Here is a 144,179-nt window from a genome sequence, read left to right on the forward strand (position 1 = left end):
AAAGACCAGGGGGGAGAAGGAGCACTGAGAGAAAGCTTTTTTTCATACAAATATAATCACACACACGGACATGGGTGGGCACTTAGAGAAGGCAGTTATTTAAATATAAGGTGCAAATAACTATTAACTGAATACATTGGTAAATGTTAAATTCTCTTACGGTTTTCACAAAGCACGTTAGAAGCAGGTTCTCTGCCAAAAGGAATGTGGCCTGCACAAAAAATGGACTACATGCATTGCTGTGGTGTTCACTAGCTCTGGCAGAGCAGCACGTACCTCAGCAGCTGTTTGCTGTCTGTCAAAGGGCCCAGGCTGGCTAAGGCTCATGCACACAATGCAGAATTATGGAAAACAAGGTTTTGAGGAGATTATAAGACCAGATAAAAATATCAGTTGAATGAATGAAATGTGGAAAGAATTACGGGAAAATGTTTTTATATATAAATGTTCATAATGTAGCAAAATGATGAAAAACATGAGCTACAGTGTATTCATGCAATATGTTAAGTAACATGTCCTAAACAGAAATCCCACCATGTGTGGAAGCAGGACGAGGTGAGGTAAAGCCATGCCCATGTCCAGAGATGCCACCACAGCAAGTTAAGCGTATATAAACTCATGTCTGGCTCCAGTCTGCTGGAAAATGGGACAGTTGAGGGAGACGGTTCAGGCAGCAGAGTTGTTTGCTCCTATCCTCATTTCTGTAAATAACACATTGGTTATCCTTGCAAGACAGACCTTTGGCTTAATTCCCTAGAGGGGTGATCTTTAATCTGGTTTGAGCGTGATAAGGGGTACCCATATAATTTAAGGGGTGCCCCTGTAATTAGGGCCTACCTCGCAATAGGAATGTATCTCCTTGTAGATGCTATTGAAATAATAAGAATATCAACATTGAGGGTTCAAGATTGCACTGCAAGGATTATACGCAGATCGTTAGGAATGTATTCCCCTGAAGAATGTCCAACAAGCACATAGGAGCGGTAGGCACAGAAACATATGCATGCCGGGAAATACTGGTAGCAGTAAAGACTGCCAGATAGATGTACAAAGGTATGTGTATTTATGTTCTTTGGGTGATATTGGTAGTAGGAAAGACTGCCAGATAGATGTACAAAGGTATGTGTATTTATGTTCTTTGGGTGATATTGGTAGTAGGAAAGACTGCCAGATAGATGTACAAAAGTATGTATATTTATGTTTGTTGCCAAGAACCACAAACGAAGATGAACTTGGCTGTCTAGGATAATACTGACAGCAGAGATGGTAATAATTTGTTTGTTGTGTTAATTAAATGGTTTTGTTTAGACAATAACTTCCAAAATGTTTCAACATTTCTACAATCCATTTTTATATAATTCTAGATTTAATAAACACATATTTGTGCTAATAATTGTATTATTGAATATGCGGGTGTGAGTTGATTTATGCAAAGTCACAACCATGGATGAATACAATGCCTCATCCGTGTAGCATTTCCACTGGTTAACATTCCTAAAATAGTTTTCACTCAATACACCACAAGTCAAAGACGGATATAGAGGGTGAACTTGAAGATATTCATAACATAACATGGTTATTTTTTACTAAAATGGCATACATGTGTTAGAAATTGCTTAGTACTTAATCAGTGCCTCAGAAGATGTTCCAGCATGACCTCTCATCATTGTCCTAGAATCATTATTACTCTGATATAACCAAAAAATACGTGTGGCAAGTATTGACCTCGTTTTTCAGCAGCTCCAAATAATGGATCAAAATAAATTACGTGTGTTGAATACAAATAATTAAAATGTCTGAGACGTCACTATGCAAAACAAAGATCAACAACGGAACCCACTGCATGCGACTTTACCACAATAGTTTTAGGTCCGTTCAAATTCATTAAACACAGTTATCCCACATAATTATACTCCATTTAGGTTAGAGAAATGTCACCATCAACATAAATTAATGTGGACTCCTGGGTATTGCAATGCGTGTGCTGTATCTGATAACTGACTATGCTATGGTTGGCAAAGTCTGTCTCCCTCGATTTCAGATTGTGTTTGAAAATGGAACCTGTGACTAAAACGCAGCCTTTCTCAGCCACTGAAAAACAGAACAGACTGAACACATGCTTCTTCAGCGATAACATGGGAGCTTTTTTAGCAGTAGAAAGCCAGCATCCTAGTTTCAAACGTAATGCAAAGAAGCCAATGCACGGATTTCTAGCACAATACAAAAATGGTACTCCTTTTGGTGTAAAGCAATTCGGAATAAAGATGATATGTATTCCAACATAAAACAGCATGATTTTGAGAAAACACTGTATTCCAGTCCAAGAGTTCTTAAAAAGCAAAAAAAAAACAGCTGGGCCATCATTACAGAAACGTCATCAGTGCAAGTGCAATTGTGTACGGATTAGCACTAGACCAAGCAGTGCTCTGGTGCATATGCGTTCAATGCATGTTTGCACCAGGGCAATGTTTGTCCTTCTTCCAATACCTGCCCCATTAGCACTAGAACAAACTCCACAAAAAATAATGTAGCACCAGTTTTGCTGATTAGATAATACAGTATGTAGAAAACACATTTATCGCCAATCGGCATTATCTAGACATGTTTTCACCTAGGCAAAATTGGAGCAGGCCATTTTACATGTTTGCTTCATAACATGAAAGCAAATTTAGTAAACACCTTTTAAATTATGTTATGCAGCACACCTAATACCTAAATCACAAAGGGGCCGATTTATGTAATTATTTGTGTGGAAAATAGGGTTCTTGAGTGCGCAACTGCGTGCAAATCCACCTTTCTCAATTCATGGAACCGTTTGTGCAGTACTTTCTTTGGACTTGCATGGATTTTGTGCTGGCTCAGCACGTCTGTGGGAGCTGTTGAGGGCCTTGTGCGAGACTCTGAGCAGAGCATGGACATGGTCTGCGCAGAGGGCTGGGAAGGGAACGGAACATCAATAATGTGGAAGAAATTTAGAAAAAACATTTACGTTGCAATTCCACACAACAAGGTAAGAGCAAAACTAGTCTAGAGACGATATACTGCGACGTAGCAGCAATGTAAATACACAAGCTCGCAGTTATACTAAAACTAGAGAATTGCACTAAGGAGGATTGCTGACTTAGACTTTTAAGTATCTAACAGCATTTCCTCTTAATACTAGATATTCCCGGCATGGATTTACACTACTACATTTACCAGTAGACCGACCGGAACATAAGAGATATCTATCCCTCTATCCAACCTAGACTTTAAACAGTAGGAAACCTCTCTACGGATGACCGGCCCCTCAATAGGTAAGCCATGCAATTGAACATGCAAGACGAGCCTTAAGAGGCCAAGGTTTCAATATTCGCGAAGTGAATAGGAAGATCTACACTCACTGTATCGAGTAATTTAAAGTTAGCTTTTGATGTAACTATTACATTCTCGCTAACCAGCGTCTATTTACATACTCCCCACCATAAGGTTATTGTAAGACCTTTTGAAGACAAACCATACAATAAAGATACCAAGCTAGGATTAAGCTACCCTTGGCCCTTCTTCTTCATCGTCTACACCACTAAAGACCAGATAGCCTCAAGGTAAGAATAAACTAATTCACTAATAATAAGAGCAAGAGCACAAGGATAGGGGTTTATGTATGGAACACGCGATCCTAACAGAATTTATTATGTATTTTTTACAGATCTTAGTTGGATGGAAACCAAGATTAATTCATTGGACGGTGCCCCTAATTATTAGGACCCCCTTTTCCAAGGACCGCATCCACATACTGGAGCAGTAATTCTTTCACCTGCGTCTACTCAAACAGTATTTAACTGCAATTAGGTAATATAGCATTCTTAGCTTACCCTATTTTTATGTTTTTGTCAACAGTACCTCCAACTACAAATTGAAAAAGCCTTCACAAAATGAAGATCGAGTTTTTAATTCATATAGTCAATGTGACACATCCCCTGAAGAATGTTTCTTACCCAATTTGAGAACAGAAACATGTTGATTCCAAACTTCTAGTATTTGTATAACTAGAATACTATTAGAACAAAATTGAGATTGTTACTAGTGGAATGAAGATATGCACTCTGATGTCATTTCATAATTGACTGAGTTTATTGACCTACTGCCAAGGATAAACTGTCACAAGACTATTATTTTATTATAGTTTTTAATATTGTATGCACTTTACTTTACATTTCAGCATGGCGTTTTATCTATTAAGCTTTAATAAAATTTGATATTTTCTCTTATACTCAATGTATTTTTTGGTCGAATTGTTGCTAAATCCAACTACCTTTCTTATACTTTGCCATAAACCCCTCCTAAATAAATGTAGGGATATCACTACAAGGTGAAATTTGGGATTCCCCGATAGATAAGAGGGTCCAAACATTTTTTGCATGAACCACACCCTGTGTAGTGAACATACTTCAAACCCCCCATGCCTGATGGGTTTCAATGTAAAAAAAGGGCAACACCTGTCTGCCCAACATAGTGCCCTGAGAATGTCTGTTTAGGAGCAGCAATGAGGGTGTGGACAGTGGTAAGAAACAACACACTGCAAGCTCACCTGACTCTACATGACACAAACATACACAGGTCACCCATACCTCATGACATAATTACCCATTGAGAGCATATTTACTGCCATCATCCCATCATCGAACTCCCCACCAACAACAATAACCTGCATGCACACACCTCAGAAACACACATACATCAGGAGATGCAGCCAAACCTTGAATAACACACCCACTAAAACATCAGGACACACAGCCCGTTAACATGGAAAAGAGTACACATCACTCTAACAGAACACTTTGGTCATGATCATCAGGATCCCATAATCCAGGCAGCTGTTGCATAAGGAAAACATGTACACACCTATGAGGGCCCTCGCAGTCCTCTCTCTGACAAGATGCAAGCTTCTATGGCTGCATGGGACTGATGGCAGTGAAGCCTGTGCCATGGGACATTACATTTACTAAGAGGACCGTAACTTAATTACCAAAAATAATGCCTACAACAAACGGAGACCATATTACAAACACATCTCCTGACGAAGAAACATACTGGCAAAAAACACAGAGACATGGCATCCCAAACAACACATCACACCGGCAGCCATTCTCAACACCACCTTCAAGGTCAACACAGGGCAGGGACCAACTGCTAGCATGCATGCCACATGTAAGACAATCAAGGAGATGCAAAATGTCCCCAACCAATGGGCCCCATCCACCTGTTGGGCTTTCTGGACTGGGAGACCTGTCAAATTACGCAGTGCCAAATTCTGGTCCTCCATTGCCACAGCCAATGTCTGGTACATGCTTTCCCTCAATGCAACCCTGGCATGGTGCATATTTCCCCCATGCCACCCTGGCCTGGTGCACGGTGTACCTCAATGACACCATGTCCTGGTTCATGCCCTCCCCAAATGCATAAATCCCTTTGTGAACCCCCCCCCCAATTGCTGCTACCACCACATGGCCCATCTTGGAGATATTCAAAGAGAACATCTCCAGGATCCTACCCTGTCTGATGCTCATATGCAGTAGCTTTTGCTCTCAGTATGATTGACTGCTTGTCAAGTGGCCCCCACGTGTGCATGACCACATAAGCAAGAAAGAGGACAATGGCCTCCCGCTCGGCAGGAATGGGGGGGCGGAGCGTCCGCCAAACACGGAGAGCAGTCTTTCGGATGATAGATTGACTTTGCTCTGAATGGCGGAAATCTACAGAATCGAAGGAATATGAATTGGCCAGGGGGAACTAAAAGTCTGTGGATGACACCCTGTACCTGATCTACCGAGGCCTCCCAGCACTGAGAACTCCAGTGAGGTTGTTGACAATGATGCTGACATACATCCAGTGCCCTGCAGCTGACATACATCCCTTATGCACATAAGCTACAATGGGCCACAATATAAACTACGAGTTTGGGGTTAAGGTGGAGGAAAAACCTCCAGCAAGAAGCTGGAGGTAACTCCGCCACCTTACTGCTGGAAATCAGCCAATTCGACAGAATTACTGCTGGTGTAATTACCGCTGGCAGTCATGCCGCCAAAGTCCCCCATGTAGTCCTATGGACTCCAATTAATGGGGACTAACACTGCCTTTCATCACTTGTAATCCGTCTGTAATACCACCGGACCAAGTTGCGGTAATGATAATACAGTTTGGTGATATCTCGGAAGAGTTACCACAGAGCTACCACCAAACCTATAATGAGGCTCAAGGAATCTACAATGTACTACAATACCCCAGCATCACATGTGTTTTAACAAGCAAAGAGACGTCTATACCCATCGCATATGTGTCATGATTGGGGCCCTCAACCCACAATCCCCACACAGCTGCGCCCCTCATATTGGCCAAAGGTTCCAATATTGCACCCATCTGGGAAGAACCACTCTGCAACAACACAAGGGTTCCCCCTCAGGAGACATACACCAACCACCTTCTTGGGCAGCCTTGGTGCGAGAAAGGAGGTGGAACCTAAAGCAAGGCCAAGCTACATCACGGTAAGTCCTGCTAATTCTCCAAATCACTTTCACCATGTTGAATGGGCAGGGTTCTGTATAAGCCCTGCCCATCCAAAAGTATGTGCTCAGCGTTTTGCAAACTAATGCTGCACCTGCACCTCAATCCCCCTAGGCTCCATTCAAGAAAAGCAGACCTAGAGACCACTTACCTGTCTAGGAGTGTCCGCAGCCTCCATGAGTCCTGCACCTCCTGCCAACATCACCGAAAAGACACATAAAAAAGGGCATCAGTACAAGAAATAGAGTGGAACAGTGGGAGCAAAGAATAAGCATCCGCAACCAGAGTTCCATTTGTTTTCCAGGGACAACACATCCACAACCAGAGGCAGCGACAGCGAGTGTGCAGCCTTCACACAAATAAATCATCCCTTCCACCCTGATCGCGTCAGTGCACCTTAGAGTGCCATTCATTGTCGGAGTGGGAGTGGTCGGGACCTTCATCAGAGGACTTCCATGGTGCCACTGCAAGGCCCAGACAGGTAAGCGTTGCAATATGACCTCAACACATAGCACATGATATACTGGAAAAGCAACCAAACATGCTACATGCAATGCTTCCGCCATGCCTATGTCGGGCACAACATCACATCTGTGTTGCCATGGAAATAGCTGCTATGAACATCGCATTGTCATCACACCAAAACCATGCAATAACTATAAACACTATGAACGTCCTGTCACTGTGTGCACCATTCAAGGCCTGTGTCATAGAGCCATGTCTGCTACATTATGTTGACACGTCTAATGTACACATGCCCAAGGACACTACCCATAATACCACAGTCACTGCATGCATGATCCTTCATTTCCACCTTCTCATAGAGTCAGAATGTACATTCACTGGTGCCTCTGTCCATGATCCTATGCAGCTACTACATGACTATTGTGAGTCAAACCTATAAATGGCCACAATGGGTGCAGTGTATGGTTGACACAGTCAGGCCAGGGCATAGTTTAGTTTAGTTTATTCATTTGTATTGCGCGCCGGACCAGAAGGTATAAGGGCGCAGGAGCATCAAGGTTGTTCTCAGCTTGGTTACATTGCTGTACAGTAATTACAGTGAGTACATAAATGGTAACAGTTACAGTATATGCACTATATGTGATGAGGACAAATTTACAGATATACATATTTACAAACTTCAGATGCAGGGTGCATTCTCTATGCATTAACTGTCATTGTTCTTTATCCATTGAATGTAATTGCGTCTGAAGTGGGGGTAGGATTGAGGTGACCTTAAGGCGGGTGGTAGGGAGTTCCAGTGTTGGGCTGTAGTGTTGGGCTGCTTTCACTTGGAAGCTGTTGCCGCCCATTTTGATTCGTTTGAACCTAGTGGTGTCACATGGCCATCCCCTGACCTGAAAATTGTATTGGCTGCTTCAATCTGCTATCCAGTGATGTTACCGAAATGGAAATAACGAATGAAATCTTACAGAAAAAATTACTGTAAGGTGGTAAAGGGTTTAAAGGTGTGGGGGTGGTTATGTGTTGGGTTACATGCATGGGGAAACAGGGGCTTTGGGGGGAACTCCCTCCATTAAAAAGGAATCAATACTTTTTTTGGTAAGATTTAATTCGTTAAAATTAATTTTGGTAACATCACATAGAACCCTTCAATCTGTGTGTTGCCTTCAAAGGACAGCTCCGCAGGATGTCATTCTCTCTTATTTCAAAGACAGAATTATGATTCAAAGGACAGCTATGTCACACTATCCCTAGGATGATGCTTTTATCAAGTGTGCAAGTCCCCATTGCATGGTACAAGGCGTGTTCACATGACATGTTAAATGGTAGAGGAAGAGAAGGAATCCGAATAAGGGTCCATGTACACATGTATATATAGAATCTATGGGCAACAACAAAGCCATCATGCAGACATGTCACTCACCAGATTTGGCCATATATGTGACCATGCCTACAATGCCCCGGACCAGTTCACCCAATATGATGTCAGTGACCACTTCTTTGATTGGGGTTAGCTCCTCTATGTTGAGGGATCCTCAAATGTGTTGTCTGAGGTGATTGGACATTCCTCCCCAACTTTGCCTTGGTTCTCCTAGTACAGGGGTCTGCAACATGTGGCTCGCGAGATGCTTTGGACTATATCGCCCATTATCCCTCTCGATTGATTATGCCGACAATGGCTGATTGGGAATTTGAGTCCAAAACAACTAGAGAGCTAGAGGTTGCATATCCCTGTCTGAGTAATATCTCCCATGCACTTAGATACCTCCTCGGAAGTACGATGTTTCACTTCACAGGCATTTATCTTATCAGTCACCTGCTGCCGTAGGTTAGGCGCTCATGTGCCGTAGCTGAGAGGGTACTGCCAGCCCAAGTATAGAGGTCCACATGACGCTCATCAACAAAGTATGTTAGGGTGGCGAGCTCTTCATTCATGGACCTTTTTTCCTTGATTTCCCCTTCTCATTTCCTGACTGTCCCCTCTCACTCATAGTGCTTCACCCAGTTTGATGACAGCACACGTCTGCTGCGATAGAGTAATGCAAACCTAATCTGCGTATGCGCTCCCGGCAATTTTACAACGAAATGCCTCCTTTTCATATATGTACAATGAATAAAGAAGGCGCAGGTGTACAATGTATAGCGTGCCTTACATGCTGAGGGCCTTTCTTCCATCTGCTGCCTCATAGTACTCCAGGATGCAACTGTACCTTACGTGTCCTTTCCTGATCTGCTGCCTCTGTGTGCCTTCTCTGTATGGCAACTCCTGCTGCCTGGTAGTCTGTCATTGGTGGCTGACCACTGGGCACTGTCCTAATGTTACTGACTACCACTGCCTGTCGCTTCTTCTTGGAGCACTGTTCAGGGACCATCAGGATCCTCTCCCACACCTTCAAGCCACACCTCTCTAATATCTGGTACATAATCAGGCCCTCACAAAGCGATGAGGCTGAGGGCTGTCCATTTTTTCGCCAATGAAAGTGGCATACTGGGGGACCACGTCCTCAGTCGTTACGAGCCCCTCTTCAGTGCTCAGAAGAAGCTTGTGGCCTCTGCTTGTTGAAGGTTCTTGAACGACATTACAGTTGCCATCAATGCATTGGTTGTTTGCAGTCCATACTGTGGACAATGTCAAGAATTTCTGGGGTGATGTGAGGATCCAGAGCCTGAAGGTGGCAAGTGTGCCCATTGAGGCAGGACACCGCTTGGAGATACATTCTCATGGCCACTATTATGTCAAACTGCTACAGGTCTGTGTCAAGGAGAAGCTGAACCCAGCGCTCCAAGTCCAATGCCTTGACCTGCACAGCTGGATCCAAGCTGCTGGTAGGTACACAATGGAATCCATTTAGTTAAAGAAGAACACCTAGTAATTCGCTGCGCCCTTTAGTTTTGATGAAAGAAAGAAATCAAGTAGAAACTTTAGTGTTTGAAGTTTGTATTTGTGCAAGTTCAAAACAAAACACTTGTCCATAACATGCTCCACTTGTTTTGAGAGAAAATAGAAATTTGCAATTTGTACAGATCCTTAACACAATTGATGACGTTTTAAAACATACATGTTACTTCATATGTATTTGAAAATAGAAATTTGCGACTTGTACAGATCCTTAACACAATTGATGACGTTTTCAAAAATGTTGCAATTTGCCTTTTTTGCCTTCAAAGTTTTAAATACATGTTACTTCACATGTATTTAGTTCTAAAGAAAAGGTTTTCAAAATTTGACTGATAGAAATGTTTACTAGTGCCCTCGACACGTGTTTCTTCAGATGCGATGATCTGGTTCATCAGGAGGTTTTTTTTTGATGAAAGAAGCTGTAAATAAATACACCATATAAGTTGTGCGTACTTGATGGTCAGTATAACAATCAAGGAAAGAAGGATAGAGTAGAGAAGGAGGTGTGATGAAAGGGGCACATTTATCATTTCAAATGGGCGAGTGTATCAAGGATAGACAGAGTGTGTACTCACCTATAGTGGTCAGGAAATGGTGAATTCAAAAATGGTTGTTTTCACATGTTAACAATATCCATTGTTTTTAACTTCTTGCCATTTAGGAAATATATTGGAAGGTATAATCAATCCTTGTTGTGTTATGATCCTTTAGTGTTGCTCTAGTAAGGCAAAAAGGAATAACCTTTTGGTTAGGTATAAAGGGTGCTGGTAATATCTATTTAGTATTTTTAGATAGTTACACAATGGAATCCAAGTTGTGCATTGTTACTATGGCATGAATGTGGGGGGTATGTCTACCATTAACCGGGATGTGTTCAAAAGTAAGGGACACAAAGACCTAGTGGGGTCACACTGGGCCGACATACACCTGGTCAAGTAGTAGATTCATGCTCTGCCAGCTGTCAGTCAGGTGTGCATGTCATGCTTCACATCTTCCAGGTCCTGTTCATCAGTGATTTAACATGAGGCTGGGTGATGTTTTTACAAGTGAAGTATGGAAGGACATGACGTCTCATTATCTGCACAGACTACATCGATCAGGTGCTGCACGATGGCTGCATGTGAGGGATGCTGGCAATGGGGGGCTATGGGAGGTCAATGTGACAGGAGTGTTGACTGACCTACAAGTAAAAATGTTGCATGGATGCCCATCTGTTATTTGAGAGGCTCATGTCAGCGAGACATTTCATTCTTCCTTGTTGTGCCCATGCTTTTGCCATAAAGCAAAAGCACCAAATGTTTGCAGGGTGTCAGGGAACATGGTGAAATTGAGTGTATGTGTGATGGAGGGTCCATAAGTGTGGCATCCAGCAGGGACGTTTACCAAGTACCCGTGTACTACACCCGGTCATGCCAGACTGCCTGGGATGCTCATAGCAAGATGGACAGACATGAGTCTGTGAATTTGAACTCAGGTGGCCATGTGGCCATTTGCATTTCCCATTACACTGTTGCTGCAGACATTTGAGACATGCTTCTGCGTCTAGAAATATTTGCATATGTCTTTTGCGGTAATGCCTGCATGGCCACATGCCACGAGTTTTCTTTATACATGTGTATACACGTTCTTATGGTGATGATTTTCTCTTGCCCTTCTTTTGAAGTGTCTCAAGCAGCTGAAGAAGGACCCACCCCTGAGCAGGAGCTCCATTCCAGGGACAAGGCCTCCACACACCACTGTGGACTCCACAGAGGGGCGTGTGCCCGTGGTTGTGGACTGCTACGATAGCACAGCTGCTGAGGGTGCAGACATTGGTAGGATCATTGTTGTGGACACATCAGCAGCAAAGGGACAGGGACATGGTTCCCAGGAGACAGCGGAGACCTCAACTGGGGTGTCAGGGTTGGGTTTGGAAGAAGAGAATGACATTGAGGGCCTGACCTGTGTCTGGTGGAGGAACAGAGGGGTGTGCACATGCTGCAGACATGGCCATGAGACAGGAGGCTGTTCAGGACACCATAGAGATATCAGCCCATCCTCCTATCCTGGGTCATCAGCTGCAAGTCTACGAACCTTCTCTGATACATCCACCCAGACAATGCTTGGATCTTCAGCACAAGAGACCATTGAGGCCACAGCTGGTGGGTGGATTGCCTAGGACCAAAGTTCTCCATGATGTTGTACTTGCAAGTCAACATCAGGCAGCATAGCATCACAATGAATTGGTCACTTTTCACCAACCTGACAGCGGCACTGAGCATGGATGTTGTCTTTGTACAGACCACTTTGATGCCCCCCTACTCCACCTCCACATCGGTTTCCTCAATTGGGGGCTTCATGCCAGACATCCGCTATGGCTCATTTGTTGCTGTCTTGCCATTGGCCTGTTTGGATGTGTCTTTGTCTCTGGTGGAGGTAGAGGTCCAAACAGGGGAGATGAGGTGGCGACAATAGATGGATTGAAGGGGTAGATGCAGGCCTCCAACCCTGCCACAGTTTCCACTGGAGGACATGCTGTGGTGACCCAACAGACATTTCTTTGCTCAGGGAGAACCAATGGCTGAGAAGCATTGCCAGGCAACAAGAGATGCTGCTTAAGAGAGGGCATGACTTTTAGATAAAGGCTGATAGCAGGGCACAACAGATCGGCAACATCATCCATGCAAGGAAGAAGGCCAGGGAAAAGGTGCGCACACAGTTTGCTGCTTTGTGTGCACAAGTAAGGTTGCAGAAGGAGGACATGCATGCAACCCAAGCTGCAGCATGTGCAGCGGCAATAGTCCACGACAGGGCTGAGGCCAGGACACCATGGCCCGTGGTCAGGCTTCGATCATGGAGGAGTCTCTCAGAGCTGCCCAAGACATGGAGGCAAGGATGAGGCAGGCCTTAGAGATGCTCTGCATGGGGAGGGAAGCTGACTCCAGGAGACCAATGGGGAGGCAAAGTTGGCCTTGGCCTGGACATGGTGTAGAGGTAGGTGTGGAGTACCTGTTCTGGTTCCACATGTATATTATTCTACAACAGCACAACTAACTGCACTTCCCACATCCCGTTTTTCGGAAGGTCTACTGACTTGGAAATGTTCGAGTTTCTCCCCACGGAACATCTGTGATCATGCCTATGTTCACTGAAGGGCACATTGTATATGGTAAACATACTCAATGCATCCATCCTCCAGACCCTTCCAGCGGCAGCAGTCGTCTCTTAGGTGGCAGTCATCCACAGCTCCCTCACTCACAGCACCTTCACCTGGACACGCAAGAACGGGAGACTCTTATAAATGTCAAGTAATCAAGACTTGATCCTCGCTACCGCATGGATTACTGGCCCGTGATCAATCTGCTCTTCCAAGGTTTGATCCTTGAGGATCCAATAGCCACACATGGGCTCCAACAGATGCAGGCCTAGGACATCCTTCAGTCCAAGCATTGTTGCCTCAAAGCCAGATGCTGCCCAGACACTGCTACCATCAGTACTGTTGTTTGGGCAGTTTGTGATGTCATTGGCTTTCCTTTCATTAATGGCGCAGTATGTTGTAGTGGCTCACACTTGGCTGCCCCGTTTCATGTACTTCATGTTTATATGGCGAGTCTTTGAATGATAGGGTCACTCAGACTGCCGGGGGATAGGGGATGGGAGGGGGCAGCTATTTGTTGAGGCGTTCTGTTTGATTGCACCAATAATGCAATCATGCAATCGGCTGTTCAGCACCTCCCATAGCAGCACAGTGTGGGTCCAAGGTGCAGTGTTGCACTGGCCTTGGGGAGTGTTGTGGGCATATACGGTACTACAATGTTTCCTTTTCTTTGTGAATCAACTCACCATGCAACAGTTTTGAACAGCGCATTCTTAGGGGTGGCACTAACACCCTGCACTATTTTTGTGCTTTTTTCATGAATTAGGCCCATAATGCAAAGGCAGTCTGATTCATTTGTGCCCTAGTGCAAAGGCGTTTAGATAATTTGGACGGTGACAAAACCTGTTTGCTTCATCTTGTATTATCAAAGCATTTGCTCAATAGTTGGCACCAGTGCGAATTGTAAATAATCTGGCCAATAGCGTGCGTTGCGTTTATGTGACAAATATATGCATATGGTCTACCCCATGGGACAGATTACGCAATGTTTGCACCGGTGCAAGTGCAACTTTGCACAGTAATAGCACCAGGGCAAACTTTGCCATATGGCAAAAATCTTGTCTTTCAATGCAATTCGATCATCCATGAAATGGTAACTAAGTCATTTGCTTGCAACAGCGCCTCGATGCCTCTAGGCTGCAGCGCGCTTTACAAATATAAAAATTAAAAAAATTTTTTTTAAAAAAATGCATATTTGCACCCGAGCTAGTGCTACACCATTCTGTATTAGCACTAGCGATAACTTTGCCTTGGTGCAAAATTGGGCAAGGGACACGAGTTTTTTGCAACTGATGAAAAACATATAAATTCAAGTTTGCAGAAAAAAAGTCGATAAACGAGCTGAAATAAGTACGTTTTTATTTATACTGGTGCAACATATTTTGAAATATATGCAGTCTAATGACCTACATATATCATGCGCTGGTGCAAAATAAAGAGATTAAGCAGCAGCGAGGAACAATATTTAACTCTGGCTAGTGGTAAAAAATGATCTTCTAAGCTTACAATAATATAGGCGCTATTGCGGCCGAAGATTAATGGTCATATTACCCCATTAGTGTTAGAATTGATTTTAGATGTGCAAAACCGAGCAAACAGCAACGTGGCAAATCTCCAACGTGCAGACATTTCCTTGGGCCCTTATTGCCTCAATCCGATTTCTTTGTCATGGGATGACATTTCCGTGGAGATAATGGGAATGGATCTCCGGTAACTGCATGCTGGGACACCAGGCCGCCACAACCTGCCATTCCTTATAGTTCAGGGCCATTGACATATTCCAATATCTCGGGGGAAAGCCATCTAGAAAGCAATGCATGCAGTGGTAATTGGAAATAGTATTCATGCTGCACTGCTGGTGGGATCTAAATCTACAGTAAAGCTGGTTCACTCTAAATGTTCGCGGACTGGGGAATGGGGCTTCCATTGTGTGCCAGCACTGTCACTTGATTGCAAAACCTGCACAGAAGTGTCTCTGCGAGGCGAAATCTCTTAAAACAAAAACCCTGTTAGTCATTAAAAAAACACTGTGCCTCTGGCAAACACAAAATGAAGCAGTGCAACTCTCCTAATAGTATCAAAACGTCATACTTCAAGCGCAGTCTCAAATGCACCAATAATCCGGTCACCATATGGTATATAGTATGACTCACATCTGTATCTGTTGTCTTCATGGTTCATGTGCACCCCCAATACCTCAATAATGCCATATGTAAAACTTCTAAACAGATGCATAAATGCATGTGTAGGTTGCAGGGAATCCTTGTGTAAGTCACATGAGAGTCTTTAATGGGAATGTCTTCTGTTGCGCTCTTGCCCGCAGTATTTGCAGTAAAACCAACAGCTATAAAATGTTGTCACCAAAGGTTATGTTAATGTGCCCCTTAATTACACACATATTCTGTGCATAGAGACCAGTTCAAGTGATGAACTGGAATTGTAGCGATTAGTCTTAAACACCCGGGTTAGTATCAAAACATGGGTTATAATCCCGTGGCAAGATTGCCGCCTTTTTTCGCAGTGATAGATCATAGAGATCGACCTAAAGGGCGATGAACAAAAGCTTGTGACACGCACAGAACAGGTAACTAGAGTGCTGTGGTACAGAAGAGACGAACACGGTATGGGAATCCGGGAGTAAGTGCAGTCAAAGAATGTGGGCGCTACGAAATTTAGCACAATGTTACCCTTGTGCATATGTGTAACGAGATGCTGTTTTTAAAACAAATAGGACATCTATTACAGGTCTCTGAGAAAATAACAATATGAGCGACCAAGGGAGTCAAGGAAAACGCGATGCGAGGGCACCAGCGACAGGTAAGCAATAGGAATTTAGGAAATTGAAAAGCGAAAAAAGGGCCAACATAGTCAAAAGTTTTGTTCTCCTTTGTCTAGAATGTCCTTAAAGAAATAAAGGATACCGTGGACAAGAAAAGTCGTTAACGTCCTATCGGAGAAGAGATGTTGAGAATCCACTCGAGAAGAAACTTTGTTGAGGTGAGATTGATTAGGTGGCAATTTAGCCCACATGACTCGGGGAAGAAGTGGGGAGTCCAACTTGTGGATAAAACATAACAACCTATATAAAACAAAATATACAATCTAAACAAGTGACTCACGCTCATTGTGCCTGTGTTTCGTATAGGTGACACTCTGTGAATTTTTACCCCTCCCCTCCTCTTCTCTCCTTGCCTCTACCTCTCAACGTCTCTCCCTCTGAGACCTCAACATCCACCTGGATGCTTCTAATCCCTCCTCTAGGCTTTTTCCGCAACCTCTGCAACATGCTCTCTCTCCATTCTGCCCTCTAGTCTGACACACTCAGCTGGGCATACTTTGGAAGTTCTCATCTCTTCAGACATCTCCCTCTCTAACCCTCTCACCACACCTCTCTCCTGGAGTGACCACGTTCTACTTTCCTCTCACCTGAAACTCTCTATCCCTCAGGCAAAGCCCACCCCAACACTGTCACCTACCTTCACGGTCATTCGGCCCATGAAGTGTGTGTCAGTGGATGCCTTTGCCTCTACTTTCTTGCTCCTCCTACTACTGTGGCTGACTCACACTCGGACACAGCCCTCTCTAATCTGCTTCTTTCTATCTCCAACACCCTGGACATCCTTGCCCCTGTCATGAGAATCTGACTGAAGCCTACCCCCAAGTGCAACTCTTGATATGACTCTGACCTTGCTGTCCTGAAACACAAGTGTGGGGTGGCTGAGAGGAAGTGGAGGGCTTCGGGAGCAACTTCTGACAAACTGGACTGCCACCTGCTCCAAATACAATACAGACTCTCTGTCCTGGTCAAGAAGAGAGCCCACATTCAAGCCAGAGTCTCTGCGGCCTCTAACAATACGGCCAAGCACTTTAAAATCTGCAAAGAACTGGCCAATCCTGCTGCAGTCTCTACGTCTCCAGTTCCCTCCCAGGCCCTCTGTACGACTCTGGCCTCTCACTTCACAACAAAAACTCAGGACATCCTCTATCTCCTCTTCATCTTCATCTCCCACTTCCACTCTCGGCCCCTCTTTGGCCAACTCTCCCGCTCCTCCTCCTTTCTCCTCTTTCTCTCTGATAACACCTGACGAGGTTTCTAGTCAAGTCCGATCTATGAAAGTGTCATTCAAACAGGTGCTCCCCTACTCCTCCCGAGCCAGCAAGGAACATATTCACTCCCTCGCTCCAGCCTTTGCTGAATTCTGTAATCACTCTTTCACCACTGGAACTTTCCCCTCTCTCCTCAAGCACTCCCTTGTGCACCCCCTCTTCAAGAAGCTGTCTACCGATCCTACCTATGCAGCAAACTATTGCCTGATCTCTATCACCCAAATCCTGGGCAAACTCCTGGAAAAGCTTGACATCTCCCAGCTTATTCTCCACACTGAATCTGTTGATTGCCTCCATGACCATCAGTCTGGCTTCAGAACTGCCAGAGGCACGGAAACTGCTCTCCTAAACACCCATGAAGATCTTCTCTCTAACCTTGATTCTAGCACTCCTTCTGTTCTCATCCTCCTTGATCTTTCCTCTGTCTTTGACATGGTCAACTACGCCATCCTGGTTCCAGCTGCTGAGCTCTGTCGCTGAGGCAGATGGCAGGATGGTGGTTATGAAGGGGATGGTAGAAAATAGAGAGATCTGCATTGTAAACACTTATGCTCCGAACCAGGACACGGCTGCGTATTTTAGGACCCTATATGGTAAACTCAGTGGTAGCGTGGGGGGGGCGGTATTGTGGGGGGGGAGACTTCAATTGTGTACTAAACCTCAACCTGGATAGATCAGACGCTAAAGTAGATAGACCCACCCCGGCTGCAAAGATATTTCATGCGTTGTTGGCGGATTTTGGGATGATAGATGCATGGAGGTCATGTCACCCACAAGACAGACAATATTCACACTATGCAGCCCCACAGAGCCTATATACTAGACTAGACTATGTGTTTGTCACGCAGGAACTAATGACCGAAATACCGCAGGCGGAATATAAAGCTAGAGTCCTCTCAGACCATTCGCCATTGATACTAGTGTGGCAATACCGACCCCAGAGGGGGAGGATACCCACATGGCGATTGCGTGCAGAGGCTCTTAAAGATAGTGTATTTAGGGAGGATATGCGGGAGGAAATAATAAGTTACTTTGAGATAAACACTGGTAGTTTTAAGACAGCGGGCATGCTCTGGGAAGCCTTTAAAGTAGTAGTGAGGGGAATTGCCATAGCCAAGTCGAAAGGGCTGCAGAATGGGATCCTGGTTGAATTACAGGACTCCGAAAAGGAGCTAGAAAAAGTACTGGAAAGTACTGGAACGGGGTAGTAACACGAAGGAAGATACAGAAGTGGCATTGGGTCTGCAGCAGAAATGTGCAGGACATTGGGAGAGGTTACGCAATCTCAACTATAAAAAGTACATAGAGAGACAACATGCTGAAGGAGACAAACCAGAGAGAGTCCTAGCGTGGCTCTACAAAAACGAGACCCCTAGGCCCCCAATCAGAATAATAGTGAGAGATAATGGCGACATAGTGGATACGCAAGAGGGGGTTAATCAGGAATTTGCAGAATACTACAGGAGCCTGTATGGGGATGTGACAGGGAGTAACAGAGGGGAGATAGGGGACATACTGGAAGATATTGGATTACCCCAGATTAGTGCAGACGAATGGGAGGAGCTAGATGCCCCGATCACCATAGAGGAACTAGAGGAAGCAGTGAGGCAGTTGCCCACATGCAAAATCCCGGGAGTTGATGGACTCCCAAGTGAATTTTACAAGGCATATAAATCAGAGGCACTCCCCCCACTGCTGGAGATGCTTAATGAAGTATATGAAGCTGGGAAATTACCGGAATCTCTACGCGAAGCGGTGATAATACCACTTCCCAAGCCCAATAAACCTGGTAGTGACTGCGGATCCTATAGGCCCCTGTCGATGTTGAACCAAGATAGTAAGATCCTAACAGCGGTCCTGGCAAATAGATTAAAGAAGGTTATCAATAAGTTAATACATCCTGACCAGACAGGATATGTCCCGAATAGTAATATCTCGAATAATTTGAGTCGACACCATCGAGTGGTCGAACACACGGACGGGGACACAGGCGAGATGGTGATAGTATCACTGGACGCGATCAAGGCATTCGACTCGGTCAAGTGGCCTTGGTTAAAAGCGGCCTTAGCCAATTACGGTATAGGACCGGGATATCTTCATTGGGTAGAACTATTATATAGTGCGCCACTAGCGAGAGTGAAGACATGAGCGGTGATCTCTGAGAGATGGCAACTTGGTAGAGGTACCAGACAGGGATGCCCTTGGTCCGCCATGCTGTATATCTTAGCGTTGGAACCTTTGGCGATTTATTTGAGGCAGCAATATGATGAGATAGGCATTGACGTTGGGGAGACATCGCATTTAATTTCATTAAATGCAGATGACATGTTGTTGTATTTGCGGTACCCAGAAGAGAACCTTCAATATATACTGGAAGTTATGAATAGGTTTGCAGACCGATCAGGTATAGCTGTGTACCCTAGTAAGTCCTGTGTGTTTCCGCTGGGGAGATATAGAGGGCTCTCGGTGGAGAAGCTACCAATTTTACAGATACCGTGGGAGGTCACAACCTTCAGATATCTTGGGGTAGACATATACCATACGGTAGAAGCTGAACACAAGCATAACACGGAAAGAACGGTTAAGAAACTGGAGAATAGCATGAAGTTCTGGGCGAAACTCCCCTTGGCAATGATGGGGCGAGGAGCGATGCTCAAGATGGTGGCATTGCCCAGACTGTTTCACTGCTTCGCGAAAATCCCATACTCCATACCTCGGAAATTCTTTATCAGGCTGGACAGCATATGCAGGAAATTCCTAATTCATGTGATGAGGAACAGGGTAGCCCTGTGGAAACTACAAAATCCATATGAGAAAGGAGGCATTTAATTGCCAAACTGGGAAGTCTATTATATAGCGAGCCAATTACAACATGTAGCCAAATGGCTCTTTCAGGAGCCTACCTTAGAACATAGGCTGCACCAGGGGGCTGTGCCCCATATTTCCTGAAAGAGATGATATGGTTGCCCAAACGGGAGTTGGGAGGTTGTCCAAGGATGTTGGGTCTTGGGTGGGGGATGTGGGAAAGGGCACGCCGGTTGATGGACAAGCCATCCCCATGCACCTCGCAGATCCCACTGGTAACAGTGGTGGGAACGGAAAAGCAACTAATGTCAATCAGGAAAAGTGAATACCCTTCATTTGGATGATAGACGTATCTTGATGGTCGAAGGCCAACCGTCTTATGCACAGAATTATAGAAATACAGACTGCTATGCTTGACCAACACGTGGCCATTTTAAACGTAGCAAGAATCGCCATTTTGCTTGTTAACCATTGCTCATTGCTTTCTATCTAAACTGCTTTGCAGCTTGCAATTCTTGCGAATTCTGCTTACTCTGCTCAACTGTTAACATTGTTGTCTGAATATGAAAGGGCAAGGCCGCGGGACTGAGGAGTTTGTTGCAACTCCTCATGAGCAGCCCAGAAAGGAATGCCCACGCTCCCTCTCTGTAGCCTTGAGGGAGAGCTGCAGGGCATTTAATCATTTCATAGCTGCCAGCCAATCTCGCACTGTGGTAGAATATGTTAGAATAAAGCAGCTAAAGGCTTGAATTATGCTCTTCTTACGGCCCCCCTTCACAAAACCCCTTAGAGCGTGTCGGCTCCCAGGACACGAATAGCACCTCATAGATAGCAAAGCTTGGAATGTGACTCTTCCCCCGTGTGCAGCTTGCTTCCAAGAACAGAAGCACCGTGTTCTGTTCAACAACTAGAAGATGCCTCTGCACTTTCTAAATTGCACATTGTTACTAGAATAGACATCAAAAGTGTCATAATTGTCATACTCATCGGAAATGTCCATCATCATCGCGAGTTCAAAGAAACTGAATAAAAGGGGGTGTTAAATATGTCATAGCTGATTGTATGATATGCATTTTGTATATATGTAACTGATGTACGTAATTCGCTCTCTTGCGTCCCTCGAGGTCTAGAGAATACACGTCGCGGGGCGTGAGACCATAGTTGGCCAATTGGGACTATTTTGCTTGCAATAAACCCTAGCATTGGGAATTTTAACCTCGTGTCTGGCGCATCCTTTCGTGTATGGTTATTGCCTTGTTTCCATATCGCGAGGGACCCCTAAGGGACCCTTTCAAGATGGTGCCTGAATAGGGACCCTCCCCCACTTGCCCCTTCGTAGACGTTGTAACGGAGTAGAGGCAGAAGAACGGCAAGGACGGGACGATCGAGCCGGGATCAAGAGGTGTACGGGGCGCCCTGTAGAAGTGAGGAGAGATTCCTTCGCAGATCTGCACACATCTGATCCCTGATCGACGTACCGGGCCAGAGGGCAAAGGAGGCGAGGGTCCCGAAACGAGGCAGAAGCCAGAGAAGCGCAGACACGATGTTGGGAGGTGTTGCGTCAGGACACAGGCGACTTTTTTTATCAGGTGAATCATTCCCCGATTCAAACGAAACCCTGATTATTGGTAGAGTTTTGATTTTGCAAATTCAAACATCCAGAGTAAGGTTGGTTAACCAAGGGGAAGGTTAAAAACATGCCTAGAGTACTGTCCACTTTAGCTGGGCTTTTCCGCTGCGGTAGACAATCCTTGGAAAATGGCCAAAGTGCTCCGCATGGGGGAACGCTGGCTTATGACATGTATGCAAAAGATGGTGTGGGTGCGATAATATTTTGTGAAATTTGGCATAGGCAAACTAGAAAGCAACAGGACCATCAGTGGCCGATTAATGGTAGCTTTGAGATTGCGAGGATAGATAACCTAGAAAGAGTGTTGATAAGGAAAAAAGCGCGATCCACAGCTTTTGAGACTATCAAAGATTGGAGGAGGGAAGCAATGCTCTGACTTAGGAGTAGAGAGAAGCATGCGCGTAGGCACAAATCGAAGCTTGAGGTAGCAGAAGAAACGGAGGAGGAGGTGTGGACGGCAAGTCTAAGACGGGAAGGGAGACGTGAGCAAATGAACATAGAAGGAATATACCCGCAGCGGGAACTACACATAGCAGACAAATTAATGGAAAATTTGTTAACCCATACAGGTCGAAGCCCAAAACCAGGATCGAAACCAAACACGCCAGTAGTGACTGCGCAGGCCCAACCAGTAGCTCTCATACCCCCTCCCGCAGCCCAAGCACTTCCCCTCACGCAAGCATTAACCCACGCCCCACCCACAGCTCGAGCCCTCCGACAAGCGCAGACTGCACACGCGCAATTTCCCAGCACCCAGCAAGGCCCTTCACAGATGCCACCTGTGTCACTTGTCCCATCCGCCACCTGTGTCACTTGTCCCATCCACACCTCCCGCTCCAGAGACAGATTCAGCACCATCCGCCCCTCCCAAAGTCGAAATTGAGACCGGGGAGGCGAGAGGCGGGCCTGAAGGAACAGGATTTGGATGGGTAACTCGCAGCGCGATCAACAAAGAAAGAAAGGTTGAATTACAGCAAGAGGCAGAAATGTACATAGAAGGAAATGATGGGACGGCAGCATTGGCCTCATTATATGGGTACCGAAGAAGCAACGAGAGACAGGTAGTGTTGGAATACATGGGGGAATTTTTGGTGGGAGAATGGAAAATGTTACTTGGGAATTTACCACCACAACGATTGTTAGATTTGAATAAGTTAGCACGCAGTGAGCAAAGAGATGAAGATGTAAGAGAACATGTGTACAAAGTCATTGAACTGAAAAATGAAATGGTAAATAGATATGCTGAAATGTTTGCTACACCTGAATATAGTCATGAGTGTATTAAGAAAGGTAGGAAGGAGGCGTTGAGGTTGTATATGAAAAAATCATGGCCGACAGTTTTTCCAGGTGGTGCAAAGCATTTGCCGGCACCGGGACAAATAGGTGATAAACAAAGATTGCAGGCATGGGTGGGGAAACAATGCAATGGATGTCGAACAAAAGAACGTCGGTGGAGGAAGTAAGTGAGATGTGTAATGGGTACCCATTGGAGATGAGAAAAGAAGCGATGCGAACGATGGTAGGGGTGTTACTGCAGCAGGTAATTGTATACAATAGAGGTAGAGGAAATGCACAAGGCAGGGGAAATTTGAATAATATGCACGGGGTGTCATTGGGATGAAATCAATGTGCGTACTGTAAAGAGGAAGGACACTGGCGAGCGCAATGCCCGCACCTACAGAATAGAGGTGGGTTTGGCCAGAGAAGGCCTCATAGAGGACATCAGGGGTCAAATGGCCCAAGCAGAAATAGCATGCAGCAGCAGCAGGGATATACCAATGGAGGTAATCAAAACCAATCCCATGGTCAAACCCAAGCTCAACAGAACCAGGCATTGAACCAAAGTGTTCCGAACCAAAATCATTGCGTCAGGGCCAACAGAGAAATGATCAGAGTGGAGGACACCGAGGGGGAAATGGGAATATTTTTGATACACAGCCAAACACGTATTATAGCAGCAGCAGTGACTACACATCGGACGATGTGTTATTCTTGCAATAGGACAGCCCACGGCAGGGGTCGGAATCAGTGTCTATTCCCGTGAATCAGAGGACCCTACGTAGAAATGAGAGTCGGGAATGAGGAGCACCGTTTCCTTGTAGATACAGGGGCACAAAAGTGTTCGAAAGACCACCTCTTGGTTCCGGAGATCCCACTGTCGGGGCAAAAGAATGTTTCTGTAGGGTTCACAGGTACACCAGTAATTAACCCTGTGTCCGAAGCTGTCCCAATTACAATAGGACCATTTACAGAACAGTGTCCATTTCTTCAGACAGAAAATTGTGGGGAGAACTTGCTAGGATTAAATTTGTTGAGAAAATTGGGGGCAGTTATACATTGTACGGCAGATGGGGTGTTCCTCACGATTTGGCCTCACGATGCACCGGTGACGGAATTTATGTCAGAAGCGTTACCAGAAGAGCTAAGTAGAGTACCAACCTGTCTGTGGGCAATGCATGATAACGATGTAGGATGCTTGAAAATAGAGCCAGCAAAAATAACTTTGAAAGAAGGTGTTACATTACCACGAATTCCCCAGTATAAAATATCTGTTGAAGGTGAGAAGGGATTAAAGAGTATTGTTACTGACCTGGTGAGATTGGGGGTGGTTGAAGAAATTGCAGGTAGCACGTGCAACAGCCCGATTCTTCCAGTTTACAAGAAAGGAGGCGATGAAGTACCATATCGTTTCATAATTGATCTGCGCGCATTGATCAAAGTGTAGACCCACAATTCCCTTTGGTCCCAGATGTCACAACAATACTGACAATGATACCGGCCACTGCAGAATACTTTAGTGTAGTTGATTTGAAGAACATGTTCTTTAGCATTCCAGTGGATAAAAGCAGTAGATATCTGTTCGCGTTCACTCTAGGAGGTCGATCATTCACTTTCACACGCATTCCACAAGGATACACAGAAAGCCCGAGCATTTACAGCAGGGCACTAAAGGAACAGCTAGATATGCTAAAACTACCAACAGGTTGCGCACTCTTGCAGTACATAGATGACTTGTTACTAGCTGCTGACACAAAAGAGATCTGCAAAGAAAGTACTATATTACTGTTGACACACCTAGCGACCCATGGTCACAAGGCAAGTTTGAAGAAATTCCAGTATAATCAAAAGGAGGTGTCTTATTTGGGTTACCTACTTTCGAAAGAAGGGAGAAGATTAACACCAGAACGCATAGAAAGTATTTCTAGTATGCCTATTCCAAAAACTCAAAAAGGAGTGAGAGCTGTAATAGGCATGGCCTCTTATTGTCGGCAGTGGATCAGTAATTTTGCGTTGATTGTGAAGCCGATGATAAAATTAACTAAAAAGGATGCAGTGATGCCTTTGCAGTGAGATGAAGAATGTCAGAAAGCGGTTGATAAGTTGAAAGTGGCTTTATGTTCTGCGCCAGTTTTAGGCACGCCAGATTATGCTAAAGTATTTAGACTGTTTATAAGCAAGAGGGAAGGATGTGCGTTGGCAGTTTTGACACAGGAAAAGTTGGGAGAAATAGGCCGTGCAGCTATTTTTCTTCTGCGCTGGACCCTGTAGCGCGCGCACTACCACGATGTTTGTGATCTGTTGCAGCGGCTGCTGCATCAGTGAAACAAACGGAAGGAATGGTATTGGGGCACACTTTAATTCTGATGGTGCCCCATGCTATAGACGTTCTATTGAATAGGACCCAGACGCAACACCTCACCTCCGCGAGATTAACAAGATATGAACTCATCCTGTTTGCACCCCACATCCAAATTATGAGGTGTAGCGCATTGAATCCTGCAGAATTAATGCCATTGCCCATAGCAGAAATTGGTGACAACGAATCACCACCCCATGATTGTTTAATGGTCACCGAGGAAGAAACGAAGGGAAGAGTTGATCTGAGTGACACCCCACAAAAAGAGCCGGATGGGGAGTTGTTTTGTGACGGCTCTTGTTTCAAATTACCAGATGGCACGTCAACTGCCGCGTATGCTATCACTACTCTAGAAAGGGTTGTGGAAAGTAAAATAATCCCATATAATTCAGCACAAGCCGCAGAAATTATAGCCTTGACTAGAGCTTGTGAACTCTCTGAGAATTTGAACGTGAATATTTATACTGACAGCCAGTACGCCTTTGGCGTGGTTCATAACTTTGGCCGACTCCTGGCTGAGAGGGGCTTTTGACATCACATGGGGCCAGGATTCAGCATGGCCCTTTGATTCTGCGGTTGTTGTCTGCACTCAAGTTTCCAAAGTGCCTGGCAATAGTAAAATGCGAAGCGCATAAAAAGGTGACATGCAAAATAGGAGAAGGAAACGCATTTGCAGACAGGATTGCGAAACAAACTGCCACTGACCTCCATAATAAGATGATGACAGTACAAACAGAGGAAGTACCTTGTATGATAGAGAATGGAGTTGCCACAGTCAAAGAAATGCAGGCTGAGGCCACAACCGAAGAGATTCAGGGGTGGGCTGAGGGCTCTGCTGAGTTAGATTTGGAAGGATGTTGGGTGGACAAAGAGACCAAGAACTGGATGTTGCCAAATTGTTACGTAACCGCAATGGTTACAATGGCGCATAGCCCTACCCACATTTGCGCGAAGAAGATGGTACAGCATTTATCCACAGTATGGAAAAATGAGCACATAAAAAAGAATGCAGAAAGGCTAGTGCAGAATTGTATTACGTGCCTGCAACACAATGTAGGGAAGGGAACCGTGACTCCAGTAGGTAGTTTTGGCCCACCCTCTATGCCATTCGAGGTGATCCATTTTGATTTCATAGAAATGGAAAGGTGCCAGAACTACAAACATGTGTTAGTGGTGATTTGTGCATTTAGCAAGTGGGTGGAGGCATATCCTTTAAAAGACTGTACTACCATGTCAACGGCAAAAGTAATGTTGAAGGAGTATTTCTCCCGGTTCGGGTCACCCCGTGTCCTGTGGTCAGATAACGGCCCACACTTTGTGGGCGCAGTAGTACTACAGATCTGTGCAGGTCTGCAGATTGACAAGCGATTCCACAGCTCCAGGCATCCGAGTTCCGCCGGACTTGTTGAGAGACATAACGGCATCCTAAAAGCCAAGATGGCAAAAATATGTGCCGGAAGCAAGTTGAGTTGGGTAGATACATTACCTCTAGCACTTTTATGCATGCGCACTTCTGTACAGGCTAAAACTGGGCTCTCTCCCTATGAAATTATCATGGGGAGGCCGGCAAATGTATGGTGCGCAGCGCAGCCCAAAAGATTATGTGAGGTCGAGCATCCTGTGTTAAGCACGTACTGTGGCCTTTTAATGCAGAAGTTGCGTTTGATTCATCAGCAGGTGCAGGAGGCGTTACCAGTGCGATACACCAGACCGGGGCGCGCGCGCTGGAGCCTGGAAGCTGGGTCCTGTTTAAAAACTTTCAACTGAAGACGTCATTAGCACCCAGGTGGCGCGGCCTCTACCAAGTACTTTTGGCGACACAGACGGCCATTCGAGTGGACGGTCGCAAGGCACGGATCCATGCGACACATGCCAAAAGATTCCCAGGACTGCTGACAACTTCCTACGACCAGAGAGAGGAAACGGTCTCGGAAACAAAAGAAACTGTTGCCAATCGAATGACACAGCACCAGCCTGAGCGAGAAGTGAAACTCAAAACAAAGCCTGAGCAAGAAGTGAAACAGAAACCAGAGCCTGGAGAAACTGCCAAAAAGGGGGAAGGGCGAACAGGGCCCCAACGCTGCCCAGCAGAAACAACATCATTGTTGAACGACACAGAATCAGCATTGCAAACAGCTGCAAAAACGGAGTGTGTGCCCCTTTGGCACCCATCAGATCTTGTAACCGCACCAGAGCCAAAAACAGAATCTGCATCATTGCCACGGTGCTCCGCAACATCGATCATTGCGCCGCAGGCTGACACTGAGCCTTATACTGGAAGTGCATCGGCACTGTTCACCGATCACACAATACCAGGAGTAAAACGTTACGATCTCAGGCCTCGAAAGGCAAAGTGATCCACTGATTCTTGGTACTTCTTGCCTTTGGTTCCACTCACGGACGAGGGAGGAACCAGGGGTGTAGAGGAGAGAGGTGTGAGAATTGTGCAATCGGACAATTCAAGACTCACGGCTCCTCGGTGCGTTTATAACAGAGTACGTGTGTCAGAAGCCAGAGTGGGACAAGCTGGATGCACATAGTACTCCGTCACTAAAAAACTGTTCAGAAATCGTCTGAGCAGTGAGAAAAAAGGAATACTACTAATCTTGCCCAAACCAATGGTAAAGGCTGTGAAGGGCTGGCAGACTGAACTATGACATTTTTCCGTTGAACTTTTGGCATCAGAGCAAGTGTAACAACGAGAGATATCCACGACAAACTTTTCCAGTAAGAAGGACGATGAAGAGCAAATCGAAACTGGTTCCAGCTTCCTCCTGCACCGCTGCTGAGAAAATGATAGTTATAGAGACTGTAAATTCAGGGAAAAGGCATGGTAAAAAAAATGGTGTACTAACTTGGACACTGGTTCTGCGTTTCATAAGTATGGTAGTACCAATGACAATAGCCATTGTATTATGGTGCATGGAGTCAAAGCACCCATTAGAAACACTCTTATCAGAAACAAATGTGTCCACTACTGAAAGCCAGGTTCATGTAATCACTGGTACATTGTCCCCAATTGAAGAGAGACATAGAGAAGGATATGGCAACAACACGTTGTTGCTAATAATGAACATGACCCACGCATTTCTAAAGAAAAGAAACTGCTGGGTGTGTGTACATTTACCACAGCATGGTGGGAAAGGGATAGGATGGTATGTACAACCGTTGCCATTAAGTTCTGCATGCAGAGCATCTTTGGGTGCAATGTTTTTCAGGAAATGGAACAGAAGCAGTACGGGTCAATTAGATAAAACAAATATGAATGATTTCGTGGAAATTATCATGAGACCTGTGGGCTGCTCCATATTCCTTAAACACGTGTAATAATCCCAAAACCCACACCAAAGAGTACATGAAAAATAACACAATATAGGCAGGATAAATTGTCCCCGCCAGAAAAAACATCAGTAATGACGTTCCGCATGAGAGAAGAATGGAACAAAGACGCTGTGCCACCTTCCTATGTGGTTAATTACAGCCCTAGAACTGTCCCGTTATGCCTGAAGAAAAAAGGTACCTACTTAGTAGGCACGTCCTCTGGGTGCATGAATACAGTGGTCCTAAAATATGAAGTTGAACCAGTATACGTAGGAGACCCTGTTTATTTCATATGTGGGGAAAGCGCATATCCATGGTTACCTAGAAACTGGGGAGGTACGTGTTACCTGGGTCTACTATTCCCAGGAGTGTTCCTCTTAGAAACTGCAGAAGTAGTGAGGCAATTAAAAGGTAGAACCCAAAGGAGTAGTGAAGATGGAATGATAGCAATGGATGTAGCCAAATTGTTTATACCATTCTTGGCCCAAATAGAAATTTCCTATAATATAAGAAAACTGTCTAGAATATTAAAAAATACAATAGATTCAACAACGGATATTTTATTCAATATGACGTTAGAAGAGAAAGGAATAAGACTAATGGCACTACAAAACAGAATGGCTCTTGACATAATATTAGTTGATCGTGGGGGAGTTTGCAAACTGGTAAAAACTGCATGCTGTGTGTTCATAGATGACTACTCCCCTACCATATTCAGAGCCATCAGGAGACTACATGTCCTTAGTTCCACACTCTCTACTGAAGAAGGGGGTTGGGCGATAGGAACCTGGTTTTGGGGACTATTGCGGTCCTGGGGATGGAAGCTAATTTCGATACTAGTGGTGGTACTTGGTATATTCATAACATGTTGCTGCTGCATACAATGCCTACCAATAGTTTGCACTGAGATAACTGAGGGATGTACTAAGGAATGTATGCACATGGTGTTGAGAGGAAAACAAACGCATAACCGAAATAACAAAGACACTGATGAAACAAAAACAGTAAAACAATTCATAGCTATAGAGATTAATGATGAAGATGATGCTTATGATAGCATGAAAGGTTCAGACATAGATACCCCAGACTTATCCTCATCAGAGGAGGATACAATGAATGAATAAGACGCTTGGCATACGGCCAAAAGGAGGGTTTGTCAATCTGGAAAAGTGAATACCCTTCATTTGGATGATAGACGTATCTTGATGGTCGAAGGCCAACCGTCTTATGCACAGAATTATAGAAATACAGACTGCTATGCTTGACCAACAAGCGGCCATTTTAAACGTAGCAAGAATCGCCATTTTGCTTGTTAACCATTGCTCATTGGTTTCTGTCTAAACTGCTTTGCAGCTTGCAATTCTTGCGAATTCTGCTTACTCTGCTCAACTGTTAACATTGTTGTCTGAATATGAAAGGGCAAGGCCGCGGGACTGAAGAGTTTGTTGAAACTCCTCATGAGCAGCCCAGAAAGGAATGCCCACGCTCCCTCTCTGTAGCCTTGAGGGAGAGCTGCAGGGAATTTAATCATTTCACAGCTGCCAGCCAGTCTCGTACTGTGGTAGAATATGTTAGAATAAAGCAGCTAAAGGCTTGAATTATGCTCTTCTTACGGCCCCCTTCACAAAACCCTTTAGAGCGTGTCGGCTCCCAGGGCACAAATAGCACCTCATAGATAGCAAAGCTTGGAATGTGACTCTTCCCCCGTGTGCAGCTTGCTTCCAAGAACAGAAGCACTGTGTTCTGTTCAACAACTAGAAGATGCCTCCGCACTTTCTAAATTGCACATTGTTACTAGAATAGACATCGAAAGTGTCAAAATTGTCATACTCGTCGGAAATGTCCATCATCATCCCGAGTTCAAAGAAACTCAATAAAAGGGGGGTGTTAAATATGTCATAGCTGATTGTATGATATGCATTTTGTATATATGTAACTGATGTACGTAATTTGCTCTCTTGCGTCCCTCGAGGTCTAGAGAATACACGTCGCGGGGCGTGAGACCATAGTTGGCTAATTGGGACTATTTTGCTTGCAATAAACCCTAGCATTGTGAATTTTAACCTCATGTCTGGCGCATCCTTTCGTGTATGGTTATTGCCTTGTTTCCATATCGCGAGGGACCCCTAAGGGCCCCTTTCACTAAGGTTAATAATTAGAAAGCACTGGGAACCGGTGGGAATAGCAACTATGGGGGATGTGTGGCAGGAGGGGAAGATACTAGAATTTGAAGAGCTAGTGGAACAAACGGGGTTGAGTGCCGGGCAATACATTACGTATCATGGGATGGTGCAGCGTATTTAAGACACCTGGTCTGAGGTGGAACTGGCAGAGGACCCGGACACCACACTGGATATGATATATGACATGGCGGAAGGGGGGCATGAAACTTCTAGAGTGTATGAAATGATAATGACCCAAGTGGGCAAGGAGGTAGTGCAACTTCGACTCGACTGGGTTGAAGAAGTGGGGGGCCCGATGAGCGATGGGATGTGGGAAAGGGCACAAGGATATCATAAAAAAGTATCGAGAAATGCCAGGCTACAGCAGATACAGTTGTACATAACTCACAGGGCATACCCGACGCCACTAAAGATAGCTAAATTTAAAAACGCCGGAAGCCAAGTGTGCCTAAAATGTAATGAGGAAAATGCAGGGATGGTGCATATGTTCTGGGCATGCCCACTGATAGCGAGATATTGGGGGGACATAGCACAGAAGATGGAAGATAAGGGGATCTGTATGAAGGTGGATACTGTGTGGGCTTGTTTGTTGGGAGGGTTCCCCAGACCGCGTAAACTTAAACATGTGAGTAAATTAAAAGATCTAGCGTATGTCCTGGCAAAGAGAAGGATTGCAATGGGATGGAAAGCATGCCACAGACCCATAGTGGAAACATGGTGGAGGGACTTGCAGAAGTGGGCAGAGGCAGAAACAGTGGCATGGCAGGAAACGTGTAAAGGGGATATAGAGGGAGAAATGGGAGCCCTGTTGGGTTGGAGGCAATTAATAGCAGAACTATTCGGGCCCTCGTATGATGGACCAAGTGATGGTGACTCAATGAGCGTGGCGAAAGAGGACTCTCTACAGCAAGAGATGGAAACTGGCAATGTGGGAAAGTAGGCTCGGGAGGAGGGTGGGACGGGAATACAGTGGGCGAGAACATAATAATGTAAGTGTATATGTGAGCAAATTATGCATCCACTGTAAGTTTGTCTGGGGTTGTTTTTTTTTGTTGTTTGAATAAAATCAATAAAATCTTTTTAAAAAAATAATAAATAAAAAACAAAACGACGCCATCCTGATCAATCGACTCAGTGAGTACCTGGGCATCATGGATCAGGCCCTGGACTGGATAACCTCCTTCCCCTTGGACCACCCCTCCCAGGTCCAACTTGATTCATTTTGTCTCTGCTACCTCTCTCTCCACCTGTGGTGTTCCTCAGGGTTCTATCCTCTCACCCTGGTTTTTCAGCCTCTACTTGGCCCCTTTGGCCTACCAGATCTCTACCTTCTCCTATAACTGAGTGCTATGCAGGCGATGATCATCTCTCCTCCAGGCTCCCCACGGCCTCCTTCCCTCTCTCGCTCCTTCCTGACTCTATATCCATTATTCAGAAATTGTGCGCCTCCAACTATCTATGTCATAATGCCAGTAAGATGGAATCCTTCTCATTGGGACTCCTACTTTAGCTTTCCCTCTCTCACTTTGGCTGCCCTCCTTGGGCCCTCTTCCTTCACCTACTTGTGAGACAAAAAACCTTTGTGTCATCTTCAGCTCCATACTCTCTTTCTCTCTGCACTTCTTGGATGTCGCCAAAATGTCCCACTACCAGCTGCACCTCCTCAAAGGTACTCTTCCCTTTCTCACCTTCCCCCAGAAGCTCACTGTCTCCAGAGTCTTGGTTCTCTCTAGGCTGGACTACTGTAACAGCCTATTTCTCAATCTGCCTTCCGCTGATCTCCGCCCTCTGCAACTAATCCCGAACAGGACTTCAAGACTTATCCCTGGCCTCAAGCCCAGGCACCGTTTCTCTCCTGCCCTGAAATCCCTCCACAAAATATTGATAACAACGACTCAATATATTTAAAAAAATATATAGTGGTGGCTGTTGAGGGAGGCTTGGAAAGCACTACTAAGGGCAGCGTCACTGTTGAGATGCTGCAATGGTGGCCATTAGTGTACTTCCCCGGTGCAGGCAAGGGAGAGCCGCCTGTGGAGGATTCAGCACAGCACCTCCTTCCAACATGTTGTTCAAGCTGTGAGAGTGACACCTGCACTGTGGAGCATGAGCTATGGCACCTCCTGTCATCCAGGATGTAGGAGCTGAGGAGATGCATGGATAAGGGTGTCTGTGAGTATGTATGAGCATATGTATGTGTGTCTGTGCGTACACATGTGTTTATGAGTGTGTATGTGCTGAGGACAGCATGTGCATGTGTGAGTGCTTGCATGTTTATTAATGTGTATGTGCTGGGAGGCTCAGGCCCAGGACAAGGACAAGGAGACGGCAGAATTGCACTGCTTATCCACCAGAGTCAGGAAAATATTTTAAATGCCAATTGTAACAGATATTTTGGCCCACCAAAATGATGAAGGCTATTGCTAGTGGCTATTGCTAGTGGCAATGCTGGCATACATTGTGTGCAGAAGCATCATGCACATGTTTTTGACAGTGACATGCAGACATATATTGGGGCATAGCCAGTATGGGTATGTGTTTTACAGTGCAAGGCTGCCATATATTGAGAACAGGGGCATAATGAACCTGTGCATTATAATGGCATTCTAGCACATATTTGTGCATGTCCCGTTCAGCGAGTATTTTACAGGGGCATGCAGACACATATTTTGGCAGAGGCAGTATGAGCAAATAATTTACAGTGTCATGGTGGCATATTGTGGGCAGAGGCATTGTGAGCAGGAATTTACATTGGAAATCTGGCATATATTTTGGCATAGCCTGTATGTACAAGTGTTTAACAGGGCCATTAACCAAAGGTTATGGATGTGAAAATGCTACATAGTCTGGTAATCTCCCATTATATCTTAACAGTGGTTTATACATGTTGATTCGACATTGCATTGTCTAGGTTTTACACTGACATTTAACTTCAATGCTGTCCTAATTATTCTTCTTGTCCTTAAAGTGAGTGAACTATTCAGAACCTATTATTTAGAATAGAACAAGTGATGTCATTTCTGTTTCTCCTGGTTTTTTTAAATATTGATTAGCAAGAGAAAAATAGGCAGTCTGCATAGTAAATTCTGTGTTCCATGGCTGCCTTGATTTACCTGTAGTGCTTTGGTGAATTCCAATTTGTATGAGGTGTGAATTACCTGCATTTAAATTCATTTCATTGTGCGATGGGAGTGTTAGAATTTGGGGTTATGAAACCACTGTTTTTATTTATGCACAAACGAACCAACATACATTTTTTATACAAATATTGTAACTCAATTCATCTGAAACAAATGGACAGTCTTTGGTTTCCCAGTTCACTGATAATTGATACCACACCCTTCTCAATTTTAAAACATAGCATACCCTTCTTAGTAAGTGAGGGATATTTTGCCCTTCTCATTCGTAAGGGATAACATGCAACTCCTTCTCTGTAAAGGGTTATGGAGCCCTCCTCACCATAGCGTGGGATATGGTGTCCTTCCTACTGGCAGGCTATCTCGGTCTCAATTTCCTCCAGCCTTCTCAAGGGTGTAGCTCACAGGGCAATGTTTACCTGAATCAGTATCCACATCTGAGGATATCTGAGACAGTATCTGTCTGCCCAATTGGCATAGGAATTTCAAATCTCTCTCCTACGGAGTCCATGGTCCTGATGAAGGCACTCCTGATGTGTGCCTGGTATCTCAGTCTCTCTCCTTCTAAGTTCTGTGGGTTCCTGGAGATTATCCCCTCTCCCTTCACTTGCGGTCTCATCTGGTTCACACTATGAACCTTTTAAAGATTCTCCTACTAGATAACTCTCTATGTTGTTTTATAGTGATAAACCTTTAGTTAAGAGACAGGTATGGTAAAGTAATGTATAGCAAAACCTATGTAATTCGGCAGTTGTTGGAAGTGTGGGATCCTTACTTCAGAGTCCTCCCCCGATGCCATCAAAGATGTAGTTTATGATGGCATTGTTGATCCCATCTCTGATATCAAGTATGTGCTCAGGGCCTGAACAATGAGGTGACTGGTTGTTACACAAAAGCTGATGGAACTGCACCAGTTTTGGTAACACCTTTGTAGTATCCACTACTGCAATTCAATACATTAATGATAAAGTAGATCCTGGATGCATCACTTTATAAAAGAAATATCTTTATGGGTGTTGTTATTTTACCATTGTTCGAGTGGCAGAACTTGTGGCCAATGCATTTCAGACAAAATGTCCATCATCAGGGCTGATTCCACAATCAATGCAAAAAAATATATGCAAGTGTAACTGAACTGTCTATGCATCTCATCAACAATGAAACTGACTTTAATTAACTTAAAAATACTTAATGCATATCTGTCAACAGTCAGAACTATAGCATTGGTGAATACACCTGGTAAGAAAATGAAATGGAAAACATGCATGTTTATGAATTGTTACCATTAACAAACTGTTGTGTGTCATTATATCCGATCCCAATAGATAAAATGTACCTCTTCATATGATATCCCAAGTGCCTCCTAAATGGAGGTTCCCATAAGGTCCTGAAAAAATAAAGGAAGGAGGAAACTTTCAATGAACAGTCCTTCTTAAAAAATGCTCTCATGGATCCCCTCGGTAGTTCCATATGCTTACCTATTCCTATGAAAACGTGGTCCCTTTGGTAGACACTGGAGCAGGAAAACTGTTTGATAGAGCATGTAGCATCTTATATATATACGTTTTAAGTGAAATCCCGGGTGATCCGCGAATGTGACGTCATCAGGTTGTGATAACGTACTGGCGTTGTATATTTACTGCACGTGTTTCGATTACTTACTTTTTTAGTCTTACCTTTGGACCCTACAAAGGTGTTATCAACACTTGCTGGGTTCCATCAGTTTGTGTGTACATATCCATTCCTTGAAACAGTGCAATTCAGGTTTTTAGTATACACCAAATACCATTCAGAGTATAAGGTAAAATAATTTTGAATCTTATATAGTGGAGCCCACACTAACAATTTGAAGTGACTAAGGTTGTTGTCACTTTCAAAACATTACCAGTCTCTTAACTATAGTTTTTAATTGAATTTCAAGGGAGAGTTTTCAATATCTTCCTCCACCTGCAGTAGTAAATAACCATGGGCCATGTCCTTCAGCCGTGGCCCCTGGCCACTTTGCAACAATTATGATGAAAGTCAGTGGCTCACTTGCATGGTCTTTGGCTGTGGTCAATATACCTTTTAGTAGTAAATAACCATGTCCCACTAACCATGGCCTTCAGCAGTGGCACTGCCACTTTACACCAATTAGGGTGGACGCATATCACATAGTGGCCACATTCCACCAATTATGTTAAAATATTGTTGCCCACCAGCCATGGCCAGTGCTCATGGTCTACTGCTGTGACACCTATCCCCTTTAGTAGTAATTTATCATGTCACACTGGCCACGTCCTTTGTCCGTGGCACCTTCCACTTTGCATCTATTAGAGTCATAGCCAGTTGCTAACAGGCTATGGCCAGTATCCCCTTTTGTAGCAAAATGCTATGTCCCACTAGCCACAGTCGCTAGCCATGTCCCCTGCAAATTCCCACCAATTCAGGTAAAATACCATGGCCCACTGGCCATGGCTTTCCTCCATGGCTGTTTGCCGCTTTCCATTGCTTAGAGTAAAGCAGAGTGGCCCAGTGGACCGTTTATCCACCTTTGTTTCTTTCCCCCGCTTTCATTCCCGGGAGATTTTCCATAGATAATGTCTCTTTGTTAAATAATCTTGAAAACCATTGTGTTGACTTCTATTACTGCAAGAATGTTTCCCGCAGCTATGCAACGCCTTTTGATTACCTCTGTAAAATGAAAACTCCTTAAAGCACCCCACCCTCTTCAGCTATGCATGTGCCACCCTCCTCATTTTTGCTCTCCTCACGTTCCCTTTAGAGTCAAGCTGCCCCTGACCCTCTGCAAATATTATGTTTCCCTTGTTTCTTACCATGAGGTACTTCAATACCTGCTTGACTCTCGCGATTTGTGGACATCTGCTGAGTTTCATTATTCGTACCACCTTGTGTCAGGGTCGGTTTATCTCCCCTGAACCCCACTATCTATCTTAAATTCAAAAATAGTTAGCCTAATTAAAATAAGTGCTCCTAGACGCTTGGTAAATTTACTCTCGTGATTTACCTGCAGCAATCCCAGAAGATAGCTGCAGGAAAAGGTTCTGACCAGAAAAGGTCCCTCCAACTTTTCCCACAGTGACAAAGTCACCATTCAGTCCTCTTTCACTCTGCCACATCCTCCTTGATGTCAAACCCATCCTTTCTCTCCTTGAAATATACATTTTGAGCATGTTTTCTTTTTACCATTACTGCAGGATCATGACAGGAACGCCTTGCATCTTGCAACATAACATTGAAGTTGTTCATTTCTGAAAAGACTCAGTGCTGCAATGCATCTTGGCTAATACTTTCACTTTTGTTGGTCCATAGGTTCCCCCTTCTCCATCAAATTTTAGAGGAACTACTGGACCGATTTTACTCCATACCACCAAAAAGCATATAGGCACCGCTTTGTGCACAAAGTGTTTCCTATTTGGTGCAAATCTGTCCAGTGGTTTTCATTGTGCATGTGTCTAAAGAAAGATAATTTTCTCCTAAGGATGGGAGTGAGCTTGGTACTCAAAAAGGTTTTTCTATCATTTCAAACTGCTCAATGAACTTGCCTCAAATTTTACAAACCTCAGAGCCAAATGTTATTAGCAATAGAATGTTCACAAAAATCAACGGTTGAAATGTTTCCCCTTTTAGGGAGGAGACTACAAGAATAAATATATATATATATATATATAGATAGATGTATATATTACACAGCCACGGTAGTGGCCGTGTAGTTATGGTTAAGTTGCTCATCCCATAGGAAGAGCACTTTTTGGGCAGCTTATAACTTTGCTTCCCCTGGACGAATCCACACCAAACTTTGAAAAAAAAGTATATGGTGCACTCTTGCAAAGTTTGGTGAGGTTTGACCCAGGGGGGGGAAAGCTATAGGAGGGGTCCCAAAATGTATTTTTTTCCCATAGACTGAATGGGGGAAAAACTTTGTGCACGCCTACAGCCCAAACCGCTGGACAGATTTTCACCAGATTTGCGGCAGGAGCAGCGGCTTGGACCAGAAAGCGTGCTTTTGTAAATTTGGTGAAAATCCATCCAGTAGTTTTTTTGCAAACGATCAAAAAGTAGGTCTCAAAAAATGTGTGATATCTATGTCCGCTCCGCTTGGCTAATCGGTCGCGTCATGTCTGCGGACATGTGTCACGTTCGCTGATTGGATGGTGAAGAGCGTGAAGTGCGTCAGATTGTTCCGATGCACCTGCCATCTTGGATCCGTGTTTTGGTTTCTGCGGACATCGACACAAAAACATATTAAAAAACACAACATTGGACTTGTTAAACTTATCAAATACTGTCTGGGGAGGTGAGGGTTGATGAGGATGGGATGGGATATGGCAGCAAGAAGCAAAATAACGGGTGTATTTTTGTCTCGAAAGTCATACGATACATTTGGAGGTGTTCCTCAATATAATGTGCATAAAGTACAGGTGAAGGACTAATGTGCCTGTGTTAAAATGTATTTAAAATAATAATTGAGTCATACTGCCGCCCCCTACAGTCTGGCATTTGAGGCAGCCAGCTGCACTGTCTGATGCAAAGAGCGGCCCTGCACGTGTATCAGAATAACAGTTCTCCTGGCGTCGGTGAGGAAAGTTTTTGCAAAGTGAGCATGTATTTGGATTCTGAGTGAAGGTCACCAGCTTTGAATTTTTGGTTGCGAGCTAAGGAAGCCCACGCATGGGACACACTATAAGGTTCAATTGTTTTTTGACCTTGAGAGAAAGGGACCATTCCGTAAGGAATACAATGAGAGGAGGTTTGTAATAATGAACATTTGATAAGGTTATGGATTCCAAAAGTGTGTAAGGAACATGTTAATTCAGTTCATGAAGAATCTTTGGTGCGAACGCAGTGAGCGTTACGGTCTAACTTACGCCAAGAGAATGGAAATGGTGAATATAATGTAAGTTTGATTTTGACGATTGTATACCGGAACGAGAATTAACTTATTATTATCTGAAGATTAATTTTGGGTTATATTGTATTCGTTTGTTCTGTGTAGCTTATTGCAATGTAACGCTGGTACTATCTTTGTGTGTAGTTGTCTTTTTAACGTGGTTATGGGGAGTGCAGCATCAAGGTGCATGTAGACCATCACTTGGTTCACCCAGGTTCAACGCTAATATTTCATTAAAATGTCATGTATGACCATATCGAATTGTGTATCAGTTTCCACGTTGTTTTCTCTTTGTTGAGATTGTTTGATGTGTGTGCTAATCGTTAGTTTAAACTCTGTGCCGAATTAAAAAGTCAATAGATACATTGTAAGAAAGTTCGGGTATTGAGACACATTTTCTGTTATGTTTTCAAAACAGATACATTCTGCCTTTCTGCAATTGTCATAGATTCCAGATGCCAACTTGAAAGGGGCCACTAGGGGTCCCTTACGTCTATGGAAACGAGACGAGTCACCACACACGATAGCTACGCCAAACACGAGGTTGTATTCCCAAAGCTAGGGTTTATTGCAAAGCAAAAGTCTCAGTTGGCCAATTCGGTCTCACGCCCCGCGACGTGTATCTCTAGACCTCGAGGGACGCAAGAGAGTGAATTACGTACATCAGTTACATATATACAAAATGCATATCAAACAATCAGCAACGACATGTTTAACAACCCCCTTTATTGGGTTTCTTTGAACTTGGTGTGATGATGGACACTTTCGACGACTATGACACCTTCAAATATCTATTCTAGTAACAATTTGCAATTTGTGAGTGCGGAGGCATCTTTCAGTTGTTGAACGGAACACAGCGCTTCTGTTCTTGGAAGCAAGCTACATACGGGGGACGAGTTGCATTCCATACCTTGCTATCTATGAGGTGCTATTCGTGTCCTGGGAGCCGACACGCTCTAACAGGGCTCAGCAAAGGGGGGCCATAAGAAGAGCATAATTCAAGCCTTTAGCTGCTTTATTCTAACATATTCTACCATATAACGAGACTGGCCGGCAGCTGCGAAATGATTAAATGCCCTGCAGCTCTGCTTCAAGGCTACATTCGGGAGGGAGCCGGGCATTGTTCCTGGCGCTGCCTACGTTGTGTTTCAGCGAACTCTTGTTATCCTCGCGGCCCTGCGGCCTTGTCCTTTCACGTGCAGACAACAATGTTTTACAGTCGAGCAGTGTAAGCAGAAAATGTACTGTGAAGCACTAAGAACAGAAAGCAATGAGCAATGGTTAGAAAAGTAAATGGCGATTCTTGTTACTTCAAAATGTCCGTTCATTGGCTAACTCAGAAACATATATTCTGTCATATCATGCATGAGACGGTTGGCCCACGGCCATCAAAATACGTTTGCGGTCACACATGAGAGGTATCCATTTTTCTAGACTGAAAAACTGACGGCTTCTTTAATCGGCAGCTGCACATAGCTGTCAACGCCTGGATCACAGTGACTGTTTTTTGGGATGATCGCCCAGGGCCCATGTGCCCCTACGCTGTACTAGCGATTGGGAGTAATATAACATCCTTTATGGTGGTCTAGGCCCAAGTTGATGCAGAAGCCCTAGAATTCACTGTGCGACGCAAGAGGTTCTTTTATCGAAAACGAACACCTTGTGTACGCAAAAAGAACAATGTGTGCCTCATGATAAACATTTTGGATCGCGAGCAAAGAAACAAATTTGCAATTTGATTGAATATGGCAATAGTCGGATGTTCTCAGAGCGTTTATTGTGAAATAAAAGTACTTTACAAATTGTACAGTGCTATTGTTTTCTTTTAAAGTACGGCTTAATATTCCGAATCATGACGTGCTGTGTTGTTAGTCGATGTGTGTTGATTTTCGGGTTCTGCGTCACGTGACGTAGGGGATTATGGGCGCGTTTGGCTATGCTGAAGAGGAACGTCACTGAGAAAGGTCTAGAATATCACTAGGGTTGGTGATGTGAGGGTCAGGGGCGGGGAATATGATTTAGTGACGTCAGGGCAGTTTACCTTAGGCAGATGCAGTTATGGATAAGAATAGCAGCAGATGGACACACCCTGCTGCCAGATTTCGTATGTTTTTAAAAGAGGAAAAGTGAGGTAATGTGAATTGGAAATGTTTGCGATGTATCAAAGTATGTATAAAAATACATGGCCGAACCCTCGGGACAATAATATTTTCTGAGCATTGCACTTGTGAAATAATGTCTGGGGAGGCAAGGGGTGATGACGATGGGTGGGATATTTCTGACGTGATTTCAAATGAGTTTACAAAGTTTGGTGGGATTTTGTGCAGAGTTTATATGACGCTTGTATGTGCATTCATTTGACAGTTTTGAAAAAATAAAACGTGGGTGGATTTCCAGCAAACTTGCGTAAGGCGCATTGGCAAGGATCTAAAAGCATGGTTTTGCAAATGTGGCAGTGTTTTCTTATTTAACAAGTGTCACAATGTAGTTAAAAAAATAGCGGTATAGCTTTAGTGACTGAGGGGTAGCCTGTGGCCATGGGCAGTGGCCAGATTGTCCGGGTCATGTCATAAGGTCATGATCCGAACAATCTGGCTACTGGCCATGACCAGAAGTGACAAAACATAGGATTAAAGTGGCCATGTCCACCTGGGACTGGCTTTGTGGTAAAGTTATTTGAAATTAGGATAGATTTGAAAGGGAAGAAAAATGTGCTTCTGGTAATATGGTCATAGGGTTCTCTTTTTGCCTTCTGCAGGCTGCAATGGAAAGCAAAGAGGGGCCCTGTATGGAACCCCCGCCTTCCCTTTCCATGGTGGCCGTCTTGGAAAAGGATTTTTCTTCCTAAACCGGGACTCCATACCCGGTGTAGGACGAAAAATCCTCTTTTTTAGTACCCCGGGTTCCCACTTTGGGAACCTAGACTGCTAATGGCCTTCATCCCCCATTTCAGGGGCTGGAATGGGGAGATAATGGTCCAGAGACCTCGTTATCCACCCTTGCTTCGCTTGGGCTGATAACGTGGGCTGCTGGGCCGGTATCCAACGTTCCAGTCCCTGGAACGGAGGATGAATGCCCCAATATTTCCATTAGTATAACACAAAATGCAAATGGAAATGTTGGAAAATCTTATTAAGTCTATGTACTTTGCTGAGAAATATAAAGTAGATGGAGTCTATGCGCTTTTTTTTTAGTTCTATTTTTTAACTGTGAAAGGTGGTTCCTAAAGGAACATTTATTTTGTTTTTGGATGGATTTTTTTTGGCAGGAGAGCTTAGAGCGAAGGGTGGGCAGGGAAATGAGGGAAGAGGCACCAAACACTAATATGGAGGGTCAGGTGGACAGGGGAAAATGTTGCATGTGTGTTATTTCTAAGGTAGGGGGCAGTGTTTCTCATGCTCCTTGATTACAGCAGTGGTGGTGTCTCTTGGGGAGGAGGGATGGCCTTAGCTGATGCCATTTTAAGATAAATAGCAGTTTTGCTAAAAGTATGTACTGTGTACTATATTGTTAATGGATGAGTAGGAATAGGTGTTGGAGCTGTGCAAGGGAAATTTTGAAGTTGAAAGTTCCTAGATCAGTAGAAAATGCAGTTCCAAACTGTCTGCGAAGCACAGATCTTATTGTGAAGTGCGTACGGGTTCTCAGACACGTCATCATGCTGCGCGCCAGCATATGGTCATGTGGCACTCTCTGGAAGGTCTGAAATGAAGTCAGATGTTCGTAGACATTATGGTTAAGTTACACTAATAAAAACCTATGAAATTCAATGAAAAAACTTTGTTAAGGGGACGTTATGGATAAGTTGGAATAATAAAAACCTATGAAATTCAGTAAAAAAACGTTGTTAAAGGGACGTTATGGTTCCAAGTAAAACCAAAAAACCCCTGAAATTCGCCAGTTATGGTAAGCTAAGCAACCATAACTCGCGCCACCACCGTGCATTGCTAAGACTAACACCCAGGACATGAAAGATGAGATCGCAAATGTCATTGATGACATGACTGATGACACACATGTGCATTTACTTTTCATGAAAACTCTGTACAAGGGATTCTTATTATATTGTTCACAGAAAAGGTGTCAAGGATCATTGGAATAGATATCTTGAGCTATGTAGTACATTAGGCAATGCATTGATATGAATAGCATTCTATTATGAAGTTCTTTACAGTATACTAAGCTACTCATGTATAAATATTGAGTGCAGCATACATGATGGAGGTGCAACATTCATAATCTTACCATGTTGAATAGTGAAATGGTAAATGCTTTCTTCTTAGAGTTTTGTGTGTATTTTTCCTATGTATATGTTTCATATGCTGTGAGTGGACCCTAAGTGAATTATTGGAAGAACACATTTGAAATATAAGTCTACAAATATAGTACTTTTTGATTTCTTTGTTCCTAAGTATTACTGGCTAAGATATATCACTAAAGGAAAATAAATATATGTATATCGAAAGAAAGAGCAAGAGAGGAACCTGTCTGTCTCAGATTGATAACGCTACATATAAAATAGTATTGCCCTATAAGATAACAAGCATTTTCTGCAGTAAAAAGAAAGCATTTTGATAATTGTAATACCTGCGATTGATTTCTCAGTGGCTCTGCACAGGAGGTGAACTTCCAGGGATTGCTATTGGGTGGTGCTATGGCAGGTGAGGCATGTTAGCTGAATTTGCCTAATACATGCAGTGGTTTTAAAAATAACTACCTGAAATGCCAGAGTAGGCTTGTTCATTTCAGCCAACATGCCACCGTACTAGGCCTCAGTGTGTAATTATACTGCCTGAGTCACACTGTGAGTCATGCTCTACATCCTTGCTCCATAATGTTGCTATGGCCTATGGATACGTGTTATATCTCTGCCATATTTGCAGTAGAACCTCCGTAGACATTGTCTCTCACAATAAGTTATTAGAGGTCTACATGTCAGCCTGCAAATGTTTTATCCGACAACTGCAATTATACCTCACTCATGACTACAAAATGTTTCTTCAACTAATGTTTTTTACTGAATTTCAATGGTTTAACATAGGAGTTTCATAATGTCTCTGAACTAAATGGTACTTATTCAAAACAATGAAAAAGTAACTTAAACATAAAGTCCCTTCAGCAATTCACTGAATTTTTAAAGTTTTGAAATGCTATTCCTTTATCATTTATACACATCAAAGTGAATCCTAAATAAGTTTTCTCTCTGATTTTCCACACTCGGTTCACACACACTGCTATATTAACTTTTTTCTTTAATATGAAGTGCAATGCTAACCCCATATATAAGACTGCAAAGGTATTATTTATAAAATGATGTCCATGGTGTGAGTGTGTTGGCACATTCATTTACTCCAAATATATCATATGTGCAATCATACATTTTAATCAAAAAACACTTCCTACCTGACATAACCACAAACAACAGGTTATACTTTATTTAAACAAAGTGTGAATTAGCTTTTTACTTGCACGACAGTGGACCTATTACAGGTAAACTGGACAACTCGTGGGACAAACTTGCTCTAGCCTTTCACACCATCAGATGTAAAAAACTGTCTACAAAAAAAGTAAACAAGGAAAAAAATAAAGAGGTGAACATATTGCATTATGGAGTTCCAGGGCAGACAAAATTGTTAAAACACTTTTCATCATTAGAAACATCCTGACAACAATACCCACAGTAAGTGACTTTATTATAAAGGGCACTTGCCCTTTTCTTATACACGTCACGCACATCTGGAGGTGCTTGCTCCTCAACATTAGATAAAGGCAATACATCCATCTCCCTCCTCTTCATGGTGTACTTTTCCCACACTGGAAATTATCTACATCAAATATTAAACTATTAACCATGCCAGGTAAGTACATTTTTCCCTTGGAGTTGTGTACTGCTGTATTACTAATAAAAAAGTACATCTAACCATATCCACTAAGTAGACATACTTCACCAACCTGAACAGACAAGTAGAAGCTAACTGTGTAGAAAATCAACACAAGCAGAAACACATTGTCATCACATTTTTTCATCTTCCTTGGTGCCTCCTTGTTTACTTTGCACCAATATTTTTTATCTTTCTTTTGAGGATGACAAACTAGTGATGGCAAATTGCACATTGTCCACTAATTCATTTTAAAAATGGCTTCTACTCCATTTCTGTGTATGTATCTAACTAAGTACATGTGTAATGCTTTGTTTACCCTAACACTGTGTACTTTGTGTTCATTAATAGTGAACATGTGGATATGATATAGTAAAGTATAATCCTTGGATAAAGTTTGGATTTTTTTTAAACGCATACACTACAATAAATAACGTGTATGTATGTACATATGGTTAGCAATGACATAATATGTAAGATGTACAAATACAGCCTTCTTTTTACTTATTCTTTATATTTTTTAAACCAATATTCATTGGCTTATTCCCAATTGTTGTTTTTGCAAAATGTGAACTTGTTATGAAATCTTTTTCCAACAGAAATGTAAGTATAAAATAAGAGTGCCATAAAACAAAATTAACACTATGTTTTACAATTTGAATTTAAATATTTAATATTTGTTCAGCATGCTATACACTTCATTCACAAGTCATAAATAGAATAGCATACAACATATACTTTGGAGAATATGTCCTAATGAATCACATTTCTGGAAAATTAAAGGGTTGCCGCATATCAGAAAGCTAATTCACCAAAGTCAAAGTACACACTTCAATCTGGATATGTCTTCATTGTACGCATCATATTCTGCTGAAAATACTAATGTATTAAATTAAACCATTAAATAAGCTGCATTGCAGAGCACACTTGATAGTTATCTTTATTTTTCAGCTTTAGGGTTTAGGTAAATTCCCATCTCAGTTACAACCACACCTTCAATATTATTTAATAGTTTTTGTTTGCGATTTACTTTTTAAAATTCATTTTTCAAGACAATGAGCTGTACATCATTTAAATTTCAGGGTATTCACTGTATACAGGCACTTTCATACCCTGCAAACTCATGCCTAATCATTGCTTTACAGTGGCCACATTTACCGCTTTTGGCATGAGGTATTATGCCAACTTAGCTAAATATTGATCCACCTATCGATACTTGCCCATTTTATGATTGGTAATATCACCTTGGTTTTTTGTACCACCATACACATATCTAAGAAGCATCAACACATCTGAGGTTTTGATAAACTTTGTAGAACAGCTAGTTGAACAGACCAATTTTACAGTTGGGTATTGAATCACACACATACAGTACATTAGACATACTAACTTCAGAAATGTCATTCCAACAAGTGTATTTATGTATCTAAAACTAACCTAGCTGAATGAGTTCAAATATAGGAGTTATTTTCCTCTCAAGAACTTCCATTATAATTGTAAAATATTCTTGAGGGTCAAATCCCTAATACCAGAAACACTATGGTTGGTCTCTGGATGTATTTAAGAAGTTTTATGCCAGACAGTTAATGCTCCTCACAGATGTTCAGTATAATTTGCATACAAACTGTCAAGCAATGGCAAACATTGAAACAGTATATTGGTGGTACCATCTGTGTATCAATTGACTCCAGTGGTGATTTCAACCATGAAAACAGTGTATTACCAGGTTGATCTTAAAATTACAGGCTTTATCAGAAAGAAGCAGTGAACGTTCTCAAGCTTTCCTTAGTTTCTATTTTCTAGAAGAACTACACCCATGTGGCACTGTGACAGCTCTGCCTCAGACGTGTACAAAGAATGTAATATATTACACTCTAAAATGAAGCGGCTATCATCATTGATTTTTAATGCATCAAAGTGTAGTAAATACAATGCATCGACACTGAATACACGTGACGATGTAACGTTAAGTCATTCCTTCTTTAAAAACATTTGAGCCCACATCCACAAGTGCAAAATCTAGACTCAGTCCTTATGACATAGGGATTCTTATGGTGTACTTAAGATAAAAACAGAATTGCTTACTTTTCAAATGCATGTCTTTAAAAGGAGGAATAGTGAATAAGTACATGTGCATTGTTTTATTTATTTATTTTTATTACTATACTTACAACTGAAATGGCTTTGCATATAGAGACACATACACAGAGAGTATAATAAATACATAAAATATTGAATGCATCATATTCCATAGTCGAGCAGTTCCAATATCATTATAAAAGCCCCTCTGACAACTCACCTAAAATCTCAATACATACCAAATAAAATGTAACCATATGTTACATACAATTTACATAATTTCCTTCAAGTAGCGTTCTCTACAGGAGAGACCTATCAACACGGTTCATTGTCTTACTATAGGCTTTCATGTATTTATTTCTAATAGCATTCTGACTAGCACAGTGGAACATAATATGCTCTATGAATTGTTAACGGCTTCAATTCAACACTACAGCTAAGTCAATGCCTAGTCTGGGATGCTGATGGAAACCCTTATTTATATATTTTTATTACAAGTTATAATCTGGATGATGAACCCTTGTATAACGCCCCTCTCTGAGAATCCCCCTGACCCCACTGAGCCAAGAAGTAGGTTTGTTTTGCAAATTAAAAAGGTTTATTTGAAAAATTAAACAATAGATATATATCACACTTTTATAATAAATATTTGATATCACACTTAGACATACGACAGTGATCAACAATGGATGATGTTATGCTAGCACACTGGTTTAATTACTTAGGAGTAGTATAGAGGATAAGGTAGCTGAGAATGCTTTATGGTTTCAAGGAGATGCAAAGATGAATAAAAGGCAGTGCAGAAATAAGCTTGATATGATTTCAGCAAAAGATAAGTACAATTCGAATTCAGTTCCCCCCTAGCAAGCTTATAGCGCCAGGGATGATTTTGAAACAGAGGCGAAAGACTTCAGGTAATTTGCAAGGGAGTGAAATATGCTAAAATTGATTTTAATTCCCTCTAGAGGTTCAGGGTGAGTGAGAGATACTTTAAATCAGTCAGGCCAGCCCTATCAATGATTCAGGGATGGTTATCAGGTTGAAAACGGATTTCAGGAATGGAAGCAAAAGACAAATATTTTTACACGTGGCTGAAATGAAGCTAAATGTCAAATCGCAGCAATTTAGTTGCAAGCGTCGAGTGCAATTACGGAGGAACTACGGTTTAGAGCTTGTTGGAAAGCTTAGAATCTCAGCTTTAAAACAAAAGTTAAATCTCGCTTGTATCACCAATGGTTCAAGAGATACGGACGATTTTGTGAAGGTAGATTCTCAAAATAAAAGTCAAGCTCAGAATGACAGATGACAGTTTTGCAGCTTTGAAATGACAGAATGAACACACGATTCCTATGATGCAGTTCTCAATAGGTTAAAATAGTTTGAATTAGATTATTTTAAACTAAGAGATTGGTTCTGCACAGTTCTGGCGAGATACTCACACTATAAATTTAAACGGAATGGCCTCATCACGGATCTGGTCAATAGGTTTAGCTGCGGTTCTCTCTGCTTGGCGGGTCAATCAGGCACCGGTTCTGCTCACAGCGGTCTGGGTCTGGTTTGCGGTTCTGGATACAGCGGTCTGGTCTGGCACTCGTCACTGCACGGATCTCTGGTTCTGCTGGTCTGGATCAAATGGATTCTGGATATAGGACTGCTCTCTGGGTCTGGCACAGGGTTCTAGGCCAGAATCAAACAGCTCTGCCCGGCTGTTTGAATAATTTGCAATTGATTTTGAGGCCTGCTAAGAATACTTTTGCTTGCAGTAGGCCTTCTTGGTTCAAAGTTCTGTAGTCTATCTGGAGTCAGTCTGGATCTCTGGAGTTCTGGAGTCTGGATGTGAAGTCGTCTGACTTCCAGTGGCTCTTTTTATGTCTTTAGAAAATGGGTGTGTGTTGGCATAGCTAAGCCTGCACCTCGCAACTTATCATTGGCCAAGTTTTCCTCTCTCCCTTGATTAGGGGAAGGAAATGGAGTGTCATTGTGATGAGGTAGTTTATGGGTCAGAGGATCCACCCCTGTTCAATTTGCACACAAATCTATTCTTGAGCCAAATACATATTTATCTACGTACAATTTTTCTAATATTATATGTCCAGTTAACATATTTTCTGTAGCACCAAACCATCCGATCCCTGTCTTTGTAAGATGTCGTGTCCACTTATGACAGAATTCTGCCCTTTTCATCAAGAACACAACCTCTAAACTTTTCCAGAATTTACACAAACATGCACAAGGAATATGGGTATCAGATGATAAAGTGTCAGATTTTTAACATACAGACATTTGGAGTAATATTTTATTTTCCACTACTACCCCCAAGAACATACCACAGATTCCTAACACCTCTTAAAATGTGCACAGAAGAATCACAAGAATAGTGATATTAATTATATAATTTTGACAAGTCCGTACTATGAATTATCCATCTTTTTAAAATTATGCTCTGGCCCAGAGGGGTGTGGTTTCCCAAAGCACATGGTGGAATTTCTGGTTTGTCCACTTCCTCCAACTCAAGTTGCTCACAGAGGCACTGCCCCTCCCAGTTTCTCTCAAGAGGAAGCCATTTACGACCCCCCCTAATTTAACATTTGCCCGAGCCAAGGAAGGCTCATTGTTCAGTTTCCTGCAGTCTCCAGCTGCTCCTCCCCTGATTCAATCAGGGAGGTGTCATCTCCTTTTGGTGGGGGCAGCAGAATGCAGCCAGGCCTGGGAAGAGTGGCTGAGCAAGTTTCAACTCCTGTCGGGGGTAGTTGCCGGGCAGAATTCACTCTCTTCAAGCCAGGCTTCAGCCAAATGTCACTTTTGTTCCCAGTTTTTCTTCATCCAAAATAAACTTACAATTTTTACACATGCAGCTAGAACGCTGATTCTAAGTTCAAAACTATGACCTTTATCCAGTTGGATCAATCGGTTCTCCTCACCGGTCCTGATGGGAGTATTGGGCGGTACCCCGGGCCCCTCAGATCTTTGCTCCCGGTCTCCAGGTCGTCTTCCGTGGTCAGTCTCCGGGTTTTCTTTCTCCTAGGATGAAAAAGCAAAGCGGCAATACACATTCCTAGACATTTTTCCACCACTATTAATGGTGTGGCGAACAGATGCATTTTATACATCAGGATACATTTTGCAGTCTTATTTTAAAAACAAGATATAATCAGGAGACATTTTCCTTCAAGAATCATAATATTTTAGAGACCATATGTGGGATATTTTAGGGTTGGAACTGAATTACTCTGGAGCAGCCCCCTCTGGGATTGCAGAGAACTCCTCCAGTTGCTGCAGAGTGTGCCTGGGATGGCAACACTTTAGCTGATTGATGTGGACCCACTTGTCTTCCCCCTCTGCCAAACTGCCTTTGGGGAGGCGGATCTTGTATGCAACTGGGGAGATCTTGTCTATAATTTCAAAGGGTCCCTTCCATGTAGGTAAAAATGTTCGCTGTTTGGCCTGGTTCCTTTGGAAATTGTATAAATAGACCCGGTCCCCCACCTTATATTCCTTCCTGGTGGTTTTCAAATCATAGTGAGTTTTCATGCTATCAGCTGATCTTTCTAGATTCCGCTGAGCATAGGAAAAAGCATGTTGGAGGTGTTTCCTCAAATTCCCCACATACTCATGAGTTGTGGAGGTATTGATCAGCGTCTGCTCTTGGGTCCTGTAGAGCAAATGCTGGCGAAGCACCATCTTGCATCCAGTCATCAACTCAAATGGTGACATTTTGGTTGCAGATGAAGGGGTAGATCTGATGGCCATTAGGACCAGAGGTAATCGGAATATCCCAACTTGGCCCAGAATCTGACACAAACTTTTTTAATATGCTCTCAATGGTCCGGTTGTAGCGTTCTACTGTCCCAGAAGAAGCTGGCCGGTAAGCAATATGTAGCTTCCTTTTGACCCCCAGTATCTCCCACATCTTAGTCATTACTTCGCTGGTAAAATGGCTACCTCTGTCTGACTCAATCCTTTGAGGTAGACCAAAACGGGAAAAGATGTGGTTAATCATCAGGGCAGCTGCTGTTTCTGCCTTGCAGTTTGGGGTCGGGAGACATTCCACCCACTTGGTAAACAAGCATGTGACCGTCAACATGTACTTGTTTCCCCTAGACGAGCGAATCACAGGGCCTACAAAGTCGATTTGCAAATCTGACCATGGCAGTGTCATCCCCCTCTTTTGGAGAGGCGCACGGTGTGTGAGGGATGATGGCTGAAATTGTGCACACACCAGACACCCCTTCAAGTATTGGTCGAGGTCCTGCCCCATGTGTGGCCAGTAAGCAACCTCTCTTAAGATCTCAAGTGTTGTATGAAACCCCCTATGACCGGCGGTGGCTGCATCATGGGCGTGACTTAACATCAGGCTTCGGAATGAGGTAGGGACCACCCACTGATCATGGCTAGCTTGGGATTTCCTTACCAACAAACCGTCTTGGATTGGGAATATTTTTGGACATTTCATCAACACTCTAAGGTCCTTCTTCCAAATGTAATTGGTTTCCGTCAGGGGAAAGTTCTCAGGGTCCTCAATGTGTTGGTAAAACTTACCAATTATTGGATCCCCCTTCTGGGCCGTAATTAAATCAGCATCAGGGGTCTCCTTACTCCATTGTGCAGTTGAAAGATTGTTGTGAGCATTTGTCTGGGACCTAGTGATAGCAGTGACCTGGATTTCCCCCAACAGGGACTCTATTTCTATTAGATCCCCATGGCCCTGGTTTTGGCCAGCTGATCAGCTAAGTCATTCCCAGTTTTGTCCGGTCCCTCTACTTTGGAATCACCCTTGATCTTTTTCCAATAGATGGTCATCCCATTCAAGGGGACCAGATCATCAATGTTTTGGATCAACTTCCCATGTTTCAAGGGTTTGTTGTTAGCACATAGCATGCCTCTGGTTTTCCAATTGACCATGTGCTCCATGCACCCGTTCGGTACATAATCTGAATCCGTGATTATGACCAATTCGTGGAGTGGATGTTGGACAGCAGTGAGGATGGCTTGATGCACAGCCATCAACTCTGCTACTTGACTACTTCGGGGACTGATTTTGTACCCAGCGGGGGGTTCTGGAGACTCATTCACCCACACATTCCCTACGCCGGCCTCCAGTTCTTTTTCCCCGTTGTTGTCAACATGGTAAGAGCATCCATCCACATAGACAGCGGGCATTCCCTCACATTTGTCTTCTTCAAAGTCTTTGTGTGGGGAATTAAGGTATGCCTCCATGTTGTCCTTGATTTTTAGACTTTCGTCCTCGAGACAGTTTTCTCTGGCACAATCATGCAAGTCAGCCAGACCTTGCGCGAGGGGACTCTTCTTGTTTTGGCCATATCTGACCTCCACAGGAAAGCCTTGCATTGACAGAATCCAGGAAGTAATTCGGGAATTACTCACATTTCCGGCTCAGATTCTGTCACTTTAGAGATATTGCAGAGGCTGGTGTGGAGTCTCCACTATGATGTGTTCCCCCTGGATGAACGGGCGGTAATTCTTCAATGCCCACACCGTTGCCAGGAGTGCCTTCTCACAATCGTTGAATTTTTCCTCCACAGAGGATAAAGTTTTGCTCGCATAAGAGATTACTTTATTGACCTTGTCATGCTTTTGGTATAATACTGCCGTCAAGCACATATTAGAGAACCCTGTCTCCAGAAAAAACTCCTTGTTTCTGACAGGGTAAGCTAGGCAGGGCGCTTGTGAGAGGCTTCTTTTGAGCTGTCTTACTGCCTCGGATTGTTCTGGACCCCATTCCCACTTTACCCCCCCTTCAAGAGATGAATCAGGGTTCTGGTGATCTCTGCATAGCCCTCAATGAACTTTCTGCTGTAATTAGTCAGTCCAAGGAGGCTCCTTCGTTCCCGCAGAGTTGTGGGGTCTTTCAGTTTCTGAAGTGCTTCCACTTTTATTTCTTGGGGACAGAGACCCTGAGGAGTAATCTCATGCCCCAAGAAATTAACACGGGTTCTACACCACTGTGCTTTCTGAAAGGAAAGTTTTGCTCCGGCGGCCCTCAACTGTGTCAGAACATAACGGATCTCCGCTATATGTTCCTCCACAGATGAACTTTTGATGAGGACATCGTCTACATAAGCCAGGTTACCCCTCGTACCCAGGTCGGGCATGGCCTTATGTAGGAAAATGTTGAATTAATTGCCGGAGTTGTGGTATCCGACGGGAGTTCAGGTCCATGTGTACTGCTGGCCCCCAAAGGTAAAAGCCAGTGTGTATTGGTCCTCCCTACTGACAGGCACGGTCCAGTATCCATTGGTCAGGTCTATTGCATTGAATACCTGTGACCCCTGAATCTGGGCCAGCCCTTGGTCAACGTAGGGAAGAGGCCATCGGGAAGTATGGACCCATTTGTTTAGCTCCCAAAGGTCTGCCAGAGTCTCCACTGGCCGTTTGGCTTCAATATTCCCAGCACCGGATTATGGAAGGTGCTGTTAACTGGACAGATTATTCCCCGGGACTCAAGGTTCTTAATTATTTCAGTAAAGGACTCCATGGATGCGAGAGGCAAGCGATATTGCTTCACAAACACTGGAGTCATGCCAGGGTCCGTGGGAATTGTTGCTGTGTGGATGTCGGTGCGACCACAGTCATATGAGTCTATCGCAAAGAGATCTTGGAAATCCAAGAAAACTTGTTTCAACTTTTGCTTCTGTTCCAGAGTCACGCAGGCATCAGCTAGGTAAACTCTCTCTTCCACCATCTGCCTGAAGCCTGGAAAGACTTCTGGTTTTGTTATCTCAGCTGCCTCCTCCAGCTGGGTGGAGAAGTCCCTGGTCAGAGTGCTGATTTGGACTGGAGGCTTCAGGTGGGAAAGGCAGCCCTCATGGACCTGGAAAATCACCTCATCCCTTCTGAAGTCACAAGTCACGTCTTCCTTGCCATAAGGGCAGGACGTGTACACCAGGAAGTTCCCCCCATGCCAGGATAAAGATCCTGTCTGGTGTTGTATTGTCATCGCTGTCACTGTCAAAACAGTCCTTGGGGATTGGTCCTAACAGTTCACTTCCTAAATCAATGGAGAAATGTCGGTCATCAACCGCCATTCCAATAATGGTGCCTGCGGCTAGAGTAATACTCTTTTAGTCACTTTTATCCACCTCTATTGGAATTGTGTCATGTTCTATGTTGACTAATGGTGTTGGGTTTACCCCCAACCCTTGCTTTTGGAGAGAAGCATTTAGATGAATATAAGCATCAGGGTTTTTCAATTTTTGTCCTCTTAACTTTCACTTCCAGGGAGAATTGTCGGGTCCTTTCTGGGATGGTGACTTCCTCTTTCATCTGAATTTCAACTGCATAAGGTAGCAATTGAGCTGACCTAAATGCTTTTTCTGGCTCATCAAAGCCCATGGGATTATCCGCTAATCGGGACCAAGCTTTGAAGTTTATTAGGTCCAAACTAATGGCAAAGCGATTGAGAACGTCACTGCCTAAGTAAAAGGCGGCAGTGACGTCTCGCACGACCCAACAATTATGGACTATGCTCTTGTTGCCAATGGAGATTTTGAGCATACACCTGCTTGGCAGGAGATGTCTCGAATTGGGTGTTTCCAGATCCATTTCCCATTTGTCTATCAGTTTGAATGTGGAGATGGCTGGATCTTTTGGGAGTTGGCAGAACATGGCTTCGCTGATGAAGCTCTTACCGTTGTTCACACACACTCAGGCGAGAACAGAGTCCTTCCCATCATTTATCTGAACAGGGATGAACAACTGCTCTCCAATTTGCTGAATATCAGCCAGGCCCTGAGCTGATTTCCCATCTTTCTGGACTATCGGAGTGGGAATGTCTGATTGTGGTTAGGTAAAACATTTCAGAGTGTTGATTTTCAGAAATAGAGAGGACCCCCCCATCACCAGTCTGTTGTCCTACTGCTATTACTGTCACGTCTGGAATTTGGTTGTTCTGGAAGTGAAATTCTACTTGGTCAGATTTTTGTTCGACCATGTGGCACGTGCCGTTTAAACTAACATGGTTGACACTCTGCTTTAATTTTATTGGTCGGCTAGTCTGAGTCCAGAGGACCTTGTTTACGCAATCTATTAGGGGTGACAACCTTCTCAGGAGGTCATTCCCCAGTAAACAAGGGGTGGCCTCTGGAGTCACTACTATGACCGGGTGTTTCACCTTGTGTCGCCCAATTTTGATGTCCAAATCTGCAGTCCCCTCGACGGGAATTTCCTTCACGTCAAAGTTCTGGAGTTGTCCAGGAAGAGAGGTGAGAGGAATTCGGTAATTCTCCCCCCTTCCTGCATTTAGTTCATCAAAGGCCCTTTTGGACAGAAGAGTAGCTTGGGATCCAGTGTCCACCAGTGCCAAAATTGTACCCTGCCCCTGTACTTGTACCGGGGCATAGTATCTTCCCTCCTTCTCCTCAAGGGGGCACAGATAATGCCCATTTTTGGACAACTGGTGGGCTAATTTTCTGGTTTTGGACATTGGGAGAGAAGAGATTTGGGTAGAATTCTGTGGAGAGTCTTGGGAATCTGAAAGAAAAAGTTTGCAACTGGAAATGGTTTCGGGTTCTGGGCCACCCCCCCCCCTTTTTGGAGGCAGTCATCAGGATGGGTTTGACCCATGGGATTTTGGTTTTGTTGGTTCTGGGATAGAATGATGGGCGGCGACAGCTCAATCCCCACATCTACCCAGTCTATTGATTAGGTTTTAGGTTCCCCTGGTTCCGGTTCTGGGCCGCCCCCGCCTTTTTGGAGGCAGTCACCAGGATGGGTTTGAACCAGGGGTTTTTGGTATTGTTGGTTCTGGGATAGGATGATGGGCGGCGACAGCTCAAACCCCACATCCACCCAGTTTAGATTGAAATCCCTTGGGACCCAATTTTCCTTGGGAGGAGTTCCCCCATCTCTGAAGGAGAAGATCCTTTCCCCAGGATCCTCTTGGGATCCCTCTCCCTCAAATTGGAAGATCTGTACCTCCTCCTCAAAGTGGGTCCATTTGGGTACTTTGTTTCTCCTACCTCCTCTCTGCTCCTTGGGTGGCAGACTTTCAGGGGTAGGAGATTTTGTTTCCGGTTCCTGGGTTTCCAGGGGCTGTTTACAAGTGGGGAAGGAAGCTTCCTCCAAGGCTTTACAACCCCCTTCCACTTGTGCCTCCTCCCTGGGAACCGGTGGGTTATCGGGGTGCTGCCCCCGTCATTGTTCTCGAGCACCAGGCCCAGAGTTTGGGGCATTCTGCAGTGGCATGCTCATCTGAGGGTTCTGTTGAGCCCTCAGAATGTGACCCAGATCCCGGGCCATATTTTGGACCTGGCGCTCAAGTTGGGAAACCCGCTCAGGCTGATACGGGGTTCTGTTTTCTCCCCGGGGCTGATCCCAGGAAGGGTAGCTATCCCTTCTCTGGTAGTACCCTGGGTTGGGCAAGATTTGGGTACCCCTCCACCCTTGGCCTCCCCTCTCCTGGATTCGATTGTCTGGGCTCAAGGAATTGGAGAAAGAAGGATGGATGATTTTGGGGCTGGAAGTTGGGTGGATACCTGGGGAACAAGTTCTGCCCAGGATTTGTTGAATTTCTGCCCTCCTGGGGGGAAGTGCGGAGGGAAGTTCCTGGGTTGGGCGCTTGGTTGGATCCCCCCCCTTGGGCCGGAGGAGTCCACACATTACCCAGATTGGACCATTTCCCTTATAGTGGGGACTTACATAGTCAGAGGAGCGAGGGACCCCATTTGTGGGACTACCTCCTGGACTCCCTGTCTGTGACTGGCCCGAAGGCCTTCTGGGCTTAGAATTATTTGGTGCAGGCAGGTTTTTAGGCCCCCTCATCTCCAAATCTAAAACGGGGGCAACCTTTACCTCTGCCACCTTGGCAGCAGCAGGGGTGCTGTTGATTTTGGGGATTTTGGGCTGATTCTTATTTTCCACCGGTTTCTGCACCTCATAGATGCGGGTGGCTTGCTCAATGACCCAGTCTAAAGATCTTTTCTCGTGAAAATCTCTCACGAGCTGGGTCATTATGTATTTGGGTAAGGCATGGAAAAACTTATTAACAAATTCCTTACTGTCGGTGCGCACCCTTTTGGTAGTCTGCGCAAAAGCACGCTTTAACTCCTGCACAAATTCTTGTGGGGCCTGATCCTCCCCACATTGCAAATTGTAGGCTGCCTTGCGAGCCTCTTGAGGATTTCTATGAACAGAAAAATGTTTCAAGATGGCCGCCCTATATGTGGACCATCTTGAATGGTTTTGGTCCTTCAGCCCTGCAAAGAAACTGGAGTATTCTGGGGAGAATGTCCATTTTACATACTGAATGCACCTACTGCTGTCCTTCAAATGGAAAGTCTCCATCATTTGCTCATAAAGCTCCAAGTGTTCCCAAACAGAATACTTGGCGTTCTTGTGATAAGGGGTGATGACACTCCTTATTGCCTTGATCTACTTTAAGGGGTCCTTATTGGCCTATTTGGTTCGGGTAACCCTGGTCCATTCATCCTCTGACTCAGAAGCACTGCTCCCAGAGGTGCCTGTCTGATCTTCCAGGTTTTCCCGGATTCTGCGAGCCTGGGAATGGCTGGCAGAATGTGGGGACCTGGTCTCCTGTGTCCTGTGACGCTCAGAGGAGTCTTCAGATCCCTCCTTGCTGCCAGGATTTGATGGGTACCCCCCCCCACTGACCTAACTGGGCAGAGGTTTTCAGGATGCCCTTATTGGGCCTACTCTCCTGGGGTTCCCCACTAAATTGCACTGTGCTGAGGTGCCCATACCCGGATGCCAGCCCCTCCATTCCTGGGTGGTACTGGCCTATGAGCCCCATACTTTTGGCTGGATAGTAATCTGCCATCCCTGTGGCCCTGTGCTCATGTGCGCCAGGGGACATGGGGGTGGCAGAGTCCAGGGACTGGGAGAAGTGGAGGCCTCTGGTACTGGGGCTCCTGAGGTTATGCTCAGGGGTTTCCCTTTCCCAGCGAACTTCATCTCTATCAGACCCTGCTCCCTGTTGCAATGCAAAAGCCTGGGCTTTCAGTTCCTCAATGAAGGCCTTAGTAGACTCTTAGTCTCTCCTGCATGGCTACATGTTGTTGGAGCCTATCATTGTGTTGACAGAGAGCCCCATTTTCCCTCTGTCTTCCTTATTGGTCCTGGAGCACTGGGTCAGTCTTTGCTGCAGGGTGGTTACCTCCTGGGCACCGTCCATACTGGCCTGCTCCTTTCTTGTCAGAGCATCTTCCACTCTCCTGGCGTGCTCTAACAAGTTCTGATGCTCTTTTTGGAGGTCACCCAGTCCCTGGAGGGCCAGGTGATTTTCTTCCATTTTCCTTTTTAAGTGGCAGACTTCCCGGCCTAAGGTATCCCTTTCCTGAATAAGAGCCTGCATCTGTGCCGCCAGGTCGTCCCTCTGCCATTGAAGGGCACCAGCTTTCTGGCGCTCTTCATCAAACTCTGCCTGGGTATCCAGGTCTTTCAAAATCATTTTATTGCTTTCCTCTTTCTCTCTGTCTAGTTGGATTTGCAGGGTGGCTACCTGCTCTGTGCACGCCCTGTTGAAATTGATCCGTTTCTCCAGATTTTTCTGGCTCTGCAGTAAGGAGTCCAAACTGTCTTGGTGCTCCTTCTGCAAAGCCAGAATTCGGGTATCCTTGTCAGCCTATTCCTGTTGCAGGATATCCATATCTTCCTTTATTTTAATGATGTACTGTCTACTATTATTTTCTGACTCCTGGCTCCTGTGCAGCCTCTGCTCGGAAGAGACCAGGTCAGATTGGGCCTTTTGTAACGCCATCTGTTGCCTATTTGCCAGATCTTGGCCTTCAGCACATTTGTCCTGTATGGCTCCCATATATAGATACAAATATGCTGCTATCCTGACAATCTTGTTGTGTTCATCTTTAGCTTTAGGAGCCATATATAGTTCAATCAGGGCCACATGTAATGGACCCTGATCTCTCCATATATCTGACCCTGTTGCAGTGATCTGGGGTGCCATTGCCTGCAACCAGACCGCTTGGTCCTGATGAACCAACTCACCTCTCACAAATAGCTTATGTAAGAAGTGCTCTCTGGCTATTTTGATGTCTACCAGTGTCGTCATTCTGGAAGTTGATTTCCTTCCTGACGTACCGAAGTTAGTATTTTATTTTACAAAATAGACCGTTTCTTGAGAGCGTTCCTTTTTGAGGGGTGTTTTCACAGTGTAGCACAGCGTGGTGATCCAACAGGATTTATGTATCCTATCAGTTAGTACACTGCATTAAGCTGCACAAGCGGTAAATCTAATCCAGAATCCCCGGCTACGAGCCCCCACTCTGTTAACGGCTTCATTTCAACACTACAGCTAAATCAATGCCTATTCTGGGATTCTGATGGAGACCCTTATTTATATATTTTTATGACAAGTTATAATCTGGATGATGAACCCTTGTATAACGCCCCTCTCTGAGAATCCCCCTGACCCCACTGAGCCAAGAAGTAGGTTTGTTTTGCAAATTAAAAAGGTTTATTTGAAAAATTAAACAATAGATATATATCACACTTTTATAATAAATTAATATTTGATATCACACTTAGACATACGACAGTGATCAACAATGGATGATGTTAAACTAGCACACTGGTTTAATTACTTAGGAGTAGTATAGAGGAGAAGGTAGCTGAGAATGCTTTATGGTTTCAAGGAGATGCAAAGATGAATAAAAGGCAGTACAGAAATAAGCTTGATATGATTTCAGCAAAAGATAATATGATCACTTTTTCCCTGACAATTCACTCCCCCCTATGAAATGTAAGGAGATGGAAGTAACACACACAGTCTTCAGGAATACAATCACAGTACAATGCGAATTCAGTTCCCCTCTAGCAAGCTTATAGTGCCAGGGATGATTTTGAAACCCAGGCGAAAGACTTTCAGGTGATTTGCAAGGGAGTGAAATATGCTAAAATTGATTTTAATTCCCTCTAGAGGTTCAGGGTGAGTGAGAGATACTTTAAATCAGTTCGGGCCAGCCCTATCAATGATTCAGGGATGGTTATCAGGTTGAAAACGGATTTCAGGAATGGAAGCAAAAGACAAATATTTTTACACGTGGCTGAAATGAAGCAAAATGTCAAATCGCAGCAATTTAGTCGCGTGCGTCGAGTGCAATTACGGTGGAACTATAAGGAGTAGCAAGTCAGTTTAGAGCTTGTGGGAAAGATTAGAATCTCGCTTCTATCACTAACGGTTCAAGAGATAAGGACGATTTTGTGAAGGTAGATTCTCAAAATAAAAGTCAAGCTCAGAATGACAGATGACAGTTTTGCAGCTTTGAAATGACAGAATGAACACACGATTCCTATGATGCAGTTCTCAATAGGTTAAAATAGTTTGAATTAGATTATTTTAAACTAAGAGATTGGTTCTGCACAGTTCTGGCGAGATACTCACACTATAAATTTAAACGGAATGGCCTTGTCACGGATCTGGTCAATAAGTTTAGCTGTGGTTCTCTCTGCTCGGCGGGTTAATCAGGCACCGGTTCTGCTCACAGCGGTCTGGGTCTGGTTTGCGGTTCTGGATACAGCGGTCTGGTCTGGCACTCAGCACTGCACGGATCTCTGGTTCTGCTGGTCTGGATCAAATGGATTCTGGATATAGCACTGCTCTCTGGGTTTGGCACAGGGTTCTAGGCCAGAATCAAACAGCTCCGCCCGGCCGTTTGAATAATTTGCAATTGATTTTGAGGCCTGCTGAGAATACTTTTGCTTGCAGTAGGCCTTCTTGGTTCAAAGTTCTGTAGTCTATCTGGAGTCAGTCTGGATATCTGGAGTTCTGGAGTCTGGATGTGAAGTCGTCCGTCAAAATGCTCCGCAGAAATGGAAAATGAATGTCCCTGTCTGGCTTCCAGTGGCTCTTTTTATGTCTTTAGAAAATGGGTGTGTGTTGGCATAGCCAAGCCTGCACCTCACAACTTATCATTTGCCAAGTTTTCCTCTCTCCCTTGATTGGGGGAAGGAAATGGAGTGTCATCGTGATGAGGTAGTTTATGGGTCAGAGGATCCACCCCTGGTCAATTTGCACACAAATCTATTCTTGATCCAAATACCTATTTATCTACGTACAATTTTTCTAATATTATATGTCCAGTTAACATATTTTCTGTAGCACCAAACCATCCGATCCCTGTCTTTGTAAGATGTCGTGTCCACTTATGACAGAATTCTGCCCTTTTCATCAAGAACACAACCTCTAAACTTTTCCAGAATTTACACAAACATGCACAAGGAATATGGGCATCAGATGATAAAGTGTCAGATTTTTAACATACAGACATTTGGAGTAATACCTTATTTTCCACTACTACCCCCAAGAACATATCACAGATTCCTAACACCTCTTAAAATGTGCAGAGAAGAATCACAAGAATAATGATATTAATTATATCATTTTGACAAGTCAGTACTATGAATTATCCATCTTTTTAAAATTATGCTCTGGCCCAGAGGGGTGTGGTTTCCCAAAGCACATGGTGGCATTTCTGGTTTGTCCACTTCCTCCAACTCAAGTTGCTCACAGAGGCACTGCCCCTCCCAGTTTCTCTCAAGAGGAAGCCATTTACAACCCCCCTAATTTAACATTTGCCTGAGCCAAGGAAGGCTCATTGTTCAGTTTCCTGCAGTCCCCAGCTGCTCCTCCCCTGATTCAATCAGGGAGGTGTCATCTCCTTTTGGTGGGGGCAGCAGAATGCAGCCAGGCCGGGGAAGAGTGGCTGAGCAAGTTTCAACTCCTGTCGGGGGTAGTTGCCGGGCAGAATTCACTCTCTTCAAGCCAGGCTTCAGCCAAATGTCACTTTTGTTCCCAGTTTTTTTTCATCCCAAACAAACTTACAATTTTTACACATGCAGCTAGAACGCTGATTCTAAGTTCAAAACTATGACCTTTAAAAAGTTCCAACCTATGTGACACTCAAAAGTAGGTCACTCATTTATTTTAAACATTTCGATTTTAGTGGTTTTAAATCCAATTTCAGTTAAGCTGCTGACATCCACAGCTCAGCCAGTTTTGTGATAAACATTGTTTTGGGCTCTTCATCTTTCCAGATTTTGTATGCACACAAGAATACATTCTGCCAAATGTCTGCTGGTGTTCAGTGAGATTTTTTGAATATCTTGCAATGTTTAAAATAGGCATTTTTAGCTTGCATTTCAGAGAAACAAAGGTGATTTCAAAGCACTTTCTGAGCTAACAGGCACTGCTGTTTTTTCCTTTGGCACCACGTTTCACTCATGGCGCTTCTGGCCCATCACGCTCGCACTGGTGGGTGGCAGATTAGGCGACCATTTTGGTGTGCGCAAAACTGCGCGGTTCTCCTAGATTCTAGCGCAACGTGGGCTTTTTGGCCATCTTGGATTTTCTAAGCCCACAGCACCAACTGTTGCAGCTTAATGACTCAAACGTGGGTCAATACCCCTGACAGAATTCAATCTCCATTTCATCACATAATCAGCACAAACACTCTGACCGTGGTATGCCAATTTTAGCACCCTCAAGTTCTAAGACTTGAGTAGCATTACATTTTAGCAGAAGATACAGCCTGATTATGGAGCAGCTGGGAAACGCTTCAATATATCTTGGCGCCTGTCCGCGCACCATTCGATATGGGACAAAGGAATCACTATTGACATTGGACGCTAACTGTACAATGTCTACCTCACTGCTATAGTCACTTAGTTTCCACTTGATCCATCTTTTTCGCAATAGCTGAGTAGATCTATGGGTCTTTTTTTCCTAACCCTGCCATCCAAATAATATGTTTAGCCAGTCGACATGTCTTCCCCCCTGCAAGGGTCCGGTCCCAGAGCCTTTCACACTATCCAGAGAAGATTGGTGTGTTTAGTCACACTTGAGGGATGTCACCAGTAAGACTTGCAAACTCAATTCTGCTTGTAAGAGCAAAGTTGCATTGTTTTCTATGTGCACTGTGTACTCTGTACACTGTCCTCGAATAGAGATTTCACGTGATTCTTTTGGGGGGGTCAAAAAAGTATGAATGGACATTTTCAATAATTTTGACAGATACGTCTTAAACCACTATCAACAGCGACTTGTGAAGTGAGTGTTTGTAATCATCAAAACCTGAAAGGAAATTATATTTAATATTTGTGTTGATTTGTACCAATAATTCCAGTCTGCAATCTGCCATTACGTTTAGATAACTGCAGTAAAATATTTGTAGCAAGCTGGCTCACATCTGGGGCTCATTAATTCCTGTAGAGGCAAGATGGACTAATTGTTAGATTGTTGTAGAACTAGACGATCTACACTTTTGCCATTAAAGTATGTTAAACCTAAGAGAAAGACAGACAATTTGCATTCATTTCTCATTCATTATTGTATCATATTTCATCTCTGCCTTTTATTGTTTGTGCAATTTTAAGTAATTTTTCCAATATCTTAAAAGACATCAATTGGCCAATTTATAAACAATTGATTATAAATATGTAATTGAAATGGGTTATTTATAACACGCTTTACACCCAGAGGTTTCTAAGCACGGACCAGAGAATCGAATCTGTGTTGTGCCACGTTGTCTTACTTCCAAGAGGAGCATGCTGCCCCTAAGCTATCCTCCCGAGACTGCATGTGTGCCACTATGCAATGAAGATTTACCATCAAGGTAGTCAACATGCATGCACTGTATTTACAAATGAAGCATTTTGTGTGAGGTGTCAGGTGTGCAGCTCAGGTGCTTTATAGGCTGCCTGTCTCTGCATATGTACGTAAGAAGAGCCCTACCATTGAATTCCCTTGTTTTGGCTTGCTACACCCAAATTGGAGAAGAGCTACTTGGATGAAATAAAATACTGTCCAGAACTACAAGGGAGTGCACAGGCGTCTATGTTATGCCTGAGCCTGTGCAAAGCAAAGAGGTGTTTCACTCACAAAGGTAATTGAGATAGAAAACAGAATACCATCTTTGCCCCAATATTGGGATATTGGGATATTGGGCAGGGGGCAGTCTAAACTCTTCAGAGATGTGAGCAAGTAATAGATGCATCAAAAACAACAATAGTACAGTAAGTGCCAACATTAAAGGAATGTCCAAGCAAGGTTCTATAAAACAATGTACTTTACTCAAATTGATTTTAAAGCATCAAAAAGAAAACCATGGAAGAAAACACACAGATAATGCGGACTCATGCTCTTTCTTGTGCTCTCTTTAGATAGATAGATAGATAGATAGATAGATAGATAGATAGATAGATAGATAGATAGATAGATAGATAGATAGATACTAAGTACACTATGGATATTACACAGCTGGAGTGAATATGCAGGCATGCACGATTTAACAATAATAAAACATGGTTATGTTTTCATTTTCATTGCTAAAGGAGGGAAATAGGTTGTAAACAGATGTTTAGGCCCAAGTTAAAGCCCTGGGGTCTATGGGGATGAAGGCTCTTAGAATGCCCCAGAAAGCGCCTAGTCTACAAGTTCACTACATTAGTATTTTAGGCATTCTCAACAGTGTCAGCATTCCTGCTGCTACTCTAATACTCTAAGCAGCAGAGGCCGAACATTCCGACCGGGAATCTGGATGTGGCGAGTTGGCTCAAAGGTGCTCGATTGCGGGGGGGGAGGGTATGGTGTGGGACAGAATCACTTTGAACTAGATATCTTGGCTGATGACATGGGTGGCACAAAGTGGCAAAACCGAGACTTAGTGGACGGGACAGGAGGCAGGCAGGTGTGAAATGCATCAATGCCTCTAAGTCGGTTGATGGATGGTTCATTGGGCTCAAAATGCCTTGAATGGAACTAGATGCCATGATGAGCAACAGCAATGTCGGCAGTATTGCCCTTGGACTTAAAAGGGCTCTTGAGGGACCAGTACAAGCACCCAACAAGAGCTGGAGCCCTCTTCTGCATTTCCTAAAACAAGGAAGTGTACAAGGTTTTCCAAAGGACAGTGTCCCTTTCAGGGTTGTTTTCTGTCATAATCCATTCAGACATCAAAGTTCTTCCAACTGGGAGCTCTATGTGCTTAGCTACTAGTAGGGGAAAGGTTCTTGCCCCTTTCTTGGGTTTATGCCTTCTACCCTTTGGAAGGATACTTTGAGGTGTCAACAACTCCAACATGAATCAGTGAAGTAGTGGGTCACTAAGCAGGTCATAGTAAAATCATAGCAATGGATTGGTGAATTTCCAACCACTCTGATAGAATCAAATAAGGCAAACTTCCTAAGAAATATCCTTTGTTATTGAAGTCTTGAGGGGCCGCAGTCCACAGGAAGTCAGTTTGAGGAAGAGCGAGTCAGTCTTTTCCAAATATATCAGAACGGATATTGCTTTTGTCAAACCTCCCTGCTTGACTTGGCACCATCCAGGTCCTGCCTTCTGACGTACAAACAGTGTCAATCCATGACGTCCTTCCTTTATCCGGCCCACCCACTGCCTGCAGTCTCCTTTTCAATTGTTCCTGGTGCAGCCCTGCCCTTAGAAATGAGCCCTTCCTCTTGCAGGTGAGGTGTGATGATCTCACTTGAGTGAACTTAAGTATTTCCTGTGAAGGACTGAACCAGCTAGAGAAAAGATTAATGCAATCAAGCAGATGTCTTTTTCATTTTATCAGCCAATAGGTGGTGTTAAATGGATTTCTTACTTTAGATAGTGGCATCATAATGGGTCATGACTTCTATCCTCTACACACACTATATTCTCTTTTGGCAGAATATGGATTTATCCTCATTTCAGTCTAGCATCCAATTTACTGTATGTCAGAGTCTACCTATCAGCTGTACAAAGTGTTTGAATCATCAATGGAAGTTAACATGGTGCATGAAATGAAATAAAGCCACACGGCTACTTAGGCAGATGTAGGCTTCAGCATACTGTAATAAATTACATCAAACGTACCCCACCTCTTTCTGGGTGCAATAATGGAGTTAGGTGTGTATGATATTAAGTTTTCCACCCGTTTGCTGAATACAACTTTGCCGATCTTTTTAACAATTCGTTTTTACCTCAGAACTATAGATGGTATTTATGTGTATGGTATATAGAGGGCAGTGGGGTTGGAGCTGTAGGGGGTATGGGGTGTTAGCCCCCAATTTTTGAGGTAAACAAAAGTGGTAAAATCAAGTTGCACACAGCAAAGAAAAACCAGGAAACACTCATAGATCCTGATGGTATCCTCTGACCCTCGGACCATGGGGCCCCAATGAAACTCACTCACTTACCAAGCCTTGTAACACGATTTCACCAGGATAATATAGTTGCTGAACTGGGAAAGCTGGGATTTGAGCACAGGTTTCCTCATGTCCTCGTTTGCAATTTGACAACAGGTAATTTCTCCTAACATTCTATCCCATCCCATTTTCAGTTTTAGACCAATGTAAAGAGGTGGCAACGCTTGACAATTCCTCGGTGAAACTGAGTTATAAGCTCTGACTTCGCTCTAAGAGCCAAATATGTGCTAGCATGGCAAAATACCCATACCTGGCTCCCTGCACCCCCAAACTACAACACAAAACCTGTATCTGGCACTCTCTCGACCCTCCCCCACATCATACTCCCTCAGTTGCCACCCTGCCTACCAACAAGTTTGCATTATATAAACAGTTAATATTGTAATGAATTAGGGAAAGACACTATACATTATACGCACATATGGGGAAACTCATTATAGATAATAAGGAAAATAATGCACAGCGATAAAACGTGATTTGCTCAGGATCACATGATGTGTGAAGTGTGGAAGGCCGAGATTTGAGCTGTAGCTTGATGGTTCCACTGTTTCCAATTCAGTACCAACAACGTGATTTCCACAACGTTGTTATTTAAAAACTAAAGTAGTACACTCATCAATTAATCTGGCTTTCAAGGGAAGTGCAGGTCCCTCCCTTCAATACAGTGAGAACATCTTTTGCAAAGGGCCATGGTAAAGGGGTAAAAAGGTGGGCATCTCTTATGCCTACCCTCACCACCTTACCCATGGAATGAATAAAATGGTCAGCATGTATCCTTTTGTGCATGAAGAAAATGGTGGTATTTGCCACTAGTGAACATAATCCATTTCTAATGGTTGGAAAAGGTGTTAAAACACGTTTCCTTTACCACCAGCAGAGATGGTATTTTCTCAAATACCTCCAGAGCTATTGTAGAACTACAACCTCTGCCAGTGTTAAACTCTGAATTGCGTGCATTTCCGCTGGGCAGGAGGAAAATGCCCCTGCAGCCGAGGCTCTTCTCTCACTCACTCGCTCACCGTGGAAGCCCATGTGTGGGTGCCACCCAGGCACGTGTATTGCATTGCTAAAATCAAGACGAGGGTCGCGTCCCATCCACGCAGAAGCCGAACAGGCCTTACAGAACTAGCTTCCTTCCAGGCAGGCTGGAATCTGAGGGATGCCTTTGTTAACTTTGTTTTACTTATTCCAACTCTGGCCCAGGAAGCAAAAGCCTGGCCAGCCTGGGAGGGGTGTGGGGGCAATTGCCCCAATGCCAAACCCCACCACCTCCTTCCCAGGTCACCGCGGCTCTGCAGAATTCCTACAGCTCTCTTACACCATTGCAGGCATTAATGACATTATATTAATATCTTGCTATTTCATATTTGGAAATTGTGTATGGCTGTTTTAATGTGCCTAATAGTGAAATGCACGTGCACTTTGCCAACAATGATGATAAATAGCTGTTAACATATGGACAGGGTGTGCACACAGAAGTGCCACATCTCTGATGCCACATGGAGCCCGCTGTCTGCCCATGTACTACTGTTATGAATGTTACGTGTTTCCATTTTCAGTGACCCACTGCACGGCCCATGATAACAATGTCCTGCAGGAAAGGAACAAGAGTCGCCCATTATAGCAGTAATGAACGAGAAGGCACTGACCTATGGATCATTCCTGCAATTATGGGCCTTTAAGAAGGAAAAGATTTTTTTAGATGATTTTAACAGCCTCCAAGCCTTGTTTCCTCGTTAATCCTGGTTACATGAGCTTAATGGCTTGGACTCGTGGCCTTTTTCAGTTCAACTGAAAAGCGAGATTGCTGTTGCAGTGACCATCCTCTGCCACTGCGCCAAGATTTATGCGATCTTTGGCAGTGCAGACAATGCGGCCGCTATTCTGTTCATGTGATCCGTGGCAGAGTCCATTGAAATGCAAGGCTTGGCTTCCAAGGCCTCCATTTTAACAGGCGAAGGGACTAGAAGGACTGCAATGCTCCGGCAAAGCCATCATTATTGCAGAGCATTGCCTCTGCAATTGCTTTTTTATAAAACATGTATGGGGTAGTCATTGGCGGCACCTATTGCAATGTATAGATATAGAGGCTGCTCTGCGGTGCTGTATGGGGCAGAACTCTGGGGGCATGAAAACTATTTGCCATTGATAGAGACTTAAAATGATTTGTATATGTTTTTACTGTGCCTTCCAAGGGCCAAATAACCTGTTGCCTGTAGACACACATTTACAGGGTAATTCATAGAATTTCGCACAAAAGTGGCGCACACGGCTGGCGCACAGTGTCCCCGTGCGATACAATGCGCCAGCCGCTTCAATAAAATCCATTTAATCGCACAGCGTATTCATGGATTTGAGCCTCCAAAACCAGCCGTGGCGCAGAGTGGCGCAGCAACCCTGCAGCCGCGCCAGTTACGCCCCCAAGAACGCCCTCGCGCAAGGAAAAGCCATCAAAATCCCCAATTCATCGCAAATGTCTGCGCTAACCCTGGACCAGTTCACAGGGCTGCCAAACAGCAAACGCCAAGCGGGGAACGTGTATTTCAGGGGTTCGCGGGAAGTTTCACACGCGATTGTCCTGGGTACATGTATTTCAGGGGTGCGGGTGAAGTATCACACGCGAATTCAGCAGGGTACGTGTTTTTCAGGGGGTGCGCGGGAAGTTCCACACGCGATTGTCCTGGGTACGTGTATTCCAGGGGTGCGCGGGAAGTATCACATGCAAATTCAGCAGGGTACGTGTATTCCAGGGGGGCGCGGGAAGTTTCACACGCGATTCCATCAGGGCACGTGTATTTCAGGGGTGTGTGTGAAGTTTCACACGTGAATTCAGCAGGGTACGTGTCTTTCAGGGGTGCGCCTGAAGTTTCACACGCGATTCCATCAGGGCACGTGTATTTCAGGGGTGCGCGGGAAATTTCACACGTAAATTCTGCAGGGTACGTGTATTTCAGGGGTGCGCGGGAAGTTCCACACGCGATTGTCCTGGGTACGTGTATTCCAGGGGTGCGCGAGAAGTATCACACGCAAATTCAGCAGGGTACGTGTATTTCAGGGGTGTGCGGGAGCGATTCCATCAGGGTACGTGTGTTCCAGGGGTGCGCGGGAAGTCTCACACGCGAATTCAGCAGGGTACGTGTATTTCAGGGGTGCGCGGGGAGTACTACACGTGATTTGGCCATGTGGGTCCTCCCAGGTGTTCCCTCTACACCCTCCACGGCCCCTGCAGGCAGCCCACACCACAGGGACTACCCTGCACCCCTGCTCATGTCCCGCAGGCGGCCCATCCACCATGGGCATGCCCCCCAGCCAAGCCACGTCACCTTGCACTACTGATCAACAACGCATGTCTTCCAGCACCCCCACCCCCCAGCACTGTGGGGCACCTGCAAGCAGGCCCCCACTCATGTCCAACTCATGTCCCCCTGCACCCCCACCCCCCAGCATTCAGGGGCACCCTCAACCAGGCCCCCACACAAGCCTCCCTGCACCACCACCCCCCAGCATCCAGGGGCACCCTCCACCAGGCCCCCACTCATGTCCAACTCATGTCGCCCTGCACCCCCACCCCCCAGCACTGTGGGGCACCCTCCACCAGGCCCCCACACATGTCTCCCAGCACGCCCACCCCCCAGCATCCATGGGCACACTCCACCAGGCCCCCACACATGTCTCCCAGCACCCCCACCCCCCAGCAGTGCAGGGCACCCTCCACCAGGCCCCCACACATGTCTCCCAGCACCCCCACCCCCCAGCATCCAGGGGCACCCTCCACCAGGCACCCACTCATGTCTCCCCCACCCCCCAGCAGTGCAGGGCACCCTCCACCATGCCCCCACACATGTCTCCCAGCACCCCCACCCCCCAGCACCCAGGGGCACCCTCCATCAGGCCCCCACTCATGTCCCCCTGCAACCCCACACCCCAGCAGTCAGGGGCACCCTCCACCAGGCCCCCACTCATGTCTCCCAGCACCCCCACCCCCCAGCAGTGCAGGGCACCCTCCAACATGCCCCCACACATCTCCCAGCACCCCCACCCCCCAGCATCCAGGGGCACCCTCCACCAGGCCCCCACTCATGTCCAACTCATGTCCCCCTGCACCCCCACCCCCCAGCAGTGCAGGGCACCCTCCACCATGCCCCCACACATGTCTCCCAGCACCCCCACCCCCCAGTAGTGCAGGGCACCCTCCACCAGGCCCCGACTCATGTCCCCCAGCCAACACGTCATCACAATCTAGATCCCTGGCCCTTATGGGCTGCCTCCACATGCCAAACACCTACCCAAGTATTGCATCCACCCACTTAGAAATGGCAATTACATGATACAACCCCAATGGCAATATGTAAATGAACACATGTCCCTCACATACACACAATGGGTGTCAGTGAATGTCAAAACCCATATCATGATATGCATGGAACCAATGAGATGATACTACACATTGAAGTTTGATGAATAAAATGTATTAAATGCAACATAAATGGAATCAAAAATAAACCAACGACAATGGGATTAAAAACCAAAAGTAGCATGTCCGTAAAATAATGTAAAACCACAAATCATAATCCAAAGGAAAGGTGTCCAAAGTCACAGTTCAAAAAAGTAAATCCAATGGAAAATCCAAAACCGAAAACCATTGCTCCATGGGTAAATTCCAAATAAAAATATAAAATCCAACACTCAACTATATACAGATAAACAATCCAGGGTCCATGATCCCAACAGAAGAAATGAAACCTATCTAATAATACTACCTAATAAAAAAACTATATACAAAAATGTGGTCCATTGTCCAAAAGGTCCAAAAAAAATTAAAAAGCAAAGGAAAGCTAACACTAACTACATAACTATTTACAAGGGCAGCGGGCTAGTCCGACGGCTCACTGGTTGTTGTCATGGGCCAGGGCATCATCGAACTCCTGTTCAATGGCTTGGAGGCGGGCATGTTCCCTGGCCCCGAGGTCTCGCAGGGATAATGCAGTGTCCAGCTCCAACTCCCTGCGAATACCCTCGAGGCACTCAGCCCGCCTCAGCGCCCTCCGCATGGAGTTCTCCGCCCTGACCATTGTGAGCCGTTCCTCCTCTGCCCGCTGCTGCTCCGCACCTATCTGCTGGCCCAACCGCTCCCACACTGAAGACACTCCCATTCCAGGGTTCTCCTGCCCTCCGGCTGATGCCTGCACCCCTGATGTTGATGGCCCCGAGCCATGATGCCTCCCACGTCGAGCCTGCCGCTGCCTCCAACGCAACTGTCTGTGCCAGCACGACGGCATCCAGGCTGATGGAATCCACCGACGCCGTCGTGCACGTGCCATGCCCGATGATGCCGTCACATCCTCCATCTGCTGGGGTCCAGTTGCTGGTGTGTCCACCCCTGCGGGACCTCCGACTCCCGACTGTGGCAGGGATGGGATCCCCACCGAGTTGGCTGCGTTGGTCGGGGAAGGTCCACAGGGGGCCCTGGTGGCATCTGGGCCAGAAGACGGCATGGAGAACGACTGGCGCATAGCCTCCACAGAGGAGGAGAGGGTCGCCAGAATGCCCGACACATGTACGAAACCCCCGACTATAGCCGCTCCCAACTAGGCCACGTTGGCACGGTGCTCTTCGTGATGACGTGCGTGCTCCCCCCGGGAAGCACGCACCTCATCACGAATGACACCCGTGCGCAACGCGACACCAATCAGGACCTTCTTCATACGGCCAGGGGTCCCCTCGTCCTCTCGTCCTCAGGTGGAGGGGAGTCAGATGACATGGACATCCCCCCTACCTGCGGACGGGCCTGGGATGGGGGCATCCCTGCTGGTGCATGGTGGTGCAGTCACAGTGTCAGGGACAGTGACATGCACAGGCACCTCCACGGCGACCTGTGCTGCCTCCTGCCCCTGCCCCTGGACTGCACCACTTGCACCAGCAGGGATGCCCCCAGCAGGCCCCATGTGCGGCTCAGTAGCGGCCTCCTCCTCCTCTGTGGAAACCACCAACCTGGATGGCTCCACCCCGTCTTCCGCCGTTGCAAGCCCCTGTGGGGGCTCACCCACCCCTTCCGCTGCAGCCATGGGGGCATCCCCGCTGCTTTGCTCCACAGCGCCGTCTCCGTCCTCTTCTTCACTTTGCGCTGTGTAGAGGGAGACATAGAACACAAGCATCAGGGTACTGTACCATGGTCCCCTAGACAGGAAGCAATAGCAGATGAGTGGCACTGTCAAAGATCCCTTCCATCATGTCCCTCCACAAAACATGGGTCAGTGCAGGCAAAACACATGCAGTAACAGGCATGGCGCATGCTATGGACTCTTGAAACATACAATGTTGTTTTTGAACTCACATGCATCATGGGTCATGCCTATCACATGCACACACTTCACCGTACTTTCATCCATCTGGACTCGCACACCCCAGACACAGTGGATGCAAGGATAACTAGGCTGCATCAGTGATTCTGAACATTGTCACAGACATGTGTCATGCATCCATGGCATTCACAAGTCACAGACACGCAGGTCAGAAACACAGACATGGACACCATACATGCACATGGCATCAGCACCCATCCCTCACCCCCACCCATGTCCAGGAACAGAGACTGGCATGCTCTCATGTGTCCATTCCGCATAGGGCTCCCCATGTTGCATTTAAACACATACACCAACCGTGTGCTTCACACATTACTGTTCTCACATGCATGACCATGATGTCCCTGCACACACACACGCGTACATGGCCTATGTCACACATACAGGCAAGTATCAGACAACCAGCACACTGCAACATGCCCTGTCTCACACAGCAATGCTTGGCCACTTACCGCTCGACTCCAGACAGGTCTGCCTCACAAGGACCTGGACGTGGAGTGCTGGGGATATGCGTTCCAGGACCCTCATCTGATCTTCCGACAAGTGGCCCCGGCGCCCCTTAGCATCCGCTGCCTTCAAGAGGCGCCGGGCCTTGTTGAGGGTCCTGGACCTGAAGTTCTCCCAGCGCTTCTTGACATGATGGACCCCCTCCGCGTTGATGGCAGTCACGATGTCCGTCCAGATCCGAGTCCGTCCTTCCCTATCGGCGCGTGATGATCCGAAGAGGGCATCATAATGCCCCAGGACAAGCTCCACCAGGACACCAACTTCCTTCTGACTGAAGCTGGTGGCCCTCTGCCCCTCTGGCTGGGGGTCGCCAGTGGTCTCGGATGGTGTTTGCCCCGACATGGCAACCCCCGAGGCAGGCGTGGGTGGGCAACTGGGTCCTGGGGCTGGGCTGTGGAGCGATGGTATCCCAGTCGGGAGTCTTCTGTTCCAGCAGGGGTGGACACAGCAACTGGACCCCTGCAGATGGCTGATGTGCAGGCACCAAATGGCAGGGCACAGTGGCAGCAGGCAGGCAGCAGCAGATGGCTCGTGGGAGGCTGCTCAGGGCTCTGGGGGGCAGAAATTCGGCCTTTTGGGCAGGAGTGTGGTCTTCCGTGTGCTTACGCGTGGCCAGCTTGATATGGAGTGATTTGGCACGTGAAAATTCTGCACGTCAGCGTGTAATTCGAGGAAAGGCCCTTAGCGCGTAAGCGCGTCAGCACATATACGCGATTCCATTGGACCAAAGTCCCTTAACGCGTAAGCGCGTCTGTGACGTATCGTGCACGGGCGTTGCCCTGGCAGGGCTTGAAGATCCCACGTGGATTTCCATTGCTCAGTACGTGCTTCTCGTGGGGTGCGGTGCGTGTGTTCTGCAGGCGTTGGGGTTCATACGCTATTACTTCACAGCGGGTGGGTGTTGGCTACGCGTTCTTCTACATGCAAGGCAGACGGTGAGTGGTACCCTGCTCCCCCAGGCCCGATCGCGTGTTAAACAACCCGCGAGCCCCTGAAATACATGTACCATGCTCCCCCATGCCCGATCGCGTGTTAAACTTCCCGCGCACCCACGAAATACACGCACACGCTATTATTCACACAGTGGATGTCTGAGTTTGTTGCATACCCCTTTGCACGTCATTTAGGGGTGTGTGGGAAGTTTCACATGCAAATTCAGCAGGGTACGTGTATTTCAGGGGTTCCGGGGAGTACTACACGTGAATTGGCCGTGTGGGTCCTCCCAGGTGTTCCCTCTATACCCTCCACAGCCCCTGCAGGCAGCCCACACCACAGGGGACTACCCTGCACCCCTGCTCATGTCCCGCAGGCAGAACATCCACCATGGGCATGCCCCCCAGCCAAGCCACATGTCACCCTGCACTACTGATCAACAACGCATGTCTCCCAGCACCCCCACACCCCAGCACTGTGGGACACCTGCCATCAGGCCCCCCACTCATGTCCCCCTGCACCACCACCCCCAGCATCCAGGGGCACCCTCCACCAGGCCCCCACTCATGTCCCCCTGCACACCCACCCCCCAGCATCCAGGGGCACCCTCCACCAGGCCCCCACTCATGTCTCACTGCACACCCATGCCCCAGCACTGTGGGACACCTGCCAGCAGGCCCCCACTCATGTCCCCCTGCACCACCACCCCCCAGCACTGTGGGACAGCCAGCAGGCCCCCATACATGTACCCCCAACACCTCATGACGATCCATAATCATGGCCCCCATGCCCACTCAATACATTGCCTACGCCACCCCAGTCCGAACACACCACCAGGTATGACATCCACCCGACAAAGAAATCACAAGCACATGTTGCATCCCAAATGGCTAGTCTGCACATCAACGCATATCCGTCAAACCCACACAATGACAGCATGTGAATGATAGAACACACATTGTGACATGCATGAAACCAAAGAGAGAATACCACACATTGAAGTACCAAATTATAATGTATTAAACAGAAAAGCAAGGCAATGAAATGGAACAGAAGAAAATGGAAATAATAAATGAAATCCAGCATGTCCAATAAATGAAAAATATGCATGAAATCCAAATGAAAGGCAATCCAAAAGCAAGTCTCCAAAGTGTCAGTCTGAGAAAATAAATCCAAGGTTCTAAAATAAGAAAAAACCATTGATCCATGTGAAAAAAAAATCAAAAATCCAAATCCATTGTCAAACTATGTACAAGGTGAACATCCAGGGTCCATGTGCCCAATCCTTTAAATGAAACCTATAAAATAAAATACTACCTAATGAAGAACTATATACAAGAAGTTTGGGCATTGTCCAAGCGCCTCAAAACAAAACAAAACCGAAAGGAAACTTAACACTAAAGAACTATTTACAAGGGCAGCGGGCTAGTCCAACGGCTCACTTCTGGATGTTCCGGGCCAGGGCATCATGGAACTCCTGCTCAATGTCCCGGAGGCGGTCCTCCTCCATGGCCCAGAGGGTCCGCAGGGCCGACGACATGTACTCCTCCAGCTCCCTGCGGATTGCCTCGAGGCACTCGGCCCGCCTCAGGGCCCTCCGCATGGAGTTCTCCACCCTGACCATTGTGAGCCATGCCTCTTCCGCCCGCTGCCGCTCCGCATCTATGGCATGGCCGAACCGCTGCCACACGGAAGACACTTCCGGTCCTTTGTCCTCCTGCCCTCCGGCCGATGCCTGCCCCTCCGATGTTGAAGGCCCCGAGCCATCATGGCTCCCACCTCGTTGCTGCTGCTGCTGTGCCTGTGCCCGTGCCCTAGCTCCTGCTGCCTGCACATCCTCCTCCGGCCGGGGTGCAGTCGTTTATGTGGCCACCCCTGCTGGACGTCCGACTCCCGACTGTGGCAGGGATGTGTCCTCCACCAGCCTGGCCGCACCGTCAGAGGCAGCTCCACAGGGCACCAAGGTGACAAATGGGTGGAAAGATGGCACGGACGACGACTGGCGCATAGGGTGTTCTGTTGAGGAGGGGGTCGGAACAGGCTCCAGCAAACGGAGGAATCCGGCCTGGGTGACCTGTCCCAGTAGGCCGACGCGGTCAACTAGCCATTTGAGATGACATGCAGTCTCCTCATGAAAAGACTGCAGGTCACCTCGCATGCCCCGTTGACGCAACGCCACACCAGTCAGGACAGGCTCAACCCGTACCTGGTTAGCCACGTCCGCAGGCAGAGGAAGGCCAGTTGTTGTAAGCTCATCCCCTGCCTGAAAACGGGTCTGGATGTAGGCATCCCTGCTGGTGCAAGATGATGCAGTGACAGGATCAGGGACAGGATTGCACACAGGCACCTCTGCGGCGGCCTGTGCTGCCTCCTGTCCCTGGTCCTGAACTGCACCAATAGCACCAGTGGAATCCCTACCTCCAGACCCCGTCTCTGTCGCTTGCACGGCCTCCTCCTCCACCAAACCCCCCCACCAACCTGGATGACTCCGTGCCATCTTCCCCTGTTGGGGCCTGTGGAGTCCCAGCTGCCCCTTCTGCTGCCGAGGAGTCCAACTCCGACCTCCGCCTCTTGGACCTTCCCCCGGCAACTGCGGCCTGGGACGCGGCACCGGACTCCTCACTTCCTGACGAGATGACAACCTGGGAGGGGAGCCGGGACTTGCGTCTCCGGCTGGCAGTGCAATCCCTGCCGCTGTGCTCCACAGCACCTTTTCCGCCCTCTTCATCAGTTGACGCTGCAGACAGGGAGAAATAAAACACAGGCATCAGGGCACTGTACAATGGACACATACACAAATGACAGTTGTACATGACTGGCATTGGGAAACCTCAGACATGGCATCACAATCGCCAACACACATGTCATTTCAACTCGCACACATGAGCCATACACAGCCATATTGCAACAGCCAGCACCATCCATACACATACAACAGCATGAGCAGGCAAAGGTGAGCCAGACATCACATGCAACACAGGGAGTGCACTACACATGCGCACACACCACCACACTTGCATGCATGTGTACACCTCTGCCAACTGTCGCAGTGTTCAGATTGGCATGCATGTCACATCTGCCAATCAGGCTTCCACATCCCGCTGTCACATGTTGCATCACTGTTGCACCCTTGTCAAATACACACACATGCACATGTACACAGTGCTGATACATGCAGCTGAAACCAACATCCATGTGTGACATCACGAACATGCCTACTTACATACACATTCATCCAAACATGTGTGCCCACACATCTGCATTTGGCATGCAAGCCTACACACACAAGCACCATCCATGTCTCACACATGAGAGCCCTTGCATGTGTTAGCCTCACGGCCCTGTACACTCCCCCCCATACTTGGCCCCATAAAACACATGTGCAACCTGCACACTACTGGTACACCACCACACGCACAGCTTTCAATCATGATGCATGTACACTTACCTCTCGACTCCAGACGGGTCTGCCTCTCAAGGACCTGGTTGTGGAGCGCTGGGGATATGCGTTCCAGGACCCTCATCTGATCGTCCGACAAGTGGCCCCGGCGCCCCTTAGCATCCGCTGCCTTCAAGAGGCGCCGGGCCTTGTTGAGGGTCCTGGACCTGAAGTCCTCCCCTCACTTCATGACATGATGGAATAGTCGGACTGCCACCCCCTCCGCGTTGATGGCAGTCACAATGTCTGTCCAGGTCCGAGTCCGTCCTTCCTTGTTGGCGCGCAAACTTCCGAAGAGGGCATCATACTGCCCCAGGACTTCCTCCACCAGGACACCAACTTCGGTGGCAGTGAAGCTGGTGCCCCTCTGCCTCTCTGGCCGGGGGTTGCAGTGGTGCCAGATGTTGCAGTGCCCGACATGACAACCCCAGAGGCAGGAGTGGGTGGGCAACTGGGTCCTGGGGCTGGTCTGTGGAGCGATGGAATCCCAGTCGGGAGTCTTCGGTTCCAGCAGGGGTGGTCACAGCAACAGCACCCCTGGCTGATGTGCAGGCAGCAAATGGCAGGGCACGTGGGCAGTAGGCAATCAGGCAGCAGCAGATGGCAGGTAGGAGCGTGCTCGGGGCTCTGGGGGGCAGTAATTCGGCCTTCTGGGCAGGAGCGTGGTCTTCCGTGTGCTTACGCGTGGCCAGCTTGATACGGAGTGATTTGGCACGTGAAAATCCAGCACGTCTGCGTGTAATTCGAGGAAAGGGCCTAAGCACGTAAGCGCGTCAGCACACGTACGCGAATTCATTGGCCCAAAGGCCCCCAGCGTGTAGGCGCGTCTATGACGTTACGTGCACATGCGTTTTCCATGGCGCGTAGAAAAAATAAGCACGTCAGAGTGTCATAGCGTGCAATTGGTGGAAAGGGCCTCAGCGCGTATGCGCGTCTGTGATGTGCGTGCGCGGGCGTTTCCCTGCACACGGGTGCATGTTACACGTCCAATGACTGCACGTCAGAGTGTCAGCTCGTGTAATTGGAGGATAGGGCCTTAGCGCGTACACGCGGAAGTGACACTGGACGTGTGAGCATGTTTAAAAGGTACGTGTAGAACACCATTTCCTTGTACGTGCTTTTCGTGGAGAGCGAGTGGGTGAAATCTGTACTTCTTGTCGGTTCACACGCGATTTACTTCACAGTGTTCCAAGTTCGTACTCCCTGTTACCTCTGACTGCTTTTTCTCTTTTTGTCTTTTTCCTGGGCCTGTTTCCTCAAACAGAGTTCACTTCTTATGTTGTCCTGTCTCCTCAGACAGCGTACAATTCTTCTTTTGGCGGGGGTGTTGCCAACGCGCGCACACGCGTATTTTTCATGCGATTTTTCCTGGCAGACGGTGAGTCGCGCACGTATTTAACATCTGTGCTTGCCCCGTGTGTTGCGTACCCCTTCAGAGGTCAGTCTAGGCTGCGTGTGACACGCATACGTTCATTTTTGTGTTTCTGGGTGCCACAGCGTAGTGCAGGTTTATTTTTCCACGCACGTGGTCTAGAAGGGGTTGCGTGCACATTATCTCCCTTTTTTGGGGTGCCTGTGCGTTGCGTGACCCGTCACCTTCCCCCAGGGGTCACATACAGCCTCCGTCAGTGCCATGGTTGGGAGGCGAGCACGCGGTAAGGGTGGCAAAGGTGGCCGAGCCTCAAGAGGTGGCCGTGGTGGATACGGTAGGGGACGTGGCTGGGACTTGCAGGGTGCCCCTAGCCCCCCATGTGTGGGTGACCAGTCAGGGACACCCATGCCCCCCCCCTGGTTGAGGTTAACGTGGCTGACACCATCCCTGCTCAGCCCTTGTTGGACCAGCCTATTGTGGCACCAGACCTGGCACAGGGTGACTCCATGGCTGACTTCCAGGTCAGTAGTTCTAGGCCACGTGTGGCGGTGCACGTTGGTGTCACCAGGCCACGTGGATCAGGGGCAGCTATGTCATCTGCTGCCCCAAGTAGGCAGGGTGGGGAGGCTGCAGGGGCAGCTGTGGCTCCATCCACCCCAGCTCTGAGTCTCCCAGCCAGGACAGTGTCGGTCCCAGTCCATCCTGCTGACGTTCCCCCTGACTACATCACACTTTAGCTAATGCCTGCACCAAGTCCCATGGTGAGTGTTCATTCCCACACTCCTAGTCCACAGTCCACTGGGGCTCCTGCCCCTAGTGTCCAGAGCGGCGTAGGACACTCAGGATCCCCACTACCTTCCAAGCGGAAGAGGAAGAGTGCTCGTCCAGTACAGGCTGATGCCCCAGACATGGCTACACAGTCCATCCACCAAGGAAGCCCAGCTTCAATCAGGCCGAACTTGATGCACTTGTGGAGTATGTGTCCGCACATGACAGCGAAATGGTGATTACTGCAGGATGCAAGACCACACCTGCACAACGTCAGGCACACTGGCAGACCATCGCGGACATCATAAGTGCCCTTGGATTAGTGAGGCGCACAGCTAATGATTGCTACAAGTGCTGGAATAACCTGAAGCGCAGGGCAAAGAAAAAGCTGGCCTCAAGTCATGCCGCAACTCTAGTGACTGGAGGTGGGTCTCCAACAGAGGAAATTGAACTCACTCCACATGAGTATGTTGCTGGGACCTACGTCACGGAGGAACAGATCCAAGGTGTGGGAGACCTGTCAGATTACGAGGCATTGTCGGTGAGTGCACATGCATGTGTGTGTGTGATCCATGTGCATGGTGTGTGTGTGTGTGAGGGCTTCTGATTGAGTGCCAGGTGAGGGTGTGTGTGCCTGAGTGGTTTGGGTCACCCATGTGCTTCATCCAATACATTCTGCGCACCAGGATTTGGGTATTGCAGTATCCCTTCTGGCAACAGTAGACTTTCAGCCCAACCTCACGCCAGTTGCCCTTGAAGTGTCATCTTGCCACAACATAGTTGCGTATTATTCTGTGTTCATTCAGGCTGATTGTTTGCATTCCACCACTTTGACTAGGCATTTCTCAGTCCTATTGTCACATGTGTGACATGGCTATGGTACATGCCATCTGTGTGATGGCATGTGTCATGTATGTGTATTGGACATGCCAATCACAGGCCAATGTGTGATGGCACTGCTAGCCAGCATGCAGCAAATGTGTTGGTCTTCCATCTTGGTGTCATTAATGTGTGCCATTTGCCTCCCCTTCATACGCAGGGACGGTGCATGCATGGGAGGGTTATAGTCATGTGGGACATGTGTCAATGAAGTACTGTTTCTGTTGCTTCTCACCCCTAATTGTGTGCCATGGTGCTAATGCCTGTTCCCATTTCTTTTCTTCCATGTCTTTGCAGGGGATGACGCACTTGATACTGCTGGGGTTGTGGAGATGGTGCAGACCCAGGAGGGGTCTCAGGCCTGACCGGGCACCAGTGAGGGACCTGGTATGGTGATGGGGTAAGAACCCACACTTGCTGCAGGCCATTATCTCAAGGGGTGTCTCTGGGTGCACCTCCCCCGAGCTCTATTCAGGTGTCGATTCGGATGATGACCTATGTGCCGTCGCAGGTAAGTGTTTCTGGGAGGGATTCTGTACTGTCCAACCCACCTGCACCAGGGGTAGAACCCTCAATGGGGATGTCAGTGTTGGTAGGTCCGCCTTTGGTGGTTACGGATGCAGGGTCACACTCCGCAACATCTGATCCTGTTCCTGGGCCAGCAGATCAGAGGGGGAATGCAGTCCTGCAGCCTCAGGCAGTGCCGGCACAGCAAGGCGCAGTTCGCCTTGCCCCAGACAGGTGTGGTGCCCGCCGATGCACTGGTCGTACGCCACCTGGCAATACCGCATGGGAGCAATCCATATACGGTATGGAAAACCAACAGGCAGCATCATCTGAGATGATGGCTCAGGCCATGGATAGGGTGGCCACTTCCATTGTCCCCCAAGAAAGGCTGATGGAACAACTACAGCAGGCAACAGACTGCATTTGCCAGTCACACAGGGAGGACATGTTGGCGTCCAACAGGGACAGACGGGCGGCACTGGAGACTCTGCGTGAAGCCATTTCTATTGAGTCCCAGGGCCACAGGGAAGCCCTGAGGGTGGAACTCCGTCACCTCAGGGTGACTCTTGTTGAGCTTGAGGCTTCAACTGACACAAGGACAGAACAGCAGCTGGAGCGGCTCACACGTACGCTCTCAGATGAGATGCAGGCAACTAGGGAGGAGGTCCGGGCATCCCGTGAGTTGTTGCATGGGGACCTCCGCACGATTATCCTCCAGAACCAGACCTTCCACACCTGCATGCATGCTGCCATGGAGGACCAGACTAGGGCTTTGCGTGGGCTGCCTCCCATAGTGCCACCACCTCCTGATGCAGCTGCAGAGGGTGAGGAGAGTGACAGCAGCGAATCTCTCACAATAGGGTAGACGTGCAGGCCATGAGCCCATGGAGGTGTTTTTTGTTTCCGCAAGATCCACACAGGTGGGTTTTGGTGTGCACCCTGTCCTCGGACCTCCTGGGTGGCCTCCCCCACCCCCCTGGCCCATTCATGGCCATTTTTGATTTTAGATTTTAGATTTTTGATTTTTTTGACATTGTGTTGCCTTGTGTGGCTCCCGTGGGCATACGCTGTATTGTGGCTGGGCACATGTAGGCTTGTCCTGAATTTGGGTTAGATGCTTGGGTTTGTGTGACACACACCCCTCCTGCTTCCCGTTTCCACTGGCTTGCAAAGGTGTGCCCAAGTGACATTGACTTACACAGTGACGTTGGACTCCCATTTGATGTGTGGGCAGTCTGTAGTCAATACTGTGTATACATTCCTAGTGCATATTGTTGTTGTATTTTACACTGCATGGTGTATTGATATGTGTCTCTGCATCCATCTCATCCTCCTAATTTGCAGGTCCATTTCTCACGTCTTCACAAAGCGGTCTACTTTGGAAATGGAGTCCATGTTGTAAGCAGTGCACCTACACTTTTGCGTGGCGCTAACACTGTACAGTTGGAAGTGTTCGAAGTGCTGGCATTATCAGGTAGTGAGACTACCAATTTTTTAAATCCGTACTGTCATGTTTATGGTAGGTTGGAGGTTGTGTAGGTGATTAGTATTATTGGTAAATATTTGGTAATGTGTGTTGTTGGTCCTGCATTACTGTGAGCATTTCATGTGTGGCCAGTTTCCATTAGGGACACTGTAGTTTGTGACACTTGTGTCATGTTGTGGGGATTAATTTGTTTGCTCTCACATAGCATGACATGCCATGGTGTGTTGTGTGGCGGTGCCGGGGAGGGGTTGGGTGACATGGCACTGTTCTCATGTTGTATTTTGCAAGTGGGTATTCATTTTTGCTGCATAGAAGTGTGTTTTTTGATGACACTGCATTGGTGGTGTTTGTGTAGGTAGGGATGCACACATTGTGACACTTCCAGGTGAACAATCTCAGGCTGCTATGGTTCTGACAGTTGACTGTCCCTTAATTGATCAGAATTGTCAGATTGAGTCATCATTGATTGTCAGATGGTATGTGCCAGGGCTGTGTGCACTCCACAGGGGTGTGATTTCTATGTGAAGTAATCAGCCACCAGCTGCGTACGGGCTGCCTCACCCGTGCCCTTTCCCCTCCCATGCACAGCGGGCGTGCATGTGGTTGGAGATGTGGGGGCACCACCATGTCCACAGCCAGGCCCCGGCATGTTGCAACATTGTGCAGGACACATGCTGCCACTATGATCCTGCACACTACTGAGGGAGCGTATAACAGCTGCCCGCCAGAACGGTCAAGGGAGCGAAAGCGTGACTTGAGCACTCCGAATGTGCGCTCCACTATGCCCCGGGTTGCAATATGGGCTGTGTTGTATCTTACCTCGGGAGGCGTGATGGGGTTCCGAATTGGCGTCATCATGTGGGTGCTCAGAGGGTAGGCACTGTCCCCTGGGGAGGTGGTGATGGGGATCATTAGTGGGGTAGTGACATTACTCTGTATCTGTCATGCATGCGTGTGCTGTGGCATTTATACTCACCAAGCAGCCATGCATCGCCATGCTGCCCAGCTTCCATGTCCCGGTTTAGGGTTGACATCCTGTAAATGAAGCTGTCGTGGGTGGACCCTGGATGGTTGGCATATACTGAGGTGATGATTCCCTTGGCATCACATTTACTATCTGGACGTTGATGGAATGCCAGTGCTTGCGGTTTCTATAGATGTGCTCAGATGCCCTGGGGGGACGTAGAGCCACATGGGTGCAATCAATGGCACTTAGCACTTTGGGGAATTGTGCCACCCTGTAGAAATCCTGGCTGACAGCCTGCCTTTGTTCAGGTGTTCTGGGCAGGTATATGTGCCTGCGGACTGATGGGCGTGCAGTGATGATGGCCAACACCTGGTGTAGGCACCGTGACTGCGTGGCCTGTGACACCCCCCCCCACTATGGCACTTGTCCGCTGAAATGATCCGGTAGCCAAGAAGTGCTGTATATTGAGGACCTTCTCCAGGGGGCTCAGTGCTTGGGCGCAACAGGGTGGGTGATGTGAGGTCATCCTCCCACTCACTGACCAGGTTGAGTGTTATGTGAGGTGGAAACTTATACCTCCATTACACCTGGTCATCAGGCATACCAAAAAGGCTGGTTCTGGGTGTGAAGATTCTGGCCCTGACTATCCTCCTCCTCCTCCTGCGGTATCCCACGGCCACTGCTGCTAGGAACGGTATATTCATCCTGGCGTCTGAGCTTGTTTGCGCAGACTTTTATGCTGCGTGGAACGTGCGCCTGCTTCATGCTGGCGTACGTGTTTCCGGATTGGACCTGTTTTTTTTGGCGCGTTGTAGGCGACCGTGTAAATCTTCCCGCCCACCCCAGGAATACACGTAACATGCTCTCCCTGGCCCAGTCGCGTGTGGAAGTTCACGCGAACCCGTAATACACGTACCCTGCTGATATCGGGTGTGGCAGTTCACGCGGACCCATAATACACGTACCCTGATGAAATCACGTATAAGACTACCCGCGCACCCCTGAAATACACGTACCCAGGCAAATCGCACTGCTGGGGGGTGGGGGTGCAGGGAGACATGAGAGGGGGCCTGGTGGAGGGTGCCCCTGACTGCTGGGGGGTGAGGGGGGTGGGAGACATGAGTGGGGGCCTGGTGGAGGGTGCCCCTGACTGCTAGGGGTGCAGGGGGACATGAGTTGGACATGAGTGGGGCCTGTTGGAGGGTGCCCCTGGATGCTGGGGGGTGGGGGTGCTGGGAGACATGAGTGGGGGCCTGGTGGATGGTGCCCCTGGATGCTGGGGGTGGGGGTGCTGGGAGACATGAGTGGGGGCCTGGTGGAGGGTGCCCCTGGATGCTGATGAGTGGGTGTGCTGGGAGACATGAGTGTGGGCCTGGTGGAGGGTGCCCCTGGATGCTGGGGGGTGGGGGTGCTGGGAGACATGAGTGGGGACCTGGTGGAGGGTGCCCCTGACTACTGGGGGGTGGGGGTGCTGGGAGACATGAGTGGGGGCCTGGTGGAGGGTGCCCCTGACTGCTGGGGGGTGGGGGGTGGGAGACATGAGTGGGGGCCTGGTGGAGGGTGCCCCTTGATGTTGGGGGGTGGGGGTGCTGGGAGACATGAGTGGGGGCCTGGTGGAGGGTGCCCCTGACTGCTGGGGTGTGGGGGGTGGGAGACATGAGTGGGGGCCTGGTGGAGGGTGCCCCTTGATGTTGGGGGGTGGGGGTGCTGGGAGACATGAGTGGGGGCCTGGTGGAGGGTGCCCCTGACTGCTGGGAGGTGGAGGTGCAGGGGGACATGAGTTGGGCCTGGTGCAGAGTGCCCCTGGATGCTGGGGGGTGGGGCTGCTGGGAGACATGAGTGGGGGCCTGGTGGAGGGTACCCCTGGATGCTGGGGGGTGGGGGTGCTGGGAGACATAAGTGGGGGACTGGTGGAGGGTGCCCCTGGATGCTGGGGGGTGGGGGTGCTGGGAGACATAAGTGGGGGCCTGGTGGAGGGTGCCCCTGACTGCTGGGGGGTGGGAGACATGAGTGGGGGCCTGGTGGAGGGTGCACCTGACTGCTGGGGGGTGGGGGGGTGGGAGACATGAGTGGGGCCTAGTGGAGGGTGCCCCTGGATGCTGGGGGGTGGGGGTGCTGGGAGACATGAGTGGGGGCCTGGTGGAGGGTGCCCCTGGATGCTGGGGTGTGGGGGTGCTGGGAGGCATGAGTGGGGGCCTGGTGGAGGGTGCCCCTGGATGCTGGGGGATCAGAGTGCTCGGAGACATGAGTGGTGGCCTGGTGGAGGGTGCCCCTGGATGCTGGGGGGTGGGGGTGCTGGGAGACATGAGTGGGGCCTGGTGGAGGGAGCCCCTGGATGCTGGGGGGGTGGAGGTGCTGAGAGACATGAGTGGGGGCCTGGTGGAGGGTGCCCTGACTGCTGGGGGGTAGGGGTGCTGGGAGACATGAGTGGGGGCCTGGTGAAGGGTGCCCCTGACTGCTGCGGGGTGCGGGGGTAGGAGACATGTGTGGGGGCCTGGTGGAGGGTGCCCCTGGATGCTGGGGAGTGGGGGTGCTGGGAGACATGAGTGGGGGCCTGGTGGAGAATGCCCCTGACTGCTGGGGGGTGGGGGGTGGGAGACATGAGTGGGAGCCTGGTGGAGGGTGCCCCTGACTGCTGGGGGGTGGTGGTGCAGGGGGACATGAGTGGGGGCCTGGTGGAGGGTGCCCCTGACTGCTGGGGGGTGGGGGTGCAGGGAAACATGAGTTGGACATGAGTGGGGCCTGGTGGAGGGTGCCCCTGGACGCTGGGGGGTGGGGGTGCTGGGAGACATGAGTGGGGGCCTGGTGGAGGGTGCCCCTGGATGCTGGGGGGTGGGGGTGCTGGGAGACATGAGTGGGGGCCTGGTGGAGGGTGCCCCTGGATGCTGGGGGGTGGGAGGGTGGTCGACATGAGTGGGGGCCTGGTAGAGGGTGCCCCTGGATGCTGGTGGGTGGGGGGTGGAAGACATGAGTGGGGGCCTGGTGGAGGGTGCCCCTGACTGCTGGGGGGTGGGAGACATGAGTGGGGGACTGGTGGGGGGTGCCCCTGGATGCTGGGGGTGGGGGTGCTGGGAGACATGAGTGGGGGCCTGGTGGAGGGTGCCCCTGGATGGTGGGGGTGCTGGGAGACATGAGTGGGGGCCTGGTGGAGGGTGCCCCTGACTACTGGGGGGTGGGGGTGCTGGGAGACATGAGTGGGGCCTGGTGGAGGGTGCCCCTTGATGTTGGGGCGTGGGGGTGCAGGGAAACATGAGTTGGACATGAGTGGTGCCTGGTGGAGGGTGCCCCTGGACGCTGGGGGGTGGGGGTGCTGGGAGACATGAGTGGGGGCCTGGTGGAGGGTGCCCCTGGATGCTGGGGGGTGGGGGTGCTGGGAGACATGAGTGGGGGCCTGGTGGAGGGTGCCCCTGGATGCTGGGGGGTGGGAGGGTGGTCGACATGAGTGGGGGCCTGGTAGAGGGTGCCCCTGGATGCTGGGGGGTGGGGTTTGGGAGACATGAGTGGGGGCCTGGTGGAGGGTGCCCCTGACTGCTGGGGGGTGGTGGTGCAGGGCGACATGAGTGGGGGCCTGGTGGAGGGTGCCCCTGACTGCTGGGGGGTGGGAGACATGAGTGGGGGACTGGTGGGGGGTGCCCCTGGATGCTGGGGGTGGGGGTGCTGGGAGACATGAGTGGGGGCCTGGTGGAGGGTGCCCCTGGATGCTGGGGGTGGGGGTGCTGGGAGACATGAGTGGGGGCCTGGTGGAGGGTTCCCCTGGATGCTGGGGGTGGGGGTGCTGGGAGACATGAGTGTGGGCCTGGTGGAGGGTGCCCCTGACTGCTGGGGGGTGGGGGGGTGGGGGACATGAGTGGGGGCCTGGTGGAGGGTGCCCCTGGATCCTGGGGGGTGGGGCTGCTGGGAGACATGAGTCGGGGCCTGGTGGAGGGTGCCCCTGACTGCTGGGGGGTGGGGGGGTGTAGGACATGAGTGGGGGCCTGGTGGAGGGTGCCCCTGGATGGTGGGGGTGCTGGGAGACATGAGTGCGGGCCTGGTGGACGGTGCCCCTAACTGCTGGGGGGTGGGGGGGGTGTGGGAGACATGAGTGGGGGCCTGGTGGAGGGAGCCCCTGGATGCTGGGGGGTGGGGGTGCTGGGAGACATGAGTGGGGTCCTGGTGGAGGGTGCCCCTGTATGCTGGGGGGTGGGGGTGCTGGGAGACATGAGTGGGGGCCTGGTGGAGGGTGCCCCTGACTGCTAGGGGGTGGGGGTGCTGGGAGACATGAGTGGGGGCCTGGTGGAGGGTGCCCCTGACTGCTGGGGGGTGGGGTCGGAGACATGAGTGGGGGCCTGGTGGAGGGTGCCCCTGGATGCTGGGGGTGGGGAGGGTGGGAGACATGAGTGGGGGCCTGGTGGAGGGTGCCCCTGACTGCTGGGGGGTGGTGGTGCAGGGGGACATGAGTGGGGGCCTGGTGGAGGGTGCCCGTGACTGCTAGGGGGTGGGAGACATGAGTGGGGCCTGGTGGAGGGAGCCCCTGGATGCTGGGGGGTGGGGGTGCTGGGAGACATGAGTGGGGGCCTGATGGAGGGTGCCCCTCGATGCTGGGGGGTGGGGGTGCTGGGAGACATGAGTGGGGGCCTGGTGGAGGGTGCCCCTGACTGCTGGGGGGTGGGGGTGCTGGGAGACATGAGTGGGGGCCTGATGGAGGGTGCCCCTGACTGCTGGGGGGTGGGGGGGGGTCGGAGACATGAGTGGGGGCCTGGTGGAGGGTGCCCCTGGATGCTGGGGGGGTGGGGGTGCTGGGAGACATGAGTGGGGGCTTGGCGGAGGGTGCCCCTGACTGCTGGGGGGTGGGGGGGTGGGAGACATGAGTGGGGGCCTGGTGGAGGGTGCCCCTGACTGCTGGGGGGTGGGGGTGCTGGGAGACATGAGTGGGGGCCTGATGGAGGGTGCCCCTGACTGCTGGGGGGTGGGGGGGGGTCGGAGACATGAGTGGGGGCCTGGTGGAGGGTGCCCCTGGATGCTGGGGGGGGTGGGGGTGCTGGGAGACATGAGTGGGGGCTTGGCGGAGGGTGCCCCTGACTGCTGGGGGGTGGGGGGGTGGGAGACATGAGTGGGGGCCTGGTGGAGGGTGCCCCTGGATTCTGGGGGGTGGGGGTTGGGGAGACATGAGTGGGGGCCTGGTGGGGGGTGCCCCTGGATGCTGGGGGGGGGTGGGGGGGTGGGAAACATGAGTGGGGGCCTGGTGGAGGGTGCCCCTGGATGCTGGGGGGTGGGGGTGCTGGGAGACATGACTGGGGGCCTGGTGGAGGGTGCCCCTGGATGCTGGGCGGTGGGGGTGCTGGGAGACATGACTGAGGGCCTGGTGGAGGTTGCCCCTGACTTCTGGGGGGTGGGGGGTGGGAGACATGAGTGGGGGCCTGGTGGAGGGTGCCCCTGACTGCTGGGGGGGTGGGGGGGTGGGAGACATGAGTGGGGGCCTGGTGGAGGGTGCCCCTGGATGCTGGGGGGTGGGGGTGCTGGGAGACATGACTGGGGGCCTGGTGGAGGGTGACCCTGACTCCTGGTGGTGGGCGGGTGGGAGACATGAGTGGGGGCCTGGTGGAGGGTGCCCCTGACTGCTGGGGGGTGGGGGTGCTGGGAGACATGAGTGGGGGCCTGGTGGAGGGTGCCCCTGGATGCTGGGGGGTGGGGTGCTGGGAGACATGAGTGGGGGCCTGGTGGAGGGTGCCCCTGGATGCTGGGGGGTGGGGGTGGTGGGAGACATGAGTGGGGGCCTGGTGGAGGGTGCCCCTGACTGCTGGGGGTGTGGGGGGGTGGGAGACATGAGTGGGGGCCTGGTGGAGGGTGCCCCTGGATGCTGGGGGTGCTGGGAGACATGAGTGGGGGCCTGGTGGAGGGTGCCCCTGGATGCTGGGGGGTGGGGGTGCTGGGAGACATGAGTGGGGGCCTGCTGGAGGGTGCCCCCGACTGCTGGGGGTGGGGGGGGAGACATGAGTGGGGGCCTGGTGGAGGGTGCCCCTGGATGCTGGGGGGTGGGGGTGCTGGGAGACATGAGTGGGGGCCTGGTGGAGGGTGCCCCTGACTGCAGGGGGGTGGGGGTGGGAGACATGAGTGGGGGCCTGGTGGAGGGTGCCCCTGACTGCTGGCGGGTGGGGGGGTGGGAGACATGAGTGGGGGCCTGGTGGAGGGTGCCCCTGGATGCTGGGGGGTGGGGGTGCTGGGGGACATGATTGGGGGCCTGGTAGAGGGTGCCCCTGACTGCTGGGGGTGGGGAGGGGGTGGGAGACATGAGTGGGGCCTGGTGGAGGGTGCCCCTGAATGCTGGGGGGTGGGGGTGCCCCTGGATGCTGGGGGGTGGGGGTGCTGGGAGACATGAGTGGGGGCCTGGTGAAGGGTGCCCCTGGATGCTGTGGGGTGGGGGTGCTGGGAGACATGAGTGGGGGCCTGGTGGAGGGTGCCCCTGGATGCTGGGGGGTGGGGGTGCTGGGAGACATGAGTGGGGGCCTGGTGGAGGGTGCCCCTGGATGCTGGGGGTGGGGGTGCTGGGAGACATGAGTGGGGGCCTGGTGGAGGGTGCCCCTGACTGCTGGGGGGTGGGGGTGCTGGGAGACATGAGTGGGGGCCTGGTGGAGGGTGCCCCTGGATGCTGGGGGGTGGGGGTGCTGGGAGACATGAGTGGGGGCCTGGTGGAGGGTCCCCTGGATGTTGGGGGGTTGGGGTGCTGGGAGACATGAGTGGGTGCCTGGTGGAGGGTGCCCCTGACTGCTGGGGGGTAGGAGGGGTGGGAGACATGAGTGGGGGCCTGGTGGAGGGTGCCCCTGGATGCTGGGGGGTGGGGGTGCTGGGAGACATGAGTGGGGGCCTGGTGGAGGGTGCCCCTGGATGCTGGGGGGTGGGGGGGGTTGGAGGCAGGAGTGGGGGCCCGGTGGAGGGTTCCCCTGGATGCTGGGGGGTAGGGGTGCTGGGAGACATGAGTGGGGGCCTGGTGGAGGGTGCCCCTGACTGCTGGGGGGTGGGGGGGTGGGAGACATGAGTGGGGGCCTGGTGGAGGGTGCCCGTGACTGCTGGGAGGTGGGGGGGATGGTCGACATGAGTGGGGGCCTCGTGGAGGGTGCCCCTGGATGCTGGGGGGTGGGGGTGCTGGGAGACATGAGTGGGGGCCTGGTGGAGGGTGCCCCTGACTGCTGGGGGGTGGGCGGGTAGGAGACATGAGTGGGGGCCTGGTGGAGGGTGCCACTGACTGCGGGGGGTGGGGGTGCAGGGGGACATGGGTTGGGCCTGGTGGAGGGTGCCCCTGGAAGCTGGGGGTGGGGGTGCTGGGAGACATGAGTGGGGGCCTGGTGAAGGGTGCCCCTGGATGCTGGGGGGTGGGGGTGCTGGGAGACATGAGTGGGGGCCTGGTGGAGGGTGCCCTTGGTTGCTGGGGGGTGAGGATGCTGGGAGACATGAGTGGGGGCCTGGTGGAGGTTGCCCCTGACTGCTGGGGGGTGGGGGGGTGGTAGACATGAGTGGGGGCCTGGTGGAGGGTGCCCCTGGATGCTGGCGGGTAGGGGTGCTGGGAGACATGAGTGGGGGCCTGGTGGAGGGTGCCCCTGACTGCTGGGGGGTGGGTGGGGGGAGACATGAGTGGGGGCCTGCTGGAGGGTTCCCCTGACTGCTGGGGGGTGGCGGTGCAGGGGGACATGAGTTGGACATGAGTGGGGGCCTGGTGGGGGGTGATGGTGCAGGGGGACATGAGTGGGGGCCTGGTGGAGGGTGCCCCGGATGCTGGGGGGTGGGGGTGCTGGGAGACATGAGTGGGGGCCTGGTGGAGGGTGCCCCTGGATGCTGGGCGGTGGGGGTGCTGGGAGACATGAGTGGGGGCCTGGTGGAGGGTGCCCCTGGATGCTGGGCGGTGGGGGTGCTGGGAGACATGAGTGGGGGCCTGGTGGAGGGTGCCCCTGGATGCTGGGCGGTGGGGGTGCTGGGAGACATGAGTGGGGGCCTGGTGGAGGGTGCCCCTGGATGCTGGGCGGTGGGGGTGCTGGGAGACATGAGTGGGGGCCTGGTGGAGGGTGCCCCTGGATTCTGGGGGGTGGGGGTTGGGGAGACATGAGTGGGGGCCTGGTGGAGGGTGCCCCTGGATGCTGGGCGGTGGGGGTGCTGGGAGACATGACTGAGGGCCTGGTGGAGGTTGCCCCTGACTTCTGGGGGGTGGGGGGTGGGAGACATGAGTGGGGGCCTGGTGGAGGGTGCCCCTGACTGCTGGGGGGGTGGGGGGGTGGGAGACATGAGTGGGGGCCTGGTGGAGGGTGCCCCTGGATGCTGGGGGGTGGGGGTGCTGGGAGACATGACTGGGGGCCTGGTGGAGGGTGACCCTGACTCCTGGTGGTGGGCGGGTGGGAGACATGAGTGGGGGCCTGGTGGAGGGTGCCCCTGACTGCTGGGGGGTGGGGGTGCTGGGAGACATGAGTGGGGGCCTGGTGGAGGGTGCCCCTGGATGCTGGGGGGTGGGGTGCTGGGAGACATGAGTGGGGGCCTGGTGGAGGGTGCCCCTGGATGCTGGGGGGTGGGGGTGGTGGGAGACATGAGTGGGGGCCTGGTGGAGGGTGGTCCTGACTGCTGGGGGCGTGGGGGGGTGGGAGACATGAGTGGGGGCCTGGTGGAGGGTGCCCCTGGATGCTGGGGGGTGGGGGTGCTGGGAGACATGAGTGGGGGCCTGGTGGAGGGTGCCCATGGATGCTGGGGGGTGGGGGTGCTGGGAGACATGAGTGGGGGCCTGCTGGAGGGTGCCCCCGACTGCTGGGGGTGGGGGGGGAGACATGAGTGGGGGCCTGGTGGAGGGTGCCCCTGGATGCTGGGGGGTGGGGGTGCTGGGAGACATGAGTGGGGGCCTGGTGGAGGGTGCCCCTGACTGCAGGGGGGTGGGAGACATGAGTGGGGGCCTGGTGGAGGGTGCCCCTGACTGCTGGCGGGTGGGGGGGTGGGAGACATGAGTGGGGGCCTGGTGGAGGGTGCCCCTGGATGCTGGGGGGTGGGGGTGCTGGGGGACATGATTGGGGGCCTGGTAGAGGGTGCCCCTGACTGCTGGGGGTGGGGAGGGGGTGGGAGACATGAGTGGGGCCTGGTGGAGGGTGCCCCTGAATGCTGGGGGGTGGGGGTGCCCCTGGATGCTGGGGGGTGGGGGTGCTGGGAGACATGAGTGGGGGCCTGGTGGAGGGTGCCCCTGGATGCTGGGGGGTGGGGGTGCTGGGAGACATGAGTGGGGGCCTGGTGGAGGGTGCCCCTGGATGCTGGGGGTGGGGGTGCTGGGAGACATGAGTGGGGGCCTGGTGAAGGGTGCCCCCCTGGATGCTGTGGGGTGGGGGTGCTGGGAGACATGAGTGGGGGCCTGGTGGAGGGTGCCCCTGGATGCTGGGGGGTGGGGGTGCTGGGAGACATGAGTGGGGGCCTGGTGGAGGGTGCCCCTGGATGCTGGGGGTGGGGGTGCTGGGAGACATGAGTGGGGGCCTGGTGGAGGGTGCCCCTGACTGCTGGGGGGTGGGGGTGCTGGGAGACATGAGTGGGGGCCTGGTGGAGGGTGCCCCTGGATGCTGGGGGGTGGGGGTGCTGGGAGACATGAGTGGGGGCCTGGTGGAGGGTCCCCTGGATGTTGGGGGGTTGGGGTGCTGGGAGACATGAGTGGGTGCCTGGTGGAGGGTGCCCCTGACTGCTGGGGGGTGGGAGGGGTGGGAGACATGAGTGGGGGCCTGGTGGAGGGTGCCCCTGGATGCTGGGGGGTGGGGGTGCTGGGAGACATGAGTGGGGGCCTGGTGGAGGGTGCCCCTGGATGCTGGGGGGTGGGGGGGGTTGGAGGCAGGAGTGGGGGCCTGGTGGAGGGTTCCCCTGGATGCTGGGGGGTAGGGGTGCTGGGAGACATGAGTGGGGGCCTGGTGGAGGGTGCCCCTGACTGCTGGGGGGTGGGGGGGTGGGAGACATGAGTGGGGGTCTGGTGGAGGGTGCCCGTGACTGCTGGGAGGTGGGGGGGATGGTCGACATGAGTGGGGGCCTCGTGGAGGGTGCCCCTGGATGCTGGGGGGTGGGGGTGCTGGGAGACATGAGTGGGGGCCTGGTGGAGGGTGCCCCTGACTGCTGGGGGGTGGGCGGGTAGGAGACATGAGTGGGGGCCTGGTGGAGGGTGCCCCTGACTGCTGGGGGGTGGGGGAGTTGGAGACATGAGTGGGGGCCTGGTGGAGGGTGCCACTGACTGCGGGGGGTGGGGGTGCAGGGGGACATGGGTTGGGCCTGGTGGAGGGTGCCCCTGGAAGCTGGGGGTGGGGGTGCTGGGAGACATGAGTGGGGGCCTGGTGAAGGGTGCCCCTGGATGCTGGGGGGTGGGGGTGCTGGGAGACATGAGTGGGGGCCTGGTGGAGGGTGCCCCTGGATGCTGGGCGGTGGGGGTGCTGGGAGACATGAGTGGGGGCCTGGTGGAGGTTGCCCCTGACTGCTGGGGGGTGGGGGGGTGGTAGACATGAGTGGGGGCCTGGTGGAGGGTGCCCCTGGATGCTGGCGGGTAGGGGTGCTGGGAGACATGAGTGGGGGCCTGGTGGAGGGTGCCCCTGACTGCTGGGGGGTGGGTGGGGGGAGACATGAGTGGGGGCCTGCTGGAGGGTTCCCCTGACTGCTGGGGGGTGGCGGTGCAGGGGGACATGAGTTGGACATGAGTGGGGGCCTGGTGGGGGGTGATGGTGCAGGGGGACATGAGTGGGGGCCTGGTGGAGGGTGCCCCGGATGCTGGGGGGTGGGGGTGCTGGGAGACATGAGTGGGGGCCTGGTGGAGGGTGCCCCTGGATGCTGGGCGGTGGGGGTGCTGGGAGACATGAGTGGGGGTCTGGTGGAGGGTGCCCCTGGATGCTGGGCGGTGGGGGTGCTGGGAGACATGAGTGGGGGCCTGGTGGAGGGTGCCCCTGGATGCTGGGCGGTGGGGGTGCTGGGAGACATGAGTGGGGGCCTGGTGGAGGGTGCCCCTGGATTCTGGGGGGTGGGGGTTGGGGAGACATGAGTGGGGGCCTGGTGGAGGGTGCCCCTGGATGCTGGGCGGTGGGGGTGCTGGGAGACATGAGTGGGGGCCTGGTGGAGGTTGCCCCTGACTGCTGGGGGGTGGGGGGTGGTAGACATGAGTGGGGGCCTGGTGGAGGGTGCCCCTGGATGCTGGCGGGTAGGGGTGCTGGGAGACATGAGTGGGGGCCTGGTGGAGGGTGCACCTGACTGCTGGGGGTGGGGGGGGGGAGGAGACATGAGTGGGGGCCTGGTGGAGGGTGCCCCTGACTGCTGGGGGGTGGGGGGGGAGACATGAGTGGGGGCCTGGTGGAGGGTGCCCCTGACTGCTGGGGGGTGGCGGTGCAGGAGGACATGAGTGGGGGCCTGGTGGGGGGTGATGGTGCAGGGGGACATGAGTGGGGGCCTGGTGGAGGGTGCCCCTGGATGCTGGGGGGTGGGGGTGCTGGGAGACATGAGTGGGGGCCTGGTGGAGGGTGCCCCTGGATGCTGGGCGGTGGGGGTGCTGGGAGACATGAGTGGGGGCCTGGTGGAGGGTGCCCCTGGATGCTGGGGGGTGGGGGTGCTGGGAGACATGAGTGGGGCCCTGGTGGAGGGTGCCCCTGGATGCTGGGCGGTGGGGGTGCTGGGAGACATGCGTTGGTGGGCAGTAGTGCAAGGTGACATGTGGGTTGGCTGGGGGCATGGCCATGGTGGATGGGCTGCCTGCGGGACATGTGCAGGGGGGCAGGGTAGCCCCTTGTGGTGTGGGCCGCCTGCAGGGGCCATGGAGGGTGTAGAGGGAACAGCTGGGAGGACCCAAATGGCAAATTCACGTGTAGGACTCCCCAGCACCCCCGAAATACACGCAGGCTGCTGGATTCGCGTGTGGAATTTCCCGCGCACCCGGAGTACACGTACCCTGCTGAAATCACGTGTGGAACTTCACGCGCACCCCGAAAAACACGTACCATGGACAATCGCGTGTGGAACTTCCTACATGCACACGCTATTTTTCACACAGCGGGTGTCCGTGTTTGTCGGTACCCCTTTGCACCTCATTTGTCCTAGAGGGCCACAGTATGCATCATTCATCATAGCTGTATATAGGTGCTTTTTGTTACTTGTTTGGCCCTGTGCGCGTCTTTGATCGTGCGCTGGTTTGCCCTATTTGATTCCATGAATATGAGTTGTAGGCGAGCGTTTGGGCGTTCTGCGCACTTGCCTCCTGTACTTCCCCCGTGACTCCCATATTTTCACGCGTTGTTCCCCATTCCGAGTGTTACGCCCCGTATTCAGGCTACTTTTGTTATGTGCGCCGCACTATGTGTGATTTCGCTGTGGCCGTGGCGCACGCCGTTGGATGACCTGTGCGCCGGTGTGCGCCACGCTCTTTTTCAGCGCACATCCAATATTTTTCTCACGCACGGACTTCCATGAATCGATGTGCGCTGGTTCCCCTGCGATTTTCGCACTTGCACTGCGATTCGCATGTTTTGGCACCTCTGCGCCGGAATTTTCGGCGCGCATTAATTCCATGAATCGGCCTGTTTATGTCCAGTCCATTTTTCAAAGAACTAAGCTAAAGCCTGTGTTATGTTGGCTCCATGTACAACCCCCAAGGTATACAAAGATGCGGTGATTTTTTTTGTTGTTGCTAACACTGGTGTTGTCCACCTACCTCGGTTAGCCTCTAAAGAAAACAAGAGCTGACGCTAACTCAGGCACCCCACAGGCAAGGGTCCGTTCCTTTAGTTGCACCCTGAGATATAGTCCACATGGTGCATGGCCCACCCGGCGTACAGTATTCTACAGGGTAGGCTGTTCTGCCGGTGGGGGACCTGGTTGGTAGGATCTCACCAATGTATCCCTAATATTCCTCCTTCGCTCAATTGCAAAATGTGGTGTTGGCAACTGTGTGGTACCCACATTGAGTATTGGCCATCATTTTAAGATGTCCTTCTTGATTCTGTTCAGTTTGGGTGAGTATCTTAATACTGCTGTTGTCCACTGGTCTTGTACCAGTCTTTTGTCCTGCAGTAACGTAATATCTCCTGGGATATTCCCTGCCCGTTTCCAGGCTCATCTCAGCAGTTTCCCGGCATACCCTTTTTTTCCCGTAACCGTGCAAACGTTTGCTTGTTTGTCATATTCTGCAATCGCCGTGCAGTTTCACCGGAAATGGAGTTATTGCCCAAACATCTCATCAAAGAAGCAGAAGGAGAGATCTTTCCAATGGTTTTGCTGGCATTCGAATAGGCTTGGCAAGTGAAGTGGTTGCAAAATGTGTTTGGCAAATCATGACATGCCAATTTTGACTTAGATGTTTGAGAGCTTGATTTGATATGATATGATATGATGTGGCATTTGAATGCGCCTACGGACAAGTGTTTCAAGGCGCGACGAGGCAAGGAAGGGGGAACAGAGGGAGGACAGAGACAACAATCTTACTAGGTCAAGTGACATTGAGATCACGCAAGTGCAGGGGATGGGGGAGGGGAAAAGTGCCAGGGGAAATGGGAGCGGGCAGTGCTGTACATGGGATCAAAAAAATAACAAGTAGTGCGGCCAGCAAGTGGCAGCTGCAAGGGTAAGTGCAGACATCAGTTGTCCAAAAGTGCAGGTAGGGGGACCATAGGGTTACAGATACAGAGCCAAGTGCAAGCGGTGCCAGGAGGTAGTGTGGGTGTGCAAACGGGCGGGTAGGGACCTGGGCTCGAAATCAGAGGGTAGCCAGGTGACCAGTGCAGTATCAGACAGGAAATCAGCAGTGGAGAAGAAGAGAGAAGGCAGAAGCAAAAAGGAATGTCTTGAGGTTCTTCGGAGACCGGAGATGAGTCTCGTCGAGTTTCAGAGAGTCTTAACACTCTCTGAAAAACTGTCCTGAAGAAGGTTGTAGCACGAAAGTAACCACCAAAACCAGTAGACACACAGGTTAATGATGGCTGGGAAACACCTGGCACATACTATGGCTTTCATGCCCTGCCAGGAGGGTGGACACAGGCTTTAACAGCCTGCCAGCCCGAGCATTTGCACACTGGTGTTCTTCCAGGGTGCGAATGGCTGTCAAAATTTTTCATCAGGAGATCCACGCTGCTAGCGCAGCCGATCTGACGATGAAAAAAAAGAAAAAAGATGGCTGTTGCTATATGGAAAATGTACTAAGTCCGTTTTCAATGTCTATGGCGGCCAGACGGTAGGAGCTCTGGGACCAGAGCACAATGCTCTGGTCCCACAGGTAAGTGGAGGAAGTGAGGGGGTAACCTCACTTGTTGCCTTCCCACAGTGATAAAAAAGTGCCACCCAGGGAAAGGCCTCGGGTGGCTGGGACAGTGGGCGGGGATAATGCGTTCTCGCCCGCTGTTCCAGCCACCTGATTGGCTGAGCGCTCTTCCGCGAGTGTTATTACATAATATCAGTTCGGCCGAATAGCTACCACACCGTTCCACTAGCTGAATACTCTTCAAATGCACAGATTCGTTTTCAGAATATTTGTTTCTACACCTAAATAACTCCCTAGGTGCTCTAACCTATTTCTTTCCTTTTTATGTGTAAAGGGGACCCAAATAGCTATTCGCCATTGGAAACAGTATTGTGAGAAAGTATCAGATTATAACCTCAGCCTCGTTCATAATAAATAAACATAACCAACGTATTGATTTGTTTTCTTATTCTATCCACTGATATACAGGAGGTTCACCAGCGTAAACTAAGGCTAGCCTCTATTATAGGAAGGGCAGTTAGCAAATTCCTCCGTTCTTTGTTGTCTTATTGCACCAGTTGCACTTGAATCTTATAAATAATATCTAATAACCAATGACTTCATTTCACCAAAATGCCAGGGGTAGCGGAAGTGACATCACACAACGTTTTGTCATTTGATCCCCACCCTGATGTCACATCACGGGAAGCGATGGAACACGACCTTTCACCCCTTGGCAAAGCAGGAAGTGGCACCACATGGCATTGTTCCCAAGTACACTACGAAAAATATGGTTACGATATCACTGTAATGTGATGTACATTTCATGCAAGAATGGATCCATATGTATCGTCAATATTGCCGCGTATAGGCCCATTTACCAAGTTACTGTGAATGCATGTAGACGTCCAAGGCCAAAAGATAATAATGTGTTATTATATAGCACTTATGCGTAAGCGGTTCATATGATATGATATATGGCATTTGTAACGCGCCTATACACAAGTGTTTCAAGTCGCGACGAGGCAAGGGGGGGGAAAGAAAGGGAGACAGAAAACCATCCTACTAGGCCAGGTGTCATTCAGATCGCGCAAGATTGCGCAAGAACAAATATACATACAATGTCACCCAACCTGTGTTGGTACTCATTTATCAACCTCAGCAGGATGAAAGGCTGAGTTCACCTTGTTGGGAGCCGAACCTGCAACCTGCAGAGCACACGCACATTGCAGCAGCGAGTGCTCAACCCACTGAGCTATCTTACCGGCTAGAGCCACATGCTGCTGGCCACAGCCCAGGAGCCTAAAAAAAATATTTTTTTTTAAAAACGTATTTGTATGGGCAGCATGGGAGACCACAGAGGTAGCAAGGGAGACCTCGGGGCTCGCAGGTGTGACCCCTGGTGACCCCTGAAATGGCGTCCCTGCTAATAACTGCACATTAGCAACCTCTAGAGCACTTAATAGGCCGTAATTTTCCTCAAACTGATGAAGTCTGTCTCTTCCTAAGATTGCTTGTTACACAGCTTGATTGCTGAGTGCGATAGTCGCTCTCAGCTACGAATTGGGTTTGTCTGCCCTTCTTTCGTGTTGAAATGTATTAGCTCATGCATAACCATTTTTGAGCAACAGTCCACTCACAGGGTTGATGGGAATTCCAGCAAAACCTCTTGGAGTATTTTTGATTTTTTTTGTTTCCTTTTCCACACTCATCACGGGTGAAATGAACAGTGGTTGTTCAAATCACTGCAGTACATATTTTTAACACAATTCAGACCCTTTCATGCATTACATGGATATGGTGGTGAGAGGGTGGGCATCAGAGATGCCACCTGTTCACCTACATACAATGTTCCCATGAAAAAGTGTTGTGTCCCCTGTATTGAGAGGAAGCATCTGCAATTCTATTCTGTACAATGAAAACAACTTTCGAACAGTTTTGGGATCTTGTTACAATTTTTACTGCCCCACCTGAGGCAGAGGTAATAATTGGTCTATTTATATTTTGAAAATCGAACTTGCAATACCTTCAGCGATATTCTATTGAAGTACTGACAGATGTGTTTCCCTCCAAACGTGTAATGGGTGTGGCAGTAAAATGGATGGTATTTGGCAAATACTGCCTGTTTGCCATTACCTCCCACCTCAAAAGGAGCCCCCAAGTCATGTGTTTTTCGAAAATTGTATTTGAATTTTTGTTCAGCGCTGGCCTTACCCAGAAGTCCTCAGCGTGCCTTACTAGGTTGAAAGGTTCAAAAGGTGCGAGGTGAAACACAAGTTACAAAACATTGACAGGATAGGATAGCAAGATTAGGAGAGACAAGTGGTAGCAGAGGAGCTGGAGGGGCTTGATTACATGTGGGGAAACATCTATGTTCTGAATCTCTTTTGGAAAGTGGTAACAGAGGTTGCCATGCACATGGGAAGCAGTTGGGAGTTCCATGCTCTCTGTGTCCACTGGATAAATGCCTGTTTTTGTGTGCAAGCTAGTTTGCATAGCAGAATTTGTAGAAGATGTTGGGTTGCTTGGTTTGTGTGGGTGATGGGTTTGCATTTGTCGTGTAGATCAGAAGTGGTTTTGAGGTGGATGACTTTCAAAACAATGCAGGGTCCTTTAAAGGCAGTTCTCTGGGATACAGGGAGCCAGTGGAGCTGGGCGAGAGCTTGGGTAAAGTGAGTGTTACCATTTCTTAGAACTGGAAATAATTTCAAGGGTCCACTTGCCACAATACTTCACTCACATCGAAAGCTGCAGATGTGCCAGCATGGAATTCAGATTCTGGGATAATGTGCAGTGATGAAAGCAGAGAGGAAAAGATGTTGCTATACTATCGTGACTTAGCGGAGTCAGGGAAGAAGAGAGGCTAGAGAGATTCTTTTTGGGAAGCAGGGAGAGAGGAGAAGCAGATATCTTGCCTGTGGTGTACATGTGGTATCATGGTTGTCCCCAAACGCTTAGTAGCAGGGGCGACCTAGGTGGAGAATGTGGAAGTGTGGGAGTGAAAGAGAGAGTAGATCAGTGGTGCTTGCAGGGAACAGCAAGTGCTATCTTAAAATCAGCAAAGACCTCTTCAGTAAATTTGCCAAAGGGTGGAGTGGATGACTGGAGGAAGTACCTGCCTTGGTTCAGATATGAAGCCAGGAAATTGGGTCGAAATTTGCTCTTGGTGATAGAAAGAGAGGGAGGTGCAAAATAGAAGACCGATGAAAACAGCAAAATGATATAGAGTGGTCCAAGGGATAAAGTCCGATAAAGGGGGAGAACTTGGAGGATAAGAGAAAAATAGGGGTCAGCAAGTTGTCACGGATATGGGTTGCCTGGATATAAAGGGCGTCCAGAGGGTGGGCAGAGAGGTAGGAGTTAAGCTAAATGTTGTCGGCATTAGGCATATTCACTTGGTTAATGTCTCCCATTAGTTCCCGGCGAGGGGCAATGATATTGTAACAAACAATCTCATTGGCCCTCGCTGGGGCATTACCAGACAGAGAATCCCTCGAATCCTCTTCCCCACCACGTTCCTTCTTTTCCCCGGTGGGGGTGTGGCAGCTTCTCAGCCAATGAGGAGGCTCGAAACGGGACAATTCCTGCTCCGAGCTGCCACGCGGCTGGAGGCTGCCATCATCCCCTGCCAGGGATTCAGGTAAATGCTTTTACTCCCCCCCGCGCCCCACAATCCAAACAATCCCCTACCCATCCGCCCACTTATCTTCTTTTTGCTCCTATTCGGGAGCGGGCGCGTTTTGAACACTTCTGCCCCATCACGTTCGTTCCCGATCCGTGACAGGCCGTCATGTAGTCCCTTCTCTCCTTTCCATGGCGGACATTTTTTTTTGTTTACATTTTTTGATGCATTTTGAATGGCCGCCCTTCCCCAGTGGCAATGTTTTGGGGCATTTCTTTTTTTTCTGTTCCGGAGCGACGGTGCTTTTCGGTACAGAAAAAAAATACTTTTAGTACCCCAGTCTTATTGGCCAGGGTACTAATAGCAACAAGCCCCTCGCTGCGGGGTCATTACTGAGTCTGGTAATGCTCCGGGTCCTCTGTTAACTATGGGCCCCGGCATTACCTAACTCGGAAATGCCCTTGCGGCTCGGGGCTTATTGCTTATTTAATTTGGTTCTGGCAAGGTTTAGAAAGAGTAGGTTGAGTGCTCCACGAGTCAGACAGACTAAAATGATAAAGAAAGGAATTGAAGCAAGTACCAAGACAAAGGTTGGGCAAAGTCAGAGGGTGGAGGATCTTCACTGGTCAAGAGATCCAACCCATCCAACTTTCCTGGGTGAGCGAGGTGTGTGGGAGCAGGTGATTGATTGGATGTATAGGCTGCAAGTGCGTTTTTTGTGGAGTGGTGATCCATTTTTCAGCAATGGGCATCACTTGATGCTGGGGTAGATGGGATTCAAACTGATCAATTAGAAAGGAAGTCTTGGTCCAAAGACTCTGGGCAATCCAGAGCCTTAGAGTAAGATCAGTGAGGGGGGACATAGAGGGAATCAAGATGGGAGAGCTGCGTCTAGCAGGCAGGAGAGGTAGATAATATAAGCGTATGAGTGAGCATAGCTACTTGATGGACACTTAGGAAAGGGTGAGGTTATGCATAATAGTAGAACCTTACGGTCAGGGAGGGGTTGGGTGCGGTGCAGGTGGGTGTGTGAAGCCCATTAATGAAATGTGGGAGTGGAGTGAATAGGAGAAGGGTGAGAGTGGGTAAGAGTATGATGAGAGGGAGTGGTAACGAGTAGTATGAGAAGGGGATCCGTGGCATGCTAGGTCACTAGTGATCAAGATGCAATTATGCAATGGGAAAACACAAATACAAATCACTAACTACTGAATGACAAAGACTCAGGTCACTAGTAAAGAAAATGCAAGTCCAGAGGCCACTAGTGACCAAAACACAAATACCCAGATCACTAGTGAACGAAATGCAAGTATGCAGATCATTAGAAAAAAACACTAATACACAGGTCTCGAGTGACCTAAATGCAAACACAAGGGTCACTAGAATCCGAAGTGTCAGGGCAGAAACGTTAACTGCTCGAGGTGGGATGAGTATAAGGGATACTTTAGAAACAATGAGACATAAATCGAGTGAGCAAGATGGCTGGTGGTGATCGAGTACAGTTGCCATTTAGGGGAGCACAAAGCAGAGGTGAAAGTGTAATATTAATCATTGGTATGCAGTACCACTAGATGTTTTAATTTTTACAGAGCGTCCCTTTAGTTCAAAGGCTGAAGTTCCTTGACGCTTTGTCTTTCTCCTGAGCCAAATATAGAATCGGCTCAGGCCAGACATTCAAGCACTGCCAGTTTTCCAACTCACAGCGAGGCAGACACACACACACAGCGTTAGTGGCTCTGAAGGTTGTTAAGGTGCTCAAGTTGCAAACACATTTGTTTTTTCAGTGGCAGAGCTTTTCCTAAGCATGATGGAACAATTTCAAATCAAAGAGTTCACAAAACATCAGCTACCTTGCAAATCTGTGCTAGCTAACGCATCACAGTAACACAAAGCACCATTTAAAGATTTGTTTATATCCATGATCTCTACTAGCTTGACATGAAAAACAATAAAGTTGCTTTAAGTCACTAATCAAATGATTTCAACATCATGCTTTTTTGTATTTGTAAATGTATTTTATTGTATTTCATATAGCGCCTTAATCCAAAGCACTGCACATTTCAAGAACAGGGCATGGCACAAAAATAATTATAGATAATACATATCGGACATCAATCAATTCTGGTAGCAAGCAATCAGGGGCAATGAAGAAGATGAGTTTTCAGAGAGAGATGAAAGAGAGAGTAAACAGTGATAGAGCGGAGATAGAGTGGGAGAGCATTCCAATGTAAGGAAGCAAGAAGCTGAAAAGATCGGGAGCATGGAGCACATGGAGCGTTCACTCTAAAGAGACAAGAGGAGCAGAGAGAACAGGAGGCAGTATAGAAAGATAATAGTACAGCAAGATAGTCAGGTGCGAGCCCATAGAGAGATTTAAAGACTAAGCAAAGTATATGAGATTTCAGTTGGGAGTGAAAGGAAAAAAAGCCAAGTGAGGCACGTGAAGAGGTAATGGAGTCTTGATAAGAGAGAAGACAAAGTAGACGAACAGAAGAATTATAGATTGATTTTAAGGGAGCAGGACGAGAGCCTGGAAGACCAAAAAGAAAGAGTGGTAGAGCAGTAAAAAAGTCAAGAGAAGATTAGGGAAGAGATAAGAGGTTTAGTAGCTTGAAAAGTGAGGAAACAATGAACTTTACGAATATTATAGAAATGGAAATGATAGGAATGAGAGTTAAGTGAAATGTGGTGAGCAAAAGAGAGATTAGAGTCAAAGTAGAGGCCAAGATTGCGAGCTGTAGGAGAAATAGAGAGGATATAAGAGGAGGTGGAGGATGCAGGGGAAGAGTGTTAGCAGGGAAGAATAAAACTTGAGTCTTCCCTGCATTTAGATTGAGAAAATGAGAGGCCATGCAGGATTTGATAGCGGAAAAGACAGGCTGTAAGAGTGTGTTGGATTTCAGGAGTGAAGGACGAAACGGCTAGAAAAAGTTGTGTTTCATCAGCATAGATGTGATGAGAAAGACCAAAAGAAGAGATAAAGGCAACAAGTTGAGAAGTGTACAATGAGAATAGAAAAGGACCCAAGACTGATCCTTGGGGAACTCTGTTCTCGGGGTAGAAAGGCGAGGAGGTCTTGGCAGCCCAGGAGACGGAAAGAGTTCTGTTAGACAGATAAGAGGAGGACCAGGAAAGGACAGAACCTCTGAGACCAAAGAAAGAGAGAGATTCTAAGAGCAAAGAAAGTTCCACAGTGTCAAAAGCAGCAGATAAGCCGAGAAGAATAAGAAAAGAAGAGCGTTTGGAATAGCAAGCTGAGAGAAGAGGGTTAAGCAAACAGATCAGAGCAGTCTCAGTCGGGTGAAGAGGACGAAAACCACACTGAAAGCGAGGAAGAAGAGATAGATCAGTGACACAGGATGAAATCTGAGAATATACAAGACACTCTAGGAGTTTAGTGAGGTAGGGTAGGAGGGAGATAGGATGGAAATTAGAAACTATAAGAGGATTAGCTGTGTTTTGTTTTTCAAGATAGGAATGACAGAAGTACAGAGATAAGTGTTAAAGAAAGAGACAAGATATGGTATAAGAAGAGGGTAAAAAAGTCCAAGTAGACCAGGTAAAACAACCTGACCACGTAGCCGCTCGCCGTATATTGTCCCAACTAAAGGGTAATGTAATTCACAAGGATGGTACTGTTATCAGTATTAAAAATTCCTTTTGAAGAAGTATATTTTAGTAACGTAGAATGAATCACTGGTCTGAATCAAGGTTTCATTTATTTTTAAAGCAAAAAAGGATTAAAAGTGATGACTAATATAATCTTAGTCGGTATGCGGCTACCATCTCACATAGTTGTAATCAACCAATAGTGCCAATGCATTTCGGAGCATAACGCTCCTTCATCAGGGCAAGTCTCTACAGAGATCGGGGTAGCCAGTGGTAGGAAAGGGGGACAAAACTGGCGATGCGAACCGGCGCCATACTGCCATTTGCGTTTCTATCCTCTGTGCACTTGCAACCCCGCGAGCGCAGATTCTCGTCTGATCGAATTGAGTCCAGTGACTGCCGATCCTTCGTGAACCGGACTTTTGTCCCCCTTTCCTACCACTGGCTACCCCGATCTCTGTAGAGACTTGCCCTGATGAAGGAGCGTTATGCTCCGAAATGCATTGGCACTATTGGTTGATTACAACTATGTGAGATGGTAGCCGCATACCGACTAAGATTATATTAGTCATCACTTTTAATCCTTTTTTGCTTTAAAAATAAATGAAACCTTGATTCAGACCAGTGATTCATTCTACGTTACTAAAATATACTTCTACAAAAGGAATTTTTAATACTGATAACAGTACCATCCTTGTGAATTACATTACCCTTTAGTTGGGACAATATACGGAGAGCGGCTACGTGGTCAGGTTGTTTTACCTGGTCTACTTGGACTTTTTTAGCTATACGAGTCAGGGTGTCTCCAGACTCATCGCAGCCAGCTCCTGTGAATCTTTTTCTAAATCTCCCTTCCGTATTCTAACGTGTATGTAGAAAGATTCTAAGAAATACTAATTTACACAAAGTGGTGCCCACTTATTTTTCCTCATAAGAAGAGGGTAAACCTTAGGAATAAGAGCAGATGGAATTGAGTCAGTGGGAGTTGTGGTAGGATGAGCTTTGGATAGCAAGAGTAGCACATCAGAGTTGGAAACGGAAGCAAAGCTGGAGATGAAGGCAGAGGGGATAGGAGGAGATGAGAGTAAGGTGGTTGGGGAGAGTTTACAGTGTCTCGACGCAGAGTGTGAACTTTAGAGGAGAAAAGGTGAGCAAAATTAGATGCAGACAGAGTGGAATTAATAGAGTGATAGGGAGAAGGAGGGGAAGGAGCCGTGTTAAAAAGAGGCCTAGGATGGGTAGATTGGGTATGAAGAAGATCTGAGAAATAGGCATGTTTAGCAGAGATTAGAGCGTTGTAGAGGGTGTGATAGGAGAGGTAGGCAGAGTGATTAGATAAAGATCTTGTTTTGAGCCAGCGTCTTTCCAGTCGCCGGAGAAGACGTTGACTAGCATGGAGATGAGGAGAGCCAAGGTTGAGAGGGTTTACGGGTAGGCTGAAAAGCAGACAGAGGATAGAGTTGGTCAAGACCAAGGGAAAGGGATGATGAGAGAGCAGATGTTGCCTCGTCAGCGCTGAGAGAACAGAAGTTCAAGGGAGAAGGAAGAATAGTGGTGCAAGTGTCATGAAAGAGTGAGGAGTTGAAATTGCATAGATCACACCAATATTTTTTTGGGGTGAAAGAGAAGTAGGGGAGATCTGAGGAGTAGAGGAAATAAGTGATACAGAGAACAAAGAGTGGTCAGATAGGTAAACAGGTAGAGCTAGTACAGAAGAAGCACTGAAAGTAAAGAGAAAGATTAAGTCTAGTGAAGAACCAGAAATGTGAGTAGGAAGTTGTGCGAGCATGTTGGAGTCAAGGATAGTAAGAAAAGGAGAGGCCGAGTGTGTAGAAGAAAGATGAAGATGGAAATCTCCTAATAGTACAATAGACTCGGGGGGATATGAGACAGAAGATGATCGATATCGTCGCAAAAGGAGCCATGTGGGCCAGGGGGATGGTAAACAATGAGGAATGAGATAGCATGAGAAGTGGTGAAGAGCTTATAAATTAATTCAAAAGAAGAGTAGACTGGTGTAGTAACTGGCGGAGGAATGGAGGAATAAGAAGAGCAATAAAGTATGCCAGTGCCCCCTGGCTTAGGGAAAATGAGCAAAAGAAGACAGAGAAGAAGTACGAGAAAGAGCAACAGTTGTGTTATGGGGTAAAATCTAGGTTTCAGTGATGCATAGAAAGTGAAAGCGTAGTCTTAAAAAGAAGTCCAGTACTGCAGATGTTTTATTACATAGTGACCTGGCGTTCCAGAGACCCAGGTATATGGCAGCAGAAGTATTAGTAGTCAGTGGATAGGTGAGGTTGGGATTAGGACTGGTATATGTAAACCCTAATGTCTGATTGAAGGCTTTCAGAGGATAAAAAATGTGGTATTGCTAAGGTCATAAAAATACAAGCCAGTACCTTGATGGAATTCCTGATACCGGTTGATTTGCCCGGGAGCACTGGGGAAGAAAGGAAGTTGCAAGGCAACATGGTTACAGGGCCCTGGGCCGTGTTCCCACTGCGGACCGCTGCAGACAGCAGGAAGCAGCAACTTGGCCCAACAAATAACAAAGTGCTTGGAGTTTGTGACAAAGAATCAATTCTTTTTATTACATGTCTTAAATCACTAAAAGTACTGTGGGGTTAACTACAATTTTCAGGTTGGCATTGTCTTGCATTCTGGGACAATTCAGGATGTGAACATTAAAGCCACAGTGATATTCCTTTAGCTTAACATTTTGCTATAAGAATTTACATGCTGTCATGTGACTTTATTATGTAATTTGCTTTGTTGTAGAAGACATTATTACTGTAGAGCTTGAAATCCAACAATTTGAGCCAACGTTTGTGATCCTGGTCAGACTCCTCCCAACCCACACCCCTCCACGCGCCCGGCCCTCCCAGCCATCTGTCCGACCGTCCCACTCCCTCCATTTTGGATGCAGCCAGAGTACCACAAGTTCCTTTTTTCCACTTCCAACCCTGACACAAAGTACCAGCCACCTTGTATTTGGGGATAAAGAGGATGAGCCAGGTGAACAGGCAAAAAAGTGTTAGTCTTTCCCTAAATGCCCATCGCTTTGAAGCCCTGCAGGGGCTTGTGCTACATGATTGGCCAGAAACCCAATCCACTAGATGATGGGAGACCTGGGGGCTGCTGAAGCACTGCACTGTGACAGATGCTGCTGGAAATGTAGGCTAAAGAGATTTTGGCCAAGCATTGCGTGCAATCTAGTAAAAGATTGATAGCCCTCCCTTGTTACAGGCTCGTGGCCACCTGTTCGTCCGGGATTTGATTGGCAGTATAACTCAGCAACATTTTTGTAGCCGCTTTTCTGGTTATTAGCACACGTTCACTCATTTATCAAACTTTACATCCTTTAAGCAATAAATGAAATACAACTCGTCCTCTTCTACCCATCAAGTCCAATGTCAATATAAGTGTAGTCATATAAAATATTTTTGAATACGTCTAATATGTTCTATTTGGGTTACCGTTAGCCATACAATCTAAATGAATTTGCCTGTCCCACTTTTTCACAGTGCAGTTTGTTTCATGACATTATCGCTACTCGTTTTCTTAAACACAGGTACATTATTAATTCATTCTACCCTTCAGGCCGGCCAAGCCAACATTTCCAGTTTGGACAGAATGGAAGATGAAATGAAAAGAGAATTTGTTCAAACATAATTATGGTGACGTTATGTGTATTAAATATCTGACTTTGCTAAGGCAATGGGTCTCATTATAAGTATGCTGATTCGGAATTAACGTGTCAGTGAGGGTCATTACAAGTTTGCTGGTCTGGGAACTGCAGTACCGGTAAACTTGCCAGTACAGTAGTTCCCGAACCGGCAAACTACGAGTTCTGCTTGCGGGTGCAATTACGGCCGCCAGGTCTGACCTGGCGGCCGTACCGGCACCCGCAAGCAGAGCATGCCGAATGCACCGGCACCATTCCTAATGGTGCCGGTGCAGCCGACCTCCCCATTCCCATTGGGCTCAATGGGATTGGGGAGCATTCCATTCCGGCGCCCGCGAATGGGCAATGACGGGGTCCGGCAGGGCCGCAATGACCCGGTAAATGCCCATTCGCGGGTGCCAGGACAAAATTGCAAGTTTGGGGGTAGCGGTAATGAGGGCCAGTATTTCCATTTACCGGCACGTTTCCGGGCCGGCATACTCTGAGTTTGGTGGTGGGGTGGCCGGATTTAACTGCAGCTCTGAGTTGGCACACCACCACCAGAAAATGCTGGTATTACTGGCACTGGTATTACCGGTGCCGGTAATACGGGCGATTGCCCCCATGGAGTCCTATGCAATTACTCACGACAGCCGGCGCACTCCGGACCAAACTTCGGCAGTCGAGTCCACTTCGATTGTAGGTTCAAATGCGGCAATCTCGCGGCTCTGTGACTTTCAGCAATGAAGATACAGAGTTCATTCCCCCTTGGGACAGTGCCGATTTCTCCGCTCCTGATGGATAGATCAGGCCAGTTCCACTGTAGCATGCTTCAGGGCACAGAGGACCACAGCTGCAATGAACTTGCAAAGTTTGTCACCACGGCTAGGCGACACGGTTACCGTGTGTACTCCAGTTCGGGCGCACTCACATTACTCCAGACCTGGGAACACCAAGTGTACGAAATTCAATGTGATAGTGCCTTGAACACAGAGCTTGCAGTGTACAAAGTTTCAAGGGCCTCCTCGAAACGGCAGGGGTATCAGGGAAAAACTTGTGCGCAAGCTGGTCAGCCCACTGGTTGGCCCAGCAATACTTCCGAAAAGGGTTGCTTGCAGGGTTTGATGAAGGTGCCGAGTATAGTTGGTCCAATGGGTCAAAGCGCCTTCGCACGCCTTCTAGGACGACCAGTGGCAGAGGGGTCCCACGAGACGACAGCGGGCTCAGGTTGCCAATCCTTCTAGCGGGTCACAAGCAGTTCCTCGACTCAGCTTCTTAGTTTCAGGATATTTGGATCCTATCCTTCGTTCAGTGAGAACTCCAGAGATCGACATGGTATGGGCCAAAATCTCCTTCGCGCAGGGTTTGATGAAGGTGCCGAGTATAGTTGGTCCAATGGGTCAAAGCGCCTTCGCACGCCTTCTAGGACGACCAGTGGCAGAGGGGTCCCACGAGACGACAGCGGGCTCAGGTTGCCAATCCTTCTAGCGGGTCACAAGCAGTTCCTCGACTCAGCTTCTTAGTTTCAGGATATTTGGATCCTATCCTTCGTTCAGTGAGAACTCCAGAGATCGACATGGTATGGGCCAAAATCTCCTTCGCGCCAAAGCGAAGAGGACCCAATGGGAGATCCGCTCACATCCAGGCACACCATACGTGGACCAATCATGGACCACAGTGGTCCCAGGCATTCACAGCACACCAGACTCTCTGGCACCCAGGATGTGTATTGGAACTAGACTGTCAAGCCCACATCCTGGGGGGCACACATTCAAGGCATGCAGAAGCCTGCGAAAACTTGGTGCTTCGTGGGAAAATGCATGCCCAAATAAGGACTGACCCGGGTCGGCTCAACCTGGGGAAGGTGAAGGGGCAAGATGGCCAAATGACAGGACATAGAACCTTCGTGGAGTGGCCATTTTGGAGTCAGGCCACCTAACCGTACCAAAAGTGGTAATCGTGGTTTACCTGGCAAGAAAGGGTTAAAAATATACGAAAAGATAAGCTGCCGCCAGCCATGTCCAGGGCACATCTGCGCTTCTCCTAACAAATCTTTTGAGAGTAACTAGGGCCTTTAGAAATGGCAGGAAGACCCAAGTGTACTGTACTGTAAGGTACTTCATGCACTTTTAACATGTTGCAGCAGTTGACAAGGACTAAATGAAACAAAGTCTCCCAGTACTGACTGTCTTTAACGGCATTTCAGTTTCTCCATAAGAAGTGAGCGAAAAGCCCAGGGGAGTGCAGCAGAAGGCTGTGCTCCTTTGGTAAAGTCAGACTATGGTGTTTAAACAAAGCAAAAAGTTGGGGGGTACACAACTGGAGGGAAAATTACACATGAAATGGAAATCTTTCCTAACATTTGCCATAAATATGATGCAATGCACTTAGAGATGTTGACGGTTTGCAAAATTGGGCCTTGGCCATATTGGCCACCCATTGACAGTTTTTATTTGCATTTTATGAGAATTCAAGTGCCAACATTTTTTTCCCTAAACTGATTAAAGCACCCTATAATTATAGGATAATCTTCCTGATGGCTCCCCAGAAAAAGGACCATCTACCCTATCGATCATTCAAAAGGAGCGACTGAGCATCCTCACCATTTCTTTCATCCACTTCACACGCCTTGAATTGGTTTGAACATAAACCCTGCATTTGCATAATATCGTGGTTTACTGGAGTCCTGCTATTTGTTTTATTAATCTGTTTAGTTTTGCAATGTTTCATTTCTTTACTGTTTATTGTAAAGTTTATTGAGCTTCACCTCTCAACCCTTATGATGCGAAGACGTGTGATGGAACAAAATACTGAACCCAAAGTGAACTGAGCACAATCTTGTGTTCTTTACAAACAAATCCAAACAAATCCATTGTAATTTTCTAGGTATGTTTTGTCCACCCATCCTTAATGCCGCCTTTCCAACTGTAGAACATAGGTTGCATAATTTACAAGGAGTGCAAGGAACATGTTTTCAGCTAGTCACACTTCCTTTCCGTTAGCATCTCAGTATGGGGGATGTGCCAGGACTCGAATTTTCCGGAAAGGGCATGTTTATTTTGTATAGCGAGCCATGCTTTTAAAACATAATCAAACCAGAACGAGGCTCTGCTAGACATCGTAAAGGTGATGTGTTTTAAATGGGTCACATTAATAGTGTACATGTCCCTCATTGTAAGTATGGCAGTTTGGAAATAAGGGTGCAGGAGCAACGTACCGGCACCCTTTCTGGATCCACATACTACTACAATGCCAGTCGGTTTTTTGTTTCTGCTTGTCTTCAGGCAATCAGACTCATCCACCAACTAAACAGCTTTGTAGAAATAATTACCATGGAAGGCTTTGAAAATGTTTGCAAGTTTGCCAATGCTTTCAAACCAATTGATGTGTATGAGAGAAACATGATTTTATCAACAGGCTCATTATCATCACGGGATCTATTTGATCACTGCGATCCCTTTACACCACATATATATGAGGGGGGAGACCCCCGCAGCCCCCCATATTAATATTATACACTTAACCCCCGCACACTATATATATATATATATATATATATATATATATATATATATATATATATATATATATATATATATATATAGTAAGGGAGGGGTTAAAAAGAAAAAAAAAAGTCTGCATTTTCGGCCGTCGCAATTCCCAGGTCGACATTTTTGTACGATTCCATCATCACACAGCTCATATTTTAGATAAATATGCTGTGTGGTTGTTCCACCAAAAATCACGTACCAGTTTTTTTTAAAAAACGTTTTTTTATTTGTTTTTTAAGGTACATAAGAAACAAGAACAATGCCCACAGTCGTTAGACAAAATACAAGGAGACGTATTCCCCAATCCACAAACATTACAGAGCCCCTCTGGAATTCCTCGTTACTATGGGGTAGGGTAATAAATGCAAGAAACCTTAAGTCCAGGCAGCAGGGACCTTTCAGAGCTTACATGACATCATGCCACATGCAATATAATGGATAATGAAGTCCACAATATACTATACGCACCCCAGGGGTCCCACCACCTTCCATAACATACCCTGTGCTACCCAAACTCTCCTTATCAACAAAATACAACCACCAACTCGAAGGATTCACAGCATCTTAACAACCCAAAAGAAGCACAAAAAAGTCCAGAGTTTCCCCCGGGTGTTCAACCACATAACCCCCGGCACGCTCAGTATTTCAACTTTTCTCCGTAACCACAGCATTTGGTGTAGGGACTGATTTCAAAAGCTCCCCTGCCTTCTCTGCATCCCAAAAGATATACTTTTCATCTTTCCACATGACCCTGAGCTTCACTGACCTAAGAAGTCCCACGTTATCATATGGTATGATATGAAATGGCATTTATAACGTGCCTATACACAATTGTTTCAAGGTGCGACGAGACAAGGGAGGGGAACAGTGGGAAGACAGAGAACGATCTTACTAGGCCAGGTGACATTGAGATCGCACAAGTGCAGGGGAAGCGGGGAGGGAAAAGTGTGAGGGGTAAGGGGGAGGGGGAAGTGCAGTACATAGGATAACAGTAGTAAATAAAAACAATAAATAAGAAGTGCAGCCAGCTGGTGGCAGGTGCAAGGGTAAGTGCAGACATCAGGTGTCAATTGATGGTGGGGGCTGTAGGGATACGGAAGACAGCTCCAGAGTGCAAAGGTTGCCAGGGGGGCAGTGCAGGTGTGCAACTGGCGTGGAGTGGACCTGGGCCTGAGAACAGAGGGTAGCCAGGTGACCTGTGCAGTTACGGGTTCAGCCAGGAGTTCAGCAGGGGAGAGGAGGAGAGAAAGCAGAAGCAAAGAGGGAGGTCTTGAGCTACTTCCGGAACTGGAGATGGTTCTCCTCAATTTTCAGAGAGGCAGAGAGGCTGTTCCAAAGGGAGGCCCCAGCCGAAGAAAGATCTACCACCAACTCGTTGCTTGGAGAAGCGACTGACCCTGAGGGAGTTGGAAGCAGGTGAGCGTAGAGCTCGAAAGGGAAGATATTTAGGAAGGAAGAGTTGAAGGTATTGAGGCCGCAGGCCTCAGAAGGCTTTGTGGACAATGCAGAGGGTGTTGAACTTAATCCTCGCTGCCACTGGGAGCCAGTGAAGAAATTTCAGTCCTGGAGAGATACAATCCCTGGGCTTCAGGCTGAGGACAAGCCTCGCAGTCCTGTTTTGGATGAGTTGCAGAGGGCAGAGAGTAGAGGCAGGCAGATTTAGAAAGAGGCTGTTGGTGTAGTGCAGCCTAGAGAAAACCAGAGCTCTTGAGACAGTGAGCTTCTGGGGTAAGGAGAGGAAAGGAAGAATACCTCTGAGGAGGTGCAGCTGGTAGTGTGATTTCTTAGAGACGTCAGAGATGTGAGGAGAAAAGGAGAGTGTGGAGTCGACGATGACCCAGAGGTTTTTAGCCTCACAGGTGGGAGCAGGGAGAAGGCCAAGAGAAGCCGGCCAGAGAGTGACAGGAAAGCAGGGAGCGGGTGTGCTGATGAGGAGAATCTCAGTCTTACTGGCATTAAGACAGAGATCATTGGCGGAACACCACTCCTGGATAGCAGAGAGGCAGACAGAGATGACAGAAGGAGAACAGGTGGCTGATGGGAGCATGAAAATGAGCTGATCATCATCCGGATAGCACTGAAAGTTGGGGCAGAGAGCCGCAATGCAGTGGGCAAGAAGTGCCAGGTATTGGTTGAACAGCCAGGAGAGAGGTGAGACCCCTGGGGAACACCACAGGTAAAGATAGAGATGGAGGACAGGAAGGTCCCGAGTTGGGCCTGAGAGGGTCGATCGGAGAGGAAAGAAGTCAGCCAAACCAGGGCCTGATTGGTGATACCCAGGTTATCACTGAGACAGTTGAGCAGGATGGCATGGTTGACTGTGTCAAAGACAGAAGAGAGATCAAGTAAAATGAGGACAAAGTGGGTGTTGAAATGAAGATTGGAGAGCAGGTCTTCATGAATGTTCAGCAGAGCCGTTTCCGTGCTTTTGGCAGCTCTGAAGCCAGACTGGTGGTCATAGAGACAACCAGCAGATTCAGTGTGAAGATTAACTGGGAGATGGCCAGTTTTTCCAGGAGTTTGCCCAGGAATGAAGTGATGGAGCTTGGGCGATAGTTAGCTGCGCAGGATGGGTTAGCAGAGGGTTTCATAAGAAGAGGGTGCACAGGGGAGTGCTTCGGCGTGGAAGGGAAGACTCCAGTGGCAAATGAGTGGTTGCAGAAGTCAACCAGAGCAGGAGCCAGGGTGTCAATGTGGTCCTTGATGGTTTTGGAGGAATAGGGGTGAACCTGTTTTGACAAGACTTTCATAGATTGGCCTTGTCTAGAAACCTCATCTGGGGAGAACAGGGGAAAGGCAGAGAAGGAGAGATGAGAGGTGGCCAAAGAATGGCCAGAGGGAGAGCAGGGAGTAAAGGGAGGAGGGGAGAGGAAGAGAGAGAGGACAGGATGTCCTGAGTTTCAGAGATGAAATTAGAAGCCAGAGCCGTGCAGTGGGCCTGGTAGGGGACAGGGGTGGTACAGACCGCTGCAGGATTGGCCAGTTCCTTGACGATTTTAAAGAGTTTGGCCAAGTTGTTAGATGCTGCAGAGACACAGGCTTGGATGTGAGCTCTCTTTTTGGTGCGGACAGAGAGCCAGAGGATGTACCAGAAGAACACCATTTCCGCTCAGCCACCCTGCACTTGCGTTTGAGGGTGACGAGGTCTGAGTCGTACCAGGAGTCGCACTTGGCTGTTGGCGACTCAAAGCAGAAAGGGTTTTGTGAGGGCATTAAGCTCTCTCCGCTTCTTCTCGGTTGCGGGAGCCAAGTCTGGAAAGAGGAGAGCCTTGTGGTCATTGGTACATCAGCTGGTCCTTTGCGGCTGCTGCTTTTAAGAGTCTCTCTCTGTCTCCGGCGTCTGACAGTTTGACAATGAGCGTCGGTCCAATATTCATCTACGCAACCTGAGTTTCAATTCTGTAACATTTTTCGACATAAATGGGGTCTTCCTCCACTTCCACACCAAGCAGGTCCGGGAACCATGCTGCCGCAAAGGTGATTTGGTTGTCCCCCTCAGCACCCATTGGGAGACCAATCACCCATTGGCTCTTACCACATTTTCAAGGTGTTCCAACTGGGATTCCAGCATTGTGTTCCCTTTGACGAGTGTCAGAATTGTATGAATCACCTTTCTTTATTGAGTCTTGAAAAAGAACGTCAGAACATGCTACCTTTAAGGATCACTATTTGAACTTCAGGTTTTGTAAGAACCAGCACTTTTGTTAATATATCAATTCTCTTCATTTTTAGAAAGGGGTCTCATGATTTCTCCAATCGTTACAGTGGCAATTCTGAAAGTTGTATTCCTGCAATGTTCTGCCACATTGAGCCAAATCACGTGGAGCGTGGTTTTAGGAACCGAGCCAGTCACGCAGTTACTGTCTAATAAACCTATTGGCAGTTTGATATGTTTGTGCTCAGACAAGTCCGCTGGGTTCAACATTTTACTTCCTGTGGCGACAACAATGAAAGCATAAAGTGATCCACTGCCCATTGCAATCTTTCTTTCTCCGTGATTATTTCTGTCAAGGCTAAAAGGTTGTCCTCATTACGAGTTCGGTGTTGTGGTCAAACAGTGGCGGTCATGGAATTACTGCCATTTTTACTGCACCAAAAAATTCAAAGTTTTACCTTGAAGTGGAGGATATTTCTCCAGCATCTTGCTAGAGGTTCATCCTCCACTGTGAATCCACAAATCAGTGGAAATGCCATGTCGGAATAGCCGCTCACTGTAATTGCTTCAAAAAACCCACAGAGTCATATGGATTACGAAAATGGGGATTTACACCACCCTTCCACCACTCATAATATGCCATGGTAATCCCATGGGTCTGAGTGGCGGTAATTGTAAATGATTTTGGTGGTTATTCAGCATATTTATGGCCAAATTACCACCAAACTCATAATAAGGCCTTTAAATGTGAGAGATTATGGGCCTCATTACGAGGTTGGAGGTAGCCTTGCCGGGTTTACCGGAATGGCTACCTCCAAACTCGGATCCGGGTCCGGCACTCGCGAATGGGCAATTACTGGGCTATTCTGGCCCAGCTAGACCCGGTAATTGCCCTTTCGCGGGTGCCAACCCCGGTACATCCCCATTTGAGTCCCATAGAGCTCAATGGGAATGGGGAAGGTGGTAGCACTGGTACTGTTAATGACTGTACCGGTGCTACCATCATGTTCTGCTCGTGGGTGCCGGTACGGCCACCAGGTCAGACCTGGTGGCTGCAAGGGCACCCGCGAGCAGAACTCCTAGTATGGCGGTACAGTAGCAACGGTGCCGGTAGCGATACCGGCGCCGTTTCTGCCTTACCACCATACTTGTAATGATGCAATCTCTTCAAGAAGGAAATAGTAGGAATAAAATATTCAATGCAAACACAAATGGCAGAAAATAACATGTGACATTTAAAGCTGTTTATTTATTTATTAGAGAATTTATAGAGTGCACGAACAACCGAGGGCAACATGGCACTAGCAGACAGCACAACAGAGGGGAAAGGGGCTCAGAAGAGATAGGTCTTGAGAGCATGTCTAAAAAGAAGATAGTCCATGGCACGAAGAGTGAGAGGGACAGAATTCCAGAGTTGACTAGCCACCACAGAGATAGAGCGCCCGCCTTTACGCATGTATGCAAATCGAGGCACTAGCACAAACCTGACTTCTGCCGAACGCAGGGACCGAGAGCAAACATACCAGTGAAATTTCTTCTGCAAATATTCAGCACCTGTAAGATGAAGAGCCAGAACAACAATGCACAGTGCATTGAAATGAGCTCTTAGCAAGAGGGAGCCAATGCAGCTGGTGCAAAATCGGAGAGGTATGCGCCGTAAAGGGAGATGAAGTGGCCAGCCTAGCTGCAGCATTCTGCAGAACTTGAAGACGGTTAGTCTGGTAGAGTGGCTGGCCAAGATACATTGAGTTACAATAGTCTAACGAAGAGAGCACGAGAGAGGCGACCACCATGGGCATGAAAAGGCAGAACTGTGCAGAGAATTGTCAACTGGAGATGGCCCTTCTGGCAGACAGCTTTGAATTGGGGTTTCATAGACAGGCAGGAGGAGAACTTAACTCCCAGATATCAAACCACAGGGAGAGTGGGAGGGAAAGGACCAAGAGAAGAAGGGCAAAATATCGGCGCCCAAAAAGAGGTATCCCCAATAATTTGGACCTCTGTTTTATCACTGTTAAGTTTCAAGCAGTTAAGGCTCATCCATTCCCCCACCAATTAGAGACAGAATCTAAGCCTAAGTGTAGTGTCAGTAGAAGAAAGGTTGCGACGGAAAGGAATTTGAGTATCGGCTGCGTAAAAACAGCAGATGAACCCGAAAGAGGAGATGAATTTAGTGAGGGGTTGTATATAGATGTTAAAATTGCACTGGGGTAATAGCCGAGCCTTGAGCGCCACCGCGGAAAAAAGGAGGTAGAGAGAGAGATTGAGAGTGGTCTTGAACAAAGGATTGGAACCACAACAGTACAACACCCGAAATACTAGCCTTGACGAGGCGGTCAAGAAGGTGGCCAGTCATTTTTTCGAAAAAAAAATGTCCAAAGACAATTTTTTTGAAAAAATAATGTCGAAAAAAAAGTCGAATTCCTTTTTTTTAATTATATATTTATTTTGGGGTCCGGGAATAAAAAAAAATGGGTAAAACAAAAAAAAATGTAAAAAAGGGGGGTTGGAGGGGGAACCCCCCCATTTCGAATAAAAACCGTATTTTAAAAAATGCGAAAAAATTACTTTCGACATTTTTGAATTCGAAAAAATGACTATGAACCGGCCAAGGAGAATCCTGTGGTCCACTGTGTCGAAGACGGCAGAAAGGTCCAACAATATAAGGGCTACCACGCCGGCCAGATCGGACATTGACATGAGGTCCTCGAGCCCGGAGACCAACACACCCTCGCCCCGGACGGAAATCAGACTGGGAGGGATCAAATAAGGAAGCCTGTTCAAGGAAAGAGACGAGGAAGGGACCTACAAAAGACTCCAAAACCTTCACCAAGAAAGGGAGAAGGGAAATAGGTTGAAAAATAACAGGTAAAGAGGGGTCCAGGCAAGGCTTTTTCAAAAGGTGTACCACAAGAACATGTTTCAGGGAAAGAGGAATAAAGCTGATGGCAAGAGAGTGTGAGCACAGACAGACTAGAGGAAGAAAGGTCCTTGATCAGAGCAAGTGGAAGAGAATCAGAAGGAGAAGCATATTTAAGTCTAGAGATCGCCAAGGCAATCTCATTCTGAGAGACTACAGGACAAAAAAGACCAAAGGTGAGAAGAGCAGCAGTGCACAGAAGGAAGGAGAGAGAACATAGACGCCTTTCTGGCCAAAGCAATGTGGCCACAGATCACATTGTTTTTTTCAAGAGAGAGAGTCGTAGAGAGACTGTGAAGGAATACGATTTGGTGGAAATTGCAGATAAAGAATCAATGACTCTAAAAGGTTCCCTGGGTGTATTCAGTGCGGACTCCATCAGGTCAGAAGAATATGCATATTTAGCGTGGGTTGTGGGCGAATGGTTGGCCAGAGAGGAACGCTGAAAAGCGATTTTGGCCTCAGAGCAGTAGCGCAAATGCCATTTGCGCTCTGCATGCTTACGCAGTAATCAGAGAGACCGAAGGAAATCATTAAACCATGGTTCTGAAGCCCATGTCCTAGCAGCACAGAGTTTGAGAGGGGTCAGCCGAGCAGCCCAGGTGACAAAAACGAGGGATACCGTCTCAAGGCCCAGAGAGATGGCAGTAGCACAGATGTCGAGAAACAGGTCAGAGATCTCAGTAGGTTGGACAGACCGACAGTTGCTTCTGCACAAAGGGAGTCGGGGGGGGGGGTTATTCTTCCTGGGAAGAACAATAAAGTCACAAGTAAAAGGGACCATGTATTGGCCAGACCAGCTAACAAGGAGAGCAGGGTAAACAAAAATATCAGTAGAGGGGGCAAATATAAGGTCATGGGAATTGCTGCAATAGTGGGTTACACCCATGACCAGCTGAACCAACCAAGGGTCAGCCATAGCGGCCAGCAGTTTCTGCGCTTGAGTATCAATAAAATCATTAAGCTTCAGATTAAAGTACCCTTCAATACAGAGATTGAGAAGGTGAGATTGCAGATCAGCATCCAGCTCGCCAAAAGAATCTGCAAAGCTAGGATCGGAGCCTGGGTGCCTAGTAAACAATAGGAAAATTAAGCATCAGAGAACCTGAAGGTGTGAGGCGAACCTAAATTCAGATCGCCCAGGAGAATAGCTTTAGAAGTAGGCTTAATGTTAGTGCCCGTGACATGTAAAAGAGCCTCTTTGAAGGACAGGGGAGGGCCTGGTGGGCGGTAGATAACATGCATAGTGATGGTGTCTGTGTGTGAGGGGTAGTTTGACTGCGAGTGTGTCACAGTTAGCTTTCTACGTGGTGCATATCTGTCTGAGAGGGAACAGGTCTCCTCCCACCACCTCTTGAGTCAAGTCTGCCGCTGTGGAATATGATAAATCCCACAGGGATAGCGATAGAGAGGGCAGGTCCTGATGTCGCGTGTAACCAGGTCTCAGACATGGATAGGATGTCTAGATCGTTGGCTATGATAAGGTCATGGATGTCAAGGGGGCGGGCTGGGATAGATCTTGCATTGACTAATGCACATTTCAGAGAGGTGTGGAGTGCATGGATTTGGTAAGGCTAAGGGGAGGAGGGGGATTGGGCAGGCCTTCAGGTGCATCGGGCAGAGAAGTAGCTAGTTGTGAGGGCTTGCAATGGCTTGGCATGTTAGTGTGCCAGGTGCGTGCAGGGTCAGTGAACAGTGGCACAATGTGGAGGTGCAGCTGGTGAGGTAAGTGGGCCATTAGGAGCCTGGTTGATTGGCCTGTGTCTTAGGGCACTTGCAGTGGCAGGGAGGTGTGTAGGTACAAGTTTGAAGGATGGGTTGCTGACTGGCGGGCCGAGTGGCACCTGGTTTGTTGCAGCTCTGACGTGACTTTTTTTAGCAGAGGTTAATTTGATGAGCTGGAAGTGAGATCTTGTATGGTGAGGCAGGTTGCCATTTTGCAGATGTCAGGTGGAGGCTACAGTGCTCCCGAATTGTGAAATAGCTATGTTAATGTTAAAGGACATTTGTACCGCGCACTATCACCACCGTAGTGGTCCCTTGGCGCTCTGGCAGCTCTGAAAGAGGAGGGGAGGCTGAGTTAGTGGGAGGAAGCAGGAAAAGTGCAAGAGAGCAGTGATGTGCTGTTGGCGGCCTCAGCCCGGTGGGTCCGTTGGCTGGGCCTGGGGTGTTTGCAGCCGGTAGTCATCGTGTACTGTTGTGCAAGGCTATGTGTGTTTTTGTTTTGTTGTTGCAATGTAGTGAAGTTTGTGTGGTTTGTTGTGCTGTAGGTTTTGGTTGTGTTTGGTTTGGAATTTGAGAGGTGTATGCAGAAAGGGAAATTGTTAGTAGTGTTGGTTAGTCTGCGTCCCTATCCTGAATTGAAGCCCTCGGCTTGCGTAGTCTCCCCTGTTGCGGCTCTGTCCTGATCTGGGTCTGACTGGCATACAGGTTCTATACTCCTCTAGTCCCCGCGTTTAACATGCTCTCTCATGGCTCCCCTTATCCTCCATTTAGACTCTAGTGGCCAGTGCATCTGCTAATGACAACCTCTCTGGTAGTGGGTAGATTGCCAATGTCTTGATAATTCCACACCAACGTGGTACCTGGCGGTAGTTAAGTTACGGGGTGGGCGAGAGTGTTGGTGGGATTGTCTGGGTTAGTTGACTCAGTCTCCGTGCGTGCCGCCTGTGTTCCTGTCTATCCGATGTACCCGTCCAGCTGCCGTGGGCTTTACTCTACCCGGTCAGGGATGTCCGTGTCTTTCCAGTTTAGTTATCCTTTTTACCAGTTTCCTTTTTCCGGTTTAGTCTGCGGTGTTGTAGAGCCAGGTTGTAGAGGTAGGAGATGCACGATAGGGGTACGGCTGGTGCCAGTGATGTTAATGGGCGTGGTGTTAGGAACAGCGAGGTGTCTGCTGTCCTGCTTCATTTGGAGGCTGGGTAGGTTAAGAGATGAGGCGATGGCAGTGTTCCAGGGCCTGCTACTAAGGGCCTGTTTAGCGTTGTTAGGCAAAGGGTAGTCCCTAGGGCTGGTCTTGCTGCTCAAGGGGTTATCAGTGCCAGTAGTGTGGATGGGACGCATGCTGTCATCAAGGCATGCATTTCTACGTTTGATTGTGGTAGGCAATTAGATGGGTTGGGGACGGAGGCGTGCTCTAAGGTGGAAGAGGCCAAGGTGCACTAATACAGGTGCGCATGAGAGCATTGTGTGTGGTGGGCTAGCTATGATTTCCCCATGGCAGGTGGAGGACTAGGTAGGGTGAGTAACCTTCATAGGAAAGGCTGCAGGCACACTTAATTGGAGGGAGCAGTTGTAGAGTAATGCAGGCAGTAAATAGGTAGAAATAAAGTGTGATAGGAGTCATTTAAGTGATGCACATGCCTTGATGCTAGAGTTGTTGCAGGAAACAGGCCCTTCCAGCCTTTCCCATGTGACTTCACCGGGTGACTCTGCTGCGGGTGTCGCCTGACGGCTCCAATACGCTGTGGGAGTAAGGCACCCAGACAGCCAATCGGCAAGGTTGGAGGGCTGGACTTCGCTCTGGTCACTCAGGGCAGGCTTCTTAGAGTGAATGGCGGTGGCCATCTTCATCTGGAGCTCGCTCTCCAATTCAAAGTTAGATGTTCCATTGATAATGTGTCCCCGGCTAACTGCATGCAGCAGTAGGAGTCTAGGGGAAGCAATACCAAACGTGGTATGCTGCATCACGGGGAGGACACAGACAAACCTCTGCCTTTCCTGTGTGCCTTCGCTGGGTGACTCTACTGCCGGCGTCTATTGCCAGCTCCAAGGGGCTGTGGGAGTAAGGCAGCCCAACAGCAAATCAGCAAGTTTGGAGGGCTGGACTTCGCTTCGGCCACCCAGGGCAGGCTTCTTAGAGTGGATAGTGGCGGCCATCTTCATCTGGAGCTCGAGCTCCAATTCAAAGTTGAATGTTCCAGTGATGATGTGTCCCCCGCTTACTGCATGCGGCAGGATGGGGCCAGGGGTCGCAATACCAAACGTGGTATGCTGCATCATGGGGAGGGCATAGACAGGCTTCTGCCTTTCCTGTGTGCCTTCACCGAGTGACATAGTTTATAAAATGATATACAGTATTGGGAATATGGAAAAGAAAAAGGAAAGGATAGTTCAAAGGAGGCAATGATGTAATCAAAGATGGTGGTGAAGCTGCAGAAAAGTAGGGACATGAGAATGTAGCTGTTTGGGACATTGTAGCAAATGGGATAGAGGAGAGACCTTTCACCAGTTTAAGAGACTCAATATTTGTTATGTGATATATATAGGAAGCAAACTCTGAATGGACAGATTCTGAGATGCCAACAAAATTAAGAGTAGTAAGAAAAATAAAGTTATCAACCATTTAAATGATGCTGATTCGTCGAGGAGAATTGGGGGATTCAACCTTAAAGTGCCTGTTAAAGGTAAGAGAGGTAATGGCATTATGAAGAGAACACAGTGTGATGGAAAAACAAGAGACCCTAATTCTTATTCATCAAACATATTTCACAGCTAGCAGTGGCCCAATATACCATATGCCATGTAATAGGTTTTAAGGTTGCTGTACTACCTGACTAGTGTCAGAATGTTATGAATCACTTTTCTTTATTGGAATCTTGAATAGAACGTCAGAACATGCTACCTGTAAGCCTCACTATTTGAACTTCAGGCTTTGTAAGAACCAGAACTTTTGTTACTATATCAGTTCTCTTCATTTTTAGAAAGGGGTCTCATGATTTCTCCAATGGTTACAGTGGCAATTCTGAAAGTTGTATTCCTGCAATGTTCGGGCACATTGAGCCAAATCACGTGGAGCGTGGTTTTAGAAACCAAGCCAGTCACGCATTTAGTGTCCAACCTGAGTTGCCCAAATCTCACATTGAAAGACGCGGCATGGTAAATATAACATGTAAACAGAACCCGGGATAGTCAGGATATGACAGTAGTGAATTGTAATAAATACATTATCTTTATAGTTTATTTCAGATAAATTGTAAAACAAACAATGGATGTGACTTATTTATATAAAGCAATCTACAGGTCATCTTGAATAAATACCATCCATATAACAGCTGTGCAGAAAGATAATGTGCAGCATACGCAGATATTACAGATATCAACAACGTGTTTTATATAAGTACTAACCATATGAACATCATGCAAATAAACTAGTATTAACAAAGGGTGTACGTGCTTTCAAATCTATACGGATAATGTGGCCTAGATTATGTAGGGTTTCCTTCAGTATCATCACAGGGCATTCAATCATATTCTGTGCACCTGTATCGTATGTGGCCCATGTGTCTTTGACATGCCCAGAAAATGTAATTTATAACGACAAATTGCATCAACCAGGAAGTTGAGCACGTAGGGATATTGCAAGCATCACCTAAGCTTCCAACGTTCACTTCTTTCAGTCAGTGGCAAACCCAAGACATTTTTCATAGGGGTGGCACACCAAAACAAACACACATAACTGAATGGGCTGGTGGAGGGGCCAGCGTTTTTATCAGGGTGGCTGTGGCCCCCCTTGGTGGCACCCCTGCTTTCAGTACTGGGGCTAGCATGTCTCAATAGATAGGGCAGAGAAGCTGAAAGTGCTGTATGGTTTGCATTCAACCTACCTTAAGGTAACAATCTGGGGACCTATTATCATTCAAATCTGCTTCAACAGTGTTCTGTATTAGACAGTAAAAGTGTATATATCCTAAATCGCAAATGTACGTTTTTCATTTATAAACATTGATCACTATTGTGGTATTGTGCAATACGATCAGACACAAATACGGCCTTAGTTGGCTGACATCTTAAAGCTGTCTTCCTCCACCCAAACCTAGCGATGAGATTATAGTGTAGTTCAATCACCATTTCTAATGATCCCAGTTGGGTCATAATATTTTTTTCAGACCCAAAACACATAGCATTTTGTCAACATATGGCAACCACAGGATGTAGTTTGCTTTGGTCTTGCAGCACTAGCTGGAAAGCACAGGCTTTAGGATTGCCTCAAATCAAAGGGTCAGCGGCTGAAGAACAAAAACAGATGCATAACCCTCACTCCTAACAAAGGCCAACATTTGGTGTAGATTTCGGAAGTCTCAATTGTGCCTTGTAAAATGTATTTTCTGTTACAGCAAGTTCAGAGCATTTAAAGTACCCCTGAAAGCCTGCACCATATGTCTCTGATGTCTGTCCCTGCACCCTATTGCTCTCCATCACTTGAGAGATGGATACTGTGAAGGACTGGACGACCTTCTCTAAAATGGACCTATGGTACCGGGCAAGTGCTTCCCCGCAGAATCAGGAGCCACAGATAGAATTTGTACATGTTTGTTCATCCAATCAAATGCCCTGAGTCTCCAAAGCAAGTCTGTCCCCTCTATAAGGTATAGCTCACGTCTTGTTCCTTTATGTGTTTTGCGAGGCTGTGATGGAAGGTGCTGCACAGGACAGGCTTAGACTTGATGGGTAGTACTTACATTTTCGATCTTTTGAGTATTCTGGAGGAGTGTATCTGTTATTGTTAGTCATTTGTATGTTAACTTGCTTGTTAGTGTCTTTCTGAAGCCATGTTCTGCTCTCCTTTGTCTAAGTGTTTGTTCAGTGGGTGATAGTGCCTTGTGTCAGTCTCCCTATACAAAAGAAAAGGAGAGTGGCCATTGTAGCAGAGTGAGCAGTCATTGATAGAGCCAGCTCTTGCTCCTCATTTCCCACTACTATTGAATGGATGTATGGGGGATGAAGGTACTCAACAGAAACATATACAATAGGCACTAAGCAGACAGAAGAAATCCAAGTGCAACATTATGAAGAGATTCTGGAAGTTCTAGCCTCCACTCTCCTGACACGGCACACCAATATGATGGCAGTGAAGGGCTCAAAGTGAGCATAGAGCGCACATGAGCGTAGACAGAGAAGGAATTTGTAAACTTGAGCCCTGACGAAGAAGGCATCCTTACCTCACCCCAAAATAAGGCAAGTCTTGGTCCACTTTTGAGAATCAGAAAGGTGAGAGGAAATAATCAGTCCAAATGAGATCAGGTGATCGGGCACTGCTCCCAAGTACAGATCTGAGTACCCTCCCCCAAGGAGACTGAGGTGTGTTTTGGAATCTATAATCAATGAGATTGCTTCAGAGCATTAATGAAGCTGAGGGACTAAGAAAGTATTCCTTTTCCGACCATGAAGCAGTTGAGAGCATTTCCATTTATTCTGGGCAAACATGAGACACTTTATTTATTGTGGGTTTAATGGGGACTCTGAATCCTCTGAGGGCAGATACGAGGCCTTATTTCCAAAGATTCTACCTCGAACTGGAATATACCAGCAGATTGGATTGACTTTCAAAGTCTGTTTATTCATACTGTCTTTAATTCCATATAATAAGAAGTGCGAGTGTAACTTGAGATTCTATTTACTATCTAGTATGGCAGACACCATACCTGCTCTATTGCTTCTTAACTGATGATGCAAAATACCCCTCTTGCAGCAAGGAATACAAGCCTAAAAATGTATCTGGAGCTGGTGAGGAGGGCTTCATCTGGAATTCAGCTACCAATGAAAACATTTTTTAACGTTCAGACTTTACAAAAGTTGTCTGCCATAGAGGGCTCTCCTTTAAGAAAATTGTTGTTAATGGGCATTCTCTAATCATTACAAGAAGACCAGAAATCTGCAGTTAAGGAAGAGATTTCCACATTGAAATCAGAGCTGTCATCAGCTATCTTTATATATAAAGCTGAATGTTTATATGTGTGTATGTTTGTCCGGCTATACAAATCCACACTGTTAAACTCACATCTACAAATTTTGCATGGATTCCTCTTTTGTCTGGGGCAAGATCATAACCTGTGTTTGGAAGAAACAACCTTATATGCAAAAAAAAATTGGCAAAAAAACAAATTTACATTTTATTTTATTGTGACGCTACAAATATTGAAAATGGCAATTACAGTTTACTTAAGTTCATTCACAAAAAGAGAGAACAATCTATCAATCTTTGTTGAACATTTTCTCAAATGTGCTGAAGCCATTGAGCTACTGAAACATGCCGTACAACAAAAATACAAAACCTGGAAAAGCTCCATCTGATGCAAATCGAATATCAATATCAAGAGCTTCTGAAACACAACAACAAACAGCAGCACCACTTGCCAAACAGAGGACAAGAGCAACTTTCTCCAGGGCAAATGAGATGCCAGAGCAAACTGAAGCAAGAATATATATATATAAAACAAAGTCGTGTTTGTTTGTGGGTTTGCATATTGTGTTGATCTTGGGGACTCCTCATGAACGGTGAGGTCTGGCATCATGAATTTTGCATGGAATATTCTTTTTTTCATTGCCTAAATTAATGCAACTATTTCTAGCTTGATAGGTCATCCCATTCCTGAGATAATACATTTTTTGGTGTTTCAGCATTACATTTTGTGCTGTTTTCCGAGCACCATCTACAGGTCATTTGTAGAAAGTGCTCATCATCGCGCTGTCTGTGCTAAACTGGTCTTGCATTATTTTTTGTTTTCAAATGTTTTTAGAAGAGTGTTAGTGTGTCTTTCCTTTCATTGATATGTTTTGCAATAAACTTGATACATGTTAATTTCACTTATTAATTAAACACCACATTTTTATTTACCTCCGATTTAAATTCTCACATGAATATCATTTGTATGCTTACTCTGATTCTTTGCAGTGTGTGTTTAGCAGCCAAAATGGCCACCACTGCTAACAACACTGCAAAGAATCAGAGTAAGCATACAAATATGATATTCATATGAGAATTTAAATCGGAAATAAATGAAAATGTAGTGTTAAATTAATTAGTGAAACTAACATGTCTTGCATTTTTCGTTTGTGGCAAACAACAATATTTGTTCATCTTTTTCAGTGGAAAATTAAAACAAATCTGAGAAAGGACATCCCAGGAGACACTGGGTACTTAAGTTAGTTTCTGATAAAATAAGAAAGACAGAGAATTTGGGTGAGAGAATTAACCAGAATGAGATAGTTGTCATCATATTGGAAAATAAAATCCCACTCCTGACCAAGGAATTACAAGAAAGAAGATTTGAACTACACACTTGAATACAAATTTCACAGTCTTGAAAACAGGGAAAGGTGGGACAGCCTAAAGATAACATTTCTGAATGAAGGTTCTAAACTAAATAGCATTAAGGGCTTTGTGGAGGATTTGTTGTTCTTGATCATGTGAATGCAGCACATGCAGAAATTATTTCTTTTTTTTTAATAACACATTTTATTGTATTTTCATTACTCGAAAACAACAACACACTTCATAAAGTTCACATACATACAACATAGGTCATTACAATTCGCTACATGACGTTGGTTCTTCTACTCCACATAACGCAAGGCATTGCAACTGTTTTGCAGTTCAAAGCCTTTTCACGCATGGCTTTGTCTAAGAGCACTCACTACATACATCATGCAGTCTGTTCCACCTTCTGCCAAATTTTGTGGGCCTTCCTGGGGCAGCCCCTAGCTGTGTACACAAGGTGCTCTATCGCTATGCACATGTCCACATCTGCCGCTCATTGGTCATACATTGGGATAACATCTAGCCCCATAGTTGTGCAATATTCCCCTTGGTCAAGCCTATGCCTTCCTCTTCAATCCCCAGTACTAATAATTTGGGTTCTCTAGGTACTGATCGGCCCAACACCACAGAAAGCCTGTCACAACATTTCTGCCAGAATGGTTGTATTTCAGGGCATGCCCATAGAATGTGGAAGAAGGTGCCCTCCTCTTGCTTGCATCGCCGGCATTTTGCATCAGCGATCTTGCCCCAACAATGGAGTGTAACTCACGGATAGTATACCCTATGTAACACTTTCAGTTGTATATGTCTGATACTGGCTGATATTGCAGTTTCTCGGGGATACATTAAGGCTGTGGTCCAATCTTCAGGTAGCAACGGGCTAACATCTCTTTCCCATTTAGATTTGAGGCTACAAAGTTCCGTCGTAGCAAAAGAAGATATTGCATTATACCTAATTGTTGTAGTTTTGGTGGTATTCACACTAGCTAAAACAATGTTTCTCTCAATCAGTGCACATTCAGGTAAATCGGAGTGGTTTGGCTTGTGAGCTCAAATGGCATGGGACAATTGCGTATAGTGGTATTGCTCAGTCAATGGGAGATTAAAGCACGTTGTTAGGTCTGCAGAGGGTATTAGCCTGCCCTCCTCTATCACATCTTTGATTTTTGATATTTCCATCGTTTCCCATTTAGGCCACTTCGGGAGTTTATGGAGCTCAGGACTGCTTTATATGCCTCCCAAAGTATTACAGGGCTGTCTACAGATCCTGTGTTTAACTCAAAATATGTGTCTGCGGTTGTATGTATCTTTACTATTAGGTCCGGGAATATCCAGGTAGTAATTATTGAGATGCCAGGTTGGAGGGGGGCAGGGCCTTTCCGTTTCAATATCTATTAGGAGTAGAACATGGTCTGAGATGCAGCGAGGGAGCAGTGTCGCGGTACTTGCCTTGTGAATATCTTGTACAGGCATATTTATTTACCAGGATTAGAACCCCTCTAGAGTCCATGGAAAATTCTGCATGCACCACTGTGCGGTAGTTGGTTTTCTTGAAGAAGTGATATGCTGTGCCTATTAGGTGAGTTCCGGTGAGAAGCACTATGTCAGGGTTATGTCTGTTGATACATTTCGTCACCAGTCACCTTTTAATACCAGACCCCAAGCCATTGACATTCCATGTCAGGAGTCTCCGTTGTCTGGTATTAACACTGGCTGGGGGCATCATTGCCTGTGCGGGCGCCGCTGTTTACAGGCATGTATATTGTGAAAGGTGCGCTCCTTGTGTACTATTTCATGAACCGCCATCATCTTGCGAACATGTGGTGTAGATATGGAACCCATGTGTATGGGAATAGAAAACAGAACTCCCAATCCGCCCTACCTATACTCCAACTCCAACTGAAGCATCTGTCGCCCAATCAAAACTAAACCTTCAACCAAACAAACTCCTGTTGACCCCTATCAACACAGCATCTAAGACACTGTAGGGGAGCAGATAAGTGAGTGTTGCTTACTTTCCTTTTCAAGAAGCTTTTGGGGGCGGCTTATTGTGGGCCGCCAGCTGTCTTAGATGCAGGAGAATCCATTGACACTTTGCTGCTGAAGCATCTTCCTCAGCATGAGTCCTTCCCTGAGACAGCCGCTTGATTGTTGTAGAGCATTTGTTTGTGTTATTCGGCTTCCATTTGAGGCACCTCTACTGGCTGTTGCAGCGGTCTTGCTCTCAGTGATCTGTCTGGCCGTGGTCTGTTTCGTCCATTCTCTTGTCTATTTTGCGGTCTCCAGTCACCTTCCAGGTGGCATTCCGTCCAGGTGCATGCTTCTTTGGGGTCTGTAAAATGTATGGTCGTGCCATTGTGATAAATTTTCAATTGTGCCGGGAATAGTAGTCCATATTTGACATTCATCGCCTGTAGGCGTTTTGTAAGTGAGTCAAAGGATTGCAGTGCCTTTTGTACTTCCCTAGTGGAGTCCGGGAAGAAAGCTATTTTGGAGCCGTTGTAGGTTATGGAACCTTTTGTTCTGGCCATCTGGAGCACAATGTCTCAATATCTGTATTTTAGTATTTTGGCAATCTCTGTGCGCGGTGCTGCTCCAGGAATTGGTCTGCCAGTCGCTACACAATGGGCTCTTTCGACAGAGAAGAATTTCGAAAAAGTCTTTGGAGCAAATAGGTCACAGAGCCATTGTTCTAGGAATAATTCCATGCAAGGGCCTTCATTTCTTTCGGGTAGCCCAAGTATTCAAATGTTATTGCGCCGCGAACGTTCCTCCCCCTCTTCCACCCTCTCTTCCAGCATATTAATGCGTTACATCAAACCATTCATTTGTTGTCTCATATTTTGTATGCCATCTTTGGCCTCTGATATGCGGGTTTCAGCCTCTCCTGTGCGGGAAGTAAGTTTTTGCAAATCATGACGTAAAAGAGATACTTCTGTACTGATGCTATCAATTTTTTTCTCCATAGAGGTCCGTGAACCAGCTATGGCATTCATCACATCCTTAAGGGAAATGTTGTGTTCGGTGTCTTGTGCATCATCAGACTTGGCTTGATCTGGTGGAGGGGTTAGAGTGGGTGTTGTGTACTGTTCCATTCTGCTTTGTGTGGTGTTTTTTTTGGTCTTGTCTTTCCCCATGCCAGGATCTTCAGTATTTGTAACGTATCGTAACAGCTTCTCTTCTAGGGACAGCAGTGTACTACGCAGCTCAGGCACAGAACCGTTAACCGCAAGGAGGGATTATGTGTGAGTGACAGTATTTTACATTGGAACACTGGACCAGTGCGTGGCTGTGTCACGTTGATATATCTGTGGGCTCAGCGGTCACTGCTGGTTTTCTTGGTGAGGGAGGCCTCCGCCAGCTCCTGCCACTTGTGTATTTCTTTCTATCGTGCCTCGCAGCAATAGTCTACAAACTGGTCTGTGGTCTCAAGTTGACATTTAGGGCTGACATATGTGTACACCCACACCCCTCACCAAAAGCCAGACAACGTGCTGTCAAGCTTGATGGATGTGTCCATAAAGCGTCAGGCAATGTCCAAGGTGGTTGTTTCTATGTGATAATTGTAGGCATGCCCCTCTCGCTTTGCACACAATTAGCAGAGACTTGACCACAGTATGTTTTGTTGCTTCTGTATCTGGGCAGGTTTGTACAAAATCACTCCTGGCGTACAAGCGTCCTGCAAAGACAACTAGCCCCTTAATGTTTAAATAATTGATGACTGTGGGTAGTTCTACAGGGTGACCATCATGTCTGTTGCTTTTAAGAGACCCAGTCTCCCAGAGTATCATTCACACGCACTCCGTGCCTCACAGAGCAGCGTCGGTAGCCCAATGGCAGCAAATATCAGGCAAAAGTCTTTCATTAACCGGTAGCCTACCATCAAAACACTGGTTAATATCATATGATGCGTTGCAGCCTAGTCTGTGAGTATGTCCTCCAGAGACTCGCCACAGCTTTCGTAGCAGAATCCTGTGTTACTTTGGGATCGAAGGTGGCAAGCCCATGTTTCGTCGTTGTTGCAGTATTTTGTGTACTTTCCTTGAGTCCCAATAGTCGGAGCAGGGAGATGACCCCTGCCGCAACACTGCTCCATCGGCGATTTGCTGTTCCCTGGGTCACACGTACCACAGCCGATCCTCTCCCCGCCTCGGTGCGTAGTAGTTTATGGCGCAATGGTATTGCTGTGTGCCTTGCCTAGCACATGGTCTCAGGGGGCCCCTCCTCACCATCCGCTCGAGCTATGTCGCAGTGCTGCAGGTGCCAGGAAATACTGCAAGGGGATATCATTCTTCGCCGTCGCCAGAGCGGCTCAGCGGGGAAGGCATAGGTTGGCCACAGCTTCCCACTCGGCTCGTAGTTACCAGTGTTGGCATTCGCTCCTGCCGGAGTCTCCTTTCCGAGCTTCATGTTCCCATTGTGGAGTGCAGGGTGTACGCCCTTGCTCGTTCCTACGGGTTCTTGTGGCATTCACAGAGCTTTAGCAGCACCCGACAGCTCTTCCCCTCACAGTTCTGCAACAGCGTGATTTGATGGGTGAAGGTATCAAGTGCTACCCGTGGCTCAGTCACAATCCTCGTACGACGATCCTCCCTGTTACTCAGCCATGTCGGCCATTTTGAGCGTTTGTTGTCATCGGGTGCTTCTTACTTCTAAGGCGCGAATCTCTCGATCCGTATATTGGTTCTGCTCCACACTTCAGGAAATTGTTATGGCATGATTTCGCTGTCAGTGGGTGTCATTTTGTGAGCTTATCAACGCAATTCTGCAGGATTTCAAAAGGATTTAGCTGGCGGCCCCGTGAGCACTGAGCAATCACGTCCTCATTGCAGGCTCACTGGCCACGCCCCCCAGAAATAAATATTGATCTATGCATAGGGTGTGGCCGATACATCCAAATAAAAAAGGGATTCCCAGAAATAAAGTAGTCAAACTATACATTTCCTCTACCAAGGAGTCAATACTGAGTTGAGACAAAAAGCACAGCATGTAAACCTTATTTTTAACTGTTAAAGCACAGTCACATAATATAACATAACAGAAGGGTACCAGATTGCCACTGCATACAGTAAGACAGACATCTGGCCCTTCTCCCTCTATCTACCCGGTTTGTCGGACATTCACCTCTTCCTTTTCACTCACTTCGATTAACTCAGGCTGCTAAGATAGCGCAGGCTATGTTTTCTCACTATAGTCGGGTAGATACTAATATACTCTGACAGCCTACTCCTAAGTAAGGCACCACCCCCTCTGACCATGCAGTAAAATAAAGTCTAACATGGCTTTGTTTTAGTTCAGAGAACACATTCTTAACAATATAATTTTTGACATCAAGGTGACAGGCCTTTCAATGTTACTTTACCAGTGTGACCACTCCATTACCTTGCCTTCTGTTACCAACAGCATTCACTTTCATACAAAGTCTATTCTTGACTACGTAACTCTTGGCTCAGACTCAGCATTCACAAATTCACATATTAGAGTTTGACCTATGGTACAGCATATGGATATGATGTTGCAAACAAACCACCAAACATCCAAGATTGCTTGAGCACACATTTGAACCCCTCTTGGATTCAACGTTACATTGCATACTAACTAATAATTCTCCACGTCTGCCTTGGAAACACAACACAATTATCACAACACTTTAGAAGATAGCTACCGTCTGTCTTTTGCAGAACTAGTGCCCAACTAACAGGACTGATATGCATTCAGGCTATCATAATACATTCTTCCCCCAATTCATTCTTCCAAACCTCACTGTGTTTGTAGCATCTTTATCCAGCTTTCCCAACCTCTTCCCCTTGCTCATTTTCTTTCCTCCAACAGACTAAGGTCTGGATACCCTGGTGGGGGCACAATACACCGCTCCTCAGACATGCCTAGGTGGTGTGATCCGCTAGGGTGGTGATTTGGCACAGTATAAAAGCAGATGAACATAACATAACTCCTGATCCTATGGAAAACGTTTACAGGCCGATTCATGGAATAATTAGCGCGGCGCAAGTGGCCAAAAACGTGCGATTCGCAGTGGAATAGCGAAAATCGCAGTGGAATAGCGAAAATCGCAGTGGAATAGCGAAAATCGCACGAAAAGCAGCGCACATCGATTCATGGAAGGCCGTGCGCGAGAAAACCATCGGACGTGCGATAAGAAAGTGCGCGGCGCACGTTGGCGCACAGGCCATCTAACGGCATGCGCCAGGTCACAGCGAAAATCGCACAGTCCACAGCGAAAATCGCACATAGCGCGGCGCACGCAACAAAAGTAGGCGGAACACGGGGCGTAACACTCGGAATGGGGAACAACTTGCCAAAATGTGGGCGTCACGGGGGAAGCACAGGGTAAAAGTGCGCAGAACGCCCACACGCTCGCCTACAACACGTATTCATGGAATAGAATAGGTCAAAAAAGCGCACGCTCAAACCAGCGCACAGGCACAAACACGACCGCCACAAGAAAGCAGGCGGTAGCGTCTCAGCGGCTGTAAGAAATGTGCGCCAAAAGGTGCGCCAACAAATAGCACCCATATACTGCCATGATGAATGTCCTATACTGTGGCCCTCCAGGACAAATGACGTGCAAAGGGGTACCCACAAACACGGACACGCTGACAAAAAATACGTGTGCGCGGGAAGTCTCACACGCGATTTGGCCGGGTACGTGGATTTCAGGGGTGCGCGGGAAGGTCCACACGCGATTACAGCAGGGTACGTGCATTTCAGGGGTGCGCGGGAATTTCCACACGCGAATAGCCTGGCCGCGTGTATTTCAGGGGTGCGCGGGAAGTCCCACACGCGATTACAGCAGGGTACGTGTATTTCAGGGGTGCGCAGGAAGTTCCACACGCGATTTACAGCAGGGTACGTGTATTTCAGGGGTGCACGGGAAGTTCCACACGCGAATAGCCTGGCCGCATGTATTTCAGGGGTGCGCGGGAAGTTCCACACGTGAATAGCCTGGGCGCGTGTATTTCAGGGGTGCGCGGGAATTTCCACACGCGAATAGGCTGGGCGCGTGTATTACAGGGGTGCGCGGGAAGTCCCACACGCGATTACAGCAGGGTACGTGTATTTCAGGGGTGCGCGGGAATTTCCACACGCGAATAGCCTGGGCGCGTGTATTTCAGGGGTGCGCGGGAATTATCACACGCGATTTGGCTTGGTACGTGTATTACAGGGGTGCGCGCGAAGTTCCACACGCCAATAGCCTGGCCGCGTGTATTTCAGGGGTGCGCGGGAAGTCCCACACGCGATTACAGCAGGGTACGTGTATTTCAGGGGTGCGCGGGAAGTTCCACACGCGAATAGCCTGGCCGCGTGTATTTCAGGGGTGCGCGGGAAGTTCCACACGCGAATAGGCTGGGCGCGTGTATTTCAGGGGTGCGCGGGAAGTTCCACACGCGAATAGCCTGGGCGCGTGTATTTCAGGGGTGCGCGGGAATTTCCACACGCGAATAGGCTGGGCGCGTGTATTACAGGGGTGCGCGGGAAGTCCCACACGCGATTACAGCAGGGTACGTGTATTTCAGGGGTGCGCGGGAATTTCCACACGCGAATAGCCTGGGCGCGTGTATTTCAGGGGTGCGCGGGAATTATCACACGCGATTTGGCTTGGTACGTGTATTACAGGGGTGCGTGCGAAGTTACACACGCGATTAGGCTGGGTGGGTCCTGTCACCCTCGACGGCCCCTGCAGGCAGCCCACAAAACAGGGGACTACCCTGCACACCTGCTCATGTCTCCCACCACCCCCACCCCCCCAGTCACCAGGGGTACCCTCCACCAGGCCCCCACTCATGTCTCCCACCACCCCCACCCCCCCAGTCACCAGGGGCACCCTCCACCAGGCCCCCAACCATGTCTCCCACCACCCCCACCCCCCACCATCCAGGGGCACCCTCCACCAGGCCCCCACTCATGTCACCCACCACCCCCACCCCCCCAGTCACCAGGGGCACCCTCCACCAGGCCCCCACTCATGTCACCCACCACCCCCACCCCCCCAGTCACCAGGGGCACCCTCCACCAGGCCCCCAACCATGTCTCCCACCACCCCCACCCCCCACCATCCAGGGGCACCCTCCACCAGGCCCCCACTCATGTCTCCCACCACCCCCACCCCCCAGCAGTGCAGGGGCAGCCTCCACCAGGCCCACACTCATGTCTCCCACCACCCCCACCCCCCCAGTCACCAGGGGCACCCTCCACCAGGCCCCCAACCATGTCTCCCACCACCCCCACCCCCCACCATCTAGGGGCACCCTCCACCAGGCCCCCACTCATGTCTCCCACCACCCCCACCCCCCCAGTCACCAGGGGCACCCTCCACCAGGCCCCCAACCATGTCTCCCACCACCCCCACCCCCCACCATCTAGGGGCACCCTCCACCAGGCCCACACTCATGTCACCCACCACCCCCACCCCCCCAGTCACCAGGGGCACCCTCCACCAGGCCCCCACTCATGTCACCCACCACCCCCACCCCCCCAGTCACCAGGGGCACCCTCCACCAGGCCCCCAACCATGTCTCCCACCACCCCCACCCCCCACCATCCAGGGGCACCCTCCACCAGGCCCCCACTCATGTCTCCCACCACCCCCACCCCCCAGCAGTGCAGGGGCAGCCTCCACCAGGCCCACACTCATGTCTCCCACCACCCCCACCCCCCCAGTCACCAGGGGCACCCTCCACCAGGCCCCCAACCATGTCTCCCACCACCCCCACCCCCCACCATCCAGGGGCACCCTCCACCAGGCCCCCACTCATGTCTCCCACCACCCCCACCCCCCAGCAGTGCAGGGGCAGGCTCCACCAGGCCCCCACCCATGTCTCCCACCACCCCCACCCCCCCGCCACCAGGGGCACCCTCCACCAGGCCCCCACTCATGTCTCCCACCACCCCCACCCCCCAGCAGTGCAGGGGCAGGCTCCACCAGGCCCCCACCCATGCCTCCCACCACCCCCACCCCCCCGCCACCAGGGGCACCCTCCACCAGGCCCCCACTCATGTCTCCCACCACCCCCACCCCCCAGCAGTGCAGGGGCAGGCTCCACCAGACCCCCACCCATGCCTCCCACCACCCCCACCCCCCCGCCACCAGGGGCACCCTCCACCAGGCCCCCACTCATGTCACCCACCACCCCCACCCCCCCAGTCACCAGGGGCACCCTCCACCAGGCCCCCACCCATGCCTCCCACCACCCCCACCCCCCACCATCCAGGGGCACCCTCCACCAGGCCCCCACTCATGTCTCCCACCACCCCCACCCCCCAGCAGTGCAGGGGCAGGCTCCACCAGACCCCCACCCATGCCTCCCACCACCCCCACCCCCCCGCCACCAGGGGCACCCTCCACCAGGCCCCCACTCATGTCACCCACCACCCCCACCCCCCCAGTCACCAGGGGCACCCTCCACCAGGCCCCCACCCATGCCTCCCACCACCCCCACCCCCCACCATCCAGGGGCACCCTCCACCAGGCCCCCACTCATGTCTCCCACCACCCCCACCCCCCAGCAGTGCAGGGGCAGCCTCCACCAGGCCCACACTCATGTCTCCCACCACCCCACCCCCCCCGCCACCAGGGGCACCCTCCACCAGGCCCCCACTCATGTCACCCACCACCCCCACCCCCCCCGCCACCAGGGGCACCCTCCACCAGGCCCCCACTCATGTCTCCCACCACCCCCACCCCCCAGCAGTGCAGGGGCAGGCTCCACCAGGCCCCCACCCATGCCTCCCACCACCCCCACCCCCCCCGCCACCAGGGGCACCCCTCCACCAGGCCCCCACTCATGTCACCCACCACCCCCACCCCCCCCGCCACCAGGGGCACCCTCCACCAGGCCCCCACTCATGTCACCCACCACCCCCACCCCCCCAGTCACCAGGGGCACCCTCCACCAGGCCCCCACTCATGTCACCCACCACCCCCACCCCCCCGCCACCAAGGGCACCCTCCACCAGGCCCCCACTCATGTCACCCACCACCCCCACCCCCCCAGTCACCAGGGGCACCCTCCACCAGGCCCCCACTCATGTCACCCACCACCCCCACCCCCCCAGTCACCAGGGGCACCCTCCACCAGGCCCCCAACCATGTCTCCCACCACCCCCACCCCCCACCATCCAGGGGCACCCTCCACCAGGCCCCCACTCATGTCTCCCACCACCCCCACCCCCCAGCAGTGCAGGGGCAGCCTCCACCAGGCCCACACTCATGTCTCCCACCCCCCCCACCCCCCCAGTCACCAGGGGCACCCTCCACCAGGCCCCCACCCATGCCTCCCACCACCCCCACCCCCCCGCCACCAGGGGCACCCTCCACCAGGCCCCCACTCATGTCACCCACCACCCCCACCCCCCTAGTCACCAGGGGCACCCTCCACCAGGCCCCCACCCATGCCTCCCACCACCCCCACCCCCCACCATCCAGGGGCACCCTCCACCAGGCCCCCACTCATGTCTCCCACCACCCCCACCCCCCAGCAGTGCAGGGGCACCCTCCACCAGGCCCCCACTCATGTCACCCACCACCCCCACCCCCCCCGCCACCAGGGGCACCCTCCACCAGGCCCCCACTCATGTCACCCACCACCCCCACCCCCCCGCCACCAGGGGCACCCTCCACCAGGCCCCCACTCATGTCTCCCACCACCCCCACCCCCCAGCAGTGCAGGGGCAGGCTCCACCAGGCCCCCACCCATGCCTCCCACCACCCCCACCCCCCCGCCACCAGGGGCACCCTCCACCAGGCCCCCACTCATGTCACCCACCACCCCCACCCCCCCAGTCACCAGGGGCACCCTCCACCAGGCCCCCACCCATGCCTCCCACCACCCCCACCCCCCACCATCCAGGGGCACCCTCCACCAGGCCCCCACTCATGTCTCCCACCACCCCCACCCCCCAGCAGTGCAGGGGCAGCCTCCACCAGGCCCCCACCCATGCCTCCCACCACCCCCACCCCCCAGCACTGTGGGGAACCTGCCAGCAGACCCCCACACATGTCCCCCTGGCCCCAGGTCCTGACGATACACAATCATGGCAGTAATGGCCAGCATACCCAGCACAAACACCCAGGCAAGGATTGCATCCACCCACATAGTGAATGCAATCACATGACACAACCCCAATGCCAAGTATGCAAAAGAACACATGTCCGTCACACACACATACACAATGGGTGCAAGTGAATGTCAAAACCCATATCATGACATGTAACAAACCAATGAGAAAATAACACAAGTGTAAGAAAATATAAAAAATGTATTAAATACCAAAAATAAGTGAACTTTTCAAACATACAACGATGTGGCTAAGTAAATAAATGGTCCATGTCCGAGAACAAAAGTGATAAACAAAAAAACAAAGGAAAAAAAAATTAAAATGAATTTGTCCAAAGCAATATCATGTAATAGGAAATTAATGAAAAACCATTACGTCATGGTGAAAACAATAAGAAATTAAAAAAATGTATCTCCCAAAAAAACAAACTATATACAGGAATGTTCCAGGGTCCATGAGCCCAACACCAAAAATGAAACCTACCACTAACTAATGAAAAATATATGTACAAAAAAGTGGCCATTGTCCGAGCGGTCCAAAATAATAAAAATAAATAAAGGAAACCTAGCACTAACTAACTAAATAACTATATACAACGGCAGCGGGCAAGTCCTGCGGCTCACTTGGTGATGTTGCTGGCCAGGGCATCATCGAACTCCATGTCGATGTCCTGGAGGCGGGACTCTGTCCCGGCCCCGAGGTCTCGCAGGGACAACCCCATGTCCACCTCAAACTCCCTGCGAGCTTCCTCGAGGCACTCAGCCCGCCTCAATGCCCGACGCATGGAGAACTCCGCCCTGACCATGGCGAGCCGCTCCTCTTCCGCCCGCTGCCGCTCCGCACCTATCTGCTGGCCAAACTCCTCCCACACGGAACACACCACCATCCCAGGGTTGCCCTGCCCTCCGGCCGATGCCTGCCCCTCTGATCTTGATGGCCCCGAGCCATGATGCCTCCCACGTCGAGCCCGCTGCTGCCTCCGACGCCACTGCCTCTGCCAGCACGACAGCATCCAGGCTGATGGAAACCACTGACGCCGTCGTGCACGTGCCCTGCCCGATGATGCCGTCACATCTTCCATCTGCTGGGGTCCACTTGCTGTGTTGTCCACCCCTGCTGGACCTCCGACTCCCAACTGTGGCAGGGATGGGATCCCCACCGAGCTGCCTGCATTGGTCGGGGCAGGTCCACAGGGGGCCCTGGTGGCATCTGGGCCGGAAGACGGCAAGGAGAACGACCGGTGGATAGCCTGCACAGAGGAGGAGAGGGCCGTCAGATTGGCCAACACATGCAGGAAACCCCCGAACATGGCCGATCCCAATTGGGCCACGTCGGCACGGTGCACTTCGTGATGACGTGCGTGCTCCTCCCGGGAAGCACGCACGTCATCACGAATCACAGCCGTGCGCATCGCGACCCCAATCAGGACCTTCTCCACGCGGCCAGGGGTTACCACGTCCGCAGGTGGAGGGGAGTCAGGTGACATGGACATCCCCTCTACCTGCGGACGGGCCTGGGACGGGGCATCCCTGCTGGTGCATGGTGGTGCACTCACAGGGTCAGGGACAGTGACATGCACAGGCCCCTCCACGGTGACCTGTGCTGCCTCCTGCCCCTGGCCCTGGACTGCACCACTTGCACCAGCAGGGATGCTCCCACCAGGCCCCATGTGTGCACCAGTGTCGGCCTCCTCCTCCTCTGTGCAAACCACCAACCTGGATGGCTCCTCACCGTCTCCCGCCGTAGCAGGCCCCTGTGGGGGCTCACCCACCCCTTCCGCTGCAGCCGTGGGGGCATCCCCGCCGCCTTGCTCCACAGCGCCGTCTCCGCCCTCTTCTTCACTAGCCGCTGCGTAGAGGGAGACAAAGGACACAAGCATCAGGCTACTGTACAATGGTCCCCTAGACAGGAAGCAATAGCAGATGAGCACCACTGTCAAAGTACACTTCCATCATGTCCCTCCACAACACATGGGTCAGTCCAGGCAAAACACACACAGTAACAGGCATGGTGCATGCCATGGACATTTCCATGCATGTCCAATGGACTCTAGAAACATTCAATGATATGTAACTCACATGCATCATGGCTCATGCATATCACATGCACACACTTCACCTCAGTCACATCCATCTGGCCCCAAACACACCGAACACAGGCGAAACAAGGGTAAGTTGGGTGCGTCACTGAATCTGTGCATTGTCACACACATGTGTCATGCATCCATGGCATGCACAAGTCACAGACACGCAGGTCAGGCACACAGACATGGCTACCATATATGTACCTGGCATCAGCACCCATCCTTCACCCCCATCCATGTCCAGGTACAGAGACTGGCATGCTCTCATGTCCAAAATCTGCATAGGGCTCCCCATGCCGCATTTCAACACATGCAACAACCATGTGGGTCACACATCACTGGTCGCACATGCATTACCATGATGTCCCTGCACACATACATGCATACATGGCCCATGGCACACATACAGGCAAGTATCATAGAACCAGCACACCGCAACATGCCCTGTCTCACACAGTAATGCTTGGACACATACCGCTCAACTCCAGACGGGCCTCCCTCTCAAGGACCTGGGCGTGGAGCGCTGGGCGTACGCGTTCCAGGACCCTCTTCTGGATGGAACTCATGTGGCCCCGGCCCCCCTCCACGAGGCGCCGGGCCTTCACAAGGGTCCTGGACCTCAAGTCCTCCCAGCGCTTCTTGATCTTCTGGACGTTGCGGGTTGCCACCCCCTCCGCGTTGATGGCAACCACACAGTCGGCCCAGATCCTCTCCCGTCCTTCCTTGCTGGCGCGGGACGATCCAAAGAGGGCATCATACTGCCCCAGGACATGCTCCACCAGGACACCAACTTCGGTGGCAGTGAAGCTGGTGCCCCTCTGCCCCTCTGGCCTGGGGTTGCCACTGGTGCCAGATGTGGAAGTGCCCGACATGGCAACCCCAGAGGCAGGTGTGGGTGGGCAACTGGGTCCTGGGGCTGGGCTGTGGAGCGATGTAATCCCAGTTGGGAGTCTTCAGTTCCAGCAGGGGTGGACACAGCAACTGGACCCCTGCAGATGGCTGATGTGCAGGCACCAAATGGCAGGGCACGGTGGCAGCAGGCAGGCAGGCAGGCAGCAGCAGATAGCACGTGGGAGGCTGCTCGGGGCACTGGGGGGCAGTAACTCGGCCTTCTGGGCAGGAGCGTGGTGTTCCGTGTGTTTTCGGGTGGCCAGCTTGATACGGAGTGATTTGGCACGTGAAAATCCTGCACGTCAGCGTGAAATCCGAGGAAAGGCCCTTAGCGCGTAAGCGCGTCAGCACGCATACGCGATTCTATTGGACCAGAGTCCCTCAGCGCGTAAGCGCGTCTGACGTGACCCGCACGGGCGTTCCCCACTCAGCACGTGATGACGGAACACACGTGGAAATACTGCACGTCAGAGTGTCATCGCGTGATTGGCCTATGTACGTGTATTTCATTGTGTGTAATTGGACAAAAGTGCGCGTACACGCGATTGGCCTATGTACGTGTATTTAATGGGTGCGCGGCCACTTACACACGCAAGTACGTCAGCGAACCTGTATCCCGTGGTGCGTGTGAATTTCCACACGCTATTGGACTGGGAACTGGATTCCAGGGGTGCGCGGGTCACACGCTGTATCCCGTGGTGCGTGTGAATTTCCACACGCTATTGGACTGGGAACTGGATTCCAGGGGTGCGCGGGTCACACGCTGTATCCCGTGGTGCGTGTGAATTTCCACACGCTATTGGACTGGGAACTGGATTCCAGGGGTGCGCGGGTCACACGCTCGCCTAGAACACGCGCAAAGCATAAAATTGCGGACTTTAACAATAACAAGCTCAGACGCCAGGATGAACATACCGTTCCTAGCAGCAGTGGCAGTGGGCTACCAAAGGAGGAGGAGGAGGATAGTCAGGGCCAGAATATTCACACCCAGAACCAGCCTTTTCGGGATGCCTGATGACCAGGTGTATGGGAGGTACAGGTTTCCACCACACATCATACTGGACCTGGTGACTGAGTGGGAGGATGACCTCACATCACCCACCCTGTGCTCCCAAGCACTCAGCCCCCTGGAGAAGGTCCTCAATGTACTGCACTTCTTAGCCACTGGATCATTTCAGCGGACAAGTGCCATAGTGGGTGGGGTGTCACAGGCCACCCAGTCACGCTGCCTACACCAGGTCTTGAACATCATGACTGCACGCCCATCAGTCCGCAGGCACATATACCTGCCCAGAACACCTGCAGAAAGGCATGCTGCCGCCCTGGATTTTTACGGAGTGGCACGATTCCCCAAAGTGCTAGGTGCCATCGACTGCACCCATGTGGCACTACGTCCCCCCAGGGCATCAGAGCACATCTATAGGAACCGCAAGCACTGGCATTCCATCAACGTGCAGGTAGTATGTAATGCCAAGGGAATCATCACCTCAGTATATGCCAACTATCCCGGGTCCACCCACGACAGCTTCATTTACCGAATGTCCACCCTATGCCGGGACATAGATGCTGGGCGGCATGGCGATACATGGCTGCTTGGTGAGTATGTATGCCACTGCACATGCATGCATGTTGGATACTGAGCAAGGTCACAACCCCACCAATGATACCAATCACCACCTCCACAGGGGACAGTGCCTACCCTCTCAGCCCCCACATGATGACGCCAATTCGGAACCCCACCATGCCACCCCAGGTAAGATATAACACAGCCCACATTACAACCAGGGGCATAGTGGAGCGCACATTCGGAGTGCTAAAGTCACGCTTTCGCTCCCTTGACCGTTCTGGCGGGCAGCTGTTATACGCTCCCCCAGTAGTGTGCAGGATCATAGTGGCAGCATGTGTCCTGCACAACGTTGCAACACGCCGGGGCCTGGCCGTGGACATGGTGGTGGCCCCACATCCCCAACCACATGCACAGCCGCTGCGCATGGGAGGGGAAAGGGCACGGGGGGAGGCAGCCCGTACACAGCTAGTGGCTAATTACTTCACATAGAAATCACACCCCTGTGGAGTGCACACTGCCCTGGCACATTCCATCTGACAATCAATGATGACTCAACCTGACACTGATCCTGAATGTCTGGAGAATGAACCGGGAATACCATGTCAGCCTGAGATTGTTCACCTGGAAGTGTCACAATGTGTGCATCCCTACCCACACAGACACCACCAATGCAGTTTTGTGAAGTTACACATTGGAGCAGCTAAAATGAATACCCACTTGCAAAATGCAACAAGAGGACAGTGCCATGTCAGCCAACCCAACCCCAGCACCGCCACACGACACACCGTGCCATGTCATGCTAATTGCAGGTAAACAAAGTAATCCCCACAACATGACATCAGTCTCACTATGTACAGTGGCACTATTAGAAACCTGCAACACCTGAAATGCTCACAGCAATGCCGGACCAACAACATACTTGAGCACGTACTACCATTAACATGACATCACAAATGTTACATATTAGTAGTCTCACCACCTGGAAATGCCTGCACTCCCACCACTACCAACTGTGCAGTGTTGTCGCCATGTAGAGTTGTAGGTGCACTGCTGCCAACATGGTCCCCATCTCCAGACTAGAGGTCCTTGTGTGGACATGAGGAAGGGACCTGCAAATTGGGAGGTAGACACAGAAGAAGAGTTACACATCAATGCAACATGCAGTGTACAACACAACAGCAATATGCACTATGAATGTATACACAGTATTG

The sequence above is a fragment of the Ambystoma mexicanum genome, chromosome 6p, assembly GCF_040938575.1.
Source record: "Ambystoma mexicanum isolate Mex_15411 chromosome 6p, UKY_AmexF1_1, whole genome shotgun sequence".
Classification (NCBI taxonomy): Eukaryota; Metazoa; Chordata; class Amphibia; order Caudata; family Ambystomatidae; genus Ambystoma; species Ambystoma mexicanum.